This window comes from Scyliorhinus torazame, chromosome 11 (assembly GCF_047496885.1).
Source record: "Scyliorhinus torazame isolate Kashiwa2021f chromosome 11, sScyTor2.1, whole genome shotgun sequence".
Lineage (NCBI taxonomy): Eukaryota > Metazoa > Chordata > Chondrichthyes > Carcharhiniformes > Scyliorhinidae > Scyliorhinus > Scyliorhinus torazame.
This window is the reverse complement of record NC_092717.1, coordinates 27,365,569-27,509,747: the sequence shown is the minus strand read 5'-3', so window position 1 is coordinate 27,509,747 and position 144,179 is coordinate 27,365,569. Positions and strand designations below refer to the sequence as shown.

General features: G+C 44.6%; 1 protein-coding gene across 1 annotated transcript; it reads left to right on the top strand.

Annotated features, from left to right (window-relative positions):
- Window positions 1-27,288: 27,288 nt before the first annotated feature.
- Window positions 27,289-143,707, top strand: atp6v1c1a (ATPase H+ transporting V1 subunit C1a). The gene is made up of 13 exons (XM_072467071.1): window positions 27,289-27,461; window positions 42,940-43,106; window positions 48,039-48,106; window positions 66,499-66,584; window positions 88,073-88,167; window positions 92,556-92,647; window positions 96,248-96,346; window positions 99,107-99,175; window positions 101,308-101,400; window positions 101,484-101,577; window positions 120,073-120,170; window positions 133,950-134,076; window positions 143,025-143,707. The coding sequence occupies exons 2-13, from the start codon at window positions 42,975-42,977 to the stop codon at window positions 143,118-143,120; spliced, it is 1,149 nt and encodes a 382-aa protein (XP_072323172.1). The 5' UTR covers window positions 27,289-27,461; window positions 42,940-42,974; the 3' UTR covers window positions 143,121-143,707.
- Window positions 143,708-144,179: the final 472 nt, after the last annotated feature.

Sequence of the window (144,179 nt, the reverse complement as noted above, 5' to 3'; positions counted from 1 at the left end):
GCTGTACATTTCTTTGTTCTTTGTTGTCTCCTAGTCGTCCCTAGGAGGTCCTCCTCAGGGACCTTGCTCCCGACCTGGCTGGCAGCACCCGGACCCATCCTGCTCCGAAAACACGTGCGGGCGCACAAGTCGGACCTGTTGGTTGAGAGGGTCCATCTGCTCCATGCTAACCCCCAGTACGTCTATGTGGCGTACCCTACGGCCGACAAGATATGGTCTCCCTACGGGACCTGGCGCCCGCCGGAACCCCACGCACATTCCTGCCACCAGTCCCACCCTCCCCTCCACCGCAACACCTTACAGGAGGATTGGTCCTTCCGCCGCCCCCGTCTAGGCCCCCCCACCCACCGACGCCCCCCGCAGGTGCTCCCTTCCCAGGTCAGCCGTTTTTCCCACCAGCGCCGTCTAGGCGTGACGAAGCTGCCATGGAGATCGAAGCCACGCTCCCGGAGTCACAGACGCCCGAGCCTCCACCGGAGTCACCACCGAAGCTCCGACGATCACAGAGGACGACCAGGGCCCCCGATCGACTGATTGCTTCATTTTAACTGTAATCTGTAAATATAAACCATCAAATGTACATAGCTACCAGACTTGTAAATAGTTACTAAACACCGTACAGAGGTATTACGGTACCTCCATAACTAATTATACCATGTTGTTATGTTTTGTAGTTTCTGACCACCACCCCCGCCGAACTCTTTTTTTAACAGGGGGTGAATGTGGTATTATAGGTATTATGGTACGGGATAGGCTAAAGCACCACTGGTGGAAACTGTATGCTTTCTATTGGTTAGAGTGTATGATAGCTCCGCCCTGATAGGCGGGTATAAGAACCCATGCCACCCCAGCAGCCCTCATTCTGTACCTGAGCTGCTGGGGGAAACATCTAGCTTATTAAAGCCTTCAGTTGGACTACAACCTCGCTTTAATGGTCATTGATTGTGCATCAAACTTACTAACTGGTGTATCGAGTCTTTGATCAGTATTCGGTTTTGAACCTTGTGGCGGTATTGAAAGATACCTGGTGACTCTGGAGCAAACGTAATTAGAATTAAGGAAGGCGACCATATTGGCTGCCACCTTCAGAGCCAAATTAAGAGAAACACAATTAGCAACAGACTCTGAACTAGGTTTCAAACATCCAAAGCTTGGAGTGGAATTTTCCACACTTCCTCCAATTGGCCTTGGGCTTTTATCAGTTCTGTGCCTCTTGCTGGATATCACATGCTGCTGGTAGGTGGAGGGTATCTGATCCTGCTGCTTCAAGACACAAGTTTGATGGAACAGAATGGCTGTTCCTTGACTGTTTTTTGCAGGCTCTTTCCCATTATCCCAGGTCTATCAGCCAGAATAACCTGGATGATAATAAAATTGTTATTTCAGATGGTCATCAGTTTTTCATGCAGTTTGCGATGAGGACAGTTCTGTTCCTGAGGGCCATTGTTCTGTGTGGTCAAACTTAATAAAACCAAGAGAAAGACTATGCTGAGGCAGGGTCAGGTTTTAAATTGGAAACTTTGAGGTGTGAGTCATACCTTAGAGCTAGAAGCAAAATCAAATTTGCTCTTATCAAAGTTTAATGCATGGCAGCACATTGGCGCAGTGGGATAGCCCTGCTGCCTCAGGCGCTGAGGTCCCAGGTTTGATCCCGGCTCTGGGTCACTGTCTGTATGGAGTTTGCACATTCTCCCGTGTTTGCGTGGGTTTTGCCCCCATAACCCAAAGATGTGCAGGCTAGGTGGATTGGCCACGCTAAACTGCCCTTTAATTGGAAAAAATAAATTGGGTACACTAAATTTTTTTAAAAATCAAAGTTTAAAGCAAAGGCTAGTGAGTCAGGAAGGAAAGAAATGCAATTTAAGTTGCCAAAGCAGAATTTGTTTAGTCTGTATGTTCACTCGCTGTCTGAAATACAGTAATTTGCTGGTTCATATCTGGTCTTGTCTCCAGTCTTTTTCACTTTTGGAAAGATTGGAGAAGTGCGCATGAGGATTGAGGGAGTTCTATTGTTTCACCCTTCGTTATCCCATCATAGAACATAGAACATAGAACAATACAGCGCAGTACAGGCCCTTCGGCCCACGATGTTGCACCGAAACAAAAGCCATCTAACCTACACTATACCATTATCATCCATATGTTTATCCAATAAACTTTTAAATGCCCCTATCATCTATGAGAGAAAACATATTTGGCAATGCTGGCACACTTCTCAATGGATGGAACTCTGCTTATTGGAGTGATTCGCACCACTGTAGAGAATATCTAAGGAAAATCCAAACTTTCCAACAGAAAAAGCCTGCACGAAGGAGAAATAGTGTTCAAAATATATTAATAAGTGTTTGGATTCGTACTTCAGAAATGCAAAGTCAAGGTGCCACCCGGATGAGAGAATTGGGCGGAGGCGCTGGCTGCTACTGTTCATTGCAAATCTGAAGGAGTGGAGCTACCTATACATCTGGGTACAGGTTCAGGAGGTGGCCGTGATACTGCAGTTGGAGCCGTGTTGGCGAAGGAGGTCATTCGCATTATATACCCTCTACCAAGTGCTATTTGGCCTATTTACATGAGGTCAGAGTGTGATACAATACATATTTCAAAGCAGTATGGAGCAGGTTAGATATAAACTAGGGTGACCCATATTTTCTAAATTGAATCCAGGAACACAAAGGGTAGGAGCACAGCAAAGTAGCTGGGACGAAAAACGTAGGTAGAAAGGTCACGAGTGAAACACAGAAGTTAGCAATAGGGGTGAGGGCACTTCTGGTTTCGAGGGATATGAACCGAGTAAAGACAGAAAGTTTTTTTTTTAGTTAGGGCATCATGGTCGGCACAGGCCTGGAGGGCCGAAGGGCCTGTTCCTGTGCTGTACTTTTCTTTGTTCTTTGTTAGGCAGCGTTGTGAAACTAAACGTTTCGACAACCTATTTTTAACAGTTGCACATACACTTCAAATCGCCTTGGCCCGACTACCCTTCCACCGCGGCTACATTTGCGTTTGGGTGTTCTTGGCGAGGGAGAGGGCATCCACTGGCACACTTCGGGCCTTCCACGACGGATGGGTGCCATGGTGGCTGAGATGCATCATCACCCCCGGGAATAATATTTTGGTTTAGTTTGTTAAGTTTACTTTGACATTTTGTTTCAGTTGCAGTGCCCCAGCAGGGGCTCTCACCCGTGTCGTTTTTGCTTACTTGATTGATTTTATAAGAGTATACACTTCAAAATGAAAAGTTAAAGCGCATAAAATCACTACGGTTGTGGCATCACTATTGAAGCACATGGAGGCACTGTTTATAGCTAATACTTCAGGAACGTCAGTTATTAATAACTCATTTCTTATTGGTCAAGACTGTGTTGTCTCAGCTTTATGCCATGAACTAGCATGTGCTGTAAGAGCAGTTTTATATTTTGTGGTATCTTCATATTATTTTATGGATATGCAGCCTCCACCCAAAAGTGACCTCTGACTGACTGGCATATAGGCAACACCAGAGATTGTGATGTAGAAGTCGACCATTGAACCTGAAAACCCTTCCAAAATAGGGTCAACATATACGTTGAATATAAAATATGAACCGTAGGTGTAGGCACAGACGCACACCATTTTGAAATGTGAGACAATAACACCGGTAATTCAAATTAAATCAATGTGACACATTTTATTGAATTAATTAATTCTGCAACCACACCTCCAACCATAATCGAAACGTTTTAAAAACCGTCCGAATCAGCGTCCGATGCAAAGCGTTTGTCAAATTCATTCTGGGTCACTTTGGCTGTGGTATCATCGTAAGGACGTCACTCTGGGTCGGACGTGGCACTTTGGGTCTCTCCACAACAAATCATCTTTCTCTACATCTGCTGAGCTGGATATTCCGCATTTTCTGAATGATCTGATGGTTTGTGCATCAATAGAATCCCATAATTTGATGACAAAACTACACAAATCACCAAGCGGGCTGCAAGCATATTTCCACTCTGTGAAGGGTTTTTCTTCATCACCCATCCACCTACTCCATTTAGTGCGAACATGATCCTGGAATGGCTTGCCGAGGCTCACATCCGCAGGTTGAACTATGGATATCAGCCCCCCTGGCATAACTGCAATTTGGGTATTATTTTGTTGAAGGCGCCTCTGATCTCAGCAGTAATATGGGATTTGAACATGTCCTACAGCTGCCTTATTTGTAGAGGCCAACAGGGTGCCTCTTCCACTCACGATCAATCCATAACTTCAGGGGCAGGCGTGTGTGACTGCGGGTGAGACAGGTAAGGAGACCCTGGTGCCGGAGGCTCAGCCTTTGTCATTGTCTAATACGTTAGAGGTTCTTTCAGCCTGTTTGAACGAGAGTGGAGGCTGCAGGGTGGATGAGCAAACTGACCATGGCACCTGGAAAAAGATGTTATTCAAGCGGGAGGAGCAAAAAGGAATGTTGTGGTAGTAGGGGACAGTATAGTGAGGGAACAGAGAACTTTGGAAAGAGTAGAAGGTGAGGTTCCGATTAGGCACGTTATCGCCCTCAGGACTCAATATTGAGTTCAACAACTTTAGGCTGTGACCTGTCTCCGCCATCATCACCTTTTAAAAAATATAACCCCTCAAATATTTTGTCTTCATGCAACAACCCTCCCTGCCCCACCACGCCATCTGTCACTTGTTCTTAAGTTTTGCGCTTTCTTTGTTACAATCTATCCTCGCTGTTACTAATTACTGACCTTGTACTTTCTTCCAGCTGTTCCACCCCTCTTATACAGTAAATAATCCAACATTCCCTCACTCCAGCTCTGAAGAAAAGTCATATGGACTCAAAATGTTAACTCAGTTTTCTTTCCCTACAGATGCTACCAGACTTGCTGATTTTTCCAGCATTCTCTGTTCTTGTTTCAGATGAAATGAAAATCGCTTATTGTCACAAGTAAGCTTCAAATGAAGTTACTGTGAAAAGCCCCTAGTAGCCACATTCCGGCGCCTGTTTGGGGAGGCTGGTACGGGAATTGAACCGTGCTGCTGGCCTGCCTTGGTCTGCTTTAAAAGCCAGCTCTTTAGCCCTGTGCTAAACCAGCCCCAGTGACAAACTGATGAACAGACCATGACAGGAAGGGGCATGTAGTGGTATGTATTAGGGGTATTAAGGTACCCTGTGATGCCGAGAGGCTATTGGTGGATAGACACTGGGTCCTGATTGGATCAGCCGCCTGCTGGCTCCACCCAGTAAGGCGGAGTATAAGAGCCCGGGTTCTCCCAGCAGCCGCATTCTGTAACTGTGCTGCTGGGGAACAAGTCTGCGTAATAAAGCCATCGTTCGACTCCATCTCATCTCGTCTCGTGAGTGATTGATTGTGCTACAGGGTAGAGAGCACAGAAAGAACAAATCTAAGTGTAAAGCAGCAGAAAATGCTCAAGTTTACATAAATAATAAAAGTAAAAACTAGAGGCTCTGTATCTGAATGCATGTAGCATTCTAAAAAAACAGATGAACTGATAGCAGAAATCGAAATGAATAAGTACGATCTGATAGACCACATTCAGGAGTATCAACGGGAAAAAGGGGAAGTTACTCCAAAATAAATTGACTGTTTCGAGTAAGTGATCTAGGACAAGACAACATAAATGTAGCATTAGAAGTAAGGCAGAGAGCACAGGGACACTTTTTTTTCCCCTCACAAAGCGTTGTGCCAGAGTTGGTGACTGAAGCAGGGACCTTGTTAACAATTAATAAGTTGGTTAGGTAGGTGGGTGAGAGGAAAGGGAAATAAATGAACTGGATACAGATGAGATACAAAGTATTTGGACTTCTGCCTGTATGGAGGGTAAATGCCAACATGAACTGGTTGGGTTGAACAGCCTGACTCGCTGCCGCTGTAATTTTGATATAATTATAAATCCTTTGAGGGCTTGGATTACTTTGGATGGATGGTTGACTAGCCTGGGATGGATCTGTTGCTTCTCCCATTGTGTCCCAGGTGCTGGCTGATCCTGTAGAATATGGATTGAAAGGTTATAAGAAATATAAGAACAGACTGTAATGAAATGAAATGAAAATCGCTTATTGTCACAAGTAGGCTTCAAATGAAGTTACTGTGAAAAGCTCCTAGTCGCCACATTCCGGTGCCTGTTCGGGGAGGCTGTTATGGGAATCGAACCGTGCTGCTGGCCTGCCTTGGTCTGCTTTCAAAGCCAGCGATTTAGCCCTGTGCTAAACAGCCCAAGAGCTTTTATTGCTATTTTAAAAGGAATACATAAACACAAGTAAATGTGGGTCCCTTAGAGGCTGAAACAAAGACATTTCATTGGGGAATAAGGCAATAGCAGAGATTTTAATTTTTTATCTGTCTTCACAGTAGACAAAAAAGCTCACGCTGGAAACTGTTTCTAATGAGTGAGAGAAACTGGAGCTGAAAGCTGACAAATTCCCTGGACCTAGAATCACAGAATTGTTACAGTGTAGAAGGAGGCCATTTGGCCTGCACCAGCTCTCCAGCCGAACATTGTGACTTAATACCGTTCCCCTGCCTTTTCCCCGTACACGTGCACATTGTCCCTATTCGAGTAATCATCTAATGCCTCCCTGAATGCCTCAATTGGCCTATACCCTGTAGGGATTTAAAAGAGATGGCTACAGAAATAGTGGACGCATTGGTTCGATCTTCTGGAATCCTTTAGATTCTATGAATTGTAAGTTGAGAAAGGTAACGCTGCTGTTTAAAGAAGGAGGGAATGAGAAAGCAGGGAATTATAAGCTGACATCATTATACCTATCGTGGAAATTGAGCAGACTTGGGGCTGACTTCTCTAGGAAAGAGAACACATGAGGAGAGCCCTTTTTAAGATTAGGTTTCTAAGATTATGAAAGGGCCTGATAGGGTAGATGTAGAGAAGATACTTCCACTTATGGGTAAGACCAGAAGGAGGAGCCATAAATAGAAGATAGTGGGCTGGATTCTCCAAAAATGGGGCTATGTCCCCCCCACGCCAGCGTTTTTACGCTCGTGTTTCACTCTGGACTTTCCTTAAGAAAGTCCAGAGTGATTCTCCTACCTGCAGGGGGCTGGGAGGCCCCCGGAGTGCTTCTCGTAGCTCTGGCTGCGGATATGGGGCCCCGCACTTCCAGTCAGGAGTCCGCGCATGCGCACGGCGGAGGCCTCCAGCGGCCGCGCCGTGTAACATGGCGGACTCGCACCGCAGACCGTCATCAGAAATGTAGGCCCCCCCCGGAGATCGCCCGCGCCCGCGGATCTGTGCCACCCATTCGCTTCCCTGGCCGTCCATGAGGCCCCCACCCCCGCCCCCCATCAGGGCGGCCGCGGACTGAGTCCGCAGCCTCCATCCGAGGTTCCCGACTGCCGATGCATGATTAGAACCACGCCGTCGGGAACTCGGCCAGTTTTGCACGGAGAATCGCGGGGAGGGTCCTCTATCAATGGCCCCCTACCCGCGCCGCGTAGATCGCGCGTGAGCGATTCTTCAGCGGCGCCGGTCATGATTTCCGGGTAAACGGCAATTCTCCGCCCGGGGCCAAAATCGCGATTTAGGTGCAGAGGCTCGGAGAATCCAGCCCAGTCACTATTAGATCCAGTGGAGAATTCAGGAAAAACCTCTTTGCCCAGTGAGGTAGTTAGACTATGAAACTCACTACCACAAGGCGTAGTTGAGATGGAAAGCATTTAAAGGGAATCTGGATGAAACACATGAGAATGACACCAAAAAGATTGTATGTTGATGGGGAAAAGAATGAGAGGAGGCTGATGTGGATTACAAACACCAGCATGGGCCACCCAGCCTTCATATCCTGATTGTGTGCTGCAAATTTATGGTACTATCATAATATTAAATTGTCTGTTAAATAAAGTGGCTATCTAATGCACATTCCCCTTTGCAAATATTGGATGTGTCATTTTATACATTGGAGCGCTGCAAACTGTCTGATTTGGCAGATGTCCCTTGCAGTGGCTTGGAAGAATCAAATTGCATAAAAGTTTAGTGCTATGGCAGTACTTACTGCTATCAGAACAGTTGGAAACATAACTCTAACTGGCAGGATCTCGGAATATTAATTGGGGCAGGAATAATGCCTTCGGTCCCATTGCAGCTAAATTTGATATCTCCTCACGAACTTTGTCATCTAAATAATCCAATGTTACAGGAACCCCCAAAGCAATTCCCATTCTCAGCACTGTGCTTCATGCTGAATTGCAGCATAAGCTGACAACGCTGCAGTAACATGATGTTATTAACAATCCAAACATTTAAAAATGGTGCACGACACAGCAACAAGAGTAAAAGGAAAGGAGAAAAATACAACCAAATATCAGTGCTCAGTGAAGGGAAAAGGACGAGAGTAAACCTTTGCAACAGTAACTTGGTTTTAAGAATCCAACTTCAGTTTACCTGATCAAGCTATGCCAGTAAGCATTTAAGACAGAGTAAGAGCTGGATGAGAACTTGGCCTGTGAATGTGAAATTTGTCACGGGACTTTATTTGCCTGTGCTGGCCACCCAGCCCCTCCATTTGCCCTCACGGTTTGGAGCAAAGTAAGTAATGACAGCTGTAGCACTGGGTCTAGCCATTACTTCCACCATATGCTCTGACTACACTGCCAGTGGTGCCAAGTGTCACCACTGCCAACAATTTCTTTACTAGAAGGTCATTTCAGCATGTTTCTGAGAATATTTCTAATAATAGTCCATCGCGATTCTCAAATTAAGCAAGTCAGGTTTGCTGAAGCTGTCAATCCCTAAGTCATTCCATCATAGTGTGACACAACACCCGTCCTTTGGCAGCATTCCGCCAACTTCTCAGGTGTCACAGGTAGCAGCACATGCCGAACATGCATGCAGATTTTCGCAACAACCTCCAACAGGAAAGGGTACTGTTGTGACACCCTGGGCTAGTGCGGGGTCAATTCCATCCCTGCTTTACCCGGAGTCGCAATACAATTGAAATTAACGATTAATTCTGAGAAAATACCCAGCTTTTTGCTGTCCAGTAACTATAGTCACCAAGTTTGTAAATTTAAACACAATTAAGTTTTATTAATAACAATGACAATAATGAAATAGGCAGCAAATACAACTGGTTAACTATTATCTAACCCTAACCACCCTCTTTCACTCGCCCCACCCTCTATAGGCACACACAAGACAGACAAACATAGAGGGAAAAGAGGGGTGTAAAGGAAAATAATAAGAAAAGTAAACAGGATAAAAGATTCTGTTTCAGATGGATGTCTTACAGTACATGTTATTGTCTAGGGCCTTCAGCTGGGTGAGGTATTTGCTTTCAGTCTGTAATGGTTTTCACAATAGATTCATCAGGGTCTCAAGATCTGTCTGCAGATTCAGAAACAGCAGGCAGGAAGTGTTTTTGGAGAATGTGAGAGAGAGCAACTCGCAGCTTCTTCTCTCTGCATCCAGGAGAGTTCTGCCTCCTTCCTGGGTCCCCTGAAACCCTCCTTGCTGACTGAAGCCAATCACCGTCGGGCAGAATGCGGTCTTTGCCCAATCCTTGGCCACCAGCCAACCAATTGAACGGAATCCCTCCGATTTCTCAGGTGTCAGAAAGTCTGAGTTCTTCGGTTCAAAATCTACATCTTCATAGCACAGTGTACTATTTTGTAACTTTTGAGTTCCTCAATTCCTCTGCTCGACTTAAAGGCACATGTCCATTAAAGATCCATGGATCGAAAATTATAACAACAAAGTAAAATAAATGGGAAGTAAGGGAATCAACAGGAAGGGTCCTGACAGTACCATTTGTAATTTTCAGCTTATTTCAGATCACAGAAGGACTTTCTTGCTTGGCAGCTACCACAATCCTTTCTTTTTGAGACAGACCAATTCACGATTCATTGCTCCCTCGGTGCCAGGATGGTATAAACCTCCTGGCTCCAGCATTCCTCCAGGATCCACTCCAGCCAAGACATTGAGGGCAGCAAATGTCACTAGGTTCAACTTCTTGGACAGATCATTCTAGAATTGGTACGTACTCCAATTCAACGCAGTGCTGCTCCCATTCATCACGGTACTGAAAATAGATAGTGGACTCCTCCAAACAAACCACCATATGCAGCACATTTGAAACATTTGAGTGAGGTTTTTCCATGGCCTCCACTCGACAGGTTCAATGGTGAGCGGCATGAAACATATTTGCATCCCGCTAATGGGATGCGGTGGTGTAGTGGGATTGTCACTGGACTAGTAAACCAGATGCCCAGAGTAATGCTCTGGCAACCTGGGTTTGAATCCTGCCACTGCAGATGGTGAAATTTGAATTCAATAAAAATCTGAAATTACAAATCTAACGATGACCATGAAATCATTGCCGATTGTTGTAAAAACCGACCTGTTTCGCCAATGTCCTTTAGGGAAGGAAATCTGCCATCCTTACCTGGTCTGGCCTACATGTGACTCCGGACCCACAGCAATGTGGTTGACTCTTAGCTGCCCCCTCAATGGCAATAAGGGATGGGCAATAAATGCTGGCACAGCCTGCGACGCCCACGTTCCATGAACGAATAAAAAACAAATAATGGGATGCAGAGGAAGGATCAGTTCTCCATGATGCCAGCAGGAAAACATGCTGGTCCAGAACATGTCAGAACAATGTGGTATGCAGAAGTCAGGACTCACCTGAACAATGCCTGCATCTGCCTCCAGAGTTCGGGATGGAGGCCGCAGGCAACCCTGGACCCCGGAACGCCACAGCATCTAATGGTCGATCTTCCAGATTTGGTGTCATCGAGGAGGTCCAGCTTTCCAGCCTCAGAATAGCTCTGGAGTTCCATCTTCTTTCTTCAGGAGATCGATCTTCTTTATTCAATGGTGGGTCAGTAATGTTGGGTGCCTTCTCACTATGGCAACCGGATATGATGGTGGGACCTGCCCCATTATGCCTGCCCCAGAATCTGGTGCTAAACCCCTAGGTGCACAATTAACGAGGTCAATGCTGGAAGATATGGCATGGTTTCCCGCCAGCGTTCCCGGCTCTGCCACGGGATTTAGTCTCAGGTGGGAGAATTATAATAGTAATAATAATCACTTATTGTCCCAAGTAGGCTTCAATGAAGTTACTGTGAAAAGCCCCTAGTCGCCACATTGCGGTGCCTGTTCGGGGAGGCTGGAACGGGAATTGAACCCGCGTTGCTGGTCTTGTTCTGCATTACAAGCCAGCTGTCTTAGCCCACTGTGCTAAACCAGCCCCTAATTCTACCCATTACCCCCGTCTCTAAATGTTAGATGCTCTACAAGTAGTTATTTTTAAAAATCAAAAGTCCCATAAGATTTGAATATTAAGGCTTTTCAATTGAGGATGAACATCTAGATAGGGCACGTGATTGGTGCAGGCTTGGAGGGCCGAAGGGCCTGTTCTGTGCTGTACTGTTCTTTGGTCTTTGTTTTGTTCTATCTTCTGACAATAATGTCTGTTGCCTCATCTTCCATCTCCATTTTCTCTTGTGTGTCACTCTGGGCAATTCCTCAGGCTCACTAACTCTCTGGTGGTTGTCTTTGGGCTAGTGCTTGCAGACAAAAACATTAAACAGAATGTTAAATTAACCCTTCAATCTATGTCCAAATCATTTGTATATTGGTTGATCTCCATTACAAACGATGTTTTAAATTTCTCCTTTTCTAATATTTGTTTGCATTCCGGTTTACTATTTAACTCAATCTCATTCTTCTTTCGTGGCTCATTCCATTTTAAAATAATTGTTTGTGCAAAGTTAGGTTGCATTTGACTATAAACCAATTAATACGTCCAGCCTCCTCACGGCGCTGAGGACCCCGGTTCGATCCCAGCCCAGGGTCACTGTCCATGTGGAGTTTACACATTCTTCCCGCGTCTGCGTGGGTTTCAACCCCACAACCCAAAATGATGTGCAGGGTAGGTGAATTGGCCACGTTAAATTGCCCCTTAATTGGAAGAAAAAATTGTGTACTCTAAATTTTAAAAAGAAATACGTCCAGCCTGTTTAAAAAATAAGAGGGAAAGCAAACAGAGGAATGGGAAGGAGAGGAAGGAATTGGGAGCATAGCAAAGTTCAGAACATGAGTGGGGCCATAGACTGAGGTGAGAGAAATGTGTAGGAATTGTGAGAGATCGGGAGTTGAGGGTGGAACAGTGACTTGAAGGGAAGATGAGAGCCCAGTTCATTCAGAAGCAAGAAGGGACCAAACAAGGGCTGCGAATTGAGAGAACAGGTTGGGCCGTAATCAGGTATTATTTTGGCTGTTGTGAGGTGGGAGAGAGGAGAGATGTCTAGGGCCCAGGGTCACAATCCTTTTGTCTGATTGCTTGGTTGTGTCACATCAATCTTGTATTCATTACATCGGCATGGCGATAGAGGCTGAGCTTTGTGATAGTTTGTGGAAATTGTAGTACATTTGATCGGCTTGGAACATCTGCCTCAGTTTGCTGGGGAGTCAGTTGACCTGAGACCAGGAGTGTTCCCGAGAACTGATGGTGTGATCAGACATGTACATTGAGAAGTGGGTGAATTTGTGTTCAATTTGCTAATTGTGCCTAAAGTAGAAATTCTATCTATAAAATCTATGTACTTAAACCAATGTTGGTGGTCTCACCAGCCATCCTGGCAAAGGCTTTCAGATTTTGTAAAAAGCTACCAGTATTTCTTTCTGTGCACAATCCTGCATTAGCTGAAATCTCCCTGACCAATTACAGACAATGAAACTAGTGTAACTTGCTGACATTTTTAACCAGTGTTAAGGACCCTGAATCCATCAGTACAAGGGGGCAGTGCAAATTTCCTTGAAGCGAGTAACAAAACTGCAAAATTTAGGAGGAAAATTGAGGTTTGGAAAATTAATAATCTTTATTATTGTCACAACTCGGCTTACATTAACACTGCAATGAAGTTATTGTGAAAATCCCCTCGTCGCCACACTCTGGCGCCTGTTCGGGTACACTGAGGGAGAATTCAGAATGTCTTTCGGGACTTGTGGGAGGAAACCGGAGCACCCGGAGGAAACCCAAATTAGACTGAGCAATAGAGTATCAGATATGTTCCCACCACTGGTAGTTTCTGGTTGCAAACACAATAACAGTTTACCGTGTGCAAGAAGGGATCAGTTCTCACCTTAGCAGGTTGGCAGTGTTTATTTTGAAAATATAGCACAGAGAAGTGCGATTGGGTTGGGTATTCGTTTTTAACATTTGCTGTGGCATCTTATCACTCGAGTGGAAAAGTACTGTCTGAGAGCAAACCAGACCGTTCGTAATCACGCTGTCCTATTTTACCCTGAGTCCAGCTTCCGACTACACATCCCCTCCAACAACAAGGCCTCCTACTACCACCCCCATAACGATGAGCTCATTCTCTGCTGACACCCTCGTCTATGACTTTATCACCTCCGAATTTGATTACCCCAACATTCCCCTGGTTGATTTCCACCCTCTGTAAACCTGAGCTTATTCAAAACTCTGCTGCCCCTTGCACCCTGTCCCATTTACCCATCATACCTGTACACATTGACTCCTGGTCCAGCAGCACCTCGATTCTAAAATTCTCATCCTTCTTTTCAGATGGCTTTGGTTAAACATGGGCCGGAATTCTCCAAAATACCGGCTAGGTGTTGACACCGGCGTAAACACCGGAGTGTTTCACGCCGGAGTCAATAGGCCTCTTGGTCCAGCGATCCAGTGGCTCACAGGGGCCAGCACAGCGCCGGAGTGCTCCACGCTGCTCCGGCGCCGATATGCGGCCCTGCACTGCCGGCGCGGGTGGCCGTTTCCGTGCCGGCGCATGCGTGTGGTGGCCGGATGGAGGTAGGCCCCCTCCAGATCGCGCGTGCCCGCCGATCGGTAGCTCCCGATCGCGGGCCTGGCCGTCGTGCAGGCTCCCCCTGGAGTCTGATCCCTCCGCCCCCTCCACCAGGACGGCCACCATGGCCGCGGGTCCAAGCTCCCGCCGGTACCAGGTTGGAACCACGGCGGCGGAACTCGGCGGCAACTCGGCCGGTCGACCACGGACTGACGCCGATTCTCCGGTCGCAGGAGAATCCAGGCCATGATTTTTTTTCCACAAAGCTAGACTGACTCTTCCCAATTACCTTGAGATTTTGTAAGTGCCCAGCTATAACCTCCTTAATGATTGATTCTAACATGGCTTTGTGCTTTCAAGAACAAAGAACAAAGAACAATACAGCACAGGAACAGGCCCTTCGGCCCTCCAAGCCTGCGCCGACCACGGTACCTGCCTAAACTAAAACCGTATGCCCTTATGGAATCCGTATCCTTCCATTCATATATATTTGTCTAGATGCCCCTTAAATGCTGCTATCGTACCTCCTCCCACCATCTCCCCAGACAGCGCGTTTCATATATTTACCACCCTCTGTGTAAAAAAACATGCCTCGCACATCAGTTCTAAACTTTTCCCCATGCACTTTTAACCTATGTCCCCTAGTACTTGACTCTCCTACCCTAGGAAAGAGCATCTGACTCTCCACCCTGTCCATGCCACTCCTAATCTTGTACACCTCTATCAGGTCACCTCTCATGAGATGTGGGGAGGGGAGGTAATGATGGTATGGAAAAGTTAAGATAGGACAGACTTAATGGAGAAGCTGACCTTTACCTGTCCTGTTTAATAGGTTTGTATGTATGCCATAATAGTGGCAGTATATGTGTAAATAGAGGTTATGCAGTTTTTGTTTAGAAGCAGGAAGATATTTGGCTGAACTTCCTTTCAGGAGTTGAAATGAGTGAGTTGAATTGATGTTCGACAGAAAGATTGGATTTGCATGTCCCTTATGAATAAGAGGTTCAAATCTATGCCCAATTACATTTTGGTAAATTTGTCAAATTTTTAGCCCAATTTCAGCAGAAAATAAGCTACGGTTCTGGAGGTGGTCGTAGGCAGCCTTGTTGTTGGAGAGGATGTGTAGTCGGGAACTCAACACCAGGTCAAACAGAATCATCGAATCAACAGTGCAGAAGAAGGCCACTCGGCCCATCGAGTCTACACCGGCCCCCGAAAGAGCCCCCTACCCAAGCCCACATCTCCACCCTATCCCTGTAACCCAGCAACTCCACCTAACCTTTGGACACTAATGGGCAATTTAGCATGGCCAATCCACCTAAACCTGCACATCTTTTGACAGTGGGAGGAAACCGGCGCACACGGAGGAAACCCACGCAGACCCGGGGAGAACGTGAAGACTCCGCACAGACAGTGACCCAAGCCGGGAATTGAACCCGGTTCCCTTGCGCTGTGAAGCAACAATGCTAACCACTGTGCTACCGTGCTGCAGGATGGCAAGATTTGAATGTTTTAGATTTACACCAAAAAGCACAACAGAATCTCTGTCAACATGGATAGAAACCTTTCTTATCTGCTATGTTTAGGATGGAATCACATAATACACGTTTCAAAAATGGATCAGGGAAACCTGTCTGTCGTGGGGAAGGTTTTAGAATTTACCATTAAGGTTAGAACTGGGCACTCAGAAACTCAAGGTAATTGGGAGGAGCCAGTACAATTTTATGAAAGAGAAATCATGTTTAACCAATTTATTGGAATTCTTTGACGGAGAAACATGTGCTGTGGATAAATGGCGGCTTGCAGATGTATTGTTCTTAGATTTCCAGAAGGCATTTGATAAGATGCTGCATCAAAGGTTATGGGGAAAATAGAAGCTCATGGTGCAGGGTGTAACATATTAGCATGGATAGAAGATTGGTTGGCTGGCAGAAAACAGAGTTGCATAGACGGGTCTTTTTCTGATTGGCAGAAAGTGATGAATGGAGTCCAATGGAGGTCAGTGCTGGGGCCTCAACATTTTACAAGTTGTATCAGTGACTTAGGTGAGGGGAGTGAAGGCATTGTAACTAAATTTGCAGATGACACAAAGATAGGAAGGAAAGTATGTTGTGAAGAAGACATAAGGAAGTTGCAGATGGATATAGAAAGGTTGAGAAGATTCTGGCGGTTGGAGTATAATGTGGATAAATGTGAAGTTGTTCACATTGGAAGGAAGAATAAAAAAGCTGAGTGTTACTTAAATAGAGAATGACTGCAGAATTCCAAGATGCAGAGTGATCCAGCTGTTCTAATGCGTGATCCACAAGACGTTAGTACGCATGTAATCAAGCAGGCTAATGAAAGTAAGCAGACAACTGAAATCCGTGGAAACTTCCCCCAAGAATGTTATGAAAATAGGATTAATACCAATGTACACTCAGCCCAATCTCCACACATCAATTAATCTTATGTTGTTCCACAGTTTGAGCAAATTCCAGCTATACTGATTCCTATTACTATTTTTTCCAACTTCCTCTCCTCCTGTCTTGACACCTGTCTAATTTGCTCAGGGGCCTTCCTTTATCTCTGTGCCTGGATGGTTAATGTTGACTGATTGTTCAACTATAATAGTGCATTATAACCACTCCTGGTCATGTTCTCATTTGTCACCTGTCATAGTTCACGCTGGTTAAGTGAATTTAAAGAAACAAATCTCTTTGACAAATTGAACATAGAACAGTACAGCACTGTACAGGCCCTTCCGCCCATGATGTTGTGCCGAACATTTCTCCCAATCTAAGATCAACCTAACCTACACCTCTTCAATTTACTAAATGAAGTATTCATTTACTCGTTACTCTGATGAATTAAGCTAGCTGTTGGAGCCCAATCATCTTAGTCCCAGAATGTTGTTGTCAGAGAGTCTCAGGGAAGTGTCCTTCATTTATGTTCAGGGGCTTCTTCAAAGACCTTTCCTTCTTCATAAGGTCAGAAGCGGGGCCGATAAGTGTCAAGCAACATTAGTGCCACAAAAGTGCCAAGCAATGACGATCTTCATTAAGTAAGAGTCTAACGGGGCAGCACGGTAGTGCAGTGGTTAGCACTACTGCCTCACGGCGCCGAGGTCCCAGGTTTGATCCCGGCTCTGGGTCACTGTCCGTGTGGTGTTTGCACATTCTCCCCGTGTCTGCGTGGGTTTCACCCCCACAACCCAAAGATGTGCAGGGTATGTGGATTGGCCATGCTAAATATGCCCCTTAAATGGAAAAAATGAATTGGGTACTCTAAATTCATTAAAAAAGAAGTAAGAGTCTAGCCACCACCTTTTCATAATCAATGATACAACTACATCAAATCCACATCAACAACATCCTGGCGTAACCATTGACCAAAATCTTAGCTGAAGCAGCTAAATGCTGTGGTTACAAGAGCAGCCCACTTGTTTCCTCCACCGTAAACATTTCCTCTGTCCACTACGCAGTGTGCCTGCAGAATGTAATCCCGACACAGTGCATGGCAGCAACTTGCCAAGGCTTCTTTGACAGCATCTTGCAAACCCACAATCCTCACTACTTAGAAGGGCAAGGGCATCAGTTACATGGGGACACCAGCACATGCGTGTCCTTCGACAAGTCACAGACCGCCATGGCTTGGAAATATATTGGGCTGTGACTTCCTTGGAGTAGCAATCAATGTCAACTGCCAATCTGTGCCCAACAAATTACTTGATTTTTCTTCCGATCCTACCTTGCCCGACTTTCCGACTCAGGCCAGGCAAGAACCAGGCGGTTTAGCGCATCCCCCGGTCAAAGTCCAACTCAGTCAAAGGAGGTATGCCCCCTTTTTTACGACACTGGCTGCCATAAACATTAAAGGTCCCATTGAAATTTAAAGCTCCTTGATAGGCCAGATAGAAGGTAAATGTCTAAGATAAATGGATAGGATTTGGGGAATGGCAGTGGGATCAGAGTTTGGGGAGGAATCAAAGGTCATTGGCAGGGATTGGAGGTCAGAGGGTATTGGGGGAGGTTGAGCCACAGAGGTGGGGAGGTCGGGCCTCGGGTGGGGATGGGGGGAGGAATGTGGGGGTCGGGTATCAAGGCTGGTCAGGGGGAGTGGCGTTAGGAGGGTGGTTGGGTCTTGGGGAAGAGTGGGGTTGGCATTGGCCCGCAAGAGAGGAGAGGGAGACATGTCCAGCAAGAGGGGGTTCGGGTTGGGGGGATCAATCGGGTTAGCTGGTGGGGGCAGGGAATAGGGTCGGGGAGGGGTCAGACCTCGGGTCAGGTCTGTTCAGCCCTGGGGTGGGGGAAGGTGTCATACAGATGGGAGGCATAGAATTTACAATGCAGAAGGAGGCCATTCGGCCCACCGAGTCTGCACCAGCTCTTGGAAAGAGCACCCTACCCAAGGTCAACACCTCCACCCTATCCCCATAACCCAGTAACCCCACCCAACACGAAGGGCAATTTTGGACACTAAGGGCAATTTTGGTCACTAAGGGCAATTTATCATGGCCAATCCACCTAACTTGCACATCTTTAGACTGTGGGAGGAAACCGGAGCACCCGGAGGAAACCCACGCACACACGGGGAGGATGTGCAGACTCCGCACAGACAGTGACCCAAGCCGGAATCGAACCTGGGACCCTGGCGCTGTGAAGCAATTGTGCTATCCACAATGCTACCGTGCTGCCCTGTGGAGATGGGGAGTCAAGCGGTGGGGGGCATAGTCAGGGTGTGGGGAGGGGAGAGTCTCCTGGAGGTTTGGGGATTTGGAGAGGAGTTCCATGGGGGGGTGGGGGGGGGGGGGGGGGGGGGGCGGCTACGGTCGAGGTCTTATAATTAAATCACTTTTTCCGATAGTACCCAAGGCAGGGCAATCACCTCGGGTAGTTTGAACTTGTAGGCAATTGCCATGAAAATCTTACCTGTGAAATTCCGAGAGGGTTTCCCCAGCATGTCTTTGGGGTAACCTCCCCCAGCACATCTTTGGGGTAAGCCCCCCCACCCCTGAATCTGACACTGGGGAGCTTAGAGGTTACGGCCCATAACATTTCCTTAATTTTCACTGTGTCAAAGTCACGGAATTCCCTACGAAACAACACTGTGAGCGTGCCTACACCATATGGGCTGCAGTATTTGAAAAAGGCAGCACACCATCACCGTCTCAAGGGCAACTAGGGATAAGTAGTAAATGTTGACTTTGCCAGTGCTTTCCACATCCCTTATATGAACAGGAAGAAATTGTAAACACAGAACAAATGTTGCACAAAGGTAGCAGACAAGCTCCACCTAGTGGCCCTTGTGTACGAGAGTGCTAATGTGGCATTACATTTTGTATCATTGTCTAAATGTTCCTTTTGATATACTGTGATTTTACCCACGACCGCATCTCTGCTACATTTGTATTTAGAATATGAGATGGATGTTTGAACTGTCAAATCCTCAGTCCAAATTAATTGGACAATTTTTCCATTAATAAAGTCCAAACAGACTTAAATTGATGTTGTCACAAGATAAATTTAATAATGCTTGTTGAGAATCCGGTTAACTCAATTCCCAGCATGTCAACAGAAATCAGGTCCATGATGCATCTACAAGACGGATGGCGGTGAATTGGAATAAATAATGCACAAGGCAGTTTATTAATCTTTTGTTCCAATGTATTTAATGGTTAGCGATGAAGCTACTCTTAACTTAATCTAAATAGATAATGAAAACGAACATGGATCTACTTGTGTAAATATTACAGGGTGTATTGGACAGAGATAGTAGAATCCATGAGCTTGGATGAACAATATTCGAAGTTAGTTTTAGTTTAGCATTTACTACTTATCCCTAGTTGCCCTTGAGTCGGTGATGATGTGCTGCCTTTTTCAAATACAGCAGCCCATATGGTGTAGGCACGCTCAGTGTTGTTAATTAGATCCCTCTAATTGCACAATAAGATTTATTCTGTTTGTGTCATACAAAATATTCTGAAATAGATTGAAAATCTTTGAATAATAAAGATTGGAAGTAGATTTGGGACACCAACTCTCAATATTATTTTTAAAAATAAATTCAGAGTACCCAATTAATTTTTTCCAATTAAGGGGCAATTTAGGGTGGCCAAATCCACCTACCCTGCACATCTTTGGGTTGTGGGGGTGAAATCTACGCAAACACGGGGAGAATGTGCAAACTCCACATGGACAGTGACCCAGAGCCGGGGTCGAACCTGGGACCTTGGCGGCGTAAGGCAGCAGTGCTAACCACTACGCCACCGTGCTGCCCAACTCTCAATATTATTTCATGTTCTATGACTAAATAGGGAATGGTAGCATGATGGTTAATGTTGTTAGGATTAGCCTAATGATTGAGCTGCCTGAAGGATGCCTTTTCAACAGTTAGCTGGTTGACTGACCGACTGAATGTTACTGAGGCCTGGCTGTTAATGTGGACCGTGGCTCTCGCTGTGCTTCCTGAAGGGCAGGCAGCCTGGGCGCCAAAGTGTTGTCCCGCCCAGGAGTTCAAATTTCCCTTCATGTTTCTGTTCGTTTTGTATGTAAGCGGTAAGGTAGAGATGACACAACACAGCTGAAAGTGCACGAAAGAACACAGTGTCCTTGACTTTAAATACTGCCTTATCAGAACATAAGTAACACCCTACAAAGTGGAATACATAGAGAGAATTGGAATCTTAACTATTATTTAATGAGTGAATATAGATACAGAGGGTGCTATTTCCTGTGATTATGTAATGAACAAATGGCTACTATCAGTGTTGGTTAAAACATCAGGTACTGGTTCAAAATCACTTAAGATCCAGTCGTGATAAAATATCTGAAATTAAAAGTCTAATGATGACCGTGAAATCATTGTTAATTGTTGTAAAAACTTATCTGGTTCACTAATGTCCTTTAGGGAAGGAAATCTGCCATCCTTACCTGGCCCTGCTTACGCGTGACTCCAGACCCACAGCAATGTGGTTGACTCCTAAATGCCCTCTGAAATGGCCTAGCAAGCCACTCAGTTGGATTCAACCTCTACGAAAACACATAAAAGGAATGACCCCAGAACCGACAACTGCAAACCCAGCCCTGTGGACCCTGAAAAATCATCCTTACTAACATCTGGGGGCTTGTGCCAAAGTTGGGAGAGTTGTCCCACAGACTAGTCAAACAACAACCTGACATAGTCGCACTCACAGAATCACATCTTACAGACAATGTCTCAGACACCACCATCACCACTCCTGGGTATGTCCTGTCTCACCGGCAGGACAGACCGATGGTGGCACAGTGGTATACAGTCAGTAGGGAGTTGCCCTGGGAATCCTCAACGTCGACTCTGGACTCCATGAAGTCTCATGGCTTCAGGTTAAACATGGGCAAGGAAACCTCCTGCTGATTACCACATACCAGCTACCATCAGCTGATGAATCAGTATTCCTCCATGTTGAACACCACTTGGAGGAAGCATTGAGGGTGGCAAGGGCGCAGATTACGCTCTGGGTGGTTGGCCATCACCAAAGTTGTCTCGGTAGCACCACCGCAGATTGGGCTGGCTGGGCCTTAAAGGACATAGCTGATAGACTGGGACTGCAGCAGGTGGTGAGGGAATCAATAAGAGGGAAAAACATACTTGACCTCATCCTCACCAACCTCTCTCCTGCAGATGCATCTGTCCATGACAGTTTCGGAAGAAGTGACCACCTCATAGTCCTTGTGGAGACAAAGTCCTGTCTCCTCATTGAGGATACCCTCCTTCGTGTTGTGTGGCACCACCACCGTGCTAAATGGGACAGACTTCAAACAGATCTAGCAACTCAAGACTGGACATCTATGAGGCGCTGTGGTCCATCAGCAGCAGCAAAATTGTATTCAACCACAATTTTCAACCTCATGGCCCGGCATATCCCCCACTCCACCATTATCACTAAGCCAGGGCATCAGCCCTGGTCAACGCAGAGTGCAGGAGAGCATGCCAGGAGCAACATCAGGCATACCGAAAAATGAGGTGTCACCCTTGAGAAGCTACAACGCAGGACTACTTGTGTGCCAAACTAATAAGCAGCAAGTAATAGACATAGCTAAGCGATTCCACAATGAATGCATCACATCTAAGTTCTGTAGTCCTGCCACATCCAGCCATGAATGAAATGAAATGGAAATCGCTTATTGTCACAAGTAGGCTTCAAACGAAGTTACTGTGAAAAGCCCCTAGTCGCCACATTCCGGCGCCTGTTCGGGGAGGCTGGTACGGGAATGGGTGGTGGACAATTAAACAACTCATGGAGTAGGAGGCTCCACAAATAACCTCATCCTCAATGATGGAAGAGCCCAGCATATTTGTGCAAAAGACAAGGCTGAGACATTCACAACCATCTTCAGCCAGAAATGCCGAGTGGATGATCCATCTCGGTCTTCTCCGGAGGTCTCCAGCATTGCAGATGTCATTCTTCAGCCAATACGATTCACTCCATGTGATATCAAGAAACGGCTGAAGGCACTGCATTCTGCAAAGACTATGGGCTCTGACAAAATCCCAGCAATAGTACTGAAGACTTGTGCTGCAGAACTTGCCGCACCCCTAGCCAAGCAATTCCAATACAGCTACAACACTGGCATCTACCCAGCAATGTGGAAAATTGCCCAGGTGTGTCTTGTACACAAGAAACAGGGCAAATCCAATCCAGCCAATTACTGCTCTATCAGTCTACACTCCATCATCAGCAAAGTGATAGAAGAAGTCATCAACAGTGCTTTCAAGCGGCACATACTCAGCAATAACCTGCTCACAGAAGCTCAGTTTAGGTTCCGCCAGGGTCACTTGGCTCCTGACCTCATTATTGCCTTGGTTCAAACATGGACAAATGGGCTGAATGCCAGAGATGAGGTGAGAGTGACTGCCCTTGACATCAAGGCAGCATTTGACCGAGTATGACATCAAGGAGCCCTAGCGAAACTGGAGTCAATGGAAATCAGGGGGAAAACTCTCCTCTGGTTGGAGTCATACCAGGCACAATGAAAGATGGTTGTGGTTGTTGGAGGTCAATCATCTCAGCTCCAGGACATCACTGCAGGAGTTCCTCAGGGTAGTGTCCTAGGCCCAACCATCTTCAGCTGCTTCATCAATGACTTCCCTTCCATCATAAGGTCAGAAGTGGGGATGTTTGCGGATGACTGCACAATATTCAGCATCACTCGCGACTCCTCAGATAATGAAGCAGTCCATGTCCAAATGCAGCACCACCTGGACAAGATCCAGGCTTGAGCTGACAAGTGGCAAGTTACATTTGAGCCACATGAGTGCCAGGTAATGACCATCTCCGACAAGAGAGGATTTAACCATCGCCCCTTGACATTCAATGGCATTACCATTGCTGAATCCCCCACAATCAACATCCTGGTGGTTACCATTGATCAGAAACTGAACTGGACTAGCCATATTAGTACTGTGGCCACCAGGGCAGGTCAAAGGCTAGGAATCCTACGGAGAGTAACTCACTTCCTGGCCTCCCAAAGCCTGTCCACCATCTAAAAGGCACAAGTCAGGAGTGTAATGGAATACTCTCCACTTGTCTGGATGAGTGCAGCTTCAATAACACTCAAGAAGCTTGACACCATCCAGAACAAAGCAACTTGGTTGATTGCTATCCCTTCCACATTCAAACCCTCCACCACCGATGAACAGTGGCAGCCATGTGTACCACCTACAAGATGCACTCGCCAAGGTTCCTTAACGCCACCTTCCAAACCCACGCCACTACAATCTAGAAAGACAAGAGCAGCAGATACCTGGGAACCCCACCACCTGGAGGTTCCCCTCTAAGTCACTCATCACCCTGATTTGGAAATATATTGCCGTTCCTTCACTGTCACTGGGGCAAAATCCTAGAATTCCTTCTCTAACAGCACTGTGGGTATACCTACACCCCAGGGAGTGCAGCAGTTCAAGAAAGCAGCTCACCACCACCTTCTGACGGGCAACTAAAGATGGGCAATAAATGCTGGCCTAACCAGCGACGCCCACATCCTGTAAATGAATTAAAAAAATTATTGAAAACAAAATGGACCTGTTCCTATATCCATTTTATAGAGAAACATATGCTGGAAGATTTTGCACATTGGATTGGATTGGATTTGTTTATTGTCACGTGTACCGAGGTACAGTTAAAAGTATTTTTCTGCGAGCAGCTCAACAGATCATTAAGTACATGAGAAGAAAAGGGAATAAAAGAAAATACATAATAGGGCAACACAACATATACAATGTAACTACATAAGCACTGGCATCGGATGAAGCATACAGGGTGTGGTGTTAATGAAATCAATCCATAAGAGGGTCATTTAGGGTCATGCAGTAACTTTCCCTTTTATTCCATGGGCTACAATTTTGTTGGCACATTTGTTACCTGCGTCTATCAACTGTTTTTTAGAAGTCCATTTATGCCACCAACTGCATTAACCTCATCAAAAAACTTAGTTAAACACTATTTGTCTTCAGTAAATCAGTGCTGGCTTTCCTTAATTATTTCATATTTGTCTACGTGACTGTTAAATTTGTCCCAAGATTGTCATTTCTAAAAGCTTTTCCGTCAAGGTTAGTCTGATAAACTGATTGGTCTGAACCCCTTTTTGAACAAGAGTGTTACATTTTTGTAGTTCTCTAGTCCCCTGCCATTACCCGTGTCTAAAGAGGGTTGGAAGATCGTGGCCAGGGCCGCTGCAATTTCCAACCTTACTTCCTTTAGCATCCACGAATACTGGTGGCTTTAGCAACCTTTGAGTACAGACAGCCTTTTCAATACCTCCTCTTTATCAAATGTCAACAGTCGGTGTCACAACCAGCTCCTCATTCACTGTGACTTTAGCAGCATCCTCTTCATTTGGTTGTACAAATTAGGCTGTAGAATACCTAATGATGAATTTAAATAAAACGTTGCTATGGTGGTGGTTAAGAGCAGTGTGTGCAATTTGCCACATGCAGTCAGCTCTGCTGTCTGTGTCTTAACTTACCTCAAGTCTCATTCCCCTGTCATCCCTTTGCTTGCTGACCCACTGCTCAAGTAAGGTCGATTTTAAAATTCTATCCTAGTTTTCAAATGCTTCTTGGACTTCCTATTTCTGTAATCTTCTCCAGCCCCACAACCCTCCAAGACACCAAAGTTCCATAATTCTGGCCTCTCAAGCATCCAATTTTAATTTATCCAGCATTGGTGCCTATGGTAGCCTAGGCCCTAAGATCTGGAATTACGTCCCAACACATTTCCACCTCTTCCACTCACTTTCCTTCTTTAAGGCATTCCTTAAAACCTACCTCTTTGACCAAGCTTTTGGTCATCTGACCTAAAACCCCATGTTGCTCGCAGTCATATTTTGTTTAATAATTTAAAAATTCATTGACGGGATGTTGTTGTCGTTGGCTAGGCCAGCATTTACTGACCATACCTAACGCTCCTGTGAAGTGCCAAGGGATGTTTATTATGCTAAAGGCACTATATAAATATAACTTGTAGTTATTGTTCCGTTGACATTTTAGTTGTGGCATTTTCTGGACCATTCCTGGTGTTTGTGCTTTTTAATCATCCTTTACTCAGAATGTTTTAAATTTTTGTTTAGTCCTGGTTCCAATATATATTTTTTGCACATGTCAGAAATGATTTTGAATTAGATTCTTCGTTTTGTATGTTTTACATCCACTGCAAGTCTTACGGGTGCCTGGTCAGCCCTCAACAAAGGTTAAGATACGTGTAACATTTAAAGTTTTAAGACTGCGAAGAAAAGATTGATTCATTCCGGAGTGGTAATATAAGAAATTGCGCTTTGTTGTTTTATAAACAAAAATTTATAAAAACAAAATAAAAACAATATTTAAACTTTTACTCCACAGTTCTAACACTGACAGATTATATGCAGTTTCTTACCTTTAACACGAGGCCCCATTAAACAACACTTGGCATTAAAATACAGCTCTCGTTTCACTTGCAAAGGCAGCACTTTCATTTCAGAAGCAATCTTTATTCTCTACAGCCTCCCGAAAATACATAAGGCCACCACACCAGGCCGCCCTATCGTTTCAGGCAATGGGACCCTGTGTGAGAACCTCTCTGGCTACATCGAGGGCATCTTGAAACCCATCGTACAAGGTACGCCCGGCTTCTGTCGCGACACGACGGACTTCCTACAGAAACTCAGCAACCATGGACCAGTTGAACCAGGAACATTCCTCGTCACAATGGACGTCTCGGCACTCTACACCAGCATCCCCCATGACGACGGCATTGCTGCAACAGCCTCAATATTCAACACCGACAACTGCCAATCTCCAGACGCAATTCTGCAACTCATCCGCTTCATTCTGGATCACAACGTCTTCACCTTCGACAACACGTTCTTCATCCAGACACACGTAACAGACATCTACAGACGTTGAAAGATGCCCTCGTACGAACGGGATATGGCACTCGACTCATCGATCGACAGTTCCAACGCGCCACAGCAAAAAAACGCACCGACCTCCTCAGAAGACAAACATAGGACACAACCGACAGAATACCCTTCGTCGTCCAGTTTTTCCCCGGAGCGGAGAAACTACGTCATCTTCTTCACAGCCTTCAACACGTCATTGATGAAGATGAACATCTTGCCAAGGTCATCCCCCCCCCCACCCCTACTTGCATTCAAACAACCGCGCAACCTCAAACAAACCATTGTTTGCAGCAAACTACCTAGTCTTCAGAACAGTGACCATGACACCACACAAGATGACACCACACAACCCTGCCATGGCAATCTCTGAAAGATGTGCCAGATCATCGACATGGATACCACCATTACACGTGAGAACACCATCCACCAGGTATACTCGTGCGACTCGGCCAACGTTGTCTACCTCATACGCTGCAGGAAAGGATGTCCCGAAGCGTGGTACATTGGCGAGACCATGCAGACGCTGCGACAACGAATGAACGGACATCGCGCGACAATCACCAGGCAGGAATGTTCCCTTCCAGTCGGGGAACACTTCAGCAGTCAAGCGCCATATCCCGTTCGTACGAGGGCATCTTTCAGCGTCTGTAGATGTCTGTTATGCTCCTCCTCGTCTGAGCAGATCCTGTGTATTCGGAGAGCTTGTCCATAAGGAATGGCTTCTTTAATGTGTTTAGGGTGGAAGCTGGAGAAGTGGAGCATCGTGAGGTTATCCGTGGGCTTGCGGTAAAGCGAAGTGCTGAGGTGACCGTCCTTGCTGGAGATAAGTGTGTCCAAGAATGCAACTGAGTTTGGAGAGTAGTCCATGGTAAGTCTGATGGTGGGATGGAACTTATTGATGTCATTGTGTTGTCGTTCCAGTGATTCTTCGGCGTGGTTCCAAAGGAAAAAAATGTCATCAATGTATCTGCAGCATGAGACTCCTCAGTCGCGCATGCGTATGAGAAACCGCCAAGGGACTCCGCTCTGACGCTGCCCGACAACATGAGAATGCGCAGGCGCGTGTGTCTCTGCTGCCGGTCCGACCCCGGGAGTGCGCAGGCGCGCCTGAGGCTCAGCTGACTCGACCGACCTGCGACTGCGCAGGCGCGTAGGGCTCAGCTGACTGACTGGCCGACCCCCGGGTACTTGGTCTCTCTCGAGCGATGTGAGGAGGATCGGGGCGGTTACAGGAGCAGCGGCCACCAGGAGCGGACCTGACCTGACTCCCTCTCAATCGGTACGTTCCTGCAGTCTCCCCCGATACCTGAAAGGTGGCGGCTGCCTTATGTGGCCATGGTTGTGTTTGGCGGGCGGTGCTGTCAGTTAAACGGGGAGAACGATGGAGGAACCAGGCCCCGGGCCCCGCTGGACACTGACTGATCCCCACCCCCAGTGAGGGGCCGGCTGGCAACCTGAGGTTGTCCGCTTCACTGTCACTGAAGCCCCCCCCCCCCCCCCCCCCCAGGAACCGGGTGCCCAGCTGTGCAAACCTTCCCCTTCCCAAATTTAATGGAGGGCGCGAGGTTTGGGGAAGTGCAAGTTGCCAGTTGAGCAATCGCTGGAATAGTCCACTCTCCTCCAGCTGGGAAAGTGGTCAGCTGCCCTCGTCGACTGTTGTGTGTTTTCTGAAAAGAAAATGCACCCAGGTTGGTGCATGCCTGCTCCTCTCTCTTGTTGAGCTTCGGGGAAGCCGCAGTGCGCGTGTGCATGCAACAAGCACCCTGAGCTTGCAGTGTGCTGGCAATACTGTATACATTTGCTGGGAGCTCTTTGTTATGTGGATTCTGGTGCTCACATAATCAGTGACTTTTAAGAAGTGCTGGTTCCTTAGAAATGTAGCCATGCTATGTGCAAAGCAAATCTTGACAGGAAATTAATTTCGATCTAACTTTCATTATTAAGGTGCTCATGTTGTATTGATTATGGACGTATTTTGTACTCTTTGTGTGTATGTTAGCATACTGCCATCTTACTGTTTATTACTGATTTCTTGGTTGAAAAACTTTCATAGTGAAACCTTTTGTCTTTCTTCATGCACTTAATGGTGCACAAGATAGATTTTTGTCTGTTCCTTTGTGAATTTTTTCCTGGGGTAGGTCACAAGCTTATTTATTGCCAGAGCCTTGCACTTGAGGGGTGCCACTCTGTATCAAGCATGGCTGGCTAGGAGTGTCTCCCATTCTTACCACCTGCCATTGGGGTGTGTTGGAAGGATATGCATGTTGATAGTCAACCTGTTGGCCATGTTAGAAACACACCTTCCTTGCCCAGCAAGTCCTGGAGTTGGACTCTAATCCCCTCCTTCTGGCTCGGAGGCAGGACGCTACCCACTGCGCCACAAGACCTCCACCAGTGAAATTTTTTTCCTTGACTAATTCAGCAGAAAGTCTTGTTGCTTTCAGTTAGAAGATAACTTTTATTGTAAAACATAGTTCTGTCCAGTAAACATGTCACCAGAAAAGTTAATTACATCATCAAACTGGTACTTGACGTACACCTTTGGACCAATTTAACATTTTTTCAAAACTAACTTATGGATAAAACTTGTTTCCCACCGTTTTCAGATTCTGCCATCGACTAATCATTTGGGATTGGTGAAGTATGCAGAAAGGTTGAAGATGCGCTGAAGCAATTGTTAGATTCATTCAGATTATGAATCTTTTTTTATGTTCATTATTAAGTCTGTTTTGATGATCGCTATAATGCAGTGATTATGCATATTCAATATTCCTGTAACCATACATTAAAAGGTACATCCATTTTCCCCTTTATTAAAAAAATAGTGCACTTCTATTCTCCACTGAGGCCAATTTGTAACACACTGCATTGTAACTTAATATCTAGTAACCCTTTTGAATTTCTTAGAGACAGCTTAAAATTGGCCCCTAAATAACACCCCAGGCAGAGGAAATGGAATATCTACAAAAAGACTAATAAGATCCTTCATAAGTTAAAAATTTTCTTTTGGCCTTCCATGCATCAGTGGAATGGCCCCAGTACCTTGAGTCTCTTCGACTAACGGTTGTTTCCCTCCCCAGCATAATTCTTGAGTCCATGCTATATATTCTTTAATGTCCTTTCTTTAATGTGTCCAAAATTTCTCACACTGCTCTTAACCACTGCCATAGCAATGTTTTATTTAAATTCATCATTAGGTATTCTACAGCCTAATTTGTACAACCAAAGGAAGAGGATGCTGCTAAAGGCATAGTGAATGAGGAGTAGTTGTGACATCGGATGTTGACATTTGATAAAGAGGAGGTATTGAAAAGGCTGTCTGTACTCCAAGGTTGCTAAAGTCACCAGTATTTGTGGATGCAAAAGGAAGTAAGGTTGGAATTTGCAGCGGCATTGGCCGTTGTCCCTGTCACAACTACCTCATCATTTTACTATCCTGCAGATAAGAAGTGTGAAGTGATGCATTTTGATTGGAAAAACAAGTCGAGGTAATGAGAAATAGAGGATTCAATTCCAAAGGGCAGAGGAATAGAGAGACCTGGTTTGTATGTGCACAAATTATTGAAGGTGGCAGGACAGGTTGGGAAAATGATTAATAAGGCGTGTGGGATTCTGGGCTTTGTAAATGGAGGCCTAGAGTGCAAAAGCAAGTAAGTATTGGCAAATCTTTGTCCTGAACTGACCTTTGTGTAGATTCTAGGTACCACAGCATGTGAAGGCATGAGAGAAGGCACTGGGAGGATTTAGATAATGGTTGCAGGGATGAGGGACTTCAGTTATGTGGATAGATCAAAGAGGCTCGAAGTCTCCTTGGAGAAGAAAAGGTTAGAGGAGATTTGTAGAGGTGTTCAAAGTCATGAAGGGTCTATATCGTGTTGGTGAGAGAAACTATTGCTATTGATGGAATGGTTAAGAACAAGAGGACACTGATTTAAGGTGTGACTGGCAAAATAGTTCATGTCTTTCTGTCATCCACATCTCTTTATTTTTGTAGGCTATAGGCAGAGTTACAACACCTGGAAAACAGTAATATTTAGGATTACGAGTCAGCAGCTGCGTTTTCGCAACAAGCGTGCTCGTGTAAACCACAATGGAAATTACCTGATTACATCTGTCCCCCTCTCATGGTCCTGTGCATTTAAAATAACACCACATTCAGCTTGGGTGCAACTTATTAAGGTCAATTTTATCAGCATTACCAATGCCTTTGGGCTTATAATAGGATAAACCAGTATTTTAATGTGCGTACTTGACACCATTTTTCCTAAACCGAGGCTCAATTGCACAATGGTTCTTGAGGCACTGATCCATGATATAAAAATGCATCAGTGAATTAATTTGCTCTTTCTAACAAGACTTGGCTGAAAAAAATCAGGAAATGTATCTGCCGTGGTCCCTCAGAAGCAAGATGAATTTGACTTTGGGGTGAATTTCACCCATTAACTTGCAGTTGGGATGGAAATTAGAAGTAAAATGTTTTAATTGAGATTTCTGATTGTGAGATTTGCCTCATTTTGTTTTTGTGAGAAGTTAATTCAAACTGAATAATTTCAGTTTAAAGAAACTAGACGAGAACATACGAGTATGAGGAGGAGAAGGAAAAATATACAGACAATTTGATCACCTCCCTGTGAGCAAAAAGGGAAAAAGAAACACAATCAACTCAGGACTTTGGTAGCCTGATGTCAGGAAGTTGCTGGAAGTCTTGGGGCATTTTTCAAGAAGTGAAACGAAGATTGAGAGTTTCTTCTCACTGTAACATACACGTGATGTGTTGATCCTCATTTTGAAGGTATCCTTGACTGATTTTCTTTTGTAAGAATACTTTACTTTGATTTACCCCTGGAATCTTTATTAGTCTGTCCAAAATTCATCAACATGTGGAATAGAAGTGGATATCCTTTTCTGTTCAGGAGGGAGAGTGAAGTATCTGTCATTGCAACGGACTAATCAGCTGTCATTTCAGAATAACCTAGCCACAATTGGGAATAGTATATAGTTATCATGCTTTCCATTTGCATTCCTATTTTCTATACATTAATTTTGAAGTAATTGATTCTCACTGCACCATGATTGGAAACATGTCGGCAACCCTACATTACCTTTCCTGTTTGCCATTTGAACCTGGATGGTAATTGTTCAGACAACAGCTGATCACAGTCTTGCCCTCATCCAACAACAACTCATACACACAGGTTTGGAAATCTTGGCTAATTTCTCCCACTCTTGGCTGAACATTAAGGCCATTTTGAAGATTCATGTTGCCAGTTTAACTCGCACTAATTAGCAATTGACCCCAAATCTTTTGTCCTGTGTTGGTTTGTTATATGTTGACTTTCCCAGCTGAGCCATCTGTGTAGTGTAAGGGTGGGTTGACGTGGGATAAATTGATCTGGGTCCGTGACTGCAATGGGAGGCCACCAAAATCTGACAAGAAAAAATGGTTACTGCAGCACCAACTTTAAAAGTGAAACGGCATTTAACTCTGCACTTCCCTGAGCTAAAGAGCAACCATTGACAAATCAATTCTACCAGTTCTCTTCGGCTGGTACAAGGGCCAAACCAGATGCACAACTGGGCGTCAATGGAGAAGAGATTTTTTAAGTTCCAGAGTAGGTCAGGATTAAGTAAGAAATAGAGGAAGTCCATGTTAATATGTTTTTATACTTTGTGAAATTGCCTATGAAATAATCCTAATGCAAGGCATTGATGAATCCGTAGCCAATTTGATGAGGAATTAAAGGTCTCTGAGAAGTATTTTAATTTTCAAGTGTTGGGAGTGCAGAGATTTAAAAAGGGATTGAACACCCCCAGTAAAGCAACAAAAGGGCAAAAGACAATACTCGAGCGAATCACAGGAGACCATGTCAGTGCAATGAAGTGCATGAGCTACAGAGTTTAATGCAGAGGAATGAGGAGTGTTCTAATAGGAGGGTGAGGGGCAAAGCTGAGCTCCTTTATTCTCTTGCCACCTGTCTGTAAGCAGATTTCTTTTTGTTCAAAAAAAAAAAAAATAGGCTGTGGTGCTTATTCCAAAAATCCTTTTGTGTAGTCAATTTTAAAGTAACTTGCAGCAAGTTGTTTTAGGATTAAATTGGATGTCTAGTTTATTAGCACATTCCAGCCCCAAAACTACACATGCACAAACACACAAGCTCACTCATACTCACTATCTCTCCAAGAAATTGAAAAATTGAGGTTTTACAACTATGAATAATGTAACAGTAAAAAGAACCATCAGAATAGATATCAGTTCACTTGATTTCCAGAGCCTAGAAAGTCCAAATCCTAAGGGGGCTCCCTCATGGAGAAGTTTCAATTCAGGCGGTTCCTAGCTGAAAGCAGAAGTGCAGAATTCTTTAAAGATGACGGTGGCACAGTGAGGTGAGATTGATATTCTGAGACTGTGTCTGCTAAACAAGCAATGACCAGTGGCTTCCACACAAACAAGCTTTGCAGAGGCTCAGAATTCTAGAAGGCTCCTTTGTCAGCCTGAAGTCATTTTTTAAATGTTTGCAGGCTGGAGTTAAATAAACAGACCTCCATGTGAGGCTAGAAATGTAATATAAAATTTACAAAGGCTGGAAGCTTGGGTAATGTAATGTGCTCATTAATGAGTTCATTAGTTTAATGAACAGTTTCCGTCCTCCTGGCCAAAATCCATTACTTTGCCCTGGATGATAGAAAGTGGTGTTTTAGTGCCTTTGCAGGTATAATCAGTTTCAACGGTGTTTCCTTTGTTCAGGGGACACAAGATGGTCCTCTGGTTTTGTGGATTATGATGTGTTTTTACAATGAGGCGTGAGATTCCACAAGGATGGGAGTGGAACTGTGTTGCCCTTGTAACTGCTGTTGGCAATTTCCAGGAACTATGGACATTATAAGATTATTATCTAGTGAATCATGTGACCTGTAGCAGCCACCTTGGTTGTTTCAGCAAAGTTCCTTTTTAAATAAGCAAACAAATAATTTGATTTACACAGTTTATGGACCTTTTCATGCCTTTGGTCATGTCATGAGGGTGAGAAGCAGCCGGAAGACTTGTGAATACAACCTTTTGGAAATGCTGACTCAGTACCTAAACCGCAAAAGCAGGTGCCAGTGCAGAGTGAGCAGATGACTGTGAATGAAGGGAAGCTTTCTGACATAACCTAAAAACTGCAAAAAATATGAAACAAGTTCACAGGAAAATGTTTGCATCAGAATGGGGGGCGGCGGCGGCGGGGGGGGGGGGGCGGGCGGGGGGGGGGGGGGCGGGCGGGGGGGGGGGGCGGGCGGGGGGGGGGGGGGGGGCGGCGGGGGGGGGGGGCGGCGGGGCGGCGGGGGGGGGCGGCGGGACGGGGGGGGGGGCGGCGGGACGGGGGGGGCGGCGGCGGGGGGGCGGGGCGGAGGGGGGGGGACGGCGGGGGGGGGGCGGGCGGCGGGGGGGGCGGGCGGCGGGGGGGGCGGCGGTGGGGGCGTGGCGGGGGGCGGGCGGGGGGGGGGCGGGCGCGGGGGGGGGGGCGGGCGGCGGGGGGGCGGCGGGGGGCGGGGGGATCCCTCTGCTCATCCACACTTTCAAAACTTTACCATTAGCCAAATATTCCGCATTCCTGTTATTCCTTCCAAAGTGAATCACCTCACACTTCTCTACATTAAACTCCATTTGCCACCTCTCAGCCCAGCTCTGCAGCTTATCTATATCCCTCTGTAACCTGCTACATCCTTCCACACTATCGACAACACCACCGACTTTAGTATCGTCTGCAAATTTACTCACCCACCCTTCTGCGCCTTCCTCTAGGTCATTGATAAAAATGACAAACAGCAACGGCCCCAGAACAGATCCTTGTGGTACTCCACTTGTGACTGTATTCCATTCTGAACATTTCCCATCAACCACCACCCTCTGTCTTCTTTCAGCTAGCCAATTTCTGATCCACATCTCTAAATCACCCTCAATCCCCAGCCTCCGTATTTTCTGCAATAGCCTACCGTGGGGAACCTTATCAAACGCTTTGCTGAAATCCATATACACCACATCAACTGCTCTACCCTCATCTACCTGTTCAGTCACCTTCTCAAAGAACTCAATAAGGTTTGTGAGGCATGACCTACCCTTCACAAAGCCATGCTGACTATCCCTGATCATATTATTCCTATCTAGATGATTATAAATCTTGTCTCTTATAATCCCCTCCAAGACTTTACCCACTACAGACGTGAGGCTCACCGGTCTATAGTTGCCGGGGTTGTCTCTGCCCCCCTTTTGAACAAAGGGACCACATTTGCTGTCCTCCAGTCCTCTGGCACTATTCATGTAGCCAATGATGACATAAAAATCAAAGCCAAAGGTCCAGCAATCTCTTCCCTGGCCTCCCAGAGAATCCTAGGATAAATCCCATCAGGTCCCAGGGACTTATCTATTTTCAGCCTGTCCAGAATTGCCAACACCTCTTCCCTACGTACCTCAATGCCATCTATTCTATTAGCCTGGGGCTCAGCATTCTCCTCCACAACATTATCTTTTTCCTGAGTGAATACTGACGAAAAATATTCATTTAGTATCTCGCCTATCTCTTCAGACTCCACACACACTTTCCCATCCCTGTCCTTGACTGGTCCTACTCTTTCCCTAGTCATTCGCTTATTCCTGACATACCTATAGAAAGCTTTTGGGTTTTCCTTGATCCTTCCTGCCAAATACTTCTCATGTACCCCCCCTTGCTCGTCTTAGCTCTCTCTTTAGATCTTTCCTCGCTACCTTGTAACTATCCATCGCCCCAACTGAAACTTCACACCTCATCTTCACATTGGCCTCCTTCTTCCTCTTAACAAGAGATTCCACTTCCTTGGTAAACCACGGTTCCCTCGCTCGACGCCTTCCTCCCTGCCTGACCGGTACATACTTATCAAGAACACGCAGTAGCTGGTCCTTGAACAAGCCCCACTTATCCAGTGTGCCCAACACTTGCAGCCTACTTCTCCACCTTATCCCCCCCAAGTCACGTCTAATGGCATCATAATTGCCCTTCCCCCAGCTATAACTCTTGCCCTGCGGTGTATACTTATCCCTTTCCATCATTAACGTAAACGTCACCGAATTGTGGTCACTGTCCCCAAAGTGCTCTCCTACCTCCAAATCCAACACCTGGCCTGGTTCATTACCCAAAACCAAATCCAACGTGGCCTTGTTGATTCCCAAATTTCTTTCTCTGTCAGTCTGGCCTCAATAAAAGTCGAGATGGATTTGCAAGTAAAAATAAGTTATTTTATTCAGCTTGCAAGCTACCTAGTCCACAGTGATACAGACAACATGTTGCTGTCTGCAGTCCCGGGAACTAAGTGAAGGTCCCAGACAAAGAGATCAGTACTCATACATTCAAATGGCGGGGTGTGGGTCGGAGAGGGCAAGGTGTCAGAGATTTACCGAGAGATGAGGGAAGAGGGGGAGGAGTCGGTGGGCGAACTAAAAGGAAAGTGGGAAGAAGAACTAGGGGAGGAGATAGAGGAGGGTATGTGGGCTGATGCCCTAAGCAGGGTAAATTCCTCTTCCTCATGCGCCAGGCTTAGCCTGATTCAATTTAAGGTGCTACATAGAGCACACATAACGGGAGCAAGATTGAGCAGGTTCTTTGGAGTGGAGGACAAATGTGGGAGGTGTGGCGGGAGCCCGGCAAACCACGCACATATGTTTTGGGCATGCCCGGCACTGGAAGGGTATTGGAAGGGAGTGACGGGAGTGATTTCGCGGGTGGTGAAGGCCCGGGTCAAACCAGGCTGGGGGTTAGCTCTATTTGGAGTTGCGGAAGAGCCGGGAGTGCAGGAGGCGAAAGAGGCCGACGTTGTGGCCTTTGCGTCCCTAGTAGCCCGGCGCAGGATCCTACTCATGTGGAAGGAGGCGAAACCCCCCGGACTGGAGGCCTGGGTAAATGATATGGCGGGGTTCATTAAACTGGAGCAGATAAAGTTTGCCCTGAGAGGATCGGCTCAAGGGTTCACCAGGCGGTGGCAGCCATTTCTCGACTACCTAGGGGAACGTTAGAGGGAAGACAGATGACCAGCAGCAGCAACCCAGGGGGAGGGGGGGGGGGAGGGGGGGGGGGTTTAGTTTCGGTCAAAGATAAAGGGGTTTTGTTACTTGTGTATTGTTTAAAATTTCTGTATTGTTATTGTTGCGTTTGCTTTGTAAGAGGGGAAAAATTGTTGTTTGGGAAAAAATTTTCAATAAAACATTTATATAAAAAAAAAACATTCAAATGGCATCAAGTTTCACATACTCGACACCCATAGGTCATCCTATGTCCCTCCTGACTTGTTTGATCTATTCTGATTGGCTCACTTCCAATCCCTTTCTCCGGCCCCTATCAATGCAGCATCACTCTCATAGGCACACCTCTTCCTGCTTTTTCCATGCGGTCTCAAATCCCTTTGTCTCTACCTGCCAGAATCAAAGTGGCTTATTTCTACATTACATTAACTAATATCTCTAAAGTAACTATTTTATATCACATTCGTCAGCCTCTCCTCTTATTGGCCTGTCAACATATTGTTTCAGGAAACCCTCCTGCACACACTGTACAAAAAACGACCCATCTATTGTACTCTAACTATATCTTTTCCAGTCAATATTTGGAAAGTTAAAGTCTCCCATAATAACTACCCTGTTACTTTCGCTCTTATCCAGAATCATCTTCGCCATCCTTTCCTCTACATCCCTAGAACTATTAGGAGGCCTATAAAAAAACTCCCAACAGGGTGACCTCTCCTTTCCTGTTTCTAACTTCAGCCCATACTACCTCGGAAGAAGAGTCCCCATCTAGCATCCTCTCCGCCACCGTAATACTGCTCTTGACTAGCAGCGCCACACCTCCCCCTCTTTTGCCTCCTTCTCTGAGCTTACTGAAACACCTAAACCCCGGAACCTGCAACATCCATTCCTGTCCCTGCTCTATCCATGTCTCCGAAATGGCCACAACATCGAAGTCCCAGGTACCAACCCATGCTGCCAGTTCCCCTACCTTGTTTCGTATACTCCTGGCATTCAAGTAGACACACTTCCTACATGAACACTGGCCCCCTCCTGCGACGTCAAACCTGTGCTCCTGACCTCTATACTCTCATTCTCCCTTACCCTAAAACTACAATCCAGGTTCCCATGCCCCTGCTGCATTAGTTTAACCCCCCCCCCCCCCCCCCCCCCAAAGAGCACTAACAAATCTCCCCCCCCCAGGATATTTGTGCCCCTTAGGTTCAGATGTAGACCACCCTGTCTGTAGAGGTCCCACCTTCCCCAGAAAGAGCCCCAGTTATCCAGAAATCTGAATCCCTCCCGCCTGCACCATCCCTGTAGCCACGTGTTTAAATGCTCTCTCTCCCTATTCCTCATCTCACTATCACGTGGCACGGGCAACAACCCAGAGATAACAACTCTGTTTGTTCTAGTTCTGAGCTTCCATCCTAGCTCCCTGAAAGCCTGCCTGACATCCTTGTCCCCTTTCCTACCTATGTCGTTAGTGCCAATGTGGACCACGACTTGGGGCTGCTCCCCCTCCGCCCTAAGGACCCGGAAAACACGATCCGAGACATCACGTACCCTTGCACCTGGGAGGCAACATACCAAACGTGAGTCTCTCACGCTCTCACAAAAATCTCCTATCTGTGCCCCTGACTATCGAGTCCCCAATTACTAATGCTCTGCTCCTCTCCCCCCTTCCCTTCTGAGCAACAGGGACAGACTCCGTGCCAGAGGCCCGTACCCCATGGCTTACCCCTGGTAAGTCCCGTCCCCCCCCAAGTATCCAAAGCGGTATACTTGTTTCTCAGGGGAACGACCGCAGGGGATCCCTGCACTAACTGCTTTTTCCCAGTCCCTCTTACAGTTACCCACCTATCTCCAATCTTTGGTGTAACTAATTCCCTGAAGCTGTTATCTATGACCCCTTCTGCCTCCCGAATGATCCAAAGTTCTTCCAACTCCAGCTCCAGTTCCCTAACTCGGTCTTGGAGGAGCTGGAGATGGCAGCACTTCCTGCAGGTAAAATCAGCAGGGACACTAGCTGCATCCCTCACCTCAAACATCCTGCAGGAGGAACATTGCACTCCCTTCCCTGCCATTCCTCTAACTTTCTACCAAGATCTGGCTAACAACTAAATTAAATTTTTTATAAAAAATAATAATAATATAATAAAATATGGTACTTACCTCAGACCAATGGGTTTCCTCTCCACCAGAATTTATTGGTGAGGGTCTTCCCAGACGTCCGCGGGTCGACTTCCTGTTCCCGCCTAAAACACTAATTTAAAAAAAAATTTGCAGCCCCTGCTGAAATTGACTAACCAGCCAGCTCCACTCCCGCCGAAATCGACTGGCCTGCCCCTGCAAAGACAAGTGCTTTTAAAGGACAGACTTACCTCCCAGCAGCCACTTCCGCAATGCTCCCGCTGAAACTGACTCACCAGCTGTTCTCCCGCCGAAATCGACTGGTATAAATATGGAATGGTAATTTTCTTTAAAATAACATCTCCTGGTAATACAGTAAAATTATAATTTTGAACAAAAATGTTGAATGTAGATCTCAAAGATCAAATTGTGTAATTAAAGTTTAATTAAAAAACTGCTGATAAATCACATCTCCATGTAAAAAATCAGTTACTTCACTGGATCTTTTGAAGCTGTTTTCTGCTCTTGTTTTTTAATTAATGTGGAGAGGTTTTATATCTTAAATGTTTGTGACAATAAAAGATTATTATTATTATAAAGTAAGTACAGCATTCGGCGTCATTAATATTTTGCTTATTTCATGGCAATTTTAAATTGTTTTGAATGGAAGTGTTGAATACCATATTAAAATGCATGTGCACTGCGAGTTTTGTTTTTCAAACTGAGGGTGAAGTATTGGGCACAAATGAATGCCTCAGCCCTTACTGCTTGTATGCCTTCAACTGTACGATCTTCTCTTCCATGATTGTTGTTTTGCTAGTTATTGTAGCTGATCAATAAACTATTTGAACCTTTTAAGTATTCCCGTGGCTCTGAGTGCAGCATTTTGGTCTCTTGGTTAGATCAAATTCAAAGCACATAGTCTAGGCTGACAATCTTAGACTGACACTTGAATGATTTAATTGCTATTGATGTGACCTTGCTGTGCGTAAATTGACTGCTGCATTTCCCAGAGTTAAAGTGATCATTCATTGGTTGGGAAATCTTTGGGATGTCTTGAGGCAAATTGGTTGGCAAGTTTTTGGGATAGCCCGAAACCATGACAGGCACTAAGTTTGTCACAACAAGTTTATCAAAGTTAGGTGTGTGGGAAGCCCAGCAAATCATGTCCACATGTTTTGGGCGTGCCCGAAGCTTAGAGGGTTTTGGCAGGGTTTCGCGAAGGCAATGTCCACGGTACTCAAAACATGGGGGGTGACGAGTCCGGCGATCTTTGGAAGAGCCGGGAGTTCAGGGGGCGAAAGAGGCTGATGTCTTGGCCTTTGCCTCCCTGGTAGCCCGGAGACGGATCTTATTAATGTGGAGGGACTCGAAGCCCCCGGGTGTAGAGACCTGGGTTAGTGACATGGCTGGGTTTCTCAGTCTCGAGAAAATAAAGTTCGCCTTAAGAGGGTCAATGGTCGGGTTCACCCGGAGGTGGCAGCCGTTCGTCGACTTCCTCGGGGAAAATTAAAATGTCAGCAGATGCAGAATTCCAAAGGGGGTGGGGAGAGGATTGTTGTTTTATGGTTGGGGTGTGTGAAGATTGTGATGGGGTGGAAATGTTTATTGTACCATGTTTATGTCGCTGTTATTGTTATTATTATAAAAACTTGTAAATACCCCAATAAAACTTTTTTAAAAAGAGAGACTTAGCACAAGGTCAAGTCATAGTGTAGTTTAATAGTTAGCTAGAATATTGATGACTGCACTACAAATTCAGTATTATTAGTTTAGTATCTGTTACTCAGTAAAGTGTGCAAATCTAATCAAGTTTAGTAGTGTAAAATAAATTTGTTTTGATTCAAAAAAAAAAAAAAAGTTTGTCATGGTTGACATAAACACTCTAGGTAAATATATTGTATTAATTGGCTGCATTATGAACATAAGAAATAGGGGCAGAATAGGTCATTCAGTCCCCTTGAATCTGCTCTGCCATTTGATAGGATCATGGTTAATCTGTTTGCATTTTGAATTCTACATTCCTGTCTACCCCCACTGCTGCCTCAAAAATATTCAATGATTACCTCTGCTTCTTTCTGAGGCAGAGAGTTCTAAAGTCGCAAACCCTCGGAACAAATTTCCCCTAGGGGCTGGTTTAGCACAGGGCTAAATCGCTGGCTTTGAAAGCAGACCAAGGCAGGCCAGCAGCACTGTTCAATTCCCGTACCAGCCTCCCCGAACAGGCGCCGAAATGTGGCGACTAGGGGCTTTTCACAGTAACTTCATTTGAAGCCTGCTTGTGACAATAAGGGATTTTCATTTCATTTCATTTCCTCTCTGTACTAAAAGGGCAACCCCTAATTTTACAATATTGCATCCTAGTTCTGGACTCGCCCACAAGAGAAAACATCCTTTCTACGTCCACATTGTCAACTGTTCAGGACTTTTTCTACTTAAATCAAGTCATCCCTTTTATCTCAACTTCGGTGGAAATAAACCTCAAAAGACAACCCACTTATTTAAAGTATCAATCCAGCAAACCACCTCCGACCCACCTCCAACACATTTACATCCTTCCTTACATAAGTAGACCAAAATCAACACATTTGTGTCTCCAATGCAGTGTGTAACGGAAGCATAACATCTTACTTTAATGTTTAATTCCTCTGATAATAAAGGATAGCATTCCGTTAGCAACCTTAATTACTGGATAAGCCTGCATACAAACGTTTTGTGGCTCATGCACTAGAACACCTAGATCCCTCTTCACCTCTGAATTCTGCAGTTATACTGTTTCAGTAATACTCTTTGCATTCTCCGTGCCAAAGTGAACAGCTCCACATTTTTCCACATTATACTCCATTATACTCCATTTGCCAGATCTTTGCCCACTCACTCAACCTATCTATTTCCGACTGCAAGCTTCTTATGTTGTCTTCACAACTTACCTACTTATCTTTGTTTCATTTGAAAATTTAGCTACCATGCATTCACTCCCTCATCTACATTATTAAGATAAATTGTGAGAAGTTGAGGCCCAAGCACAGACCCCTGTGGAATCCATTCATCACATTCTGCCAATCAGAAAAAGATCCATTTATGCACACTGTTTTCTGCCAGCCAGCCTCTCTTCTATCCATGCTAATATGTTACTTCCTACATCATGAGCTTTTATTTTCCACAATGAACTCTGCAGTAACACCTGAAATGCCTTTGGCAATCCAAGTATAGTACATCTGCACTCTTCTCTTTACCCACAGCGCATGCTACTCCTTCAAAGAACTCCAGTAAATTGATTAGTGTGTTTGGGTAAATACTCATTAGAATTTAGAAGAAGAATGAGGGGTGATCTAATGTAAGATTCTGAGTGGGTTTGATAGGGTAGATGCTGAGAAGATGTTTCTCCTCGAGGGGAAATCTAGACCTTTTGGGGGGGCAGTTTCAAAATATGGGTATCACATTTAAGACTGTTGAGGAGGAGGAATTGCTTCTGAGGGCCATTCACCTTTGGAATTCACCCACCTTGGAGAACAACGGTGGCTGGACAATTTAAATATATTCAAGGCCCTGTTTAACAAGCTTTTGATTGAGTCAAGGATTGAAGAGGGTAGGTGGGAAAGTGGAGTTTAGAAGTCATTATCAGATCAGCCGTGATCTTATTGAATGGCAGAGCATGCTAGGGGCGTCAAATGCCTACTTCTCAAGTAGGGGGAGCAGGGAGGCGAATGGGTGGTGAAGATCAAGCAGAAATGGAAAGGGGAGTTGGGAGGGTGGATCAATTGGGGAGTATGGAGTGAGGCACTGCGTAGGGTAAACAGGACCTCCTGTTGCGCAAGGGTGAGCCTGATACAGTTTAAGGTGGTACACAGGGTGCGTATGACTCTGGCGAGAATGAGTGGGTTCTTCCAGGGGTGGTAGATGAGTGTGAGAGCTGTGGGTGTGGGCCAGTGAATCACACGCACATGTTCTGGGGTTGTGAAAGATTGGGAAGATTTTGGGCGGGAGCGTTTGCAGTCCTAGCCAGGATAGTGGGGGAGGAGGTGGATCCGGACCCTTCAGTGACGATATTTGGGATACCAGAGAAGCCGGAGCTCATGGAGAGGAGGAAGGCTGATGTCTTGGCCTTCGCCTCTCTGATTGCCTGGCGGTGAATTTTCCAGGAGTGTCGGTCGACATCACCACCGTATGTTTCCCGGGGTGTTTATTTTCTGTAATCTGTTTTGATACATGTTTGTAATTAAATACTAGAAAAAATAAACAAATGGCCTACTTCTGTTCAGTTCTTTACTACAGTTGGATAGAAATCACCCATACTGGTGATAGAGCATGTCCCTTTATGCTTGCAATGAGCAGTATGGTGAGAGTATGATGTTTTGTGAACTGCACTGGACATTATGTAATCTTATTTTGGGGCGGGGGGGGGGTCTTTTATTGGAGGGGGAGGCAGTTGTGCTTAACCTTGATTCCTGCAGGTGTGATTGCATAATCTATGAAATGTTCTGGTCTTATGAATTATATTTAACTTTGCATGGATGATCCAAAATGATGAAGCAAAGTTATATCTAAGAACTGACATGCAAGGCAAAGCATTGAGGTATTATTGCATTAACTGGGTTTTATTGTCTTATTTCAGTATATTGGTTTACTTCAAGAGATTTCTTACTGAGGATGACAGAATTTTGGTTAATATCAGCTCCTGGGGAAAAGACATGTCAACAGACATGGGACAAATTAAATGCTACAACCACAAGGAACAACCATCTCTCTACCAACTTCAAGTTTGCAATTCCAGATTTGAAGGTCAGTATGGGTATCATAAATGGGTAATTTTTGTGCATTTTCAAATGTCATGAAATTGAAACCTGCTCCCTAAACTACAGTTATATGGTAATTAAGCCAATTATATTCTCTTTCTGTCTTTCTCTCCCCCCCCCCCCCCCCCCCCCCCCCCCCCAACAAAACAAAAAAAAATAGTCTATTTGCTCAATATGTTGTTTGGTCTTGACTGGCAATTATTGTAAATTCCAGAATAGAAGTTGAGGTTTAATAATATACTATAATAATGAAAAATTAAAACATCCAACCTGATACATGACATTTCTTAATTATTTGAAAAATATTTGTTTTTATTAGTGAGAGTTGGAGTGAAATATCAGTATGGAGAAAGAAATGGGTGAAATGTCTTGCTCATCAGTCCACATGCTTGATATTTTACATTGTTGTACTCCATTTGTTACACTCTTGTCTGCAAAGAATGAATGTAAAGACTATGCAGCATATTTATTAATTTTTATGCATGAGCAATTTTCAACACTAATATTTATTCATCAACATTCTGCAGAAGTTCATTATTTAGCATCATTTCAACTCTGTTACTATTTGTCTGCAATACTGCATGGTAAACATGGGGCAGCACGGTAGCACAGTGGTTAGCACTGTTGCTTCACAGCGCCAGGGTCCCGTTTCGATTCCCGCTTGGGTCACTGTCTGTGCGCAGTCTGCACCCTCTCCCCGTATCTGCGTGGGGTTTCTTCCGGGTGCTCCGGTTTCCTCCCACAAGTTCTGAAAGATGTGCTTGTTAGATGAATTGGACATTCTGAATTCTTCCTCTGTGTACCCAAACAGGTGCCGGATTGTGGCGACTAGGGGCTTTTCACAGTAACCTCATTGCAGTGAAGATGTAAGCTTACTTGTGACAATAAAGGTTGTTATCATTATAAACAACTTGTGTGTGGTGTCTTTGCATTAAGCCCAAGGTGCATCTTGACCAGAGACATGAGGATCTATAGCTAGATGTGACAATTCTTCAGCACTGGCATGTATGAATAGATAATGCACTTTCTGGAAAAATTGATACAGAGGAATCTTGGATGTCTTAATTAAACTGTGCTCTAATCTTTAGCCCCAATGAGGTTAAGTAGCAAGGTAGATAATTGTGCCCCCATCTGGCACCCCACCTCTTTTGGCAGTGAGTATGGGGCAAACATTTGTAGAAATGTGTTGTGGGGTCATGGGATGCATGTAGTAATTTGAAGTACTAATTTACAGACTCTTAACCTGATATTTGCAGAGTTTAGAGAGGACCTCTATTAGTATGGTGCAGTTGTAGGTTTAACGGAACCCTTCTAACAGTATGACAGTGTATTTCAACAAGAATATATGCCTATATATTTTGCACCTCCTGCTTACCTTTTTCTGGCGAGGTTATAGGTATGGTAACATTTGGGGTGTGTAAAAGATTTCGAACTGATGAATGAATCTCCAGTCATACTTGCACGGGTAAGGGGTTGGGGCTGGTAGAGAGCAGACCGTGTTTGGCGCTAGCCTGCCTGAGCAGACGAGTGTGGAGCTTTAAGTGGCTGCTAAGTGTGATCAGCAAGAGGTTAAAATGGAACTGAGAGAACTGGGCGGCCAGAACCACAGTGGAGAACAGAAGCAAATGTAATTCCATTTTCTTGTAGCTTGCATTGGATGATTGGAGCTGAAGATTTTGCTCCATGTTTTAAATAAGAAAACTATCATGGAGCGAACCATGGGTTGAGCCTTAAATCCTTTTAAGGAGTCTGTGGTATAAGCTGACGATAAAGATGGAAGCATGACCTGGAGGAGGCAAATGCTCAGGGGATATTCAGAATGTCCAATTCGCCTAACAGCACGTCGTTCGGGACTTGTGGGAGGAAACCGGAGCACCTGGAGGAAACCCACGCAGACACAAGGAGAACGTGCAGACTCTGCACAGACAGTGACCCAAGCCGGGAAACGAACCTGGGTCCCTGGCGCTGTGAAGCAACAGCGCTAATCACTGTTACAGATAACATCCCAGACATCACCATCATACAATTGGCCCTTGGAATGAGCACCCTACTTAAACCCACGCCTCCACTCCATCCCTGTAACCCCACCTAACATTTTGGACACTAAGGGACAATTTAGCACGGCCAATCCACATCTTTGAACTGTGGGAGGAAACCGGAGCACCCGGAGGAAACCCACGCAGACTCTGGGAGAAAGTGGAAACGCCACATATCCTTGGGTATGTCTTGTGCCACCCGCAGGACAGACCCAGCAGTGGTGGCAGCACAGTGGTATACAGTCGGGAAGGGGTTGCCCTCGGAGTCGTCAACATCAACTCTGGACCCAAACAGTACTCCTCCATGTTGAACACCACTTGGAGGAAGCACTGAGAGGGGCAAGGGCACAGAATGTACTCTGGGGTTGTTGATCTCCAAATTTCTTTCTCTGTCAGTCTGGCCTCAATAAAAGTTGAGACGGATTCGCACGTAAACAGAAGTTATTTATTTAGCTTGCAAGCTTGAATCATCTTACAGAAATGTAACAGGACATCCAGCCTCTTACACTCCAGAAAACGACTGAACTAACAGACAAAGGGATCTCTGCAAAATCAGTTCAAATGGTATCAAGTTTCACATACTCGACGGACATAGGTCAGCCTATGTCCCTCCTGACCTGTTCGATCTATTCTGATTGGCTCACTTCCAATCCCTTTCTCTGGCCCCTATCAATGAAGCATCACCCTCATAGACACACCTCTTCCTGCTTTTTCCATGCGGTCTCAAATTCCTTTGTCCCTAACTGCAAGAATCAAAGTGGCTTATTTCTACATTACATTAACTAGTAACTCTAAAGTAACTATTTTATATCACATTCGTCAGGGTAGGAGACCAATGTCCATCACCTAGAATGGCTCGGTAGCACCACTACTGACCGAGCTGGCCGAGTCCTAAAGGACATAACTGCTAGACTGGGACTACGAGAAGGAAAAACCTGCCAGACCTCATCCTCACGAACCTGTCTGCCACAGATGTATCTGTCCATGACCGTATTGGTAGTCCTTGTGGAGACCAAGTCCCATCTCCACATTGAGGATACCCTCCATCGTGTTGTGTGGCACTACCATCTTGCTAAATGGGATAGATTCAGAACAGATCTAGCAACTCAAGACTGGGCATCTATGAGGCACTGTGGGCCATCAGCAGCAGAATTGCACTCAGCCACAATTTTTACATGGCCTGGCATATCCCCAACTCTATCATGATGGTATTACCATCACTGAATCCCCCACTATCAACATCCTGGGTGCTGCCATTTACCAGAAACTGAACAGGACTAGCCATACAAATACTGTGGCTACAAGAGTAGGTCAGAGGCTAGGAATTGTGCAGCGAATTTGTGGCGAGTAACTCCCCAGAGCCTGTACACCATCTACAAGGCACAAGTAGGGAGAGTGATGGAATACTCCCCACTTGCCTGGATGAGTGCAGCTCCAAGAGCACTTGAGAAGCTCAACGTCATCCAGGACAAAGCAGCCCGCTTGGTTGGCGCCCCTTCCACAAACATTCACTCCCTCTACCACTGACACACAGTAGCAGCAGTGTGATCCATCTACAAGATGCACTGCAGGAACTTGCCTTCGGCAGCACCTTCCAAACCCATGACCGCTACCACGTGAAGGACAAGGGCAGCAGATACATAGGAACACCACCACCTGGAAGTTCCCCTCTAAATCACTTGCCATCCTGACTTTGAAATATATCGCCGTTCCTTCACTGTCACATTATCAAAATCCTGGAGCTCCGTCTCTAATAGCACTGTAGGTGTACCTGCATGACATTGACTGCAGTGGTCCAAGAAGGCGGCTCACCACCACCACCTCGAGGGCAATTCGGGATGGGAAAGAAATGCTGGCCTAGCCTGCGAAGCGCACATCCAGAAAAAATGAATATTTAAATTTAAAAAAAAAAAACTCCATCAGAATTCCAGTCAGATTGCAAGAAGTTCTGGACTCAACTGGCCAGTAACCTGGCTAAAAAAGGGCCCAAACTCAACTTTCTAAATAGATTTAATAGAATGTTTCTACAATGTGGATTTTTGTAACTGCAGCTGAATATTCAAGTTGTCATGGTAAAATTAATTCCTTTAATGTCCTGGTATTCTATTGAAGTTCATTACTTTGACCAGCTCAAGTTGGGAAATTTAGATCATTGCATGTTGAGAAGGAGTTGCTTTATCATTGTAGTGTATGGTAGCATATTTCGAGGCGTTTACTCACTTGTTGACCCAATTCTGTGCATTTGTCAGTGTTTAAGCTGCTCAAAGGAACATTTTAAATACATTTGGAAATTGAGAAGGAACGTTGAGAGAGTGAGTTGCAATTTGGGTGTATTGTGATAAAATGCACTATTGAAATGTTAAAAAACTCGGGGCATGAAGGTGCATCCCCAAGGGTTTGCGGAACGGTAATATCAACAACCTGCATTTTGGAATGTAAAATTCATATGGACAGTTTTTACCTCACGATTTTCTTCAAGCTGATCAGGATGCAAAATGCTCAGCACTACTTTTTTTGCCAGTTGGCATTTTTAAGGTCATGATTAGCAAATAGCTAGGAATTTCTAATGCGGAACTGACAAAAGTTCTAAGTAGCTTGTTTCATTTCAATCCCCTGTGCAATCCAGTTTTGCGCAGATGCCCACATGCACATCTTTAAGGAAACATGGGTTATAAAGATTCTGCATTCTATCATTCCTCTTTCGAGGTGGTTGGGGTCTGTCATACATTTAAACTTAAACATTGCTCCATGTTTTTTTGGGGGAGGATACAGGAACACACATTTAAAGCTAGGATTATTTTCATTGCTTTCTTGTTTTTCATGGATAAAAAGGCTTTCACTAATATTTGTATTGCATTTAATAATGGATTTTTCTCCCTTAGGTGGGAACTTTAGATGTCTTGGTGGGGTTATCTGATGAGCTGGCCAAGTTGGACTCATTTGTGGAGGGGTAAGTTTGTTGAGTGCCTTCAACAGTTTGTGAAATCAAATTTGCATTTCTGAAGCATTCTGTAAAAGATGAATATGAGTATTAAATGTTGCCTGATGTTAAATGGGTGTTCTGATGTTTGATTGCAGAGCTACATGATTTTCAGTGAAAATAATTAATGCTCTCCCTTTTAAGAATTAATGCCATCATATTAGTTGTGTGGGTTATCTGGTGAGTCAGTCTTTAGAAGTATTAGTTTGCATATAATTTAGTTTGCATATCATTTATGTAAATAAGCTACCTTAGAAACATTGGGCTGGATTCGCTGCAGCCCAACGCTGAAATCGCGGCCAGCGCCGGGGTGGAGGATCCAGTTTGAGGCCGGTTCGGCGATTCTCTGGGCACCCAAAATCGGCGTCACCGGGGAGTACGCCGCGCCGGGGGGGCCATTGCCAGAGGCCCGCACAGCAATCCTCCGCTCCCTACCGGCCGTGTTCCTGACAGCATGGAACTAATCTGCTATTGCTGGTCGGGATGCTTACGTGGCGGCTGCGGACTCCGTCCACGGCCGCCCTGGTCGAGGGCGGGCAGATCGGAGACCAGGGTGGGCCTTACAGGTAGCCAGGGCATTAATGTGAGACGGTTGAGGCTCGGGCGCGTGGCCAATCGGGGGGTCTCTTTGGTCTGGCTCCGCAGTCCGAGTCTGCCATGGGGCATGGCGTGGAAGCTGGAGGCCGCCGCCATGCATATGCGTGGCCTCTAATCCAGAAGTGCGAGGGCCCATATCTGCAGCAAAAGCTGCAAGATTCACACCGGGTCTCTGCTAGCCCCCTGCAGGGCTGGGAATTCGTTTCACTTTTTTGCAGGAATTTCAGGAGTATAACTCCACCGTTTTAACGCCGGTGTGGGGACATAATCTCAATAATGGAGAATCCAGCCTATTATCTTTGTGACTGGGTTGGAGGCCAGAGCACCATGCTTCACGTTTGTCATGATATTGCATATAAATGCTGGGAGATACAAAAGTCTGAGATCATGCACTAACAGATTCAAAAAGCTTCTTCCCTGCTATTACAAGACTCCTGAATGACTCTCTTCTGGACTGACTGATCTCTCCATGCATTTTCTTTACTGAGTAGTGCTACACTCCGTATGCTTCACCCAGTGTCTGTGTATTTACATTGTGTATTTATCGTATGTCCTATGTTTTTCATGTATGGAACGCTCTGCCTGGACTACAAGCAGAACAATACTTTTCACTCTACCGCGGTACACGTGACAATAAATCTTATCTAAATGTGACGACATGTGGAGGGAGGGATCATGGAGATGAGCTTTGTCTAATATGAGTTTTATTTTTAAAATTACTTGATATACCTTACACATTGAGCACTTTAAGGTGAAATGTAATATAAGCCAATAGATATAGTTGCAGAGTTTTCATTAGGAATCAAAATGCAGTTCTGTCACATAAATGTGTGTGGAAGGTTGCTTTTTCTCCAACACAGTTGCAGTTCTTAGAGAAACTTTAAGCCCATGAAATGTTCAGTGGACTTTTCTTTGTGATATATTGCATTATGTGGTTTGTTTGATGGTGCGGACTACTGGAATTGAGAAGAGTCGGGTTACTTGATTGAAGTACAGAAGATCCTGAATAGTCTTGACAAAGTGGACAGGATGTTTCCCCTTGTGGGTGAGTGCAAAACGAGGACACTGTTTTAAAATTAGGGAACGGCCTTTTAACTCCGAGCTGAGAAATGTTTCTCCGAGGGTTATGCAAATTTGAACTCTGCGCCAGAAGGCGGTGGAAGCACTGTCTTTGAATATTTTAGAAGGCGGAGATGGATAGATTGTAGATTCTTGTTGGGCGAAGGTTATCAGTGATGGGAATGTGGAACACCAAACACAATTCAGCCACAACCTTATTGAATGGTGGAGCAGGTTTGAAGGGTCGAATGGTCTACTTCTGTTCCTATTTAGTATGTTTGCATGCATGTTAAGATAATGTAGCAGAAGATGTCAGGGGCAACAATCGTGAAATTTTAAGCGATATGCTGCAACTGGTTTATAATTTTAACTTTGTTATCCAGAATCCTCCATTGTTACTCAGGCAACTATCTACTACTCGGAGAAGAAATATTTTGATGGTGTTCACCGTGACTCAGTTGGTGCCTGTGTCAGAAGGCTGTGTATTCAAGTCCCAATTTTGAGATATGTCGCAAAGATCTAGTCTGCCACTCTCGTGCAGTGCTGTGGGAGTGCTGTTGGCACTGCTTTCTCTTGGGCAAGGCACTCGGGTAAACATAAAAGATACACTGGCACTATTTTGGAGAAGAGCAGGGGAATTATCCCTGATTTCCTGGTCAATATTTACCCCTCAATTCGTATCACTTAACAGATTTTCTGGTTATTATTAAATTGCAGTGGAACTTGTTGCATACAAATAGGCTACTGCATTCCCTACGTTAAAGTCAATTAAGTAAATCTGAAATATAGCCAATATTGTGAAGTTCTTTGTGATGTCCTGAAGTCATGAAAAACACTAGAAATGCCAGTCTTTTTCTTTATAGAAAAACAGAAATAGGGTCCAGAAATCTGCTCTTTAGTCAAGAAAAACGTACTTTTCTCCCCCGTGAGGGTAAACCAATTTCTTTTAATGTAATTTTGAAGCTGGAATTTCAAACTGGGTGTTGAGATTATGATGCCTTGTGTCTGCCACTGTGTTGAGAATTGCTTCACTTTTGGCACGTTTATTGTAGCGTGGATAGGATGCCTCAGACTTTGGCTCCAGTTGGCAGTGCCAAATGTCAAAGTGAGTGTGTAAGCACCTAATATATTTCTGGTTACTTTCCTATGAAAACTGCATTGAGGTTCACATCCAAACTAATCACTTTCACATCAGCCCAAGGGGTTTCTGTAGCCACCTGAGTTGGCCACTTCCCGACTTAAAATGGAGAACCGCAAAGGCTGAAGGGAAATTCAGCCAACGGGCAAAAACCAGCAGGTGCAAAGTTACTGTGTATTAGACTCTGCAGAAACTCAGACAGCATTGATACAAGCAGCCATCTGCATAGTAATGTAGCAGCCATCTACATAATAATGAGCGATCCCCGGGAACAATTGAAACATTTTAAGGTAAACAAGGCCAAGCCAGACTCCTCGGCGCCAGCAGGAGCCAACACAAAAGAGATTAACGGACACTTAAAGACCGCCCAACGATCAGGGAACAGCTCCAGTATTGGAGAAATCGAACCAAGCGATTGGAACAAAGTCCAATCACTTGAAACCAGGTATGGGGTCCGCCCCGAAGGGCGGGAAGCCCCTGGGGACTATAAAGTAAAGCCCCCAGGTTCAAATCGTCCTTCTTGACCGGGTCACTCAGCAACGTGAAGCAACCCCTGAGCGTGAACTGGTCCAGCGGCCTCCAAGAAAGTAAGTCTCAAGTCAACGCTCGCTACGAGATAGGCGCTCCTAGCTACCAGTCCATACCAGCTTTTGAATCCCGCAGTTTCAGAACCCGAACGAAAGGCCATTTGTTCCTCTGACCGGGTGGGCCAGTCTGAAGCTAAGTATAGGCCTGTTAGTTATAGAAATAGCCTAGAAAGTAGAGTTTATGCATGAGTAGCGATTTACTGTGTATAATAAATGTGTATTGATTTGAATCTTACTAATTGGTGTGTTGAGTTATTGATCATTACTTGAGCTTGAACCTCGTGGCGGTATCATAAAGATACCTGGCAACTCTAGAGCAAAGGTTATAAAACAGAGCCAATTGAACAACCAAAAGTTAGCAACATATTACTGGCGACTCCGTCGGGACCCGATCTAGAAGTGGCTTAACCACTCCGGGAGAACCCAAAATTTGAATTAGAAATCCAATTGAGAACAGAAAAAACCCCACAAGTGTTCAAGCAGTTCTGATCAATCCTCATAATTCGGAAGTGTGTTAATGCATGTGTAACTAACAGGGCGATAAGGTAAACTGATAGATTTTTGTTGCGACAAAACTGTCGGGAGTTTGTATTCCGGAAAATAGCGAAAGCCGTACCCGTAATTACAGCACCGCCTTAATATTCCTTGTTCCAAATTTTAAGAGAAATATTCAGAGGAAAGATGGCAATGTAGGCAATGCAACACCTCATGAACCCCGAAGAATTTGTGGTCGGAGCGACCAGCAGTAGAGTAGGACAGTGTCCCGTTTGGGAAGTGGAAATCAGAAAGTATCTCAAAGGGAAAGGATGGTCCCTTTTGGAGCGAATTCTGTGAAAATAAGGAAACCGGTCCCGGGAGTATCGGACATAGTTGGTGGGAGAACCTGAGCGAAATCCATAAGAAAAGCTTGGGAAAAGCTCGCAAGCCGATGGCAATCGTGTCCTGTTTGGCACAATTACGAGGCACAGAGGAGGTCGTTCGGACGCTCCGTAAAGAGATAGAGGAGACACATTGAATGAGTAAGGTCGATGTGGGCGAGATAGAGAACGAGAACCTAGAGTTAAGAAGGAAGTTAGCAGCAAAGGACTGAGAGGTGGATGATGCCAAGAGGGCACACCAGTCTTGTTTGGCGCACTTAAGCAGCTTCCAATCCCAGTACGAAAAGGCGTATCAGGGCACACAACATGCAGTCCTGGTACGAGAGGAAACCGAGAAGCAGGTAGAGGCATTGCAGAGGCAGTGTAGTGACCTGAAGGCAGCGTTAAGAGCACTCCTTGCTGCCACCACGGAGCAAAGACAAAGCTCATTAGACCACGCGAAGTGCCAGAAGCAGATTGCAGAACTGCAATCTCTGCTTTCAGTTCAAAAAGGATTCCAGGAAACCTTTGGATCACAGTTAGATGAGGAAGACGGCCCTGATTGGGAAGAATTGAGTGAGACAGCGCATAGATATGTTAAGGGAACATGTGCGCAGGGCAAGCCCCAGAAGAGAAAAGCACCCCAACCCCCCACAGAGCAGATAGTTCAGGCTCCAATGAACCCAGTCACCACCCACCGCACAGCCACATCGGATGACACGGAATTTCTGTACACCACCCCCTTAACTGTGACCCAATTACGGGATGCGTGTGAGAAAATCACACCGTTCCTCCCCACCTCAGACCCCCACCACTTCTTTGCCAGAGTAAAACAGCAGGCTACCATGTACGGCCTGGACGAGCGTGAGCAAGTAAAGCGCACCGTTTCGAGTTTAAACCCTTGGATCGTAGCAGCCCTTCCTGACCCACAATGTAGGAGGAGGCACCCTTGCAGAAATGCATACCCCGATCCTAGACGTGATCAGGTATAACGGGTGACCCCGTAGAAGGCCTCAATAAGTGCAGGCAAAAAAAAAACCGAGCACCCCACAGCATTTGCTGGACGCTTGTGGATCCATTTCGCAGCAGTTTTCGGAGAATTAGACCGCGCCCATTTGTCCCCAGACAACATGGCCAAGTGAACCCGCACCCTTATCTCCCATGCCACAGAAATAGGACAAAAAGCTTGTGCCAATTATGATCCCTCCGAGGAGGCTCATAATGAGAAATGGGTTGTAAAAAGATTGTCCCGCACCTGGGAGCAATCTGTTCAAAACAAACCCACGAATAAAAATCCCGACGAACAGCAGGCAGAAGCAGACATACACACAGTTAAGGCACACCAGAACTCCGCATGGGTAAATGAAGGCAGGAAGAGCCCCCCACAAAAGCCACAGGAGTGTTACAACTGTGGACAATTAGGACACTTTGCAAGAGAATGCAATGCCTCACAAAAGCAACAGAGAGCCCAGCAGACAGGCACTCTAAATAAAACAAGGACAAAGCCAATACATAGCGTTAGCACCTGTTCAGAGCAGACGGACACGAACGGAACGGACTGACGGTGTTCGGGCTCCCCCAGTTGGGTCTGCGACACCCTTTGGGATAGGTCCGGACAACCAGTTGTTGCAGTTGGGACACAGGAGGGTCCTGCACCAAAATCAATTCCTCCACCATGTTTCAAAAGGGCATGTGGCCCACTACAGCCACCATCACCCTCAGCGGCTTTGCAGGGACACATCACAGCCCCTGTACCCATTCAAATCGGCAACATCACCACCAAGCACCCCATAGTTTTAGTCGATCTACCCCACACAGCAAAACACACTTTAGGCATAGATTTAATGAATTCCCACAACCTATCCTTTGATCCAGTCAATCAATGTGTTTGGAGAATGGCAAAATCCGCAAGAGCCCCCGCAACGCTCACCATAGGAGAATATGCAAGCAAGATTAGCACAGTAGGCAAATTTTGGTTTGACCCGACCACAATTAGCACAGACAAGCAGGTTAGGGCAGTTCTGCAGAGGAACAGGACAGCATTCGCGACCCACAAACACGACTATGGCCGGATGACTGGTTCCGTTCAAATCACAGGACCTGACCTTAGACCCCAAAAGCAATATGGATTTCCCCAAGAGGCAGAGGGTGAAATCTCAAAGGTAATAGAAAGCTTATTAGAGCAGGGTGTACTTGGATCAGTAGCCTCCACTAATAATGCCCTGATTTGTCCATTGAGAGAGCCCGATGAATCATGGCGACTGACCATCGATTACCGGGAACTCAACAAAGTCACCCCCGCAGCAGCCCCCACGGAAGCCACAAGTCCCGAGACCATGCTCAAACAGGGACTCGATTCACGATACTTTACAGTTTTGGACGTCAGTAATGGATTCTGGTCCATTCCATTGGCAAAAGCGTGCCAATACAAATTTGCCTTCACGTTTACAAATCAGCAGTACACGTGGACGTGCCTTCCACAAGGATTCCACAGCCCCCCCCTCCATTTTCCACTGACAGTTGGCAAATGGATTGTCAAAATTCTCTCGCCCCGAATGTCTGGTCCAGTATGTGGACGACGTATTACTGCAGACAGACGCCAAGGCAGAGCACATCGAGCTTCTGGCCGAACTTCTGGAACTCCTACAAGCAATTGCATCTAAAGTAAACCCCAAAAAGGCCCAGATTTTGGAAAACAAGGTGATCTATTTGGGTACAATTATCACACATGGTAAACGCGAGATCGAACGCAAAAGGATTGACTCGATTGCCAAATTGCCCCTTCCCCAGAACGTTTCAGCCCTCTGGTCGTTGTTAGGACTGGTTGGCTATTGCCGAAACCACATTGCCAGCAAGGCAGCACCCCTCTCGGAACTCCTAAAGAAAGGAGCCCCTTGGGAATGGCTTCCGCAGCATACGGATGCTGTGGAATCTTTGAAAAGAGCACTCATAGCAGCCCCCGCACTACAAGTTCCAGACCCGCTTTCCCCCTATGCGATTGAGGTAGCAAGCACCGACCGCACCCTTTCGGCTGTGCTCCTCCAGGAATGGCACGCACAATTTAGACCCGTGGCTTACGCCTCCAGAGTCTTAGATGCTGTGGAGCAGGGATTTTCAGCCTGTGAAAGGCACCTGCTCGCAGTTTTTTGGGCCGTACAATATTTTTCATACATAACCGGACTAAACCCCATCACAATCCGGCCCCCCCCCCCCCCCAACTTTTACTGGGCAGACAACTTAAGGACGGTACAGTCAGTCAAATAAGAGCAGCCAGATGGACCCTTCTTTTTGCAGGGACGGGACATCACTGTTAAAAGGACCAAGACCCACACTTTCTTAGCAGATAACCTACAGTACCCAGGAACCCCCCATGAATGTGAGATTATCTCTCCACACCACAACACAGGCCCCTTTATTGCAAAAACACCCCCAGAAAGATGGGTAGTTCACCCCAGAGCCCCAAGCGCACAGACACGTGCGAACCCATAAGGATATATGTGGATGGATCTTCCACAATATTAGAAGGGAAGCGCATAACAGGATGTGGCATTTATGTCGAGGATGCGCCCTGGAAGAAATCGCAATAAAACTTCCAGGACACTTAGGCGTGCAGGCGGCAGAACTAGCAGCCGTGGCGTACATTGTAGAACACCCAGATTCCTTCCCCAGCCCAGCAGACATATACTCGGACAGCCTCTATGTCCGCAACAGCCTTACAGAATTCCTACCCCTGTGGAAAGCAAGAAGATGCAACAGTAGTGAACTCACCAACATTGAGGGCATTTAAAAGTTTATTGGATAAGCATATGGATGATAATGGCATAGTGTAGGTTAGATGGCTTTTGTTTCTGTGCAACATCGTGGGCCGAAGGGCCTGTACTGCGCTGTATCGTTCTATGTTCTATATGTTTCCGCAGATGGAAAACCCCTCCCCTCAGCCCCATTGCTCCGTCACATTTTAGAGAAAGCACAGGACAGGACTTTTGGAATAGTTAAAGTTCGTAGTCACCATCATTCTTCCCCCCCCCCCCCCCCCCCCCCCCCCCATTGGAAATGTAAAGCCGACGCACTGGCAAAAGCAGGTTCCAGGCATGTATATATTTGGACACCTCCCGAAAGCGCACCAGTGAATGCAGTTCAGGTCTTGCAGACTAATATCGAGGATTTAGTGCAGGTCCAGAAGCAGGATAGCAATCTCAGGGAGATTTTGAAAGGAAAATTTACGGCACCCTATGATAGGTTTAAAAATGCACTGACCACACATGACGGTGTGGTGTTAAAAGACACCCTTTATGTGGTTCCTGAACAGGACAGGAATCAGCTCATTTGTTTGTTCCATGATGGTCATGGACATCAGGGAATTGATCCCACTACAGCCCACCTCAGGCAGCTCTGTGGGTAGCCCAGATTAAAAGAAGACGTAACGCACTACGTTGAGAATTGCCTTATCTGTGCCCAGAACAATCCGGACAGATACGCCAAGAAAGCTCAACTTAGTCACACCCGCCCCGTTAATGGCCCCTGGACTAACCGCCAGATTGATTTTTCAGGACCATTGCCCCCTTGCAGGAATGGTGATAAGGATGTACTCCTTGTGATGGACACATTTACAAAATGGGTGGAGGCATTCCCATCCAGAACGAACACGGCAAAGACCACAGCCAAGATCTTAACCCACCGCATCTTTACGAGATGGGGACTCCTCCACAGCATTGAATCCGACTAAGGTTCCCATTTTACAGGACGTGTCATGAAGAACGTCCTCACGATATTTGGCATTACCCAAAAATTCCACATCGCATACCACCCCCAGTCGAGTGGTATCGTGGAGCGTGTGAATCGGACCCTAAAAGCTACCCTCTGAAAAATGGTCCATCAAAACAACACCACTTGGGATTCATCCTCCCTTTCGCACTGATGTTTTTGAGAAATACGGTTTCAACATCTACAGGTTACACCCCACACACCCTCATGACCGGACGCCCCATGAAAGGCACAGAATTTTTATTGGGATTAGATTTGACCAGCCCCGAAGTGACGGCCCTCACACACGAGAAAGCAGTAGAACAACTGGTAGAGAATGTTAAAACGGCTCAACTAGCAGCCGCGGTACGATTAGGCACACAAAAGAAACAGAGCAAGACTTGTTTCGATAAGACCGTGCATGCGACTGAGTTCAGTGTAGGACAGCAAGTCATGCTCTCCATATACAACCCCATGAGAACTTGCCCGCACACTCATCGGCAGAAACCTCGGAGAGCTTGCCAGACCCCCGTTCATAACTGCCCTTCTGGTTCGAAGGAAGAACCAATACGGCAACCCCCCACGATGACTACATTTTTGCCTGTTCTTGTCGGTTGCTCAGCTAGTGGAGAAACGGCATTGGGACCCGCCCTGCCTGGGAACCCCCCTCTGGTCAGCTACGCTCGGGTAGAGAACACACTGCATTGGGCGCCGTCCTACCCGGGGATTCCACCCAATACTTACCCGTCGTGGCCCATACTCAACTCATTTCGGCACTTTCGGTTCAAAAAGTTTAGTTTTATTTCAGGCGACCCTTAGGTTGCCAACCCTATGCTATTTACATCCTCAAACATTTGGATGGTAAATCGCACAGCCTGCGAGACGGCTCGCACTGTTTCAGTATTTTTAAGTGTGTCTTGTCCTGAATATTCGGTTTATAAAAAAAAAAAAAAGAGGGAGTCACACATGGTGACAAATTGTAAAGGGAGAATTGGCACTGAAGGACCGACATACTAACAGACGAGATATTAAACCAAGGTAGTAACAGACACTATGCTTGATCCTACAGAAGCTCCAGGAAAAGAGACGAAACGAGAAGCGAAGAGAAAGAAGAAGAGGACATCCATGAGGACATCCTCCATGTTGCTCATCACCCTAACGAACATTTGGTTGCACGCGAATTCACTTCCCCACAGTACCCAGAGCCCAGTCACAAGCGACACCACACCATCTTGGTGTGACAGGTTTATAACCTGGTACTCCCTGTCCTACTTGATAGAGTCCCTACTAGTATTGGCGACACTCTGCTGCATCGTGCAGACTATTCGTCTGAGGAAATGGCGAAGGAAGCCTACCGCGCTCGCACCCTGATATATCGGGTAAGATCCCCTATTTTTGGTTATGACCAGACCCCCGACCCCCGCGATCTATAATAAAGAACATTCGTTTGCGTTCTTTTTGTGAATAAAGAAATGTGTTTCATGAGCAATTGCACAATCCTGAGCTTGACTGCCAAGCCAGGAAAAATGTGAATAATGCTGCTATGATTTTGTTTGAATCATTAAGGAAGTTAGTATGATTGAATGTTTGAGTGAGTGTAGTTTAAAAAAAAAAAATATATATTTATTAAAGTTTTTGAACACAATTTTTCTCCCTTACAAACAATAACCATAACCCCCCCCCCCCCCCGTAACAAAAAAAAAGAGAGAAATCGCGCAGAGCAAGATATATACATGGCAAAATGATATATTTACACAGCTTTGTACACTGGCCCTCACCCGTACGTGCCAGTTCCCCCAACCCTTCATGTTATCTCTTGCTCATCCACCCTCCCAGGCAGTCTCCCCCCCCCCCCCCCTTCCCAGGGCGTCCCCTCCACCCCCCCCCCCCCAAGGTTGCTGCTGCTGCTGACCGACCTTCCTCTATTGCTCCGCGAGATAGTCTAGGAACGGTTGCCACCACCTGTAGAACCCCTGCGCAGACCCTCCCAAGGCGAACTCAATCCTCTACAACTTTATGAACCCAGCCATATCATTTATCCGGGCCTCCAGGCTGGGGGGCTTAGCCTCCTTCCACTTTAGCAAGATCCTTCGCCGGGCTACTAGGGACGCAAAGGCCAGAATGCCGGCCTCTTTCGCCTCCTGCACTCCCGGTTTGTCCACTACTCCAAATATTGCTAGCCCCCAGCTTGGCTTGACCCGGACTTTCACCACCTGAGATATTGCTCCCGCCACTCCTCTCCAGAACCCCTCCAGTGCCGGGCATGACCAAAACATATGGACATGGTTCGCCGGGCTCCCTGAGCACCTTCCACATCTGTCCTCTACCCCAAAGAACCTACTCCACCTCGCCCTCGTCAAGTGCGCTCTGTGGACCAACTTAAATTGTATCCGGCTGAGCCTGGCACACGAGGAGGAGGAATTAACCCTACCTAGGGCATCAGCCCACAGTCCTTCCTCGATCTCCTCCCCCAGCTCCTCCTCCCATTTACCCTTCAACTCTTCTACCAGCGCTTCCCCCTCTTCTTTCAACTCCTGGTGTATTTCCGACACCTTGCCCTCCCCGACCCATACACCCGAGATCACCCTATCTTGAACTTCTTGTGCCGGGAGCAATGGGAATTCCCTCACCTGTCACCTCACAAAAGCCCTCACCTGCATATATCTAAAGGCATTTCCCGGGAGTTTAGTGTAGTTTATTAAGGACAGTTAGAGGTACCGTTTTTCTTATTTTGTAATGCATGTCCTTGTTTTGACATAGCGCCACTTAGAATGTTAGTTAAAAATTTTTGTGCATAGCTATGGTCGGTGTAGAGGCCATGGAAGAGTGCTCGCCAGGTCAGGGAATGAAGACAACGCAGTTATGTAATCCTTCACGCTTCGCATTAGGATCACAAGGAGGGAGTGTAGCCTCCTGAGTTGGCCACTTCCTGACTTAAAATGGAGAACCGCAAAGGCTGAAGGGAAATTCAGCCAACACAGGCAAAAACTAGCAGGTGCAAAGTTACTGTGTATTAGACTCTGCAGAAACCCAGACAGCATCGATACAAGCAGCCATCTGCATAGTAATGTAGCAGCCATCTACATAGTAATAAGCGATCCCCGGGAACAATCAAAACATTTTAAGGTAAACAAGGCCAAGCCAGACTTCTCGGCGCCAGCAGGAGCCAACACAAAAGAGGTTAACGGACACTTAAAGACCGCCCAACGATCAGGGAACAGCTCCAGTATTGGAGAAATCGAACCAAGCGATTGGAACGAAGTCCAGTCACTTGAAACCAAGTAAGGGGTCCGTCCCGAAAGGCGGGAAGCCCCTGGGGACTATAAAGTAAAGCCCCCAAGTTCAAATCGTCCTTCTTGACAGGGTCACTCAGCAACCCCTGCGAGTGAACTGGTCCAGCGGCCTCCAAGAAAGTAAGTCTCAAGTCAACGCTCGCTACGAGATAGGCGCTCCTAGCTACCAGTCCATACCAGCTTTTGAATCCCGCAGTTTCAGAACCTGAACGAAAGGCCATTTGTTCCTCTGACCTGGTGGGCCAGTCCGAAGCTAAGTATAGGCCTGTTAGTTATAGAAATAGCCTAGAAAGTAGAGTTTATGCATGAGTAGCGATTTACTGTGTATAATAAATGTGTATTGATTTGAATCTTACTAATTGGTGTGTTGAGTTATTGATCATTACTTGAGCTTGAAATTTGTGGCGGTATCATAAAGATACCTGGCGACTCAGGAGCAAAGGTTATAAAGCAGAGCCAATTGAACCAACCAAAAGTTAGCAACATTTCTAAGTTTGAGATTTATTGATCTCCCTTTGCAGTTAAATTTGTTGAGTTAATTGTATAACTTTGTATTTGAATCAATTAACCCCATAAAATTATTTTACTTTCGTGGGCTGCTTTTTTTTTTTGCCACATGGTGAAATAAAGAAGCTGCCACAGCAGCGAGACAAGAATGGATAATGCTGAAAATGCAAGAATACCTATCTGCAAATGAAAAGTGCATGTAGTGATCTCTATGTGCATGTACACAAGGGGTCAATGTGTAATCAGCAGTACCACATGATCACAAGAGGGCCAGACCAACGGGTATAAAAAGCAACCGCATTGTGTCTCCCTCAGTCTCTCTCTCGGGTGCACTGTGATCAGGGTAATATCAGAATAGTGCAGATAATTAGTGGAGTTACATATAGTCACTTGTTATATTTTGTTAACCTTATCATTAGTATCAAAGTTAAGGTAAAGAACTTATGCACTTCTTGTTATAGTTACTCAATAAACCTTTGTTGTTACTGGATGAATTTGAGTCTTCATCAAGATTCAGAAGACCTCACCATCAACCAAGGATTGAGTAGCACTAGTTACCTATCACACAGGTAACAAGACAGTGCAAACTGTTTGTCTAACTGTTATTAGGATTGACGGAGGTCAAATATGCTAAATATGAATCCAAAGAGAAATAATAGCAATGAAATAATATTGACATATGAATGAATTCAAACAAACTCGAAAAGTAATAATTTACAATGATCATCTCCGAGACTTCAGAAAGGCAAAAGCTCAGTAAAATGCTTCTAAAGTTGAAGAAAGCAGACATAAGCTGGATGATAAAAGGCTTTGACCCATATAGTTCAACTTCCACAATGCTGTTGTATAATGCATATAATAGCAATAATTGAGTTGTTGACTAATTAAGATAATCAATCTTTAATTAATCTCCTACAGACCAGAGATGAGGCAAAGAAGCTCCCAGCGGTGAAAACTTTGGGAACCAAAGACATCTGAATCTCCCAAGGATGTTACATTTATCCAACGTCCTGCCTTAAATTGCCCAGATAATGTTTCGGCAAATATTATCTTCTGGGCGATCTATCTAATTTGTATTTTAATAAATCAGCACATTTTGCTTCCACTGTCTCCATAGCAACCCATTTCCTAGATTTACCACCAGCTCTCTTCAAAGTTAAACAAAATATTTCATTTACCTTCTTAGGAATGGGAGAAACCCAGTGAAATGTCAACCTTCATTGATTCATCTAGTTTCTGTCACGATTCAATTTTCTGTTGACACAATCTTTGCAGAATGCAAAGTTCACTATTTGGTTTGGAAAATAGTACTTCATTATTATAGCATTAATTTATTACAATACTGGCCAGTTTCATTCTGTTGCACATGGGAAGTCAAAACCAGGTTCACTGTAGGGCTAGAAGATGGATAGAGAGGAATTGGAATTATCTGAAAGGGGCGGCAGAGCATCACAGTGGTTAACACTGCTATCTCACAGAACCAGGGACCCGGGTTCAATTCCAGCCTTGGGTGACTGTGTGGTGTTTGCACTTTCTCTCCATGTTGACGTAGGTTTTGTCCGGGTGCTCTGGTTTCCTCTCTCAGTCCAAAGAAGTGCAGGTTAGGTGGGGTTACAGAGATAGGGCGGGGGAGTGGGCCTAGGTAGGGTGCATTTTCAGAGGGTCGGTGCAGACTTGATGGGCCAAATGGCCTCCTGCTGCACTGTAACAATCCTATGGTTCTATGGTTTATTGTTTTAAATTGACCCTTTAAATCACAAGTGAAAACAAACTCTGGAGATTGTAATTGTAATTCCTAACAAATATCTCAGTTTGTGGAAATGGCCATGTAATCAGTCGGCATGGGGAGAGAAACTCAATTGGAAAAGTGTCAAGTGACAGTTTTTGCACCTTTCACAGTATCACACAACAGAAAACAGCTGCTACTGAGATGCAGGCAAGAGAAGCATTGGAACTCTCCCAGGGACAAGTCGAGCCTTTCTGTGAGAAACCGCGGGGAGCAGAAATAAAGCGCTCAATAGAGTAAACAGTTTTACAAGAACAACTAAAGAGATTGGGTGCAGGAATCTCTAATTCCTGATAGTGAGGGCTGCTGTGACCTGCAGGAGAGAGAATTTGTCACGGTGTGCCTTGCTGGTGATGATTGTATCAGGGAAAAGTTGCGTGCAGTGGATGATTGCCGAAGGGCACTGGGAGTTTTGGGTGTGTTTGGTAGAGGGCACCCTCTGCTGGAGAACTGAGTGCCCTTCAGACGGTTCCTTTAATGCTACAAATGTGCTCGAAGCATGGCATTGTGTAAAAACATTTTGTAAGACTTGTGTTGGCTGTTATATTGAAAGCAATATTTATCTTTATCTCTATTTTGTATTAATTGCCTGTTAATGTTTGATAGAAACTGATTTGCATTTGCTGCTGTGAAGCTACAATATCCAGAGCAATGATGGGCAACCTAGGCTAGTGGGTGTGCCGCACAAATGGCCCTCCTTCATCTCAGTGGGCCGCAAGATTGAAATTGGGCTTGTTCACTCTAATGAATAAGGTTGGATACATCTAATACACGGCAAATATCTCCATTAGTTTAGAAAACGCTTAATCATTCATATATTTTTATTTAAAAAAAAATAAAATAAATGTAGAGTACCCAATTGTTTTTTTTTCCAATTAAGGGACAATTTAGCATGGCCAATCCACCCAATCTGCACATCTTTGGCTTGTGGGGGGTGTGACCCATGCAGACACTGGGAGAATGCGCAAACTCCACACACACTGACCTGGGCCAGGGATTGAGCCCGTGACCTGGGCCAGGGATTGAGCCCGGATCCTGAGCTTGTGAGGCAGCAGTGCTGAACACTGCACCACCATGCTACCCCGAATCATTCATATCAATAAAACTATCAACTTCAAATGGTAGGAACAAAATAAGGATATATGCTTCGATTGGATGCATGCAACTCTTCACATGTCCTTTATTTATATGCATATCACCTTACAAGAAAGGCTTCGAGTAATTGAAAGCACACTCACCTCTGGGTCAGAGGTTTGTGGGTTCAAGTCACGTTCCAGGACATGAGCGCAAAGGTCAAGATTAAACACTCCAGTGTACTACTGATGGAATGCTACCCTGTTGGAAGTGCTACCTTTTTTGGTGGAACTTTAAACCAAGGCCCCATGTGTTCCTTCAGGTGGATGTAAAAGTTCCCAAGCTACTATTTTGAAGAGGAGCAGGGCCATTCAATCAATGTGATGAAAACACATGATCTGGTCATTATCACTCCTGCTTGTGAAAGCTTGCTGTGCACAAATTTTCTTCATTAAAATAGTGACTGCAGTTCAAAAGTACATTATAGGTTCTCAAGCACTTTGGGATGACCTGTGGTCATATAATGATGTGCAGGTTAGGTGAGGTTATGGGGATAGGGCAACGGGGGATGGTTGGGGGTCGAGTGCTTTTTCAGAGGGTCGGTATAGACTCAATGGGCCGAATAGTGGCCTCCTGCACTGCAGGACTTCTATAAACACAATTTCTTTGCTAGAACAATGAAAATTATGTGGTGATATTATCACGTTTAATTGTTGTGAGATGATGGTATCTGATAATGATGCTGCTTCTTATGAAGACTGATTTCAGACAAGAATGTTTGAACAACATTTAGACCAGATCTCCTGTGAATTTTAAGGTGGTATATATTTAGGATTTTCTATTGGAACTAGTGACCTTGCAAGAGGCTTATGGAGTGTCCAACCATATCTTGCTGCATTACCACTTTGCTATTTATCTGATCTAATTTGTAGTTCATTTGTTGTTTGTCACTGAAGTGATAATGTAGATTTGGAAAATGCAATATGTTTGCTATTCAAAATAGTTGAATGCATCCTTTCCTTCAGAGCAGTGTCAGTAAGTTTGTTGAATATCAACATTTAGATGTGAAGCCATTTTTTTAATATAAAGAGATGCTTGTGGAATCTAACGGAGAGGTGATCTAATTTTTATTCTGGGTTTAAAATATGTCGATCACATCTAGCTTTGACATTAAGTGTGTTTTGTATTTGAGAAAGTTAAAACATCATTTTAACTTGGAAAAAATGTGACAGGTTTAAAGTGTATTGAATAAATTGGGATGAACGGAAATTCAGAATGTAAAACGCTCTTAACTTGGGACATGCTTTTGACAAGCTGTATGCTGACCTATTATTAGAATCAATCTGTGTTAAATCTCGGGCAATCTAAAATTGTTTCGTCCAGTTGGGTTGATTGGAAATCCTTTTTAATGTGCGAACGTCAGCTTGTCATTTTGAAAATTTAATTTATTTGTGCTGTTATTTGATTCCTAGCTTCAGAATCAAACCAATTTAAATTACATTCCCTCATGTTGAGTGACTGGACAATTTCAGTCCACAGTGCAAAAGTGCATTTAATTTCATAGTACCTGTCGCAAAGTTTTAACCCAATATTTGTCAAATGTAATTTTTTTTCTTTTGTCTATAGATGTAGTGAGATACTGAAGTAACGATGTACATTTGGAAAGTTTAATATGTTTGTCAATCAAAATAGTTGAATGCATCCTATCCTTCAGAGTAGCAGCAGTGAATTTGTACTATATCAACAAAGCAAGTCTGATGATGAAGCTGAAACCATTGTCGATTGTCATAAACTCCTGTGGTTCACTGTCCTTTTAGGAAAGGAAATCTGTTGTCCTTACCTGGTCTGGCTGTTATGTGTCTACAGATCCACAGCAATGTTGGTTGACTTTTAAATGCCCTCCGGGATGGGCAATAAATGCTGGCCCAGCCAGCAAGGCCCACATCCCATGAACTTATAAAATAAAAATTAGATGTGAAGCCAAATGTTTTTTATTTAAAGAGATGGTTGTGGAATCTAATGAACAGGTGATTTCATTTTTATTCTGGGATTGAAGTTAAAGTATGTCGATCACGTTTTAGCACAAGGCCTAATTCTTACCCATCAGGTAATGTGTTGAGCCTTACTATGGAAAAGTAAGTTATTTTTGTAGAACTGATTGATTTTCTAAGCCATGTAAGAGGGCAATAAGCGCAAACTATGTTGTGTGAACTAGAGTCACATAGCGGTTCGATCAGGTGTGTCTCTAAAGAGAATGAACTTGTTGGTGTTTTGCAACAATCCTACAGCTTTCATTAAACCAAAATTAAATAACAAAACAAATTACCAGACTTACTAAATTTAATTTTGGTGAAATTTGTACACTCAGCTTATCAGTTGCTTGGCTAGTGTGCTAACTATGTTACTGTTCCTAAAATGGAAGTTAGGATTGGATTAGATTTGTTTATTGTCACGTGTACCGAAGGTACAATGAAAAGTATTTTCCTGCGAGCAGCTCAAACAGATCATTTCGTACATGAAAATAAAATAAAAATAAAATACATAATAGGGAAAAGATTAGTACAGTTATAAGAGATGTAAAAGAGGATCTGTTTGGAAGAGCTCGCAGAGAGTCCAACGCCATCTTGGATCACTTTGGTGCACAGGAAAAATACTGTATTTTATCCAGTTTAGATATATTGGTAAAATATGTGACACTTGTTCTGGCCTTTTATTTTTCAGTGTGGTGAAGAAGGTGGCCCAGTACATGGCTGACGTATTGGAAGACAGTAGGGACAAAGTACAAGAGAACCTTTTGGCCAGTGGAGGTAAATGGGAAAGCCACTGAGTTATAGCTGGCTGTTGTATTTTGTATTTGTTGCAGCTCTTTGTAACAGTTGTAGAAACTGCATTCTGTCCTGTGTTTCATGCATCAATGAATGTTGTATCTGTAACTGAGACTGGTGACTCAGTTGTCTTGTCATTGTGATGGGATTATTTGATCAGTGCTGTGGTTTAAGTTTCAGAAAGTTCACTAGTTTTTGTTTTATTACAGGCAACAACCTGCATCCTAAAATAGTCATTCATCGCTTGGAGTAGATCATATCAACTAGATCAGGAAATGCTATTAATTTGGTACATAAGTAGGCCATTCAACCCTGTTCTGCAATTGGGATCATGGCTGAATGAATCTTAGCTCCATCTATCTGCCTTGGCCTCATATTCCTTAATACTCTTGCCGATTAATTTTAAACCTGAGGCTAATAGATTTTTATAAATTGAGATATGGCTATAGCATTCAACAGTTCTACCAGCAGAAAGACTTTCTCTAGCCTTCTGATTTGTTTTAATATCTTCAAAACCTCAATTAAATAAAGCCTTAACCCTCTGTGTTCCACCTAGCTTATGTAATCACTGCTGATACTTGAGCGCTCGGAGCTCTGGTAACCTTCTGGTGAATCTCTCCTTACCCCTTCTTGGATTAATGTATCCTTTCTGTGCAATACATAGATTTGCCTCGAGTACCACTCACTAGCTTTTCCTCTAGTAACTGTCTCCTGCATGGAACTTTATTGAATGCCTTCTGGAATCCAGAACTGTATCACTAGACGGTGGTCTCTCTTTTACTTCGACAAAAAGTTCTGTTTGGTTTGCTGGATAGGACATATCTTTTATAAATCCATGTTGGCAGTCTCCAATCAGTTAAATTTCTCTTAAATGTTTGGTCACTCTGTCCTTAGTAATAGATTTGAATAATTTCCATCCAACGAATTATGGACTGCTTGCTCTCTCTCTCTCTCTCACTCTGAAAGGTGATATACAACAGATAATACAAGTCAGAACTGGACTGAACATAGAAAGTTCAGAGGGGGACTGAAAAAAGAATTGAGAAGCAAAGAGCGAGTATCAGAAGAGCAGCTAACCTAAAAGGAATCCAAAAGTCTTCTATTGGCATATAAATAGTAAAATGATTGTAAGAGGGCGGGGCGATTGTGGACCTAAGCTTGGATCTATCCATGGAGGCAGAGGTACTAAATGATTACTTTGCACGTGTCTTTACTAAAGAAGAAGATTCTGCTACAGTCATCATGAAAGAGCAGGTAGTTGAATACTGGATGGGCTACCAAAGGATGTATTGGAGATGCTAGCTTTACTCAAAGTTGATAAACCACCAAGACTAGATTCATCAGGGCATGCTGAGAGAAGTTTAGGTGGAAATTGTGGAGACACTTGTGATAATCTTCCAATCCTACTTCAGAAACAGTGATGGTGCTAGAGGATTGAAGAATTGCAAAGGTTACACCCTTGTTCAAATAGTGTCTTAAGGATAAATCCAACTATAGGACAGTCGCTTCAGTGATGGGGAAACTTTCAGAGACAATAATCCAGGACAAAATTATCAGTCACTTGGACAAGTGCAATTTAAGTAAAGAAAGCTAGCACTGATTTTTTGTGTGCAAATTGTGTTGAACTTGATTGAGTTGTTTGATTCGATGCTAAGAGTTTGAGGATAACATGAGAGAAATGGCGCGTTGGACTTCCAAAAGTTGTTTAATAAAATGCCACGTAAATAAGCTTGCCACAAAAGTTGAAGCCCATGGAATAAAAGTAGCAGCACCGATATAAAGTCAGATGAGTGCCAGGAGAGTAGTGGTGAATAGTTGCTTTTTTGGGACTGAAGGAAGGTATGCAGAAGTGTTTCCCAGAGATTGATATTCGGGCCACGGTTATGCTAATTATCTAAACTTAAGCACAATTTCAAAATTTGCAGATGACGCGCAACTTTAAGGTATTGCGAACTATGAGGAGAATGGTGTAGACTTCAAGAGGACCTAGGCGGGTGGAATACGCAGATATGTGGCAGATGTAATGCACAGAAGTGTGAAGCAATAATCTTGGTAGAAAGAACAAGGAAAAGTAATACAAGATTGTTGCAGCAACAACTTGTGTTACGTAGCACCTTTTAATGTGAAGATGTTTCACAGGAAAATTATGAAACAGCGCATGACACTGAGCCACCTAGGCATACAATTGGCCAGATGGCTAAAAGCTTGATTGAAGAGGTGGGTTTTAACGAGTGTCTTACAGGAGGAAAGTGAAGTGGAAAACTGCAGCGAGGGTATTCCAGAACTTGAGATAGGCAAGACCAGATATGTTGGAGGGTTGTGGGGCAATAGATAGGGAGGGGTAAGACCACGGTAGGATTTGAAAACAAGGACGAGAATTTTAAATTCAGGACAGGAGCCCGTTTAGGTCAGTCAGGATAGGGGTGATGGGCGAACAGGAGTTGGTGTGAGTTAAGATGTGGACATAATGCAATATTGCTCCTTTTTGTCCCTTTTTTTTCAACGAACCTCATTGACACAGAAGTTACAGTGCAGAAGGAGGCCATTCGGCCCATCGAGTCTGCACCAGCTCTTGGAAAGAGCCCACACCTCCACCCTATCCCCATAACCCAGTAGCCCCACCGAGCACTAAGGGCAATTTTGGACACTGAGGGCAATTTAGCATGGCCAATCCACCTAACCTGCACATCTTTGGACTGTGGGAGGAAACCGGAGCACCCGGAGGAAACCCACGCACACACGGGGAGAACGTTCAGACTCCGCACAGACAGTGACCCAAGCCAGGAATCGAACCTGGGACCCTGGAGCTGTGAAGCAATTGTGCTAACCACTATGCTACCGTGCTGTCCTTGCCTGTTCATTTTCTTCCATTTTATTATTGTAAAACTTTGTTCATCTTTATCTTTCCTTTCATATCACTTTTCTTGCAGCTTTTACCATTATCCTTTTGACTCTTCATGTTCTCTGCACCTCTCCCACTCCCTTGTTCTTTGCACTTTGTTGTGCACTTTCCGTGGTATTTTTATTATCTCTCATCCCTTTTGTCAACCATGATTGTTTCATTTATAACTCAAACTTTCACACCTTGGCAAGTATATGCTGGTTCTGTATTAACTAATTTCTTCTTTGCACACTTCCCATTGCAATGAATCCTTCAGTTCGAAGGACAAAGTTTTTTTCCCCTGTAACTCAGGCAAGACCGACAGGAAAAATTCCATTCAACTTTAATTTTTGTCCAGAAAGTCAATGTCCTGCTTTGGGATTGAAGTTTGTGGTTAGGAATTTTATGGATAGTCCAGGCATTAATTTGCTGTTACTGCAAAATGAATTAGGAAATGGCTACAATTGGATGAAATCCAATATTAATAATGATCCATAACTCTGCTTACAGAACGGATCATAACATTTACTATGAAGAGACCAAATTTATCCATTCCAGTTACACATTTTCTGAACATTTTATCGATATTGTTCTTCACGTTGAAACTTGAACTTGTTTAAATATATTCTTGCAATTCTGGCCAAAACTTCTTGTTTGATTTTAAAGGATTATAATCCAAATTGTTGGAAGCTGATCTACAATATTTATTTTTTTGGTATCCTTCTGTCCTTGATCCATTTATTTCCATGCTGTTCATAAATGATTACCTATTAATGTTTTAAAAAAAATAAATTAATTTACAGTACCCAATACTTTTTTTTTCCAATTAAGGGGCAATTTAGCGTGGCCAATCCACCTAGCCTGCACGTCTTTGTGTTGTGGGGGTGAAACCCATGCAGACACGGGGAGAATGTGCAAACTCCACATGGACAGTGACCCTGAACCGGGATCGAACCTGGGTCCTCAGCGCCGTGAGGCAGCAGTGCTAACCACTGCGCCACCGTGCCGCCCTTTACCTATTCATGTTTGTTTCAAAGCTGAAGGTTTTATATAGACAGATCCATTTTATTATTCATTGCCTGTTTTTTTGTTCGATTATCACAAGCATGAAAGTCAATGTTGCTAACGTATTGTTCTTGTGGGAGGAGAAATACGCTACAGGTGTGTTTACTTTTCGTGGTTGGTCATGTATTTTTTTGGATACACTGCGGCTCCACTGCTTCACACGTCCCAAGACAGGGATCTGTCTCTCGGTGCACTAAATTCTCTTCTTGTAGCTGAGGACACACTCCCTAGGCATAGTTACATATATTAACCCCACGTACAAGTACGTTGAACTGCTGGTTGATAAAATGATGCTCTTGTGAGAATTTGGTTTGGTTTCAAGCTAAGTTTGGATATTTTGACATGTCCAGTTTAGTGCAGGTCCACAAACCAGAATTCTGCCTTGACATCGACATTTTAAAAATTTACATTTGTTGAATAAATGCTTGCTTAACCCTAACTGTCTCCGAATTGGCTTTATCAATGTCAACAGATAGACTTGTGCATACATCCAGTGTGTACATCCAGTGTGTACCTCCAGAGGGGAAAAAAAAGTTTTTATTTGTGTTTGCAAGTGCACATTGTGCATGGGCATGTGTGCATCAGAGTTTAGAAACTGTTTTATGAACAGCCAGCCGTGTAAGTGGGTCAGCCTGACCACAGTGATTTAAAAGTTGTTCCCTGATGGTGACACTAGTTCTCACTCAGAGCTTAGGATGGTTATGTAACAAAGCTTCTGTAATCATGAGCTTATTTGTATTATTAAATAATCAATGTGAAATATTCTGTGTGGTTGTAGTGCAGGAGTAATGCCAAAATACACTTAAGGTAAACCATTGTCACAAGTTAAACTGGCCTTATGGCAGAAATTATCCCACTTCCAATTACTTTCTGCTCCTCCAACTGGATTTCTGTGGAAAGCTTGTAATTAAAGGCAGACAATTTTATGGTGAACTAGCCTTTGCTTTCTCTGCTGCCAACTTGTATTAAACAATCTTAACATCTTTGGCCCCAAATCAATCTCCTTGCACTAATTCCATCACCATCATGGTCCATAATGTCAGACTGAACCAGATTGTTTGCATTACTAAGTTCCATTTGACCACTAGCTGTGCTTCCAACCACAACAAAATGACTGTCCACTTCTGTCCTTGTAAAATTGTCCACTTCCGCCTCAGTCTATCTGCTGCTGGACCCCATTATCTACTATTCTAATAATCACCTGACTGACATGCCATTATCTAAATTTCAGCTCATTTAAGGATTGCTCCTGTCCTGTACCAGTTTCCCACTCGCCTATTCCCCTGCACTTGCTAACCTCATGATGCCTCCAGTTTAAAATTCTAATTCTCATGTTTAAATCCCATCCTGGGCTCTACAGTCCTTATTTCCGTCACCTCTTACAGATCCTTCCCTCAAAGTCTTCTGGCTCCAGCCTTGTGTACTTCCCACACCCTATGCCCAGCATTGGTACCTGCGCATTCAGTCTTTTTGGCCAAACCTAAATATTCTGCCATAAACACTGTTCCTAATTTGACTCAATGAGCTTCAAACTACTCACTTACATCCTCAATCAAACCACCTGTCAGCTCATCTGATAAAACCCTTACCTGTGCCTTTGTAACCTCCTGACATGGGCGTTCTTTTAAAAAATCTTTTTTTATTGGTTTCAGTTTAATCATTTACAGTAACATGTGTATAATTATGTTAATATCTATATACAGCTAAATAAATGAAAAGAAAGAAAAGAAAAGGACACACTGGGTCGACAAATTTGGTGTGTACAACGGAAAAGTAATCAGGAAACGTAATCATGTGGGGCAGACAGTTAGTTCTGTTTCCCCGATACAAAATCTATGTACATGCATGGGGGCACCCTGTTTGCGAGCCCCCGGTGGTTGGTTTGTTCCCGTCTTCGCTGCCTCCTGGTATAAAATGCACCAGGAGTCGGCTGGACATGTTTTGTTTCTGCCGTTGTAGTTGCCTCCCTATTTGCCCATCGCCTTTCAGTTCGCCGTTTCTGCTTCCCTGTGTTTCCCCTGGCGTATCTCTCTCTCTCTCTCTTTCTTCCCCCCCCCCCCCCCCCCTCTCCCCCGCTTATTGGTTGCTGGTCATGAACAGGACTTGGAACAAGCTGGTGAATAGCCTCCACGTGTTGTGGAAGCATTCCTCTGAACCCGGAACGCTGTATTTTATTTTCTCCAATTTAAAAAAAACTCTGTCAAGTCGGACAGCCAGTCTGCGGTGTCGGGGGGCTGCCAATCCAGCCTAGCAGGAATCTTTGGCGGACAATAAGGGAGGCGAAGGCTGCGGCATCTGCCCCTCTCCCCAAAGAGCTTTGGCTGCTCTGATACCCTGAAGACATCCACTAGTGGGCATGGCTCCACTCTTACCCCACAACCTCGGACATAGCCTCGCAGAAGTCTGTCCAGTACCCGACAAGTCTAGAACAGGACCAGAACATGTGTGTTGGCCGGGCATCCCTGGCAGTGTTTGCATTTGTCCTCCATCTCCAGGAAGAACCCGTTCATTAATCTTCTGATTAGGTGTGCCCTGTGTACCATCTTTTAGCTGCGTTAGGCTCAGCCCCGTGCATGAGGAGGTGGAATTCGCCCTATGCACTGTTTCGATCCAGAGTTCTCCCCCATCTCTCTGCCTAATTCTTGCTCCCACTTTTTCCATGTCTCGTAAAGAGGTAAACGTACCTCCTCTAGTAGCCATCCGTACATGTCGGCGCAGTTACAGTCCTCTAGTTGGCCTGCGGTCAGAGTCTGTCCAATAGGAAGTGTCCTGGTAGCTGGGGGAACGTTGCCGCCTCCTTTCAGAGGAAGTTTCTGACTTGCATGTATCGTAGCTCCTACCCTTTTGGGTGTTGGAGCTTGTCCGTAAGTTCTCCAGGGTCGCTAGTCTGCGTCCACCTATAGATCCCCTACTGTCAGTATCCCTTTGTCCTGTCTCCACCTGTTAAAGGAAGTGTCCATGGCCGCCTGGGATGAATTTGTGGTTCTTGCTGATGGGGGCCACAATGGACATCACAGTCAGGAATCTTTCTCCATTTTGACCCATTCCACTCCTGGCTCCTTTACCCACCCCCAAACTCTTTCTGTGGTAGTTGCCCAGTCGTAGAATAGGAGGTTTAGGAGGACAAGTCTCTCTCTTCTTTCCCCCCCCCCCCCCCCCCCCCCCCCCGAATATTCCTCCTCCTTTTGTAGCACATTTTTCCTCATCCCTCCCCCACCCCCTTCTCCCACAAATGTCATTATCAGTTTGCCAACTTTAGAAAAGAGTGCCTTGAGGATGAAGATCAGGAGGGATCGGAACAGGAAAAGGAAAGTGGGCAGCATGTTCATGTTGATGTTCTGTAGTCTCCCTGCCAGGGAGAATGGGAGCGAGTCCCTCCTCTCTCCCATCTCTCTCTTCTCTTTCTCCCCCCCCCCCCCCCCATTATTTCTCCCATGCTGGCCAGGGGGTTTAAGACGTAGAGGAGCAGGTCACCAACATGACTGTTATAATGCACTACTGGCCAGCCTTTCATGTTCTACCCATTGTGTTATTTAGTATTTACAATCTTCCGTTCTATCCCATTTGTGAATTTTGCGTTTCCTTGCCCATTATTTGTGGCACAGTTCTTGCTATAGGTATCCCAAATAACGTGAACCCTAAAATTCCACCTCTGTTATTCTGCTGCAAGGACATCATAGTTGTATCGGTTCACATCTTTGCACAGTGTCTTCGTGTAGGTATCCAGTGTAACGGCGCTGGACAGCAGTGAGACATAGGAACCCTAATTTAATTTCCTTTCATAACCTGAGACACTGAAGCCACTTGTTGCAACCCTGACCAGCTGAGATCAGTCAACTCTGTCAAGATTGGGGATGGAATCCAGGGCCCCACAGTCTGCCTAACTCCGCTTCTTGTTGCTTTAAGTAGCTCCCTCATTGGTGAGACAATTGTAGGTTATATGGACTTCTGTTCTCTTTTCTTTCGGAACAGGTACGCTGGCAGTGCAGGGATCAAACATGTGACTTTGGCGTTATTAGCATCAGGCTCTAACCATCTGAGCTAATCGTTTAAATTCCATTAGTGGCCTTCAGTTACGTGTTTGTTTTCAAATAATTTATGGCATCCATTACCATTCTAATATTAATAGGACAGTACGAATTGTTTCATGTTGAATTTAAACTTTCAAATGTTGAATATACATAGCAACGACATGATTACTTGCGTTTGATCTTTTTCGATGAAATGGAGTACATTTTTCACGTGGCTAAATTCTTGTGATATGATTTGGCTACTTATCACGTTTTATCTGTGCTATTTTTATATTTTTCCACCTTGCTGCAATGTAAAGTTCGGTTTACAAGGTTAATTCTTAAGATTCTAGTTACTTAAGACTATATAGCTTTATTCCTATACACAGTTTTATTTAATTAATTAACAAAGTTTTCATGACTGTAGGTCAAGCTTACATACAAATTTGAGATGGAAAAGGAAAGCCATTTGGTCCACCCTAACTCTCCCACTAACATTGAAGCTGCAGCCTGAGCCACATGTTCAACTCACTGAATGATTCCTTCAATTCTTCATCTCTTTGTGTGAAATATTTGCTGCTGAATTGCTCTTTTACCACTTTGTCATTGTGCTCTTGAGAAGTACAGTTATGGTTTAATTTGCAACTGTAATAGAGTAAACAATAGACCGGATTTACTTGTAGTCTGTCTAGCTAGACCATGAATAATTTTAATGTTCTGCTTTGGCAGTATAATTCAAAATTATATTTGCTGTGTTGATTGTTACTGCATAATGAGTTAGATATGTTACGTACAACATCTGGGGCGAGATTCTCCGACCCCCCCGCCGGGTCGGAGAATCGCCGGGGGCTAGCGTGAATCCCGCCCCCGCCGGTTGCCGAATTCTCCGGCACCGGAGATTCAGCGGGGGCGGGAATCGCGCTGCGCCGTTTGGCGGGCCACCCCCAGCGATTCTCCAGCCCGGATGGGCTGAAGTCCCGCTGCTAGAATGCCTGTCCCGCCGGCGTGGATTAAACCACTTCTCTTACCGGCGGGACAAGGCGGCGCGGGCGGGCTCCACGGTCCTGGGGCGGGGCGATCTGGCCCCGGGGGGTGCCCCCACGGTGGCCTGGCCCGCGATTGGGGCCCACCGATCCGCGGGCGGGCCTGTGCCGTGTGGGCACTCTCTTCCTTCCGCCTTCGCCACGGTCTCCACCATGGCGGAGGCGGAAGAGACTCCCTCCACCGCACATGCACGGGGATGCCATGAGCGGCCGCTGACGCTCCCGCGCATGCGCCGCCCGGCAATGTCATTTCCGCGCCAGCTGGCGGGGCACCAAAGGCCTTTCCCGCCAGCTGGCGGGGCGGAAATCAGTCCGGCTCGGGCCTAGCCCCTCAAGGTTAGGGCTCAGCCGGTCAAGATGCGGAGGATTCCGCACCTTTAGGGCGGTGCGATGCCGGACTGATTTGTGCCGTTTTTGGCGCCGGTCGGCGGACATCGCGCCGATTACGGAGAATTTCGCCCCAGATTTCCTATTCAGTTTCTCACTGTTGTCTGATGGGTGGTAATTGCCGTGCTAACCAAATCAAAAAGTGCAACGTGCCAAACTATCACAATGATGTTCAATTTGTATTTTACCATGAAAAAATGCATGCTGAAATCAGGAGTCACAAATTTCCATAACACTTTTGGCAAGTTAAAACATATTTTTTGAGGAAAAACTTTTTTTTTTTTTTTAAAGATATTTTATTAAAGTTTTCAAACACAATTTTTCCACCCTACAAATCAACATGAAAGATAACACATTAACTAATAAGTAACATTATTTAAATAAAATAGTGACCTAACAAAGTAACAAAAAATAGTGCCCCCCCCCCTCCACCCCAACCAGGTTGCCCCCCCCCCCCCCCCCCCCCCCCGGGTTGCTGCTGCTGACGATCTATTTTCCCTTAACGTTACGCGAGATAGTCAAGGAACGGTTGCCACCGCCTGGAGAACCCCTGTACCGATCCTCAACGCAAACTTCATCCATTCCAGTTTTATGAACTCCGCCATATCGTTTATCCAGGCCTCCACGCCGGGGGGTTTCGCTTCCTTCCACATAAGTAAGATCCTTCGCCGGGCTACCAGGGACGCAAAGGCCAGAATATCGGCCTCTTTCGCCTCCTGCACTCCCAGCTCCTCCGCTACCCCAAATATAGCTAACCCCCAACCTGGCTTGACCCGGATCTTCACCTTTGAAATCACTCTTCCCACTTCTCTCCAGTACTCATCCAGTGCCGGACACGACCAAAACATATGTGTGTTGTTCGCCGGGCTTCCCAAGCACTTCCCGCACCTGTCCTCCACCCCGAAGAACCTGCTCAGCCTCGCTCCCATCATGCGTGCTCTGTGTAGAACCTTGAATTGTATCAGGCTAAGCCTGGCACACGAGGAAGAGGAGTTTACCCTACTTAGGGCATCAGCCCACAGACCCTCCTCAATCTCCTCCCCCAGCTCTTCTTCCCATTTTCCCTTCAGCTCCTCTACCATCGCCTCCCCCTCATCTCATCTCCTGATATATTTCGGACACTTTGCCCTCCCCGACCCATACCCCCGAAATCACTCTATCCTGGATCCCCTGTGTCGGGAGCAGCGGAAATTCCCTCACCTGTTGCCTCATGAACGCCCTCACTTGCATGTATCTAAAGATATTCCCCAGGGGGAACTCATACTTTTCCTCCAGCGCTCCCAGGCTCGCAAACGTCCCGTCAATAAACAAATCTCCCAATCTCCTAATTCCTGCCCGATGCCAGCTCTGGAACCCTCCGTCCATCCTTCCTGGGACAAACCTATGGTTGTTCCTGATCGGGGACCACACCGAGGCACCCGTCACACCCCTATGTCGCCTCCATTGCTCCCAGATCATTAAGGTTGCCGCCACCACTGGGTTTGTGGTGTACCTTTTTGGGGAGAGCGGTAGCGGCACCGTCACCCGCGCCTTTAGGCTCGTTCCTTTACAGGACGCCATCTCCAGCCTCTTCCATGCCTCCCCGTCTCCCTCCCTCATCCACTTGCGAACCATCGCCACATTGGCGGCCCAGTAATAATCGTCCAGATTCGGCAACGCCAGTCCCCCTCTGTCCCTGCTGCGCTGCAGGAACCCCCTCCTTACCCTCGGGGTCTTCCCTGCCCACATGAAACTCATAACACTCCTATCTATTTTCTTAAAAAGGGCCTTAGTGATCAAAATGGGGAGACATTGAAACACAAAAAGAAACCTTGGGAGCACCATCATCTTGACCGCCTGCACTCTGCCCGCCAGTGAGAGCGGCAGCATATCCCACCTCTTGAAATCCTCCTCCATCTGCTCCACCAGCCGTGTCAGATTGAGTTTGTGTTTAGTTTCCCAGCTCCTGGCTACCTGAATCCCCAAATAGCGGAAGCTCCTTTCCGCTCTCCTTAACGGCAGGCCGTCTATCCCTCTTCCCTGATCCCCGGGGTGTACTACGAAAAGCTCACTCTTCCCCATATTAAGCCTATATCCCGAAAAGTCTCCAAACTCCCTCAATATCTGCATAACCTCTGTCATCCCCTCCACCGGATCCGCCACATACAGCAGTAGGTCATCTGCGTAGAGTGACACTCTAACCACCCCCCTCCATTTCCTAGAGTCTCTCAACGCTATGGCCAGTGGTTCAATTGCCAGCGCGAACAGTAATGGGGACAGAGGGCACCCCTGTCTTGTTCCCCGATGTAACCGAAAGTACTCCGATCTCTGCCGATTTGTGACTACATTTGCCACTGGAGTCCCATATAGGAGTTTAACCCAACTGACAATCCCCTCCCCGAACCCAAACCTCCTCAGCACCTCCCATAAATACTCCCACTCTACCCTATCAAATGCCTTCTCTGCATCCATCGCTGCCACTATCTCTGCCTCCCCCTCCGCTGGGGGCATCATTATCAACCCCAACAGCCGTCGCACATTAACATTCAATTGTCTCCCCTTTACAAACGCTGTCTGGTCTTCATGCACCACCCCCGGGACACAATCCTCGATCCTCATCGCTAGCACTTTTGCCAGCAACTTGGCGTCTACATTCAGGAGCGAGATAGGCCTATATGACCCGCATTGCAGCAGATCTTTATCTCGCTTCAGGATGAATGATATCGTCGCCTCTGACATTGTCGGGGGTAGAGTCTGGCCTCGCTAAAGGTTCTCGCCAGCAGCGGGGCCAACAAGTCCACATACTTCCTATAAAATTCCACCGGGAACCCGTCTGGTCCCGGGGCCTTCCCTGCCTGGATGTTCCCGAGCCCTTTAGTCACCTCGTCCACCCCGATTGGCGCCCCCAGACCTGCCACCTCCTGCCCCTCCACCTTCGGGAACCTTAGTTGGTCCAAAAACTGTTGCATCCCCTCTTTTCCCTCCGTGGGTTGGGACCTATATAGCCTCTCAAAAGGTCTTAAACACCTCATTTACCTTCCCTGCACTCCGCACCGTAGTTCCCGTTTCATCCCTAACTCCCCCTATTTCCCTCGCCGCTATCCTCTTACGAAGCTGGTGGGCCAGCAGCCGGCTCGCCTTTTCCCCATATTCGTATCTCATCCCCTGTGCCTTCCTCCACTGTGCCTCTGCCTTCCCTGTGGTCAGCAGGTCAAACTCCGTCTGAAGTCTTCGCCTCTCTCTATATAGTCCTTCGTCCGGGGCCTCCGCATATCTTTTATCCACACTCAAAATCTCCCCCACTAATCTCTCCCTTTCTTTGCCCTCTTTTTTCTCCTTGTAAGCCCTAATGGAGATCAACTCTCCCCTAACCACCGCCTTCAGCGCTTCCCATACTACCCCCACCCAGACCTCACCGTCATCATTGGCCTCCAGGTACCGTTCAATACATCCCCGCACCCTTCCACAGACTCCCTCATCCGCCAATAGTCCCACATCCAGTCGCCAGAGTGGGCGCTGTTCCCTCTCCTCCTAGTTCCAGATCCACCCAGTGCGGGGCATGGTCTGAAACGGCTATGGCCGAGTACTCCGTTCCTGCCACCCTCGAAATCAGTGCCCTACTCAAAACAAAGAAATCTATCCGGGAGTATACCTTATGAACATGGGAGAAAAAGGAAAACTCTTTGGCCAACGGCCTAGCAAATCTCCACGGATCCACTCCCCCCATTTGCTCCATAAACCCCCTAGGCACCTTGGCCGCTGCCGGCTTTCTTCCGGTCCTGGATCTAGACTGATCTAACCCTGGATCCAGCACAGTATTGAAATCCCCCCCCCATTACCAGGCTCCCTACCTCCAGGTCCGGGATACGTCCCAGCATCCGCTTCATAAATCCCGCACCATCCCAGTTCGGGGCATATACATAAGAACATAAGAACTAGGAACAGGAGTAGGCCATCTGGCCCCTCGAGCCTGCTCCGCCATTCAATGAGATCATGGCTGATCTTTGTGGACTCAGCTCCACTCTCCGGCCTGTACACCATATCCCCGAATCCCTTTATTCTTTAGAAAGGCATCTATCTTGTTCTTAAAAACGTTTAAAGAAGGAGCCTCAACTGCTTCACTGGGCAAGGAATTCCAGAGATTCACAACCCTTTCGGTGAAGAAGTTCCTCCTACACTCCGTCCTAAATCTACCTCCCCTTATTTTGAGGCTATGCCCCCTAGTTCTGCTTTCCCCGACCAGTGGAAACAACCTGCCCTCATCTATCCTATCTATTCCCTTCATAATTTTATATGTCTCAATAAGATCCCGCCGCATCCTCCTAAATTCCAATGAGTACAGTCCCAGCCTACTCAACCTCTCGTCATAATCTAATCCCCTCAACTCTGGGATCAACCTAGTGAATCTCCTCTGCACTCCCTCCAGTGCCAATATGTCCTTTCTCAGGTAAGGAGACCAAAACTGAACACAATACTCCAGATGTGGCCTCGCCAACACCCTAAACAATTGCAGCATAACCTCACTAGTCTTGAACTCCATCCCTCTAGCAATGAAAGACAAAACTCGATTAGCCTTCTTAATCACCTGTTGCACCTGCACACCAACTTTTTGCGACTCGTGCACCAGCACACCCAGGTCCCTCTGCACAGCAGCATGTTTTACCATCTTACCGTTTAAATAATAATCCATTCTGCTGTTATTCCTCCCAAAATGGATAGCGTCACACTTGGCAACATTGAATTCCATCTGCCAGACCCTAGCCCATTCACCTAACCTATCCAAATCCTTCTGCAGACTTCCGGTATCCTCTGCCCTTTTTGCTTTACCACTCATCTTAGTGTCGTCTGCAAACTTTGACACATTGCACTTGGTCCCCAACTCCAAATCATCTATGTAAATTGTGAACAACTGTGGGCCCAACACTGATCCTTGAGGGACCCCACTAGTTACAGGTTGCCAACCAGAGAAACACCCATTTATCCTCTGCTTTCTGTTAGTTAACCAATCCTCTACCCATGCTACCACTTTACCCTCAATGCCATGCATCTTTAGTTAATGCAGCAACCTTTTGTGTGGCACCTTGTCAAAAGCTTTCTGGAAATCCAGATATACCACATCCATTGGCTCCCCGTTATCTACCGCACTGTTGATGTCCTCAAAAAATTCTACCAAATTAGTCAGACACGACCTACCCTTTATGAACCCATGCTGCGTCTGCCCAATGGGACAATTTCCCTCCAGATGCCCCGCTATTTCCTCCTTAATGATAGATTCCAGCATTTTCCCTATAACCGAAGTTAAGCTTACCGGCCTATAATTACCTGCTTTCTGCCGACCTCCTTTTTAAAACAGTGGTGTCACGTTTGCTACTTTCCAATCCTCTGGGACCACCCCAGAGTCTAGAGAATTTTGATAAATTATCACTAGTGCGTTTACAATTTCCCTAGCCATCTCTTTGAACACTCTGGGATGCATCCCATCAGGGCCAGGAGACTTGTCTACCTTTAGCCCCATTAGCTTGCCCAATACTGCCTCCTTAGTGATTACAATCATCTCAATCTTCCTGTACCAGCCTCCCCGAACAGGCGCCGGAATGTGGCGTCTAGGGGCTTTTCACAGTAACTTCATTGAAGCCTACTTGTGACAATAAGCGATTTTCATTTTTCATTTCAAGGTCCTCACCTATCATATCTTTATTTCCATCAGTCACTGGCATGTTATTTGTGTCTTCCACTGTGAAGACTGACCCAAAAAACCTGTTCAGCTCCTCAGCCATTTCCCCGTCTCCTATTATTAAATCTCCCTTCTCATCTTCCAAAAGACCAATATTTACCTTAGCCACTCTTTTTTGTCTTGTATATTTGTAGAAGCTTTTACTATCTGTTTTTATATTCTGAACAAGTTTACTCTCATAATCTATCTTACTCTTCTTTATAGCTTTTTTAGTAGCTTTCTGTTGTCCCCTAAAGACTTCCCAGTCCTCTAGTCTCCCACTGATTTTTGCCACTTTGTATGTTTTTTCCTTCAATTTGATACTCTCCCTCACCTCCTTAGATATCCACGGTCGATTTTTCCCCTTTGTACCGTCTTTCTTTTTTGTCGGTATGAACCTTTCCTGAACACTGTGAAAGATCGCTCGGAAGGTTCTCCACTGTTCCTCAACTGCTTCACCATGAAGTCTTTGCTCCCAATCTACCTTAGCTAGTTCTTCTCTCATCCCATTGTAATCGCCTTTGTTTAAGCACAAAACACTAAGTGTTTGATTTTACCTCGTCATCCTCAACCCTAACATTTACCAGCACGACCTCCATTCCCTGCAATCTACCACTCACTATCACATACCTACCACCGTTGTCCACCACTATATTCCTAGCCTCGAACGACACCCGTTTCCCCACCAATATAGCCACCCCTCTATTTTTCGTGTCCAACCCGGAGTGGAACACCTGTCCCACCCATCCTTTCCTTAACCTAACCTGATCCGCCACCTTCAGATGCGTCTCCTGAAGCATGACCACGTCTGCCTTCAGTCCTTTTAAGTGCGCGAACACTCGGGCCCTCTTAATCGGCTCATTTTGGCGCCTCACATTCCACGTGGTCAGCCGGATTTGGGGGCTGCCCACCAAACCCCCCCACCCGACTAGCCATCCCCTACTCTAGGCCAGTCCCACGTCCAGGTCCCGCGCACCCACCTGTCCCCCAGGCGGCGCACTCCCGTCCCGACCACCTCTTCCCTTGCCAGCTCCCCCTCGCACCCAGCAGCAGCAACTCATCTTGCTTCTTCCTTCTCTTCTCTGCTGCTGCTCCAAAGGATCCTTCGCAATCTGGCCACTACCACCGATCTTTTCCATACACACTAGGGGGGACTCCTTACTTCGTCACCTCACACTGGGTTTGGTCCGAAAAAATTTCCGTTGGGGCTCCCAAAAAGAGCCCAAAAGTCCGTTAGAACGGGAGCTGCCGAAACGTGTGGCTTAGCAGTGCATCGCCGCAATCGGAAGTCCTCGAGGAAAAACTTAAAACACATGATTACATTTACTCAGTTCATATTAGTTATCAGAACATTTGCCCAACAAATTCTTAACTTGGTTAGATTCAAAAATAGACACCTCTTTAGGCAACAGTCTTTATAGAAATATATAAAATAAATTCCAGCAATACCACAAGGCACAACTCACTGTTGCTATAGGGATGATATTTCATTGGGCTTTTTTCTCTATCTCACTTCCTCACTCAGCTGTGGAAATCCAAGACTTTAAACAAATCCCTTTCTGGAACAAACTAACACTTCTCTGGGGTGACTGAAGGTGGCTTTTTTCCCCTCTTCACAATTCTGTTTCAACACAGCACATTGTTCAGGACGTTTCATGGCCACACCCGGCAGCACCACTCCCAACCTGTTCTTAAATATAGTCTTCTCTTTAAAACCGTTGTTTGAAACATATCATTAACTGTCTTCAAAATATAAAAACCTTTCAAGTTCTCTGTTTCCCCCATTCTTGGGTCCTATAAAACGTAATCTCTCCCAAGCTTAGTTATGACCATATCTGAAGTTCTAAACTCCTTCTTACCTCCCTTTGAAATTCAACAACAACAAATCCACATCCTCACTTGTCTCCAAATGCAAATTTCTACCTATGTTGTGTTCACTTTTGTAGATCATCCAACTTGGCTTTGTTCACTTCAAATGCTTGCTTTTCATGGTGTTTGGTCTCAATTGGAATTCCACTCAGTCCCTTGCTTAATTAAGTTAGCCACACACAAACACGCACAGCATTTCCACAGACAAACATGATATCCTCAAATATTAAAATAACATTTCCACCACACTCCCTAAGCTGTTTAAACCCCATAGCATGGGTGAACTTCAGAATTCCAAGTTTTCTTTTTTCACTTGTACGATACTTCATAATTCTAATTTTTAATCACGCGTAATGTGTTGGATTTTGCAAAGGACAGCATTCATTGTTGGCCTCCAGCTCCTCAAAAAACATTTTGTGATCTCTGGTTTGCTTTTCTGCTTTCCTGATGGTATGTTAAATCTGCCGCCAAGTTGGGGTACCTTTTGGCATGCTGTGACAATCACGTCAGCAATCAGCTAATGTTTTCAACCACAAACCAGTGGTTCAAATCACTTTCTGTCCTTCACATTTAATTTACATTTTCAATTAGCAGAATAAATAATTAGATTAAGATGGGTGCTGAAATAAAGTTAAACAGTCTTTCTTAAAAACAATTGTGGCTTTAGTTATCATGTGGAGAAATTGGATATTAAACAATAATAAAATGAGCTTTCCGGAGGCAGTGAGGGTGTTCAACAGTAATTGTGAAATTCATAATTGATTTCAAACCCAGTTACATTCCTTCATAAAGGTGTTAGTTTGTCGAGATTTCTTGACAGCCAGACAAGCAGTGTAAGAGTGGGAGTTCTTGTCAATCCCTAGATTTCCTATTGATTGCAGCCTGGGAGCCCTCAGCAGTCAGCCATGTGGAAAAGAATCATTGACAGCAACTTCTGGATTTCCGTGTCATTCTGTATATATACAGACTCCAGGTGTTGCTCTCAGTTTCATTGAAGTAATGACCATCTCCATTCCCACCTCAAAATCGAGGCCAATATTTTACCTGACTTCCTGGGTGGGTCGATAGCAATCTCTTGCTTCTTGGTATTGTTTGCATTGATTTCGCAAAAGTTTGAAAGAGTATTGTTTAAGACAGTGCTGTTTTCTTTCCCATTTCCCCCACCCCCTGCAAACAAATGACAATTATGCTCCTAACAAGGTTGGAGGTTCTGAGAACATGCACGAACAGATTCAAAAACAGCTTCTTCCCCACTGTCACCAGACTCCTAAATGACCCTCTTATGGACTGATTTCATTAACACTACACCCTGTATGCTTCATCCGGTGCCAGTGCTTTTGTAGTTACATTGTATATGTTGTGTTGCCCTATTATGTATTTTCTTTTATTCCCTATTCTCATGTACTTAATGATCTGTTGAGCTGCTCGCAGAAAAATACTTTTCACTGTACCTCGGTACACGTGACAATAAACAAATCCAATCCTATCCAAATAAATTGTTACTTCTGTATTTTTAAATCCTGTATTTCAGTCAGTTTTATACTCCTTTCCTGGTTTTACATTCAATTCCTATCCTTAAGTCACAACCTTCTTGTGTAGAACGGTAACAAAGGCTTTTTGAGATGCTGACTTGACTGTATAGTGTAGCTTTCTACTATCATTTTTGGATGTTTTGTCAAACTTCCAACAGAGCTTTCTCTTCTAAATAACGGATTGCAATTTACGACAGCCTTGGTTCAAACATGGAGAAAAGAGCTGAATGCCAGACAGAAGGTCAGAGTAACTGCCCTTGCCATCAAGACCGCATTTGACCGAGTCAAGGAGCCCTAGTAAAACTGGAGCCAATGGGAATTGGGGGGGGGGGGAAATCCTCCGCTGTTACTTAGCACAAGGGAAGATGGCTGTTGTGGTTGGAGGTCGATCCTCTCCTCCCCAGGACGTCACTGCTGGAATTCCTCAGAATAGTGTCCTCAGCCCAACCATCTTCAGCTGCTTTATCACCAGTTCAGAAGTGTGTGCGTTTGCTGATGACTGCACAATGTTCAGCACCATTCGCGGCTCCTCAGATTCTGAAGCAGTCCATGTCCAAATGCAGCAAGACCTGAACAAGATCCAGGCTTGGGCTAACAAATGGCAAGTATCATTCATGCCAGGCTGTGACCATCTCCAAACAAGACACCGTTACCATCCGGAAGGACAAGGGCAGCAGGCACAAGGGAACACCACCATCTGCATGTTGTTCTCCCAAGCCAGCCATCATCCTGACTTGGAACTGTATCATCATTCCTTCACAGTCCCGGGGTCAAAATGCTGGAACTCTCTTCCGAACAGCACTGTGGATGTACCTACACCACATGGACTGCATCAGTTCAAGAAGAAAGCTCACCAATGCATTCTGATGAAGCATTTGGGATGGGCAATAATGCTGGCCAAGCCAATAACATCCACATCCCATGAAGGAATAAAAAAATGATGTAACCCGTTAGTTAATTCAGTCAATTTATTTTGTACTGACATGAGTTTGCTGAATCCATTTTGGCACATTTTCTGAAAATCGGTACCAATTATGTCTGCTCTGGTGGTAATCTGGCCAGTTGGTGATATGATAGTTATCAGATATCATGCCGACCAGACTATTTCAGTATCCAAGGAAAAATACAGTCTATCTTCGGAACTTACTTCTGTATTTTTAAACCCTGGTAGCCTGCATAGGACCTCACGTCACACTTATGTAGTACTCATTAATTCTAGTTGACCTAGGATTATATTTAGTTAATATCATATAAGCCATGGCTGAGTGAGTAATACACTTGCCTCTGAGTCAGAAGATTCAAGGTTCAAATTCCACTCTCGGACATGAGCATAAAAATCAGGGCTGACACTAATGCAGTGCTGAAGGAGCGATGCATTGATGGAGGTGCCATCTTTTGGATGAGACTTTAAATTAAAGCCTGACTGGCTCTCAGTTGGATGTAAAGGATCCCATGGCACTATTTCAGAGAAGGGCAGGTAAGTTATCTCCATTATCCTGGCTAATAACTAACCTTTGCTCAACATCACAGAAACAAATTATCTGGTCATTATCACATTGCTGCTTCTGGGGACTTGCCTCTGTGCAAATTGGCTGCTGCATTTTCTGCAGTATTTCAGTGATTGCACATTCAAAGTAGTTCATGGATGTAAAGTGCTTTGAGATGTCCGGTGGTTGTGAAAGGCATTATTAAATGCAAGCTCTTTTTAAAGTATTGCAATGAGCTTGATTATGTCAGTTGTGGTTCAGTGGTAGCATTCTAGCCTCTGAATTTGGAGGTTGCAGATTCTAGTTCCACTTTAGACATTGAACATGTAATCTAGACTGACAATCTGTAGCAGTATTGAGGAAATGCTCAGCTACCAGACCCACAGTCCAGATGAGATCTTAGAGGCTCTATCTGTTGTTTCAATTAAAAATAGGCTTGAATTTATATAGCACCATACAAGACATCCCAATGCTTTCCAGCAATTAAATACTTTTGAAGTTTGGTTACTATTGTAATGTAACAACATTGGGTGTAATAGATCCTATCACAGTATTTTGAAGAGCAGGGGAGTTATTGCCAAGCTTCAACCAGTTCCCCGGTCATTATCACTGGGTTGTTTGTGGAATTGCATGTCAATTGGCTGTCATGTCCCATGCATTAAAAGTACTTCATTGTCAGTAAAATACTTTGGGATGTCCTGCGATTGTGCAAGGTGCTATAAAGCTACAAGTCTTTGAATTGTATACATGAAATCTTTTTGCAATATGAAGTCAATCATTGGGAATGTTCTCCTAGGAATGAAAAAGAATAGGAGATTTGAGAGAGATGTTCATAATGATGAGGGGCTGGACAGAGTGGATAGGCAGATACTGTTCCTGCTCGTAAAAGAATTGTGAACGAGAGGGCACGGATTTGAAGTGATTTGCAAAAGAAGCAACTGTGATGTGAGAAAAAACGTTCTCACACTGCGTGTGATTTGGGTCTGGAATGCACTGCTTGGAAGTATGATTCAACCGAGGCATTCAAGGCTACATTATGTACAAAGGTGTAGGGGAATGTTACAAAGTCATAATGCTCATTTGGAGAGCCAGTGCTGACACGATGGGCCACCTGCGCTGCAACAATTCTGATTCTGTTACTCGTGTTACTTGTAAATTGAAATTTGTGAAACCACTGGGTAGGAAAGAATTCCTGTCCAAGCACCAGGAATTTCTTCGTGGTATGATATTTTTGATTTAAATAATCCTGATTTTAAAATATTAAACTAAATGTGTTTTTAAACAAAATCTGAACTCTGAGGATGGGATAGTGATTAGCACTGTTGCCTCACAGCGCCAGGGACCCAGGTTCAATTATAAAGTGTGAATTGCACAAGTTAAATTCTTACCGCACTGTTATATCTAGTCCATTTGTTTGTTTTCATTAACCATTGTTGTTTTTGAAACACAACTGACAATCTTTGTTTATTGCATTTCTAAAACAAAAGTTCTGGTTTTATTTTAGTTGACTTGGTCACCTATATCACAAGGTTTCAGTGGGACATGGCAAAATATCCAATCAAACAGTCTCTGAAAAACATTTCTGAAATCATTACGAAGGTTGGTGTTGTTTAAATTCATTTTTGGAATGTAACATGTGGCTTCAGCGCCAATTCTGCAGTTAGCCCAAATTCCTAACCAACTTGTGCGTAAACCTTTCAGGCTTGCTAAAAATAGGTTTTGAGTTTTTTCTAATTTTGTAATTATTAGAATCACTGAAATCTCGTGGGCAGAATTTAGCAGTAACCTTTTAGATTTTGCTCTCTACATTGTCCAGTTGTGGAGGGATTATCGGTCTGTCGTATGACTAAAGAGCATGTGCAACTATAATGTCCATAATTGAGATATACGGGTAACTGGGTAATACTTTGCTTTGTTGAGGTTAAATCCAGAGTCATGGTGAGACAAAGGGAAAGAGAATAATTGGCAGTGCATGTTTGTGGTTTATATACTGTTAGCTTGTTGATTACACTTATTTTCTTAGCATATCCACACTCACAACTGCGATAGGATTAAAGTTTAGTTTGGTACGAATGGAACTTCTGCAAATTTTTCAAAGAACCATTGCTAGCAGTGGCTGATGTTGATGCAGGTGAGATATTCTGAGAAGCAGTGAATGGGTTGCAGGTCAATGTTGATAACCAGTGTTTCTAAAACTGGGGTCCGTGGGACATTGCAAGGTGGTGCTCGGAATAATATGGAAGCGCCCACCGAGCTACTGCTCATTGCGTCATGTTGTAAGGAAGTGAATGAGTGGCGGTTGGATCAGAGTCCAGTTGTCACGTGCAGCGCAGAATGGACTGACTATTTCAGCTAGGAAGGGGAAGTTGAGAGCAGCACAAAGTTCACCAGTTAGCACTGCACTTTTCAACTCGATAGTCGTTGCCAGATGAGTTCATCCTTGTCAAGAGGGGAGTTTTTAAAAAGATCATTATGAATTATATCCTTATCACAAGGCACGTTTGCCCAGATGTTTTCTCTTTATTACAGTATTTTTATATTATGAGTAAGAGAGCCACTGATCATGACAATTGGACATAATATACTTCAATAAGGTAAAATGTAGCTAACTGCAGCCTTTCCAAGCAGTTGTCGGAGCATTTATTCTTTACCTGAAAGAACAGGAACAATTTCCGGTCAGTCTAAGCAGCAGTAACAGCTTCGGAAGCCTGGCAGAGCATATGAGGTACATGGAGGGGAGGTAACATTTTTGAGCCCTCTGCAACGATCCAACATTTGCTGGTACTATTTTCTTAAATTAATCTGTTTTGCTAAGTGATTTGAGTTGAAGGGGTTGTGTTGTCCCTGGCTTGGTCAGCTCATGGATTCAATTTGATCATCGCAAGGATAGTTTTCATGTTGCGTTTTAAAAAATCCTCCGAGTTGTGATTGCACACTACTGAATAGATATCACAATATTCTGGTTCTAAACCAGATCCATTCTTGGATTCTTCCCATTATATTTAGGATGAATTGAAATATAAAGCTCTAGAAAAGTATCAAACTAGTTGTGGAATCTACTTCCTCCCACAAGACAAGACTTGGAAATCAATTTTTATTGTGCTTTGCTGTATAGGACTTTATTGCTCAACAGTTATGCAATATTGACCATAACTGGCCATTTCTGTAAACCACTTTTGAGAATCTCTCCTGTTTTGCAGATGCAGCTATGTTCATTGTGGAAAGGATGTGTCTAAAATGCTTTAAGAATTAATCCATTACGTGTATCTGAAAAATGTTTCTTCATTTTGAACCTGCTCAGTTCATATTTTAAATTCATGTTGTCAGGTTAAAGGGCATTAATACAATTTCACAACTTTTTATGCATAATATGCATTGACAGAGTTCTGTAATGGTTTTATATTCGTCAATTTGGTCTCTATTCAATTTAGATTGCATTTGCATTTGAATATTTCCAATTACTCGTAGTTTAAATTGATTTCTAACGTTTTTCTTTAATCCAAACAACTATTTTTAATTAGAATCGAGTATGTCATCCCTCCAATGTTTAAGGATACTTTTTTTTAATTACAAAAGATGCGGCCATCACTGGCTAAGCCATGTTAAGGACATGGCTGATGGTAAATGCCGCGTAGTCCCAAATTCTGGAAGGTTACCATTAAACAGCTGCTCTCAACTGTGGTTTTGCAATTTGGTATAATGTGAGGAAAGGTTTAACATCCAGAAAACGATGTTCCAGACATCTTGTGATGATTTTAAATAAAATAGATGTTTATTAGGAAGTGACATAAAGAACATTAAAGTAAACTAGAAGTATACTTAACTGAGACAATGCCTATACATAGTATCACTAACTTTAAACGGTTCCAAATGCTCTTACTTAACTACCTTCAGGGCTAACTCTCCAAATCATTCCACAACAATTTATAGATTTTAATATCTGTAAAAATCCAGTAACAGTTACCACACCAGGCAGTAACATCTGTTTGGGGGTTGCTTCTGAGGTGAAACATGCAACTTGCTTTTCAAGATTTATTTTCCTTGCGTTGCTCGCTGGGAGTTAAATATATATTCCTTCTGTTGGTTGGGGTATAAAAAAAACCTCCCCTGCATAGGTTTGATCATTTCCTTAAATACAATTCTGCCCGTTTACATTCCCTTACCGGACATAACTTCTTTTAGAACTTAGACACGATGACCTTAATTTCTTGATTTTTGTGTGTAAAAGTAAAGTACACTCTTATGAATTTTCCTTTACACTTTGTATCTCTTCCTTTGAACCTTTAACACCTTATTCAAATCCATTCATCTTTTGTTCCCTTGTTTGCAGTGTTGCTAAGCTCATCAACATATCAACGGTACTAGTTTCATCAACACAGCCACACTGTCCCTGCCTTAATTAACTTAATTTTCCTGTAGGTTTAAGATATATAACAGCAGAAAGTATACCAATTTCTTGGGTTTCCCTGATATTTTGAGTCATCACATTTTCCTGACAGCCAGCATTTATTATCCATCCCTAATTGCCCTTGAACTGAGTGGCTTAAAAGCTAAGACATTTAACTGTTCCAGGCTGCATTCTCCATTGCAGCACTTCCACCAATCGAGAGTTCACTTGCCAACCAATCAGCACACTCTTTTCAACAGTATAAATTGTTGTTTCCCTGCTAAGATAGTAAAATTCTTGTGAGCTATCCTGAGAGTGCAAGACGAAAAACTTTGATAGCAGATCTCTTTTTTTTTTCCCCAGCAATATTTCAAAATTCAATTTTGATTTGAATTGAGAGTTCCTTCACACGTGTGATTCGAAACAAACCAGTTGGACAATAACCTGGTGTTGTAAGACTTCTTATTGTGCCCACCCAGTCCAACACCGGCATCTCCACATCCTATTTAAAAAGATTGCATTTTTCTTAGCAATAAGCAGTCACTCGAAAACCACCATTTTTGGTGGAATCTTCAATTTATCTCAAAAATGTTATCTTCCCCATCAAGCCTCTATACTTTGTATTTATGGGACAATCATTTCTTTAAGATGTACATTGTTCTGATAACTTGTACCCTAAATGTTAATGGTTAAAAGTCACTTTTATATCTGGTTACTGATTTTTTTTCAAAATGTACATGTCTGGGAGCAGATACCTACTTTTATTAATAGTTCCCTTCCCACCCCATTATCATCCATACTAACTCAACTGATTGTAACAACAAATGTTGTAGAAGGCTGATTAGGGTGGTATTTTAGGTGTTTAAAGAAGGATGGTAGCAAGCCAAAGGAGTTAAGGGCTGAGATGACTTGAGACTCTGGCCAAAGGCAGGGAAAGGGTGGGGATTGCGAATGAGATGTGAGTCAGAATGGAGAGGAGTGAGAAGCGAAAATGGAGAGTAAAGCCAGAATGGTATGTGGTGGCACAGTGCTCATCGAGGGACTCGAGGCAGATTTTCAGATTACATTGGGAACTGAAAGATGGTGAATGAGGTGTACTGAAAGTAGGATGTGAGCTTATGGTAGAGACATGGAGACATACAAACGGCTTTTTCCAGTCCCTTCAATGTATGCTGAAACCATAATTCTTGCTGATTTAGAATTCATTATTGAGCTAAGTTCTTGAGTAGGTGTCACAAGTAGGCTTACGTTAGCACTGCAATGAAGTTATTGTGAAAATTCCCTAGTCGCCCCACTCTGGCGCCTATTCGGGTACACGGAGGGGGAATTCCGAATGTCCAATTCATCTAACATGCATGTCTTTCGGGACTTGTGGGAGGAATTTGAGTTTTATAGAGAGAATTTTAAATAAAATAATAGACCAATGGAATCCTGGTTATGTTTGTGAAAAGGGAACAGCTTCATTTTGCACAATGAATCTTGGCATAATTGATTTTCTGATGCAGCAGAAGATTTTCACTTACTTTTAACATGGACTGTTCTGGGGTAACTTGAGCAGAAGCATCCATTAACTTGTTATACGTTGTTTACAAATTTGCAGCAAGTATCACAGATTGACAATGATCTAAAAGCAAGAGCATCGGCATACAACAATCTGAAAGGGAACTTGCAGAATTTAGAGAGGAAGAATGTGTAAGTTATATTTTCATGTGTATATTGTAATTAAATTGATTAGTCGTGCATATACTTTTCACTTCATATAAAGTTATTATTGTAAATATTTTTCCTCTTGCTCTTTTGTTTTCTTGCTTCCTTTCGCCCCAGACTGTGGTCTTCAGCATCTCCAATACTCATTTTACAGTCATGGGCCGAGAGCTGATTTGGCAAAAGGATTATCGAAAATGATGGTGGGATCACTTTGGGATTAAATAACTGGTGCATGTAGAAATGGTACAGCAGTTATCATGGGGGATTTTAATCTACATGTCGATTCGTTTGACCAGGTCGGTCAAGGCAGCCTTGAGGAGGAGTTTATAGAATGTATCCGCGATAGTTTCCTAGAACAGTATGTAATGGAACCTACGAGGGAACAAGCGGTCCTAGATCTGGTCCTGTGTAATGAGACAGGATTGATTCAGGATCTCATAGTCATGGATCCTCTCGGAAGGAGCGATCACAATATGGTGGAATTTAAAATACAGATGGAGGGTGAGAAGGTAATATCAAACACGAGTGTTTTGTGCTTAAACAAAGGAGATTACAATGGGATGAGAGAAGAACTAGCTAAGGTAGACTGGGAGCAAAGACTTTATGGTGAAACAGTTGAGGAACAGTGGAGAACCTTCCAAGCGATTTTTCACAGTGCTCAGCAAAGGTTTATACCAACAAAAAGGAAGGACGGTAAAAAGTGGGAAAATCGACCGTGGATATCCAAGGAAATAAGGGAGAGTATCAAATTGAAGGAAAAAACATACAAAGTAGCAACGATCAGTGGGAGACTAGAGGACTGGGAAATCTTTAGGGGGCAACAGGAAGCTACTAAAAAAGCTATAAAGAAGAGTAAGATAGATTATGAGAGTAAACTTGCTCAGAATATAAAAACAGATAGTAAAAGTTTCTACAAATATATAAAACAAAAAAGAGTGGCTAAGGTAAATATTGGTCCTTTAGTGGATGAGAAGCGAGATTTAATAATGGGAGATGAGGAAATGGCTGAGGAACTGAACAGGTTTTTTGGGTCGGTCTTCACAGTGGAAGACACAAATAACATGCCAGTGACTGATGGAAATGAGGCTTTGACAGGTGAGGACCTTGAGAGGATTGTTATCACCCAAGGAGGTAGTGATGGGCAAGCTAATGGGGCTAAAGGTAGACAAGTCTCCTGGACCTGATGGAATGCATCCCAGAGTGCCAAAAGAGATGGCTAGGGCAATTGCAAATGCACTAGTAATAATTTACCAAAATTCACTAGACTCTGGAGTGGTCCCGGCGGATTGGAAATTAGCAAACGTGACACCACTGTTTAAAAAAGGAGGTAGGCAGAAAGCGGGTAATTATAGGCCAGTGAGCTTAACTTCGGTAGTAGGGAAGATGCTGGAATCTATCATCAAGGAAGAAATAGCGAGGCATCTGGATGGAAATTGTCCCATTGGGCAGACGCAGCATGGGTTCATAAAGGGCAGGTCGTGCCTAACTAATTTAGTGGAATTTTTTGAGGACATCAACAGTGCGGTAGATAACGGGGAGCCAATGGATGTGGTATATCTGGATTTCCAGAAAGCCTTTGACAAGGTGCCACACAAAAGGTTGCTGCATAAGATAAAGATGCATGGCATTCAGGGGAAAGTAGTAGCATGGATAGAGGATTGGTTAATTAATAGAAAGCAAAGAGTGGGGATTAATGGGTGTTTCTCTGGTTGGCAATCAGTAGCTAGTGGTGTCCCTCAGGGATCAGTGTTGGGCCCGCAGTTGTTCACAATTTACATAGACGATTTGGAGTTGGGGACCAAGTGCAATGTGTCAAAGTTTGCAGACGATACTAAGATGAGTGGTAAAGCAAAAAGTGCAGAGGATACTGGAAGTCTGCAGAGGGATAGGCTAAGTGAATGGGCTAGGGTCTGGCAGATGGAATACAATGTTGACAAATGTGAGGTTATCCATTTTGGTCGGAATAACAGCAAAAGGGATTATTATTTAAATGATAAAATATTAAAATATGCTGCTGTGCAGAGAGACCTGGGTGTGCTAGTGCATGAGTCGCAAAAAGTTGGGTTACAGGTGCAACAGGTGATTAAGAAGGCAAATGGAATTTTGTCCTTCATTGCTAGAGGGATGGAGTTTAAGACTAGGGAGGTTCTGCTGCAATTGTATAAGGTGTTAGTGAGGCCACACCTGGAGTATTGTGTTCAGTTTTGGTCTCCTTACTTGAGAAAGGACGTACTGGCACTGGAGGGTGTGCAGAGGAGATTCACTAGGTTAATCCCAGAGCTGAAGGGGTTGGATTACGAGGAGAGGTTGAGTAGACTGGGACTGTACTCGTTGGAATTTAGAAGGATGAGGGGGGATCTTATAGAAACATATAAGATTATGAAGGGAATAGATAGGATAGATTCGGGCAGGTTGGGATTAAGGGTTATGGTGTTCGAGCCGGAAAGTGGATCTGGGTCCACAAAAGATCAGCCATGATCTCATTAAATGGTGGAGCAGGCTCGAGGGGCCAGATGGCCTACTCCTGCTCCTAGTTCTTATGTTCTTATGTAAGTAGTTGCAGCATCAACACCTATCTCACCTCTTTAATGTAATGATGTGTCCCAAGGCACTCCCCAGGAGCATTACAAAACAAAGTATGACAGAGCCGCAGAAGGAGATGTTGGGTCAGATAACCAAAAACCTGGTCAAAGAGATTTTTAGGAATGTCTTGAAGGAGGAAAGCAAAGCAGAGAAGCAGAAGGCTTCTCCCACAGTGCTTTGTAGCTTGGGCAAGTAAAGGCACAGTCACCAATGATGGAGTAATTCTAATTAAGGTTTCCCTGGAGGCCGTAATTAGAGGAGCACCATTATCTTGGAGGGTTCAGGGGATGGAGAAGATTCGAGAAAGGGATGGGCAAGGCCACGGAGGGATTTGAAAATAAGAATGAGAATTTTTTTAATCAGTTTGTTTTTTTCTTGACCAGGTGTTGATTTAGGTGAACACTGGCGTGATAGGGGAATGGACATGCTGCGAGTTAAGACACAAGCAACCAAGTTATCAATTACCTCCAGTTTATGGAGGGCAGACTGTAGGAGGCCAGTCTGGTGTGTATTGGAACAGTCGAGTCTGGAGATAATGGAGGAATGAATGAGAGTATCAGCAGCAGATGAGCTGAGACGGGGGCAAAGTCTGGTGATGTTAAGAGGTGTAAATGGGTGATCTTAGTATTGGCACAAACATGAGATCAGAAGCTAACATCGCAGGGTTAAATGCGACACCAAGATTGCAAACGGACTGACTTAGCCTGACTGCTGCCAGGGAGAAGAATTGAGTCGGTAGCTCGGGGGCAGTTTAGAATGGGGACAAAAAGCAATGCCTTCAGTCTTAGCAAAATTTAATTCTGGGTCATACCCATTTAATGCCATTTGAGTTAGTAATGTAATTTAACCGTTGTGATGTTCTGAGAACAAATTCTTCATCCTTTGTCTCAAACATTGTTGTGTCCTTTTTAGATGTTGATGCAAGCGTTAATTTATTACTTTCATCAGGAGAACTGCACTATTTATCTTGTGCTGATAATTGATCTGTGTACCCATTTGTAGAGGAAGTTTGATGACACGAAGCCTGGCTGATATTGTGAAGAAGGAGGACTTTGTAATGGACTCTGAATATCTTACGACTTTGTTGGTCGTTGTGCCGAAGTAAGAGTTTTTTTAAAAAAAATGTTTTTATATAAAATTGAGAGAAAATGTTAACTTGTGTGCTAGTTCAACATGGCTGATTAATATGGGGAAAAAAATATTTGGCAAACACTTAAACTTAAGAAAGGCCAGTTGAAATTTGAAGTAATACATTTTGCAAGGAAAAATGAGGAATTAAGTGATGTTTTCAAAAGGGATGTGGGAAACAGAGACTTGGAGATCACATACCAAATTTTTGAAGGCAACGGGACAAGTCAATAAGGCTGCTACTCCTCAGTATTTTACGTTTAATTTTGTTCTGTTATAAGCATGTCACGGTCTTGGGAGTGGGTGCAGAGCCTATTTACTGGAATGGTAGCAGGATGAGGGAACTCTGGTCTGTAAAGAACTCCGAGGAACTGCCATTGTTTTCCTTGGGAGCAATGAAAATCAAGGGGAGATTTAATAGAGGTCCTGGAAATTGAGGGGCTTTGACAGGTGTTATGGGCCAGAGCTTCGAGAACCCCAAAGTGTATCATGGGTTCACCTGACCCACAACCTTTAATAGATTGTGGTATGGGGAGCACACGGCCCACTCTACAGGTGTGGTACAGCAGAAATGGAAAAATATTTTTTAAAGCAAAACAATGTTTATTCTATGAACTCAAGTTAACCTTTTTAAAACAGTGAACATCTTAGCAACCATTAATTCAAATACAACCCCCAAAGAATACAACACTAAGTAATCCTTAATAACTTTCCAAACAACATCCAAAAGACAAAAGAAACACCTTTTACCAGAAGCACATTAGGTTTACATTCACTACTGATAACATTTATAATTCTAAATTCACCAAATGATCAAGAGATAGTCTTTTATCGCAGAGAGATCAACAGTACACCTGCTCTGTCTGGCTTTAGCTCCAACACTGAAAACAAAACTAAAACACACCCTGCAGCAAACAGCCTAAAATGCAAGTAAAAAGCTGACAGACAGCCCAGCTCCACCCACACTGTGACATCACTGATAAACAGCCGTTTCTTAAAGGTACATTTCTTAAACACCCATTTCTTAAAGGTACTCTCACGTGACACAGGGTAGATAGGGCAAACATTTTTCCACTGGCAAAAGTGTTGGTAATCCGAGGGGGGGGGGGCACAGATTTAAGATAATTGGCAAAAAAAAGCCAAGTGGAAATGGTGAGCAATGAGTTGTAATCTGGAATGTATTGTTTGAAAGGATGGTAGAAGCAGATTCAGATGTAAAACATTTCCTTAACACCTGACTGCACCCAGTCCTAATTTTTCTGTTGTGTTTAGTGGATAAGTATTAGGCAAGTACAGCATCTTCATGCCAAGTCTTATCAGTAAGGTATCCTGCAGAGGAACAGGGTAACCCTGACAGCTTCTTTTGAATCTCTGTGTTTAACTTGCGTGCTGTCTTGCTCATGCTATCCACAATAATAATGAGCGATATTTGGAATTAAAAAATCAGTTTTTTCAGGCACTGGTAAAATTGCATTGGTTATTTTTTTCATTTTTCTTTCATGGACTGTGGCTGCTGCTGCCAATGCCAGCATTTGTCGCCCATTCCTAATTGCCTTTGAACGGAGTGGCCATTACTGGGCCATTTCAGAGGAGAGTTGAGAGTCAAACACATTGCTGTGAGTTACATGTAGGCCAGATGAGGTAAGGATGGTAGATGGGTATTTAAGCTGTCATGGTCACCACAAGACTAGTTTCTAATTTCAGATTTATTAATTGAATTCAAATCCCACAAACTGCCATTTGAACCCATGTCCTCCAGAGCATGGGCCATTGGATTACTAATCCAATGACATTACCGTGATGCCACCGTTCCCCAAGTCCAGGCTTTTAAGATATCTAGTACTTGGTGCTTTGTTAGAAAAATATTTTCTCACTGGTTCATAAATGCATCAACAGAAGTTAGAATTTGTGCCGTACCCATATAATTGAGTTTTGACATTTTTCTCCTCCTTATTCAATGGAGGGGCTGAATAGACTTGGACAGTTTTCATTAGAAAGACGGAGGTTGAGGGGGACCTGATAGAGCTCTACAAGATTATGAGGGGCATGGATAGAGTGGATGGGCAGGCACTCTTTCCGAGGGTGGAGGGGTCAGTCACCAGGCATAGGCTTAAGGTTCCTGGGGCAAAGTTTAGAGGAGATGTGCGAGGCAGGTTTTTTTTACGCAGAGGGTGGTGAGTGCCTGGGAAGCATTGCCAGGGGATGTTGTGGAAGCAGATACATTAATGGCATTCAAAAGGTGTCTTGACAAATATATGGATAGGATGGGTATAAGAAGCGCTGAGGGTTTTGGCAAAGGTTGGTATCATGACCAGTACAGGCTTGGAGGGCCGAAGGGCCTGTTCCTGTGTTGTATTGTTCTTTGTTCTATATTAGGCCATCTTGTCTTGGTGTCCAACAAGATGCTTTTGTATTTTAGTACTATTTAGAACATAGCAAAAACTCCATTGGATTATAAATTAAAGTAGTTGTGAAGAGGAGTTAGTTTGTTTTTAAAAATTGATTGAGTACTTTAAAATATCTCAATTTGCAAGTTGGTCTTGACAAGTAATAATTGACCAATCAGCTATAAAGAGGTGAATTGCTAAGGGCTCCTTAGGATTCACAATCTGAGTAACCCTCATAACTGCATTTAACTAAAACTGAATCCAGTTAAATTATCAGTTCAACCTGAAAATATTGTCCTGGTCCCTGAAACCTTGTATAATTATCCACAATTGTTTTCTTCTTTAGAACTGGTTATCTGGAATGGGAAAAGATGTATGAAACTCTGGCAGAGATGGTGGTTCCACGGTCAAGCAAGTAAGGGAGGTCTTTGATCTATTTTCTGTGATCTTTCTACCCAGTATAAGCAGCGCCATTCTAACCTCTGGTTTTGGTGTTGAGCTGCTTAAACTATTTGGAAGTAATGTAATTTTTGGGTCTAAAAATTAATTTAAATGTGAACTCACTTGTGTCATTTTTGGCTTGGGATGATGGAGAATCTTGGTATCCTTGCATTTAGTGCATGATTCAGCTGCTATTTTAATAGATGAGCATGATATTCCGTGCAGTGCACTACATAATTGTCGTATGTGCATATACGATGTGAAAATTTCATTCTGATGGTCAGTGTTTATTGACAATATTAACGCTGGTTGGACTGGACTCAATTCAGTGCTGCCGCTTGATAGTCCAGTTCAGAGAATGAATCCTAGCCAGTGCATATTGTAGGCAAGAATTCACGTCCACCATATGCAAACGTTGAAATCCTTTCAATTAATAACAACAATCTTTCAATGTGGTTCTGAAGGGGGAGGAGGGAGGCCAATAGATGCTGGTCCATGGGAGAGGGTAAGGAAAAGTGCAGAGGGGAAGAACCTGGGAGCCTTTCTTCAGCTGGGGATAAGGTGAGTAAGCCTCTGAACCGTGTTTTGGGGAGGAGGAAACTTGACCTGAGAGGAGCGAAAGCATGCCAACTTCAGTGGGAGGAAAAGTACACTCGAATGACGTGGAAGAATTGGAGGAGAGGGAATCTTGGAAAGAATGGAGAGTTAATTAGGGCTGTTTTTGTGAGATTTAAAAAAAAAAAAAATTGGTCACCTTTTACCAAATGTCTATGTGTATATACTTATTCCTCACAGAGTGAGATTTAAAAATGAGCTTGTCCATCCTATTTGGCAGAGGCTGGGCCTTTCCTTGCATGGAGAGTGTTGGATGGGGCTCAGTATTTTGGTAAATTGGGGCAGGAGGTAGCTGTATTATCCTTGCATCCTTTTCACTTGTTTCAAAAGTGAGGGAGGCTCTGTGAGGTGATGCATTTGGTAGGAAGAATGAGGAGAGGCAAAAACAAATTAAATGGTACAGTGTAAAAGGGAGTTCGGAGGTGGTTATGCACAAATATGAAGGTGGCAGGTTAACAATATAGTTAATAAAGTTTACGGGATCCTCGGCTTTGTAAATAGAAGCACAAGAGTACAAAATACAGGAAAGTTATGCTAAACCCATTATGAATATTTATTCAGCCCCAGTTTGAAGTATTGCATCCAATTTTGGGCACCACACTTTTTGAAGGAGAAGATGCAGAAAGAAATTACTGGCATGTTCCAAGGATGAGGAATTTTGGTTACTTGGTTAGACTGGAGAAGCCAGGTCCGTTCTCCTTGGAGCAGAGAAGGTTAAGCGACAATTTGATAGAGGTGTTTCAAATCATGAAGGGTTTAGGTAGAGTGAATAACGATAAATTGTTTCCAATGGATGGAGTGTTGCTAACCAGAGTACACAGATTTGAGGTGATTGGCTAAAGAGTCTGAGGCAATACAGATAGAACCTTTTTTTTGCATTGGGCGGTTAAGATTTGCAATGAGTGCACTGGTTGATAGGTTGGTGGAAACAGATTCAATATTAGCTTTCAAAAGGGAATTGCAGAAATACTTGAAGGAAAAAAGAAAATTTCCAAGCCACTGAGAAAGACGGTGAATGGGAGAAACTGGATTTATTTTTGGAAGAGCTGGCGCAAACGCAATGGGTTGAATGGTTCCTTCTGTGCTGCATTTGCATTAGACGATGATTCAATCTTAGCAAAATGAGAAGAAAATATTTTGGCAACTTTTACATTAATCCGGCATGTAATTATGGATTGAATTTCTATGCTTTTTTAGCATGTATTGAAAAATAACTGATTTATATTTTTAAAATTTGTCTCTTGTGCTATTTACTACATATGGTTAATATGCTGGGAGCGAACATGGAGTCGATCCCAGTTATAATATTGCAAATTAGGTGCTGTAACTACAGCCAGAGTGGGTTCACTTGAACAGGATAACAATCTTCTTGTACTTTTAACTGCCATAGGAATCTAAGCAATAATATAGCATTTTTAGATTATATACTTTTTTTTTCAAAAAAGGATCTTTCTCTCCCCCCCCCCCCCCCCCCCCCTCCTCTCCTAAAAGGTTGATATGTGATGACATGGATAGTGGCATGTACACTGTAACATTATTCAGGAAGGCAGTTGATGACTTCCGACTAAAGGCCAGGGAGAACAAGTAAGAATTTATTTCTCAAGAATTTCTATTCGAGCTCTACGTTTCAGAAATGGATGCACTCAGATTTGTGCCCTTCACTTCAGGTTTATTGTTCGGGACTTCCAGTATAATGAAGAGGAGCTGAAAGCAGATAAAGAAGAGATGACTCGGCTCTCAACTGACAAAAAGAAACAATTTGTACGTATTCAAATCCAAACTGGAGTACGGGCCACAGCCTAAGCAGCTGTAAAAATCGTGTTCTTATATGCGTATTGCTGTCATTCAGTACATGACTGCTCAATCCAACCCAGCATCCTTGACAGACAGGCTTCCAGGATCACCTGAGGCTGAAGAAAGCAGCATGTGATTAAAGTTCCTACTTTAGTTTTGAGTATTTCAGTTCGAATTGGGCGGCACATTGGTTCGTACTGCTCCCTCGCAGCACCAGGGACCCGGGTTCAATTCCGGCCTCTGGTCGACTGTCTATGTGGAGTTTGCATGCTCTCCCCGTGTCCGTGTGGGTTTCCTCCAGGTGCTCTGGTTTGCTCCCACAGTTCAAAGATGTGCCGGTTATGTGGATTGGCCATGCTAATTTGCCCCTTAGTGTCCAAGGGTGTGCAGGTTGGATGAGGTTCCGAGTATATGATGGGGGAGTGGGCTTAGGTAGGTGTGCTCTTTTCGGAGAGTCGGCGCAGACGCAATGGTCCGAAAGGGTTGGCCTGCAATGCAGGGATTCTATGGTTCTATTAATTTTAGTGGATAGGTTGACCGTAAAGAAACTTTCCCAAAAGATTATGACATGACACTTGTGCTGGATGAAGAAATTTGAAGATCAATGTGTCTTAATTAAAATTGCCAAGATTAAACGTTTACAATAAAATCTTGTTCTAGAACCATGGAATCATAATGTTTACAACACAGATTGAGGTCTTTCGGCCAATCGTGTCTGTGCTGGCTCTCTTAAGAGCAACTCGGTGATACCCGTTCCCCCATCATTTCCTCTTAGCCCCGCAAATTATTTTCTGTCAGGTCCATATCCAATTCCTTTGGAAAACCAAGATTGAATTTGTCTCCACCGCACTCTGTAAGTGCATTCTTGGTCTTAACCACTTGCTTCATAAAAAGGAATGTCCTTGTTTCACTTGTTGGTTCTTTTGCCATTCACCTTAAATTTGTGTCCTTGGGTTCTCGAGCCTTCCATCTATGGAACAATTTCTCCCTATCTAATCTGGCAAGACCTCTCATGGTTCTTCCGATAAAATTCTCAAACTTCTCTTCACTAAGGAAAACCACCTCAGCTCTCCAATTTATCGCCGTAACTGAAGTCCCTCATTCCCAAAACCACTCTCGGGAATCTTTTCTGCACCCTCTCACAAGCCTTCCATCCTTCTGGATTTGGACATAATACTCCAGTTGTGGCGGAACTTGCATTTTACAAAGTTAATCATATCTAGTTTGCTTTTATGCTCTATGCCTTTATTTATACAGCCCAGGATCCTAGAAGCCTTTTAAACTATTTTCTCAATCCTGCCCTACGACTGGCAATGATTTAGGCACATTTTTCTCTTGGTCTCTCTCCTGCGCTCTTTTTTAGAATTGGATCACATGAGTTATTTATCGAACGTAAGGAAGTAATTTGGCCCATTGTACCCTTTATTTTTATATTGCCTTTCCTCATTCTTCCAAAATGGACCACTTCACAGTTCTCTGCTGTGAATGTTGAATGATTATTTTCTAAATTTACATTGTGGTAATTGTTGCTTTGTTTTTTCTACCTTACTATTGGGAACTTTAAAAAATTTTCATTCAAGGTTTTACATTTTCCACTTAACCACAAAGACGCAACAAATCTCCCAAATCTAGTACAGTACCAAGTGGTCATTATTCCACATATACATACAGAAACATCGTATGTAATCGTTGTAGTTGTCGTCTCCTCCTGACAAGATAAGGGACACCCTCTAGAATTAAATATAACCAATTCGAATCTGTATCAGCAGCTTAACTACCCAAATAATGAAAGGAAACCCCAGAGAGAGAGGAACATCAGGATTGGTCAATCGTCGTTAGACATAATAATGTACACATCCAAAAGAGGGATACCAAAACAGTATTACCTCAGAGGAAACTGGACAGTACTTTTCTCTCCCACCAGCACACCACCACCAAGGGAAACTGAAGCCTCCAAGAAGGAATATTGTCTGGAAATCCCCATATAAGATCACCTGGAGGAGGGCAACCTCCTCCTCCATCCAGTCTCCTCTCCAGCTGAAGAAAAACTCTAACAATGCTGAACCGAAGCACTCAGACTAGCACTTAAGCCCCGCAGCAAACATAATACTATCCCCCCCAGGGGAACCAAATCTCAAGAAGTAGAGTAGTCCAGAAGTCCTTAAAAGAAGGCCTATCGGGAGAGGGTCACCCACTCCTCTGCCCAACGTACCCTCCACCTGATCCAGATAAACATTGTTACTTCTGCCCTAACCTACTCAATCGAGCTAAACTCGGATCAACGACACAGTAGAATAGGGGCCAAAAGGCCAAGGGTACTTGCGTAACTGTCAGACATTAAACAAAGCACCTCGGAAACGCTGCTTAGGCCCTGCCATCAACAAGCTTCTACCCATTTCCCCTCATTAAAGAAACCCTAACAACAAGATGATATGCCCACCATATTCCATGAGCCAAGTAATCAAGTGACCACTGTCACCACCTGCGCAGCCAAGTAAATATAAAAGACCAACCCAAGAATGGCGACCACGTCCGAGCCTGCACCAATATATATTTCCCTCCAGTCCAACAACTCCAGAGGCGTAAACGACAAACAAGAAAGGAACCCAGTCTTTTCCAGGATACATAACCTGTCTGTACCTTAATAGGAGACGAGTAAGGGTTCAATAATCCCAAAATGACAAATGTACAAAAGAAAAATACAACGTCAGTAGTTCTAACAGGGGTTTTCCTCACCCACAATGAAGATTTATAAGGTTATAACAACCATCCTCATGCCAAATCACCTACCCACCATCCTGTTGTGGTGCTACTCATCTGTTTAAAAAAAACAGGTATACACTGCACAACCCTTATGCTAAACAACCATCTCAGCATGATATTTGCAGTGTAACAGGTGACATATAACCATCCACAGAGCTTGGAAAGGCCAAAGCCATGACCGGATTATTGAGCAACAATCAGGATCCATTCAGAGTTTCACCAAAGCCCTTGCACCTCTGCCATGTCGTCCCCCCGAAGCCCCAGTAAAGAGAAACCAAGACCCCCGATGCGCATTTCGTCGGTGGGGGTATTTGAGGCAAGCAATATGGATAAGTGACCAAATGGTCATTGTGGTCTGTTCACATTCTTTACCTGATGTCATGTGACGTGAGACTTGCATCATTTAAATATATGGGGCGGGATTCTCCGTCTGTTCCCGGCAGCGGGACTCTCCGCCCGTTCCCGGCAGCGGGACTCTCCGCCCGTTCCCGGCAGCGGGACTCTCCGCCCGTTCCCGGCAGCGGGACTCTCCGCCCGTTCCCGGCAGCGGGACTCTCCGCCCGTTCCCGGCAGCGGGACTCTCCGCCCGTTCCCGGCAGTGGGACTCTCCGCCCGTTCCCGGCAGCGGGACTCTCCGCCCGTTCCCGGCAGCGGGACTCTCCGCCCGTTCCCGGCAGCGGGACTCTCCGCCCGTTCCCGGCAGCGGGACTCTCCGCCCGTTCCCGGCAGCGGGACTCTCCGCCCGTTCCCGGCAGCGGGACTCTCCGCCCGTTCCCGGCAGCGGGACTCTCCGCCCGTTCCCGGCAGCGGGACTCTCCGCCCGTTCCCGGCAGCGGGACTCTCCGCCCGTTCCCGGCAGCGGGACTCTCCGCCCGTTCCCGGCAGCGGGACTCTCTGGTCACGCTGCAGTGCATTGGAGATTTGACTCAGCGGCAAATTGTTCGTCCTCGCAGGGCGGGCCCGCAACGGAGAATCCTGGCCATGAGTGGATGAAGAGAATAAGCGCTTGAAAGCTTTATAAACTTAACTTCACATTTATTTCTGTGAAGTTTTACTTCCCAGAAGAATAGCTGTTTGAGTCTACTGCTTGCAGTCTTTTACTCTTTCCACTTAAACATAATCTCACCTGCAATCTCTTACTCATCACTACGTTCTTGTTGTCCCATTATCTATTGACATTCCTCCTTGTTAGCATAAGACCACAAGACATAGGAGCGGAAGTAAGGCCATTCGGCCCATCAAGTCCACTCCACCATTCAATCATGGCTGATTTCAACTCCATTTACCCGCTCTCTCTCCATAGCCCTTAATTCCTCGAGAAATCAAGAATTTATCAACTTCTGTCTTAAAGACACTCAGCGTCCTGGCCTCCACCGCCCTCTGTGGCAATGAATTCCACAGACCCACCACTCTCTGGCTGAAGAAATGTCTCCTCATCTCTGTTCTAAACTGACTCCCTCTTATTCTAAGGCTGTGCCCCCGGGTCCTAGTCTCCCCTGCTAATGGAAACAACTTCCCTACCTCCACCCTATCTAAGCCATTCATTATCTTGTAAGTTTCTATTAGATCTCCCCTCAACCTCCTAAACTCCAATGAATATAATCCCAGGATCCTCAGACGTTCATCGTATGTTAGGCCTACCATTCCTGGGATCATCCGTGTGAATCTCCGCTGGACCCGCTTCAGTGCCAGTATGTCCTTCCTGAGGTGTGGGGCCCAAAATTGCTCACAGTATTCTAAATGGGGCCTAACTAATGCTTTATAAAGCTTCAGAAGTACATCCCTGCTTTTATATTCCAAGCCTCTTGAGATGAATGACAACAATGCATTTGCTTTCTTAATTACGGACTCAACCTGCAAGTTTACCTTTAGAGAATCCTGGACTAGGACTCCCAGGTCCCTTTGCACTTCAGCATTATGAATTTTGTCACCGTTTAGAAAATAGTCCATGCCTCTATTCTTTTTTCCAAAGTGCAAGACCTTGCACTTGCCCACGTTGAATTTCATCAGCCATTTCTTGGACCACTCTCCTAAACTGTCTAAATCTTTCTGCAGCCTCCCCACCACCTCCATACTACCTGCCCCTCCACCTATCTTTGTATCATCGGCAAACTTAGCCAGAATGCCCCCAGTCCCGTCATCTAGATGGTTAATATATAAAGAGAACAGCTGTGGCCCCAACACTGAACCCTGTGGGACACCACTCGTCACCGGTTGCCATTCCGAAAAAGAACCTTTTATCCCAACTCTCTGCCTTCTGCCTGACAGCCAATCGTCAATCCATGTTAGTACCTTGCCTCGAATACCATGGGCGCTTATTTTACTCAGCAGTCTCCCGTGAGGCACCTTATCAAAGGCCTTTTGGAAGTCAAGATAAATAACATCCATTGGCTCTCCTTGGTCTAACCTATTTGTTATCTCTTCAAAGAACTCTAACAGGTTTGTCAGGCACGACCTCCCCTTACTAAATCCATGCTGACTTGTCCTAATCCGACCCCGCACTTTCAAGAATTTAGAAATCTCATCCTTAACAATGGATTCTAGAATCTTGCCAACAACCGAGGTTAGGCTAATTGGCCTATAATTTTCCATCTTTTTCCTTGTTCTCTTCTTGAACAGGGGGGTTACAACAGCGATTTTCCAATCCTCTGGGACTTTCCCTGACTCCAGTGACTTTTGAAAGATCATAACTAACGCCTCCACTATTTCTTCAGCTATCTCCTTTAGAACTCTAGGATGTAGCCCATCTGGGCCCGGAGATTTATCAATTTTTAGACCTCTTAGTTTCTCTAGCACTTTCTCCTTTGTGATGGCTACCATATTCAACTCTGCCCCCCTGACTCTCCTGAATTGTTGGGATATTACTCATGTCTTCTACTGTGAAGACTGACGCAAAGTACTTATTTAGTTCCTCAGCTATTTCCTTGTCTCCCATCACTAGATTACCAGCATCATTTTGGAGCAGCCCAATGTCAACTTTTGCCTCCCGTTTGTTTTTAATGTATTTAAAGAAACTTTTACGATCATTCCTAATGTTACTGGCTAGCCTACCTTCATATTTGATCCTCTCTTTCCTTATTTCTCTCTTTGTTATCCTCTGTTTGTTTTTGTAGCCTTCCCAATCTTCTGACTTCCCACTACTCTTTGCCACATTATAGGCTTTCTCTTTTGCTTTGATGCATTCCCTAACTTCCTTTGTCAGCCATGGCTGCCTAATCCCCCCTCTGATAACCTTTCTTTTCTTTGGGATGAACCTCTGTACTGTGTCCTCAATTACTCCCAGAAACTCCTGCCATTGCTGTTCTACTGTCTTTCCCACTAGGCTCTGCTCCCAGTCGATTTTCGTCAGTTCCTCCCTCATGCCCCTGTAGTTACCTTTATTTAACTGTAACACCTTTACATCTGATTCTACCTTCTTTCTTTCAAATTGGAGATTGAATTCTACCATATTATGATCACTGCCTCCTGAGTGTTCCCTTACTTTAAGATCTTTAATCAAGTCTGGCTCATTACATAACACTAAGTCCAGAATGGCCTGTTCCCTCGTGGGAACAAGCTGTTCCAAAACGCCCCCCTGTAAACATTCAATCAATTCCCTTTCCTTGGGTCCACTGGCAGCATTATTTATCCAGTCCACCTGCACATTGAAGTCCCCCATGATCACTGTGACCTTGCCTTTCCGACATGCACTTTCTATTTCGTGGTGCATTTTGTGCCCCCGGTCCTGACCACTGTTAGGAGGCCTGTACATAACTCCCATTATGTTTTTTTTGCCTTTGTGGTTCCTCAACTCTACCCACACAGACTCCACATCATCTGACCCTATGTCGTTTAGTGCTATTGATTTAATTTCATTCCTAATTAACAAGGCAACCCCGCCCCCTCTGCCCACCTCCCTGTCTTTTCGATAGGTTGTGAATCCCTGGATGTTTAAATGCCAGTCCTGAACCCGCTGCAACCATGTCTCTGTGATGCCTACCACATCATACCTGCCAGTCACAATCTGGGTCACAAGCTCATCTATCTTGTTCCGTACACTGCGCGCATTTAAATATAGCACCTTTAATTCTCTATTGACCGTCCCTTTTTGTTTTCTTAGTGTGGTGGACCTTGGTTTACTGAGCCTTTCCATACACTGTGTCATATTTTGTGGGATGGGGACTATCATAACCTCTCCTGAGTTTTGTCTTTTCGTGCTTTTTTGTATTCCTAAGCAGCTATGCTTCCCATTGATAACTTCACCTCTTGGTTCCCTGACTATCCCTTCCCCCCCCAATCTTTAGTTTAAAGTCCTATTGACCACCCTATTTATTCTTTTCGCCAGAACACTGGTCCCAGCTCGGTTCAGGTGGAGACCATCCCAACGGTATAGGTCCCCCCTGTCCCAAAACTGATGCCAGTGTCCCATGAAAAGGAACCCCTCTTTCCCACACCACTCTTTCAGCCACGTGTTAACTTCCCTTATTCTTGCCTCCCTATGCCAATTTGCATGTGGCTCGGGCAGTAATCCGGAGATTATGACCCTTGAGGACCTGTTTTTTAATTTGAATCCTAGCTCTTTATAATCTCTAAACAGGTCCTCTTTCCTAGACTTGCCTATGTTGTTGGTACCGACATGGACCACAACAACTGGATCCACCCCCTCCCTCTCCAGTATCCTTTCAAGCCGGTCAGAGATGTCCCGCACCCTAGCACCGGGCAGGCAACATACCATGCGGGACTCTTTATCCTGCTCACAAAGGATACTATCTATCCCCCTGATAATAGAATCCCCTACAACTACAACTTGCCTATTTACTCCCTCCCCTTGAATGGCCTGCTGAACCATGGTGCCTTGGTCAGCTGACTCATCCTTCCAATCCTAGCATAACAACCCTGAAGGTAAAAATAAACAGGTTGACTGATTAATGTTCATTTGTTCAGCATGATTCTAAGCAAATACCTTACAAAATGTGATTTGAACCTATTCATGTACTGGAGAGAAGCAAACAAATTCTATAACCATTATAAATGGTATGTGCTATCTCCATTTGTGTAACCTGCTGCTGTTTCACTTGTCCACAAAGCCACTTCGCCTCCTAAACTTGCCCTGCTGTAGCCTTGAATAGTCGTGCTCTACTTAGTCCCCTATCTCCCTTCATTCCATCGGAGGTGACCTTGTTCCCTTGACTCCATTCCCATTAAACTGCTGATCATTTAACTTCTCTCCTGTCTCTCTTATGCTAGATAGCACAGTAAATTATTCCTTCCATTTAAAAAAGTGCAGGGAGCGGGTGCAGGGAGCGGGTGCAGGGAGCGGGTGCAGGGAGCGGGTGCAGGGAGCGGGTGCAGGGAGCGTAAGGGAATCTGTGTGTGGAGCCAGAGGAAATGGGCGAGGTACTAAATGAATACTTTGCATCAGTATTCACCAAAGAGAAGGAATTGGTAGATGTTGAGTCTGGAGAAGGGTGTGTAGATAGCCTGGGTCACATTGAGATCCAAAAAGACGAGGTGTTGGGCGTCTTGAAAAATATTACGGTAGATAAGTCCCCAGGGCCTGATGGGATCTACCCCAGAATACTGAAGGAGGCTAGAGAGGAAATTGCTGAGGCCTTGACAGAAATCTTTGGATCCTCACTGTCTTCAGGTGATGTCCCGGAGGACTGGCAAATAGCCAATGTTGTTCCTCTGTTTAAGAAGGGGAGCAAGGATAATCCAGGGAACTACAGGCCGGTGAGCCTTACGTCAGTGGTAGGGAAATTACTGGAGAGAATTCTTCGAGACAGGATCTACTCCCATTTGGAAACAAATGGACGTATTAGTGAGAGGCAGTATGGTTTTGTGAAGGGGCGGTCGTGTCTCACTAACTTGATCGAGTTTTTCGAGGAGGTCACAAAGATGATTGATGCAGGTAGGGCAGTGGATGTTATCTATATGGACTTCAGTAAGGCCTTTGACAAGGTCCCTCATGGTAGGCTAGTACAAAAGGTGAAGTCACACGGGATCAGGGGTGAGCTGGCAAAGTGGATACAGAACTGGCTCAATCATAGAAGACAGAGGGTAACAGTGGAAGGATGCTTTTCTAATTGGAGGGCTGTGACTATTGGTGTTCCGCAGGGATCAGTGCTGGGACCTTTGCTGTTTGTAGTATATATAAATGATTTGGAGGAAAATGTAACTGGTCTGATTAGTAAGTTTGCAGATGGCACAAAGGTTGGTGGAATTGCGGATAGCGATGAGGACAGTCAGCGGATACAGCAGGATTTAGATTGTTTGGAGACTTGGGCGGAGAGATGGCAGATGGAGTTTAATCCGGACAAATGTGAGGTCATGCATTTTGGAAGGTCTAATGCAGGTGGGGAATATACAGTGAATGGTAGAACCCTCAAGAGTATTGAAAGTCAGAGAGATCTAGGTGTACAGGTGCACAGGTCACTGAAAGGGGCAACACAGGTGGAGAAGGTAGTCAAGAAGGCATACGGCATGCTTGCCTTCATTGGCCGGGGCATTGAGTATAAGCATTGGCAAGTCATGTTGCAGCTGTATAGAACCTTAGTTAGGCCACACTTGGAGTATAGTGTTCAATTCTGGTTGCCACACTACCAGAAGGATGTGGAGGCTTCAGAGAGGGTGCAGAAGAGATTTACTAGAATGTTGCCTGGTATGGAGGGCATTAGCTATGAGGAGCAGTTGAATAAACTCGGTTTGTTCTCACTGGAACGATGGAAGTTGAGGGGCGACCTGATAGAGGTCTACAAAATTATGAGGGGCATAGACAGAGTGGATAATCCGAGGCTTTTTCCCAGGGTAGAGGGGTCAATTACTAGGGGGTATGGGTTTAAGGTGCGAGGGGCAAGGTTTAGAGGAGATGTACGAGGCAAGTTTTTTACACAGAGGGTAGTGGGTGCCTGGAACTCGCTGCCGGAGGAGGTGGTGGAAGCAGGGACGATAGTGACATTTAAGGGGCATCTTGACAAATACATGAATAGGATGGGAATAGAGGGATACGGACCCAGGAAGTGTAGAAGATTGTAGTTTAGTCGGGCAGCATGGTCGGCACGGGCTTAGAGGGCGAAGGGCCTGTTCCTGTGCTGTACTTTTCTTTGTTCTTGTTTTGTATGCTACTGCTGTACAACTTCTTTGTCATGTAAAAACTAATTTTTAGATCCAGCATGTCAAGCCCTGCACTCTATAATTCCAGTATTTTCTTAAATAAAAAGCATATGATATTTCAAATACTCTTAATCCCATGTGCATTCCCAATCTTCATTTCTTTCGCTGTAGAATGATTGCACAATGAACGATGATTTGTCCTTTTTCATTCCTGCTGTGAAAACTCTTCAATCTGATTGGCTTCTCAGTTTGATGATTTCACTGTTTTGCATGCAAGAGATAGCAGAATATAATTGATATCGTTGTTGGTGAAATTGACTCCACAGTAACCGCTAAATCTTTGTGGATGGCATTCTGCGTTGTCAGCGGCAAGCACATCCCTTTGCTGGCCACAAAATCTGGGCCCATAGGTTTTGACAAATGTTATACATTCTCTGGATTTGTATTCTCGTTGTACATTGGATCTTGAGAAGATCATTGCAATAACTGTGATTCATAACTTGAAGCAATGATGATATTGAAGTAATTGCCATTGCAGTTTGCTTTATTTTGGGCACCAGTTGATTTTCTGTAGTATTGGACCGTTGAGTTAAGAACAAGTGCGATGTTCAGGGTGGGTATGTTTCGATGGCATGAAAATAATTGGACTTGGCCAGCGGACTTTGCCACAGACTGGGAAAGGTGTAATGAAATGGCAAAGTGGCCTGGGGTTGAAAGAAAAGTAATAGCATGGTTGTGAGGGAGATTGAAGGCAGGGGATAAAATAGTGATACTGCAGTGCACAGGCACTTGCTGTACTTTTGAGACCATTGCCACAAGATAAGATCAGGGGAGGAGGGAACATATCAGTCAGTATTTTTAAACCTATTTTCCCAGGACCCACCTTTGCCAACTGACCAACCTTCACCTTCATGACACATGTCACATTTGCTACCTTTAATGTGAAAGGGGAGCCAGCTTGTTTTCTCACAATCTCACTCCAATCAGATTCACAGGAAGAGAGGGCAATGCATATCAGGTGCAGAGTTCAGCCAGTTCCTTTGTGTCATCTTGACCTTAGTGAGAATGGAAAATCCAACCTCGCACACGTAAGTTGTCGTGAAGGGCAACAGCGACAAAATGCTTGTTTTACTCAGCACTGGATACTCTTGTGAGATGCTATTCCAGAATGCTGAAATCTTCCTGAGCTTTTGGTGTTTTTGTAATGTGCTGTCACAGGTCAGGTACAACAGCTTGGTCTTTTCAGTCAGCTGTAAGTTAATAACTGACACTGGGGTCTCAACCTCAAAAATAATTTTTCACCCACTACTTCTTTTCAAAATCTGAAACTTGTACTCTCATTTACCAGTGCTTCTCTGCATATAATACACAGCTTTGCATCCTTATTTGCATTGTCACAATTGACAAAACCATTCCTCAAGAAATCATCTTTATACTGCTTTGCTCCCAAATTAAGTTTCTTCTTTGTAGGCTGTTAACCAGAGGCCCTGGAACTCTCTATAGAGCTAACATTTAACACTGCTCTGCCCTGCCTTGGACTCTCACGAGCAGCTCTCTCCAGCAGAATGTGTCGTGAGATCCTGGCCAATAGGTACACTGCCTATTTGTGTGTCTGGCCGTCTCTTTCTTGGAATGATTCATCTTCACATTTCCTCTTGCCTTGCTTGCTAGCAGCTAGAAAATTGAAGAAGCTCTCTTCCATCATTTGATGCCAAAGGCATGTGCATACAGGGTGCTTGATAAGTGTAGGTGCAGGGCCTATACTGCTGCTGCTTCTGGCCGGAAAACTGCACACAGCCTCCTTTACTTCTCGTTTGAAATGTGGCAGTGCGGGGTGGCACGGTGGTGCAATGGTTAGCGCTGCTGCCTCATGGCACCCAGGACCCGGGTTTGATTCCGGCCCCGCATCACTGTCCGTGTGGAGTTTGCACATTTTCCGTGTGTCTGCGTGGGTCTCACCCCCACAACCCAAAGATGTGCAGGGTAGCTAGATTGGGCAAGCTAAATTGCCCCTTAATTGGAAAAAGAATGAATTGGGTACTTAAAATTTATAAAATGAAAATGTGGCAGTGGGCGCCATTCTCAATAAAAGTGCCGTTTGCGGCCGTTGGGTGCTTTTCCCGCGATCGGGAACACCACCTCCCCAACACCCGCCAGCGACCTACCGGGGGATCGCGACCTACACTTAAAATCCTGATATATGACTTGATTGAGCTTTTCTGATCATTTCAACATGCTTGTAGGGAGAGGCATCTCTCCTATTTTTTTTTCCTTTATTCGTTCATGGAACATGCATATTGCTGACAAAGCCAACATTTGCTGCCCATCCCTAATTGTCTTTGAACTGAATATTTCAGCGGGCAGTTGAGAGTTAACCACATTGCTGTGGATTTGGAGTCACACGTAGGCCTGACCAGGTGAGGATGGCAGATTAGCTTTCGACAATGGGTCATCTAGACTCGATGAGCACGGTTGCATAGTGGTTAGCACAATTGCTTCACAGCTCCGGGGTCCCAGGTTCGATTCCCGGCTTGGATTACTGTCTGTGCGGAGTCTGCACGTTCTCCCTGTGTCTGCGTGGGTTTCCTCCGGGTGCTCCGGTTTCCTCCCGCGGTCCAAGGATGTGCAGGTTAGGTGGATTGGCCATGATAAATTGCCCTTTGTGTCCAAATTGCCCTTAGTGTTGGGTGGGGTTAGGGGGATAGGGTGGAGGTGTGGGCTTGGGGAGGGTGCTCTTTCCAAGAGCCAGTGCAGACTCGATTGGCCGAATGGCCTCCTCCTGCACTGTAAATTCTATGATTATGATTCTATCATTTCCTTCCTAAAGGACGCGAGTGAACAAGATGGCCTTTTACAACAATCAATGGTAGTTTTGTGGCACCATTACTCAGACTAACTTTCTATTCTAGATTTGAACTGAATTCAAATTTCACCAGCTGCCGTGTACCTAGAGCTGGATCTCTGGATTACTAGTCTAGGGACATTATCGCAATGTCACCATCTCCCCCTAATGCTGGTTTCTCGCAGTGATTCGCTAAAGAAGTGCAACTTGTCACCACCTGGATTTAATTAATTGTAAAGAGCTGTCAAATTTAACCGCTTTTGAAGAGTTGAGCCCCCCCCCCCCCCCCCCCCCCCCCCCCCCCCCCCCCCCCCGGGTTAATATACAGATCTGAAAGGGAAATCAGTTTGTAATTACATGCAACTAATTAGTCCTCCATTATCTCAGTCCATGCCATAAATGGTTATTAGTTTGTGATCTACAGCCTTTCCCTGTTGTTGCTAATTGTTCAGCTTGTGGCTAGCCAGGCAGAGCAGGGATATCTTAAGGCATTCAGACCTTGGGCAAAGTTTGTTCATAGTCCATTGTCTCTGAGTGCGCACTGGTGATGAGTCATTTGTTTTGTACACAGGGCTGTTATTCCAGTAAGATGGTACCTGAGGGAGGTGTTAGCCCGTACGATTCCAATGTTCTCCAGTTGGTTGTGAGGGAATGGCCCTGAGTCCGGTGTGATGTTAGGGATCATCAGAACCATCTCTACCCCCGTTATCTCTGTTGTGACTCAGCTGCCCCTGTCAGAGCCTTCCGGCGGTCTCCCTTTCTCGGTCGATTAGTTTGTAAATTATTGTTGATTGTCTTAGTGTGTCCCCCAAACACTGTCCCATTCAGTTGTATACCCAGGCCTTCTTTTCCAAAGCTGGCTAGACCTTTCTCTGCTTTCTCCAATATTCTCTTCTTTATTCCTGTTCGTTGTTCCACGTTTGCATTTAACCTTTGTATGTCTAGTGACTTTACCATGGAAGTTTCTGTGTTAAGTCATGTCACTGCATCATTGATTATGCCTCTTCTAACCCTGTGTAGGTTGTCATGCCCTCAAAATCGAGTGGCACCCGTGTCATTGGCAGCCTGCTTCATAACAACCTTACTTAAAACACTCTGCATATTTATTTCAACCCGCGAGAAGTACAGACACAATTTGTATATGCATCTGCTGTCTTTCCCCGAATGTAGCTGCAGCCACGCATTAAAATAAACTATATCATTGTTCCAGTCTCTGTTGCTGGGATGCACATCCTGTCAATAAAATCATATAATGCACCATAGTTCATATAGCTACGTTCATCCTGTGCCCGATGTGAAATCAGTTATGTTCCTGCGCTCTTATGTGATGTTCCTGCGCTCTTATGTGATGTAGTTGTTCTGAGATCTCAAGAGCCATCACGAGTCCCCACAGCTGCTGCTGACGTTACAGCCTTTTTTGAATGTTTAATCTAAAAATTTTAAGGAAAAGTGTCCTGGTCGTCATCAGGTGTTGTCCTTATAAAACTTTTCCTATATGGGCTGAACACGTCTGTTATTCAGGGGTTAGTAGTTCTCATATTTTACAACCTTTTCATATCTATTTTCTTCGTGGTTACGCACCTGATTCTGTTGCGCTTGAACCCGACCCTGACGTGCTTGTTCCTGTTTAAGTAACCAGTTTACAATAATTCAACTATCTCAAATTCCTGAAGCTACTGCAAATGTTGTTCCACTTGCAGTTACTTGTAAAGTAAAACACACAAGATCCATTCTTTGGGACAGAGTGGGTTAACTAATGAATGAAATGAAAATCACTTATTGTCACAAGTAGGCTTCAAATGAAGTATGTCTCTGAATATATCTGACAATTCAAAATGTAAGATTTGTAAGTTCCAATAAAAAATACATCTTCAGCTGTTTTTTAAAATTACTTTATCAGAATTACAAAGCCAGAGCTCTGAGTGTGGACAGGGGCAAACCCTTAATCCAGCTCCTCACCTGCTCCAAAAAACAATTCAACTGAATCCAATTCTTGGTCCCCACAAGAGAGATACCAAATCCAAGCATTAACAAGCACGGGTCAATTCTCTGCTGGTTTGAAAAGGGATGGAATAAGAGATCTCTACCAGTTGTCATTTTGTCACAATCCTTCTTTTGTTTAAACAAGAAACATGATCATGGACATATTTTGTTTACCCATCTGTCCTTTACACTTAATTCTGCAATCTCAGAATTAATACATCTATGTTGTGTCAGGGAAGTTGTAACTCGGGACTAATCCAACACCGGATTGGTCATATGTATTTCAACTATCCTAACTTCCAATGAACGCCATAAAACTAATATTTTCTTATTCTTACATACGTGATTTTGTACCCTGCTTAAAATTCCTTGCGTGTCAAAATTACCCTGGAAATGTCAATGATAACCTTTGAAAAGAAAAATTGTTAATTACACTCAAACTATGATCTTTAAATCACAATGTCAGACGACAAACAAATATCACCACACTCACAAAGGAAACCTAGCACTTCAGTTCTTTAACCAAAATTAGCTAGGTGATAAATCCTTCTGGTTCCTATTCTAAAGTTCCAAATTATAAACTCAAGGTTACTTCTCCGAAGATAAATCTTAGCAAAGATATATGAACATTCACAGACCAAACACACACATTCTCACAGCTCGCAAATATCAGAGTTGACTGTTAGGCCTCTCTCGTGGCTACAGATTCTCAAAGAGACAGCAATTTCACAATCGCTTAATTAAAATACTGAACAATATCTTCCATTCTGCTTCATCATGAAACTTTATTCCATTTAATTAAATTTCCACGGATTGATTTTATAGGCATTAGCTATTCTTAGAGACGTTTTTTTTTTTTTACAGATGACCTGCTTGCTGAAATGGTTAAATTTTGTACAGAACCTAAGGGGGCGGAGAATGGGTGGAGAACTTGGAATGATGCCGTTTGTGTCTTTTACGTCATCTTAAACTTTATTTATTCTTTTCTTTAATGTTACTCAAATTTCTTTCTTGTTCTTTAAACTGAGTTCAATTTTCAATGTTTGCTATTTAACCCGTGTTTGAGGGAGATATTACTGGGTTTGTTTTAACTCAAATTAATTGAATTACTGTCGAGTTTATCTGGACAGCTTGAATGGCTTAATCTCAAACTGAAATCCAATCTCGCAAATTTGAAACAAAGTTCTTCTAGACAAGAATCCATTGTTAAGTTTCTAACTTGAATATTGTATTTACTGTACTCTTTACCCTCCAGTCGTTAGGTATAATTGTAACCGTTGCCTGTGATTCTTTTGCCGGTTTGCACAACCTGTACTGCTGCTATCTTGTCTCACTTTATTTCTATGCTAAAAATGATTTGGTGTGAATATGGGAGAGTGAGAGCTCAATTCCTTTAAAATAACCCGTTTTTCAAAGTGTGAAGGCTTTATACCTGTCATTTACATTATTAGCGTAACGCTGCACAGGGGTGCACTTAATTTCTGTCATTTGTTCTTCTAACTGGTGAACTAAGATGACTCCTGCCTTATTTTTTTTGTTGCCATATCTCGCTTTTGTTTATCCCACCAGTCTCTTTGTTCTATGGGGGCTGCGTCGGGATCCCACCCATCTCTGATCATTTTCTGTACCAGGGTCTTTCGCTCTTGTCCGTACGCCAGACCCATGGATCCCCGGGGACCCCAGAAAAGCGGCCTCGTGCCTCTCTTTTCCATGATGTGTTAACCGTGTTGTCTCTATCACCCGCGTATCCGGTGTGCCTAGGCGACTGTGCTCAGAGGCTTTTACCTGTCATCCACTCCCGTAGGGTGGCGGTCCTGGCTTGGCAATGTCACAGCAAGTTCCGCGACCGTTAACACTCAACAGTTTGTGCGTCTCGGAGTCCCAACTAACTGGCCGTCACGTGAGAGCTCAATTGCCCCCTTAATTCAGGCTCAGCATGGGTTCTCGAGCAGCCGATTAGTACTAAAGTAAATGGTATAGCGGATCAACAAAACAAAACCAAAAAAAGAAATTTTAAACTGAGTCTTTTACTCACTTGGCCTTGATACCAGATTTGTTGGATGTTGCTTTGCTGTCTGTCCGTCTCGCCGTGTGACTCTAATTTCTGGTGGTCAAAGGTTTGACTACTCGCCTTGTCCACCGGCTCGAGCGGCGTTCGGCTCAGCAGCCTCCTGCCAGACTACGCCAATTGTTAGAGGTGAAAATATTCACACAGGCCTTTTGGTTGAGTAAAGAAGCAGTTTATTATATCAGAATTCTGGGAGAAAGGCCTGAGGCTCCGCAGCCTTTAGACAGTACTCTTTCTCACTTGAGCTAAGGCTCACCCGGGTTAATATACAGATTTGAAAGCGAAATCAGTTTGTAATCTCATTTACATACAGCCAATCACCTTTATTCGCGTCACAATTCATTACATGCAACTAATTAGACCTCCATTATCTCAGTCCATGTCATAAATGGTTATTAGTTTGTAATTTACAGCCTTTTCCTGTTGTTGCTAATTCTTCAGCTTGTGGCTAGCCGGGCAGGCACAGATATCTGAAGGCATTCAGACCGTGGACAAAGTTTGTTAATAGTCCATTGTCTGTGAGTACGCACCTGGCGATGAGTCATTTGTTTTGCATACAGGGCTGTTATTCCACTAACAGACACAGAAAGTACATCGAACTGCAGAGTTAGATACAATTTGCAACATAGTTAAGAATTAGTTATATATTGTAAAAAGCAGGATTTCCCACCAACATGTCCCACAATCATATAATGTGAGAGACCGAAGAGACAGAATTTTCTCACCAACAAACATAATTACAACTAACTTTGAGACAAAAGGTACAGGTGAGGAAGCCAGCGGAAGCAGGATTCTAATTAAATTTAAATTGAGGGAAGGCAGGAGGCTGAATGGTGGCAAGGTCTTTTAAAAAAAAAAGAGAAAATATTATATTTACAATTGAAGTTCTTTTGAGGTGCTATAGAGTCTGATTCAGAGGCGAATGATATGTGCAGTGTATGTACAGAATTTAATACAGATAGATTGAGCTAAATGGGAGCTTAATCTTTGAACGAGGCAAGGTGATTTTAAAAAACAGGAACCTGGCAGTCATTAGCACCATGCCTCATTATACCCCTGTGCTGTCCTGCAGTCCCGGTCTTCGATTTCTAAATATTTACATGCAAACTGTTATTGCGAATGATCTTTGATAGAAAAATTGAAAATGCATGGAAATACTCATCCGGTCTGGAAGCATCTGTGAAGAAACAAACTGGACCAACCTTCTGTCACAATCCACTTTTTATTGCAAGTCACAAACCGTAAATATTAATTGTATCTCTCTCCGCAGATGTTGCCCCACCTGCTCCATATTTCAGCATTTTTTGTTTGCATTTCAGATTTCAAGCACCCACAGTATTTTGCTTTTGACAGAAAAATGTTTGCTTGTAACCTGCATTTGGTGCTCAAGAAGGTTATAAAGTGTACAATTGGTATGAAATGAAAGCAAATAATCCAATTTGGTTGGTAAATCTATTAATGCAGCACTGAAATAAGTGTTGAAAAGAGTATTCCTCATTTTGCAATATTTTTATAAATAGAGCAGTAAATACAGACTAACAAGTGCACAGATTCTATTTTATATATCCCAGTTGAAAAATAAATACCTGAATTGGTTTGTAAATGATGATCTTGAGGCTGAATAAGTGATGTTGTGGGGAAAAAATACAAAAGATTATAGCAGCGTTGCAATAAATTAGTCTTGACTTAAAGCGCTAAACTGTTTTGCTTACAGGGTCCCTTGGTACGATGGTTGAAAGTTAACTTCAGTGAAGCTTTCATTGCATGGATTCATGTGAAAGCATTACGGGTTTTTGTAGAGTCTGTTCTAAGGTATGGCATTGTGAAATTTCAAATTTGTGAATTTATTAATGTAATTGCAAATGTGGTTGCACAATCTCTTATTGTTTTTGTTCAGTTTCAACTCTTAATTTGTAATGATTGTAAATTAGTGCTTTTTGTTTGAGGTTGGTTATTTTACTATTGATCAGAAGCTCCTTCACTCCTACATGGCACCTCACCCGAGATAAATCACCCCTCCAGCCAGAAATTCAACATTGGAGACAAAATTCTGATTTTCTACATTTTACATTGCTTAATGTTACTCCTGGGTGGCGATCAACTTTTGTTTTTTTTAAATTTATTTTACTTCAAATTTATTTTTATATCTGAAAATATGTACTTGATTTTTCACTCTTTGGTTTGAATGATGTTATAAAAAAATGGGATCTTTCTTGGGATAAGGAGAGGCAGAATTTTTTCTAAATGATTCAGTTACTAATACTGACCAACTTCAGCCAAAGATTATTCTGTACTGCATAATAATTTAATTGGACATTTGTTTATGTACAAATAATAATGGTGGTGTTTTATTCAAGGAACATGTTCATAGCCCAAATTCTAAATTGCAGTGCTGTCTACATTGGAAAATTAATATAAGTGCTAAATAATCGGGATACAAACAAGTAACAATCATCTAACAACAAAAATAAGCAAATTCAGCAGGTAACAGAGAAGTGGTGGACGGGATGTTAAAAGAAGGGTAAAATTGAAATAAAATGATACGGAAATTATAAATCAATACACCACATGCACTGAATCATTTAAGTACTTAATCGAGGATCCGAACCATGGAGGAATGGGGCTACATTGGTAACTTTCTGTCCTAACATCCACTCCATTCTGAGGAAGAGCTCAAAACTGAAACATCCGATAACTCCTGTTTTTTGATCGATATTGCCTGATCGATATCTCCATCATAGAGTCATAGTAAACGTCCAACATTTTGCTATTCTACGTTTGTTAGATGGTGTAGTTCCACCCACATCTAATCTTTGAGGATTCACACAATTGCGTGAAATGTTTAATTAAAATGCCAATTCGAAGATTTTCCAATAATTTGAATTATGGTTTTCAAGAATGAAGTAAATATGAGCATGCGTTATATCATTGTCCACCCATGTCTAATTCACAAGATAGTCATTAATCCCTTTTTTAAACATAATTAAAATTGTTCGTAATGGAGTTTCAATGTTCTATCTACTTGTCTCCACTATTAACAACCAGTTCACATGAAACCTGTGTAGATCATTTGAAGAAGGATTGGCAAGGGACTTTAATGATTATTGCTCTTCATTTGGGTGGAGTGTTAAGAGTACATTGGGCTGCTAAGTTATGCCAAATTCTGTAACCCCTTTCATCAAAACTGCGTCAGTGCTTTTTTTTTTTTAATAAATATTTTATTGAAAATTTTTGGTCAACCAACACAGTACATTGTGCATCCTTTACACAGCATTATAACAACACAGATAACAATGACCTATTTTATATAAACAGAAAACAAAAAATAAATAAATATTAAATAACAAAAATGAAAACTAGCCCTAATTGGCAACTGCCTTGTCACAAGCTACACCCCCCCCCCCCCGCCCTCCCCCCCCCCCCCCCCCCCCCCCCCCCCAAATCCTGGGCTGCTGCTGCTGCCTTCTTTTTTCCCCCATCTATCTATCCGCAAGATATTCGATGAACGGTTGCCACCGCCTGGTGAACCCTTGAGCCGACCCCCTTAGGACGAACTTAATCCGCTCTAGCTTTATGAACCCCGCCATGTCATTTATCCAGGTCTCCACCCCCGGGGGCTTGGCTTCTTTCCACATTAACAATATCCTGCGCCGGGCTACTAGGGACGCAAAGGCCAAAACATCGGCCTCTCTCGCCTCCTGCACTCCCGGCTCTTGTGCAACCCCAAATATAGCCAACCCCCAGCTTGGTTCGACCCGGACTCCTACTACTTTTGAAAGCACCTTTGTCACCCCCATCCAAAACCCCTGTAGTGCCGGGCATGACCAAAACATATGGGTATGATTCGATGGGCTTCTCGAGCACCTCGCACACCTATCCTCCACCCCAAAAAATTTACTGAGCCGTGTTCCAGTCATATGTGCCCTGTGTAATACCTTAAACTGAATCAGGCTTAGCCTGGCACACGAGGACGACGAGTTTACCCTGCTTAGGGCATCTGCCCACAGCCCCTCCTCGATCTCCTCCCCTAGCTCTTCTTCCCATTTCCCTTTTAGTTCATCCACCATAGTCTCCCCTTCGTCCCTCATTTCCCTATATATATCTGACACCTTACCATCCCCCACCCATTTCTTTGAGATCACTCTGTCCTGCACCTCTTGTGTCGGGAGCTGCGGGAATTCCCTCACCTGTTGCCTCGCAAAAGCCCTCAATTGCATGTACCTGAATGCATTCCCTTGGGGCAACCCATATTTCTCGGTCAGCGCTCCCAGACTTGCGAACTTCCCGTCCACAAATAGATCTTTCAGTTGCGTTATTCCTGCTCTTTGCCACATTCCATATCCCCCATCCATTCCCCCCGGGGCAAACCTATGGTTGTTTCTTATCGGGGACCCCCCCAATGCTCCGGTCTTTCCCCTATGTCGTCTCCACTGTCCCCAAATCTTCAGTGTAGCTACCACCACCGGGCTTGTGGTGTAGTTCCTCGGTGAGAACGGCAATGGGGCTGTCACCATAGCCTGCAGGCTAGTCCCCCTACAGGACGCCCTCTCTAATCTCTTCCACGCCGCTCCCTCCTCCTCTCCCATCCACTTACTCACCATTGAAATATTAGCGGCCCAATAGTACTCACTTAGGCTCGGTAGTGCCAGCCCCCCCCTATCCCTACTACGCTGTAAGAATCCCTTCCTCACTCTCGGAGTCTTCCCGGCCCAAACAAAACCCATGATGCTCTTTTCTATCCTTTTAAAAAAAGCCTTCGTGATCACCACCGGGAGGCACTGAAACACAAAGAGGAATCTCGGGAGGACCACCATCTTAACCGCCTGCACCCTCCCTGCCATTGACAGTGCTACCATATCCCATCTCTTGAAATCTTCCTCCATCTGTTCCACCAACCGCGTTAAATTTAGCCTGTGCAATGTGCCCCAATTCTTAGCTATCTGGATCCCCAGGTAACGAAAGTCTCTTGTTACCTTCCTCAACGGTAGGTCCTCTATTTCTCTACTCTGCTCCCCTGGATGCACCACAAACAGCTCACTCTTCCCCATGTTCAATTTATACCCTGAAAAATCCCCAAACTCCCCAAGTATCCGCATTATTTCTGGCATCCCCTCCGCCGGATCTGCCACATATAGTAGCAAATCATCCGCATACAAAGATACCCGGTGTTCTTCTCCTCCCCTAAGTACTCCCCTCCATCTCTTGGAACCCCTCAGCGCTATCGCCAGGGGCTCAATCGCCAGTGCAAACAGTAATGGGGACAGAGGACATCCCTGCCTTGTCCCTCTATGGAGCCGAAAATATGCCGATCCCCGTCCATTCGTGACCACACTCGCCACTGGGGCCCTATACAATAGCTGCACCCATCTAACATACCCCTCTCCAAAACCAAATCTCCTCAACACCTCCCACAAATAATCCCATTCCACTCTATCAAATGCTTTCTCGGCATCCATCGCCACTACTATCTCCGTTTCACCCTCTGGTGGGGCCATCATCATTACCCCGAACAGCCTCCGTATATTCGTGTTCAGCTGTCTCCCCTTCACAAACCCAGTTTGGTCCTCGTGAACCACCCCCGGGACACATTCCTCTATTCTCATTGCCATTACCTTGGCCAGGACCTTGGCATCCACATTTAGGAGGGAAATTGGTCTGTAGGACCCGCATTGTAGCGGGTCCTTTTCCTTCTTTAAGAGAAGCGATATCGTTGCTTCAGACATAGTCGGGGGCAGTTGTCCCCTTTCCTTTGCCTCGTTAAAGGTCCTCGTCAGTACCGGGGCGAGCAAGTCCAAATATTTTCTGTAGAATTCAACTGGGAATCCGTCCGGTCCCGGGGCCTTTCCCGTCTGCATGTTCCTAATTCCTTTCACCACTTCTTCTACCTTGATCTGTGCTCCCAGTCCCACCCTTTCCTGCTCTTTCACCTTGGGAATTTCCAGCCGATCCAAAAAGTCCATCATTCTCTCCCTCCCATCCGGGGGTTGAGCTTCATATAATTTTTTATAAAATGTCTTGAACACTTCATTCACTCTCTCCGCTCCCCGCTCCATCTCTCCTTCCTCGTCCCTCACTCCCCCTATTTCCGTCGCTGCATCTCCTTTTCCTCAATTGGTGTGCCAGCAATCTGCTCGCCTTCTCCCCATATTCATACTGTACACCCTGCGCCTTCCTCCATTGTGCCTCTGCAGTGCCTGTAGTCAGCAAGTCAAATTCCACATGCAGCCTTTGCCTTTCCCTGTACAATCCCTCCTCCGGTGCTTCCCCATATTGTCTGTCCACCCTCAAAAGTTCTTGCAGCAACCGCTCCCGTTCCTTACTCTCCTGCTTCCCTTTATGTGCCCTTATTGATATCAGCTCCCCCCTAACCACCGCCTTCAACGCCTCCCAGACCACTCCCACCTGGACCTCCCCATTGTCATTGAGTTCCAAGTACTTTTCAATACATCCCCTCACCCTTAGGCACACCCCCTCATCCGCCATTAGTCCCATGTCCATTCTCCAAGGTGGGCGCCCTCCTGTTTCCTCCCCTATCTCCAAGTCCACCCAGTGTGGGGCATGATCCGAAATGGCTATAGCCGTATATTCCGTTCCCCTCACCTTCGGGATCAATGCCCTACCCAGCACAAAAAAGTCTATGCGCGAATAGACTTTATGGACATAGGAGAAAAACGAGAACTCCTTACTCCTAGGTCTACTGAATCTCCACGGGTCCACACCTCCCATCTGCTCCATAAAATCTTTAAGCACCTTGGCTGCTGCCGGCCTCCTACCAGTCCTGGACTTCGACCTATCCAGCCCTGGTTCCAACACCGTGTTAAAGTCTCCCCCCATTATCAGCTTTCCCGTCTCTAGGTCCGGAATGCGTCCTAGCATTCGCCTCATAAAGTTGGCATCATCCCAGTTCGGGGCATACACGTTTACCAAAACCACCATCTCTCCCTGTAGTTTGCCACTCACCATCACGTATCTGCCCCCGTTATCCGCCACTATAGTCTTCGCCTCGAACATTACCCGCTTCCCCACTAATATAGCCACCCCCCTGTTTTTCGCATCCAGCCCCGAATGGAACACCTGCCCCACCCATCCTTTGCGCAGCCTAACCTGGTCTATCAGTTTCAGGTGCGTTTCCTGTAACATAACCACATCTGCTTTAAGTTTCTTAAGGTGTGCGAGTACTCGTGCCCTCTTTATCGGCCCATTGAGCCCTCTCACGTTCCACGTGATCAGCCGAGTTGGGGGGCTTCCCACCCCCCCCCCCTTGCCGATTAGCCATCATCTTTTTCCAGCTTCTCACCCAGTTCCCACGCAGCTGTATCTCCCCCAGGCGGTGCCCCCCCCGCCCATCCTCTCCCGTACCCACTCCGCCCTTTCCCCAGCAGCAGCAACCCAGTAATTCCCCCCTCCCACCCCCCCCGCTAGACCCCCCGCTAGCGTAATTACTCCCCCCATGTTGCTCCCAGAAGTCAGCAAACTCTGGCTGACCTCGGCTTCCCCCCGTGACCACGGCTCGCACCGTGCGACGCCCCCTCCTTCCTGCTTCTCTATTCCCGCCATAATTATCATAGCGCGGGAACCAAGCCCGCGCTTCTTCCTCGGCCCCGCCTCCCATGGCCAACGCCCCATCTCCTCTCCCTCCCCACCTCCCCCCATCACCACCTGTGGGAGAAAGAAAAGTTACCATACCGCAGGATTAGAACATAAAACCCCTCTTCGCCCCCCACATTCGCCCCACCACTTTGTCCAAACGTTCTTTTTAATAATCCACTCATTCCAGTTTTTCTTCTACAATAAAAGTCCACACTTCATCCGCCGTCTCAAAGTAATGGTGCCTCCCTTGATATGTGACCCACAGTCTTGCCGGTTGCAGCATTCCAAATTTTATTTTCCTTTTGTGAAGCACCGCCTTGGCCCGATTAAAGCTCGCCCTCCTTCTCGCCACCTCCGCACTCCAGTCTTGATAAACGCGGATCACCGCGTTCTCCCATTTACTGCACCGAGTTTTCTTCGCCCACCTAAGGACCATTTCTCTATCCTTAAAACGGAGGAATCTCACCACTATGGCTCTGGGAGTTTCTCCTGCTCTCGATCCTCGCACCATAACTCGGTACGCTCCCTCCACCTCCAACGGACCCGTCGGGGCCTCCGCTCCCATTAACGAGTGCAGCATCGTGCTCACATATGCCCCGACGTCCGCCCCCTCCACACCTTCAGGAAGACCAAGAATCCTCAGGTTGTTCCTCCTTGCGTTGTTTTCCAGTGCCTCCAACCTCTCCACACATCGTTTCTGATGTGCCTCCTGTATCTCCGTCTTCACCACTAGGCCCTGTATATCGTTCTCATTCTCGGCTGCTTTCGCCTTCACGACCCGAAGCTCCTGCTCCTGGGTCTTTTGTTCCTCCTTTAGCCCTTCGATCGCCTGTAGTATCGGGGCCAACAACTCTTTCTTCATTTCCTTTTTTATCTCCTCCACGCAGCATTTCAAGAACTCTTGTTGTTCAGGGCCCCATATGAAACTGCCACCTTCCGACGCCATCTTGGTTTTTGCTTGCCTTCCTTGCTGCTGTTCCAAAGGATCCGCTGCAATCCGGCCACTTTCCTCTCCTTTTTCCACCCATGTCCAGGGGGAATACCCTTCTGGTTTACCGCACGGTGTTTTTAGCCGTTAAAATTGCCGTTGGGGCTCCTATCAAGAGCCCAAAAGTCCATTCCACCGGGAGCTGCCGAAACGTGCGACTTAGCTGGTCATCGCCGCACCCGGAAGTCCAAAACTGCGTCAGTGCTGAGAACCAGTGTCAAGTGAAGTTGGTTAAGAAAGTTCTCCGTGTTCATAGGTAGCCCAGAGTATTTTATCTACCGTTTGTCAATTTAGGTCTGCTTCAAGATATCTTAGATGCAGCACTTTCCATAACTATTGATGCTTCTTGCCTTGGCAGTCTACACAGCTGTGTTGTTGGAGGCTCAGTAAACCAATCTATTCAGACCGAACTGAATAAGTATTTGTGGATATGGTTCCCAGCTACAAGAGTTGGCATTTCTATATGTATTTCCTGAGTGATAACGTTCTACCAAGTTAAATCACTCAGGCCACATAATTTGAGTGTGCTCTGTATCAGGCAAACAACTTCATGGGCTTTTGGTCACCATATTGAAGTTTGATCGATTAAAGCAATGGGGCTATGTGGGTCATCTTGACATGTAATTACAAGCTGGCAGGAATTTGCCTTATTTGGGTCCAAATATCAGTTGATGACCTTAACAAATAGCTGGGTGAATGCTAACTTCAGGTTTTAAAAGAAAATTGCTTACCAGATGTCTGGCCCTTGCTCTTTTTGGACTGATTGATTAGATAGCCCAATGTAATAACCAAGAACAATACAGCACAGTAACAGGCCCTTCGGCCCTCCAAGCTTGTGCTGGTCATGATCCCACCTTTGGCCAAAACCCTCAGCAATTCCTTGTGCCGTATCCCTCTACACCCATCCTATCCATGTATTGGCGAGATGCCTTTTGAACACCGTTAATATATCTGCTTCCACAACCTCCCCTGGCAATGCGTTCCAGGCACTCATCACCCTCTGTGTATAAAAAAAAAAAAAAAAAAAAAAAACCTGCCTCTCATATTTCCTCAACTTTGCCCCATGGACCTTAAACCTATGCCCCCTGGTGACTGACTCCTCCACCCTGGGAAAGAATGCCTGCCCATCCACTCTATCTATGCCCCTCAATCTTCTAGACCTCTATCAGGTCACCCCTCATCCTCCGTCGTTCTAATGAAGACACATGGTCACATTGAGCACCCATTTAAAATTCATAAAAGGGCACTTGGGTGTAGCACACTCCCACTCCAAAGGACAGGATGTAAAGATCTTGCTCCTTATTCCAATCAATGGCAGAGCCTGCAAAAGGGATGTGCACACAGCAGTTGAAAAATGGCGATATTTTAATTACAGCAATATTATTTGATGTACTGCAAACAGCCAGCAGCTGCAATGGCAACTGCCGGTTTATTAGTGGCGTGGAAATTTAAGGAAATATCAGGAGTGCAAACAGGATAACATCTCTTTCTCATCTGATGCCCAAATGTCATTCCTTACTGATTTATACACAGCCAGCCTTTACAGTGGATTGGGTGTCAGTTATTTGTCATTAGAATTAAAAACAGTTTTTGGAAAATCATAAAATTGAGACACCAAAATATTAAATCAGGGCATGATATTATAAACGTAATTGTTTATTGGTAATATTGGTATTAACTTTGTTACAGTGAGGCAAGAAGCTGAGGCAGATTCCGGGCAGTGAACAACGGTACTAAAATTTTTAAAAATGTAGTAGCATCACCTAGTGTGGCAGGACTGAATGTAAGCATGGTAAATGTGGTGCTACGTAATACCCAGTTTAAAAAAAAAAAAATAATGTAAATCACTATTACAACAAGTTGCAACAAAATCTAGACACGGCATGACAATGTTGAAAGTCTTACAAGCGAGAGAGCGGTGCTTGACCTAATTTTAGGGAATGAAGCCAGGCAGGTGGTACAAATATCTGGGAAAGCATTTTGGTGATCGTGACTATAACACGGTAAGTTTTAAGGTAGCTATGGAAAAGGACAAAGATGGACCGGAAATAAACATTCTGAATTGGTGGAAGGCCAATTTTCATAGGATAAGACCAGATCTGGCCAAAGTGAGCTGGGAGCAGCTACTTGTAGGAAAATCCACATCGAAGTAGTGGGAGTCATACAAAAAGGACATGGAAAGAGTACAAAGCCAACATGTTCCCATAAAAGTAAAGGTTGGGACCAGAAAGCCCAGAGAATCCTGGATGTCAAGGACTATACAAGATGGGATAAGGAAAAGGAAAAGAGGCTTATGGCAGATACAGGGGGCTCAAAACAATGCATGTCCTAGAGGAAGATAGAAAGTGCAGGGAGGTACTTAAAAATAAAAAAATTAGGCGGTCGAAGAGTGGGCATGAAAAAAAACAATGCCAGGCAAAATAAAGGAAAATCCCAAGATGTTTAGAAGTGTATTAAGGCAAGAGGGTAACCAAGGGAAGAGTAGGGACAAAAGTGGCGATCTGTGTGGAGCATAAAGAGGTGAGGTAGTAAATGAGTATTTTGCATCTGTGTTCACCATGGGGAAAGACTATCTAGGTATAGAAAGCAGGGAGGAGGACTGTGATTGAACAAATTCTCATTGGGAGGGGGGAGGTTTTGGTGGGTTTAAAAGTGAATAAATCCCCTGGACCAGATGACATGTACCAAGGCTAGTGGTCCCCAACCTTTTTCATGTCACTGCACACCTTTGTATTATAAAAGAAATGTTGAGATACCTCCTATTTTCTCCAACTGAGCTGCCCCCACACAAAACATTTTTTCTCTAAAACCTCTTAAAAACATGTCAAGCCACCATTTAATACAATTTTCATTAAAAAGTTTACAGTGAAAGTCTTCTCATCTTTTGCGTGTGAAATAAAATATGTGAGTCTATTTCCCTTTTCTTAACTTTATTGGTTCTTGCTTCTTACCTCGGTCTTTTTCCCCTAACGGGAACTTTGTTTTTATTTTACTCCTTTTGTTCTTTTTTCAACCTGTCTCCTTCATTTCTTTCCAGGTTCTTGTGCCTTTTTTTGTGTTTTGTTTTTGTGCGCAGGTCTTTAACTCTGTTATCGGCAGGACAGCACGGTGGCACAGTTGTTAGCGGTGCTGCCTCACGGCACCGAGGTCCCAGGTTCGATCCCAGCACTGGGTCACTGTCCTTGTGAAGTTTACACATTCTCCCCGTGTTTGCGTGGGTTCCCTCCCACAACCCAGGTTAGGTGGATTAGCCACGCTAAATTGCCCCTTAATTGGAAAAAATGAATTGGATACTTTAAATTTTTTAAAAACTCTGTTATTGCCATCTCCAATTCCCAAAGAACCTGGAATCTCCTGAGCATGAACCAGCTGTTTAGCTGGTGCTGTTTAGCACAGGGCTAAATCACTGGCTTTGAAAGCAGACCAAGGCAGGCCAGCAGCACGGTTCAATTCCCGTAACAGCCTCACCGAACAGGCGCCGGAATGTTGCGACTAGGGGCTTTTCACAGTAACTTCATTTGAAGCCTACTTGTGACAATAAGCGATTTTAATTTCATTTCATTTTGTTTCATTTTTCATTTTTCATTTTCATTTCATTTTCAGCCAGGAAAGGGCCACACATGCGCATGTCTGATTTTTTTTACATCGGTTAGGCCCATGTGTATGCACCTGACCAACGTAAAAAATCCAAACCGTGCATGTGCGGCCCATTGTCAGCTGGCACATGCCTAGGAGACCCAAGGTTCATCGGGACTTGGCAATGCTGGGCCACGGAGCGGAGATTAAAGATTAGATTTTGTTTATTTGCGCTAATGTTTAATCGTTTTGTATCTTATTTTGCGGCACACTTGTAGAGCCTTCAGGGCACACCGTTTGAGAACGTCTGCCCCTAGGCTGCTGTGTGAGGCAAAGGGAAATATTGGAAAAAATTTGGAGGAACAGAATTGATCTCCACTTGGGAGAGGAAAGAGTTAATCTAGGATAGTCGGCATAGCTTTGTCAGGGGAGATCATGTGTAACAAATTAAATTTATTTTTTTCGAGGGGGTGATTAAGTGCGTGTATGAGAATAATGTAGTTGATATAGTCTACATGGACTTCAGTAAGGCTTTTGATATGGTCCCGCATGGAAGACTGATCAAGAAGGTAAGAGCCCATGGGATCCAGAGCAAATTGGATCCAAAATTTGCTTCGTGCCAGGAGGCAGAGGGTGATGGTTTTTGTCACTGGATGCCTGGATTGGTGCTGGATCCCTTGTTTGTCGTGTACATTAATGATCGAGATGTGAATGTGGGGGGTATGATCAATAAGTTTGCAAATGACTCGAAAATTGGTGATGTGGTAAATAGCAAGGAGGAAAGCCTTTGATTACGGGATGGTATCGACAGGCTAGTCAGATGGCCAGAACTGCGGCAAATGAAATTTAACCGTGAAAAGTGTGAGGAGATGCATTTTGGGAGGACTAACGAGGCGAGGGAATACATAATGAGTGGTGGGACACTATGAAGGTTTTGGCGGCCAGAAGGTTACATGTCCATAGTTCCCTGAAGGTGGCAGGACAGATGGATAAGGTGGTTAAGAAGGCATATGGGATAGTTGCCTGTATTACTTCCGGCATGGAATATAAGGGCAGGGAGGTTAAGATGGAGCTGTATGAAATGCCCTATAGGCCACAGCTAGAGTACTGTGTGCAGTTCTGGTCGCCACGCAGGAAAGATTGCACTAGAAAGGGTGCAGAGGAGATTCACCAGGATGTTGCCTGGGCTGGAGTGTTTCAGTTATAACGATAGGCTGGGGTTGTTCTCCTTGGAGCAGAGAAGGCTTAGGGGGACCTGATTGCGGTGTACAAAATTATGAGGGACATAGAGAGGAAGAAACCTATCCCCTTAGTAGAGGGGGTCAACAACCAGGGGGCCGAGATTTACGGTGAGGGTACTTGAGGAAAAGCTTTTTCACCCAGAGGGTGGTGAGAATCTGGAACTCATTTCCTGAAAGAAGATAAGAGGCGGGAACCCTCACAGTATTTAAGAAGCATTTAGATGAGCACTTGAAATGCCATAGTATACAAGACTACAGACCAAGTGCTGGAAAATGGGATTAGAATAGATAGGTGCTTGATGACCGGGTGCACAGACACGATGGGCCGTCGAGCCTCTTGCTGTGCTGTGAAACACTAACTCTATACGCAATTGTAAATGTTTTAATACATGGAATATTATGTAGGACTTTTAAAAATAGAGTATTCTGCTATGTTGTATATGAGACATTTAGTAGTTATTTGGGAGAAACTGATCTCTTTTCAAAGAAGGGCCTGTTCTGTGCTGTGCTGTTCTATGTTATTTAAGTTTTCTTAATCTTTTCAACTGTTAATTTTTTGAAAAATGCCAGGAAGCAGAGGTAGTTTTAAGTAATCTGTATTTGTATTTTTGGATATAAGATATAGATTTAAGTGAGTTCAATTGTGTGTGACTGTGTAAGAAAAGGTTAAAACTTTAGTTAGATTCACATTTATCGAAGATGCTTGCATGCATGGATGGGGGTTTTGGTTTAATGTCAAACTGTGCCTACATTGTAGTTTACAACGTGAAAACAAACGCGTGAAGACTCGGTTGTTGCTGAGCAACCAGGGGCCACTTAAGTTAGAAATCATTTTTGAGTTTAGTTTTAAACTGGATCCAAGGCAGTTGGAACTAGGTAGCTGGAGTGGAAGCATTTCTCAAAGAAGATTGCCAGAAGCAGAGCAACAGAACAGTGGGGTAATGGGAGGAAAGTAAATCCCCGGATATTAACAAGCAGGTAGTTCTAGAAATCGGGGAATGAAAGAGAAGTCCCAGGGAGACTGAAGTCAAAGGGACAAAAGGAACTTGAATCTGAACAAGGTATTCTTCACCGAAGTTAAAGAAAGGGGGAGAGAGAGGCTCACAGTTAAAGACGGAGCTGAAAGCTGCAGACCTGGTGAAGTTGGCTCGTGAGAAACCAGATATATGAAGTAATATTTATTAATGATATTTAAAATATCCAATTAAGGGGCAATTTAGCGTGGCCAGTCCACCAAACCTGCACATCTTTTGGGTTGTGGGCTGAGACCCACGCAGACGGGGAGAATGTGCAAACTCCACACGGACAGTAAACTGGGGCAGGGATCAAACCTCGGCGCCATGAGGCAGCAGTGCTAACTACTGCACCATGGTGCTGTCTCTGAAGTAGATTTGCGGTTGGTGATACTTCAGTAGACACGAAACAGTGGGATTTTGGTAGATTGGTACCTGAGAGATTACCTGAAAACTTGAATGCGCGTGGCAATTCAAGGTAGAGGAATATTGAAAGGAAAGTTTGGATTCCTGCTGAAGCATCTGTGAGAAAGCATTGTTTGGGAGAAGGTTCTTTTCGAGATTGCAGTTTGGAAACAGTTGTGAAATGGGGGGGGGGATTTGATTAGAAGTTCACAGACTGTGTATTGGGTGGCATCTGACGCTTGGTTTCAGAGTAGGTGGTGCCTGATCACAGTTCGCCAGTTGGTTTACAGGGAGGGTGTGCTTACTGGGGACCGTCTCGTGTAAAATATGTTCTGTAACTTGTGTTACCCGTAGAAACCTGTGCACATTTGTGAAGATGGGGGTGAAGGAGTATTGTGTTATAGTCAATCTTTTCATGTTTAATAAATATTTCATTCTTTTGTGAAAAGCTAATTGGCAGTCCTGTGACTCTCTGTTCATTCACGTTTCTCAAAAAATGTAAAGGTTATGGTCTATTGATTAAAGGTTATGGTCTATTGAGCCAAGGTTCCAATTTTGGACCGGCCTGTCCAGCAGTATCATCAGCTGGAATCGGAACAAGAAGAATTTGAGTCTTCAAATGAAGGGTTGGTTAATGTTTATTTTAATGTACAAGCTATAAAGCATTTCTATATGTGTGTAGCACAGTGCTTTGCTCATGAAATGAGCAGGAAATGCCCCTAATATATCTCTACCATTCTTTGTCACTTTGTAATTTTGTCTTGCCTCTTGTATCCAGGTATGGTTTGCCAGTGAACTTCCAAGCTATGCTTTTACAACCTAACAAAAAGATGATGAAAAAGCTTCGGGAAATACTTAATGATCTATATAAACACCTGGACAGCAGTGCAGCTGCCATCATTGATGTAGGTACCTGCATGGCACCATTTTATGTCCTACTTGATCTATTGGTCTTTAGCTTTTCTAATTACTCGCCTGGTTAAGGTGGATAGCAGAGGTCTGCAGATTGGGAATGTCTCTGGTGGGATCTCTGGGCTGCTCTAAACTTAACTGGCACCTATTCGGAGCATCAGTTGGGAAAAACAGGCACCCTTTCCTCAGCACTTGAGAGTTGTCCAGGCTTCCAGCTCCTGACTGGCATCCAGCATTTAAATGTTATCAAAATCACACCTTATCAATAGGATTGTATACTAGATGTTAACGTGTTAAAGGACTGAACAGAACAAGGGTGGGGGGAGAAGGTTAGATGAAGAAATAAAGTATTATTCAGAACGTCACATCTGTCTGCAGTTCCATCCATTCATTAATCCAATACCTGTATTGTAGGTGATTGTTGACCTGTGAGGGTTTCACCAGCATAACTGACTCACCTAGGAAGCAAAGAAACACAGAAAATAGTAGGCCATTCAGCCCTTCGAGCCTGCTCTGCCATTGAATATGATCATGGCTGATCCTGTATCTCAATGCCATACTCCCCATACTCCTTGATATCTTTAGAGTCTCGAAATCTATTCATTTCCTCCTTAAATATATTCAGTGACTTGGCCTCTATAGTGGAGAATTCCACAGGTTCATCACCCTCATGGATGAAGAAATTTCTCCTCATCTCAGTCCCAAATGGTCTCCCCTGTATCCTGAGACTGTGACCCCTTGTTCTAGACCCTCAACAGCCAGAGGAAGCAACAGCCCTGCACCCAGTCTGTGCAGCCCTGTCATAATTTATTAACTCTAATTATGGTTTTGTCTTGAGTTCCAGTCCAGCGTGTTTTTATAAAAAAAAAAATGGTTATAATCATTGTTTAATTTGATAGACACTTCTTGATGAAAATTCACAATTGCCCACATGCCAAAGTGCTGACACTCCGAAACATCCCATCCAGCAAACATGTATCTAATCACCGTGAAGGCGTGTTAAAAATGATAAAGAATTGTGGGAAATTTATCTCTTCCCCTTCAAGGCGATCAGAGTGTTCCAGAAGATCACAGTGAGCATGAGACATGTCAACTACTATGCCTCCCACCTTTTTTATGTAGAGGTATCAGCCTTTTGAATGTTTGAAGGGAACTCGTACTCGCTGCACAGGTCAGCAACTTATCCTTCAGCTTGATGACCCTGTGATGGGGGGGATGAAAGATACTTAACCTAGTTCTTCGTTGACATATTTTGTATGAATATGCCCTCGTTCTATCTAATTCAAATAGTTTATTTACATGGGTGCATTTAGGTCCTTTCATTATTTTTAATGCCTCAAAACTCTCAAGGCTATGCTATTATAGAGTAAAAGGATCTATTTCTAAGCCTACTGTGATAATTAAGGGTGTTTAAAAGATGATTCAATTTAGCGATCCTCTTTAAACCTTCATAAGGGTCAGTATTTCACCCACCATGTCTTTGTTATCTTAGCCTTTTCACTCCTTGATGGAGCATAGTTCACAGACAAATTCTCTTCATCTAATCCTGTCTTGGGCCAAACTCTCCAGTTGTTGCCATGTATAGCTCTTGGTGACTTCCGGGTGCGGCTATGCCTAGGTAGGTTGCACGTTCGGCAGCTCCCGCCAAGAATGGAATTTTGGGCTCATTTGCGCAGCCCCAGCGGCACTTGTACGACAGTTCCCAGTGTGGGAAGGTGATAGTAAGGTTCCCCAGCACTGTATGGAGTGGACCAGGAGTGGAATGAAGAGAGTGGGGGTGGAAAAGCAAGATGGCGGCGGGCAGAGATCAAGCAGCGTGGTCGCGGGAGCAGCAAGAGTTCCTTAAAAACTGCTTTGCGGAGCTGAGAGCAGAAATGCTGGCGCCAGTGAAGGCGTCGATCGAAATGCTGGTGGAGACCCAGAAGGCCCAAGGGGCAGCGATTTGAGAGGTGCGGCAGAAGGCCTCCGAGAACAAGGATGAGATTTTGGGCCTGGCGGTGAAGGTGGAGGCTCACGATGCGCTACACAAGAAGTGGCAGGAGAAGTTTGAGGACCTGGAGAACAGGTCGAGGAGGAAGAATCTTCGGATTCTGGTCTCCCTGATGGAGTGGAGAGGTCCGATGCTGGGGCATATGTAGCTACAATGCTCAACACGCTGATGGGCGCGGGAGCTTTCCCGAGGCCCCTGGAGCTGGATGGGGCTCATCAAGTCCTGGCAAGGAGGCCTAAAGCCAACGAGCCGCCAAGGGCTGTAGTGGTGAGGTTCCACCGCTTTATGGACAGAGAGTGTGTCCTGAGATGGGCGAAGAAAGAACGGAGCAGCAGGTGGGAGAATACGGAGATCCATGTCTCCCAGGACTAGAGTGCGGAGGTGGCCAAGAAGAGGGCTGGTTATAATCGGGCCAAGGTGGTTCTCCATCAGAAGGGGGTGAAGTTTGGAATGCTGCAGCCAGTGCGATTGTGGGTCACGTTTCAGGACCGTCACCACTATGAGACACCAGGTGAGGCGTGGACCTTTATTCAGACTGAAAAGCTGGACTCGAACTGAGGGTTTGTTGTGGGGAGGTGTTTACTGTATTTTGGGGGTGTTCTTCTTCTGGTTTCAGGCTGGGAAGAGGGGAAATGGGGAGGGGTGAGTGGATATGATGTGGGGGCTGTGTGAGAGTGTGGGCGCCGGTACTGTAGGGGCAGGTCCGCGCTGATGAAGGGGGGGGGAAGCCTGGGGATGGAGAGCTGGGGTGAGGTCGCAGAAAAAGGAGCTGCGCCATAGGAGGCGGGGCCGGCTAAGATGGAAAGCGCGGGCTTTTTCCCGTGCTAAGGAAGGGGGGGGGCCTTGGGGGAAGGATGGTGCTGGAGGAGAGCGCACAATGATCGACAGGGGGAGGTTGGGGGGATTCCCACGCTGGGGGGTCGGTGGAATGGTGGGAGTGGCCGAGGTCAGCAGGAGTCAGCTGACTTACGGGAGTGTAATGGGGGGAGCAAAATGGCTGGACGGTGATCCGGCGGGGGGGGGGGGGGGGGGGGGGGGGACTGGGTTGCTGCTGTATTGGCCAAAGGGGAGCTGGAGGTAGAAGAGGGAGTCGGGGCGGGGGACCGCCGCCTGGGGGACTGGAGGGTGCGGGAGGCGCGGGCACATGGCTGGCCTAAAAAAGGGGATGGCTAGTCGGGGGTGGGGGGGGCGAGTAGCGAGTTACTGATCCAATCGACCAAATTTCCCTCTATGCCATGCCTCCTTACTTTCTGCATGAGCCGACCGTGGGGCACCTTATCAAACGCCTTACTAAAATCCACGTATACGACATCAACTGCTCTACCTTCATCTATGTACTTAGTTACCTCCTCAAAGAATACAATCAAACTTGTGAGGCAAGACTTACCCCTCACAAATCCGTGCTGACTATCCTGGATTAAGCTGTATCTTTCCAAATGATCAGAAATCCTATCCCTCAGGACCCTTTCCAATAATTTACCTATGACCGTAGTGAGACTAACCGGCCTATAATTCCCAGGGTTATACCTATTCCCTTTCTTGAACAAGGGGACAACATTCGCCTCTCTCCAGTCTTCTGACACTATTTAAAGATTTAATCACCTGCTAATGCTCTCATTCCACGCATTGTCTGGCATCTTTGAATCTGTCTATATATATATATATATATATGTTTCTGGAACACACCTCTTCATTCACCTGAGGAAGGAGCAGTGCTCCGAAAGCTAGTGGCATCGAAACAAACCTGTTGGACTTTAATCTGGCGTTGTAAAACTTCTTACACTATTCCTGTAGACAGTGAGGACATAAAGATCAAAGCCAAAGGCTCTGCAATCTTATCCCTCGCCTCCCAAAGAATCCTAGGATATATCCCATCAGGCCCAGGGCAATTATCTATCCTCGGGCTTCACAAAATTTCTAACACGTCTTCCTTCCGAATATCTACTACCTCCAGCCGACCAGCCTGTAACGCACTATCCTCCTCAACAACATGGCCCCTCTCCTTTGTGAACACTGAAGAAAAGTATTCATTTAGGGCCTCTCCTATATCTTCAGACTCCATGCACACGTTCCCACTGCTGTCCTTTACCGGCCCTAACTTCATCTTGGTCATTCTTTTATTCCTCACATAAGTGTAAAAAGCCTTGGGGTTTTCCTTGATCCTACCCGCCAAGGACTTCTCATGCCCCCTCCTAGCTCTCCCGAGCCCTTTCTTGAGCTCCTTCCTAGCTATCTTGTATCCCTCAAGTGCCCTAACTGAACCTTGTTTTCTCATCCTTACATAAGCCCCCTTCTTCCTCTTGACAAGACATTCAACCTCTTTTGTAAACCATGGTTCCCTCACTCGACCATTTCCTCCCTGCCTGACAGGGACATACATACCAAGGACACGCAGTATTTGCTCCTTGAACAAGCTCCACATTTCAATTGTGTCTATCCCTGACAGTTCCTGTTTCCATCTTATGCTCCCCAATTCTTGCCTATTCGCATCGTAATTACCCTTCCCCCAGTTATAAATCTTGCCCTGCCGTATGTTCCTATCCCTCTCCATTGCTATAGTGAAAGTCACCGAATTGTGGTCACTATCTCCAAAGTGCTCTCCCACAACCAAATCTAACACTTGGCCCGGTTCATTACCCAGTACCAAATCCAATGAGGCCCCGCCTCTTGTCGGTCTATCCGCATTGTGTGAGGAAACCCTCCTGCACACACTGGATAAATCAAGCCCCATCCAAACTATTCGAATTATAGTGGTTCCAATCAATATTTGGAAAGTTAAAGTCACCCATGCCAACTACCCTGTGACTACCGTACCTATCCAAAATCTGCATTGCAATCTTTTCCTCCACAAATCTGTTACTGTTTGGGGGCCTATAGAAAACTCCTAACAAAGTGACCGCTCCTTTCCTATTTCTAACTTCAGCCCACACTACCTCAGTAGACAGATCCTCCTCAAACTGCCTTTCTGCAGCCATTATACTATCCTTGATTAACAATGCTACTCCTCCACCTCTTTTACCACATTTCCTAATCTTACTGAAACATCTAAACCCCAGAACCTCCAACAACCGTTCCTGCCCCTGTTCTATCCACGTCTCTGTAATGGCCACAACATCGTAGTCCCAGGTACCAATCCATGCTTCAAGTTCACCAACCTTAATCCTGATGCTCCTCACATTGAAGTATACACACTTCAAACCACCTTCATGCCTGCAGATCCACTCTTGTGACCATGGTACCTTCCTCAGTACTGCACTACCCTCAACTTCCTGAACACCAGCAACACTATCTCCTGGACTACAAATCAGTTTCCCATCCCCCTGCCAAATTAGTTTAACCCCCCCCCCCCCCCCCCCGAAGAGCTGTAGCAAATTTCCCTCCCAGGATATTGGTGCCCCTCTGGTTCAGGTGTAACCCGTCCTGTTTGTACAGGTCCCACCTTCCCCAGAATGTGCTTCAATTATGCAAGTAGCTGAAACCCTCCCTCCTATACCATCCCTGTAGCCACATGTTTAACTGCACTCTCTCCCTGTTCCTCACCTCGCTAACATGTGGCACTGGCAGCAAACCAGAGATGACAACACGGTCTGTCCTGGCTCTCAGCTTCCACCCTAGCTCCCTGAATTCCTGTTTTACATCCCCGTTCCTTTTCCTACCTATGTCGTTGGTACCGATGTGTACCACGACTTGTGGCTGCTCCCCCTCCCCTTAAGGATCCTTGATGTGAGAATCACGACAACACATTGATCAGCTGCAATTCTTGCTGAACTTAATAAATGAAAGTCCTTCCTTTAGCACACCCAGCTCTCCCCTGAAACTTTCTAACCAATCTCATTGTCTGAAACTGATATGAGAGAAACTCATTTCTGTCAAATGCCGTTTGGTCCAACCATATATATATTTTAATAAATTAAGGGGTAATTTAGTGTGGCCAATCCACCTACCATGCACATCTTTGGTTTTAGGTGGGGGTGAAACCCATGCAAACAAGGGGAGAATATGCAAACTCCACACGGACAGTGACCCAGAACTGGGACCGAACCTGGGACCTTGGCGCCGTGAGGCAGCAATGCTAACCACTACGCCACCGTGCTGCCCTTGGTCCAACCATATTAAATGTAATCTCTGTACTAGTTTGATTAAATTTAGTCGACAGAAGGTGAACAACATCATAATATAAATCAATCTTTAAAGCCACCCTAGACCAAATAGATTAAAAAAAAACAAATGTGACATTGTGATTTCCTCCTCAATATGTCCCCCTTCATCCACCACCACATTTTCGAAGTTTAGACTTCTGTAATACAGTACCGAAAAATAGCATAAAAGCAGATGCAGTTGTGACTTTAATTCTAGAAATCTTTTTGAAAATTCCCTTTTATTCAGATGTGTTTCCTTTAAACCCTCTCCCTCTTCTCTGCGCTGCACACACCATTGTCGTCCAGGAAGAGAATGATAGTGTCGTCTAAATATATTTCCATCTTTACTGACACAATTTGGGAATGGAGTAAAGATTTGTTATTTCTTGATCTCCTTATCTCCCCTCACTGATGAGTGGTATGTTCTATTACAAGGTACAAATCATAACCGCCTGCTCGAGCTAGTTGAGTTCTGCGTTTGCGTAGCGACAATTTTTATTTAAACTATTAATCTCTGGAATATCAACAGATCCTTTGTAAGCAAATTGCCCGAGGCTTTGCTCAGTATCCGGCTTCTGGAGCCTAGTTATGTTGTTTAGCTTGGTACAGCCAGGTAATGAATGAACTGGCTCCCTTTTACTCTGCCTCCTCTGTAGGTTATGGCAGAGGTTTTAAAATTTATTTTCCATGTGGCCTTTTCTGAATTGAAATGTCATTTTACTAACTGTGCAGTGAACAATAAGGAGCGAATCAGACGAGATTTTCTTGAGTTGAAGAGACAGCAAATCTATTAGATACTAAACCAGCTGAACAAAAATAATAATAGCTCAACAACACGCACACATGTATGAGAAATAAAAAAAGCTGGGGTTCAGTAAGAAAAAAGTAAAAGAGTATACGATTGTGTCCTTTGATTGTCTTTGAGGTGTAGATTGTTAAACGTCATGGCTGATTTGGGTTAGCTGGCTTCTTGGATGCAGTCAGGTGTAGAAGATGTTGCATTGCATGTGAGATCTCTGTTCGTGGGTAGTTTTATCATGTTGCCCCACCTGGACACGGGTCACAACTGACACATCACACAAACTACTTCTTGAATCAAGTTCACTTTGTTAGGACAAATGTGTCACTCAGACTCGTGCAGTTAATTATTGTCTCACAGACTATTACTTAACCCATAATAAAACCGTCACGCAGACGTCAACTCAGTAAGTGTCACGCACTCAAATGTCACCCAAATCAAAGCAGTTGGCCAAGCTTTCTAAAAGGATGCTTTACTGGTCACTGAGCCTTTGACTCGGGGTAATCTTGTGTGATGGTTGGTCCCAGGGTTTTCGCTGATGAAGCTTCGATTCCCTGCTTTGTACGACTTCTTCCAGTTTTTTTGAAGGTTCGATGTCAGTTTTACCACCCTCTGGCTGCTGAAGTTGTGTTTCACAGATCCAGTGAACAGGATCCATTTGTTCCATTGTGGCATAAGCAGCTTCCAGATTAGCAGTTTCTCTGACTACAAAGGTTATGTCGCCCCTTTCTCAGAGTCTGCAACTGTCTGCAGTTGCCTGGTTTCAATCATCTTCCTACTTACCTTGTTGCATAGCTGTTATCTTTTACCTTATCACACAGCTGCTAACAATGTCCCTTTGAGGCCAGGGGCTTCCTGCTGTCCCTGCATCCTGTCGTAGATACTGCATTTCCAGAAAGTCTCCAGAAAACCTGTCATTTCTTTAGTGTTTTTGCTATTTGGCCACGTTTCCCCATCAGGCTACAGTGTCTCTTGTAACTTGGCCATATTTCCCAGTAGGCTCAGGCTACTAGTAGGCCAGGGCCAGACTAGTAGCATTGACTTCTGCACCGGCAAATTCACTTGTTCTAAAAGAGAGAGGGGGAGTTCTTCAGCCTGTTTCTTCTGCTGAAGTCTTTATTTCAAAACTATCTCTGCTCTGGTGACCTCTCCTGACTTGATAAACCATTATCAAAGTTCTGCTGGCTATATATTCCAGAGGAATTTGATTACCGTGTCCGCTGTAGTCCTCGTGTAGCAGAACAGAACAGTCCAAAGATGTGCAGGTTAGGTGGATTGGCCATGATAAATTGCCCTTAGTGTCCAAAATTGCCCTTAGTGTTGGGTGGGGTTACTGGGTTATGGGGATAGGGTGGAGGTGTTGACCTTGGGTAGGGTGCTCTTTCCAAGAGCCGGTGCAGACTCGATGGGCCGAATGGCCTCCTTCTGCACTGTAAATTCTATGAAACAGGCAATTATGTTTTTGCTAACTCATCTCAGAAATTTGTGATGAGTTTCAAGGTAGTGTGAAAGCCAACAGGATGTGGGCTCTTTCACACTCCTTGTAGGGTTTGAGGGGAGGTGTGGTGGTGGTTTGAGTGTCTGTTACCACTTGGGTGGAATGCTGGTTGTATTCTGGCTGGCTAATAATAATAACTTATTGTCACAAGTAGTCTTCAATTAAGTTACTGTGAAAAGCCCCTAGTCGCCACACTCCGGCGCCTGTTCGGGGAGGCTGGTGTGGGCCAGCAGTTCTCCATTGCCTTAATAAGATTACAGTTTATTAAAATCCGACACTTTGCATTTTAATATCTCTTCCACAGGCAGTGGTGAGTTTCAATGGATCTGTAAATTGCCAGAATTACTCCTCAAAGTACATGGAGATTTCCTGAACTTGTTTATTATGTATAAATCCTGTAAATTCTCAGATCTATATATTTTCTAGCTATTGATATCATCTGACATTGAGCAGAGGTTTTTTAAAATAAGTTTCTGGAATAACAAATAGTCATTTGTTTTCAACTCTTTTTACAGGCAGCCATGGATATCCCAGGTCTGAGTCTAAGCCAGCAAGAATACTACCCATATGTGTATTACAAGATTGACTGCAACCTGCTTGAATTCAAATAGCTGCGGATGCAGTTTTCTCCAGCCACCTTGGCTTTTAGAGTATGGGTTACAGTAGTATTGGACAGATGCCTGCTTCTCTCTTTATTTCCTTTCAGCCTGGGTTAACTGGTGTTTGCTTACTCAGCCCTGCAATTAGGTACAGTCCTGTGATCTGTCTGCTGCTGTTTCCTTTGAAAACATGTGTCGACGTACTTTTTTTTAACCAATCAGGTATTGAATTATGTGCTGCAATAATCTGGATCTATATTTATGAACAAATTCATTATTTAAAAATAAAAAAAAAAGCCATTTGTGAAGTGCTGTGTGGTAAACTGCATTGGTTGTCAATATTCCTGAAAGACCTTGTTTACAACTGTATATTAATAGCGCAAGAGTTTGTATCATTTCACTCATTTACCTGTGTTTGATACATAGAATTTTAAATAGTCACTGGTCGTAACCAATCGTGTTTATTGAAAAAGTGTATGTGATGTACAGGGTCTGTACTGATGTTTTAAACATGACTCCAACGTGCAAAAACTGTATACATTCATGATTTATCACGCTGACAAAAATATGGAATAAATATAAAAGCCATGGGAACCAAGTATCTGCTAGTGTTGAAACTTTGTCAGAACTTTTGAAATCAGGTAATTTTATAACTTTAGACGGGCACTAGTGCTGCAGAAGTGTTTTAAATGATCAGTTAAATTTTTTTTTTTTAGCTTTGTACATTATTGTACAATTTACCATCGCCGGTTTAGGTGGCAGGACTCCAGTACAAACCGAACTTGAACATTACTGCTTTATTGTTTGCAAATGATTGGTGCTGAACAATTCGTATGCTATCTGGGTAAAGTAAAGAACCACATGCGGTGGTGTTTCTTCAAGTGTTGTCTTCGATAAGAGGTCGGGTTTTATCTAAAGCCATTTGTAATCTGCGGGCTATCTTTCATGCTTCACGTATTGACAGGCCAGTGCGTTTCAGTCCTGAAGGCCCCTCCATGAAGGTTCACTGGAAGGTTCCTGGGCCCAGAGGGTTGACCTATGTTGAGAGGTTGAGTAAATGGGGACTATGTT

Excerpts from the sequence above, each read along its gene's own strand:
- atp6v1c1a (XM_072467071.1), top strand. The coding sequence starts at position 42,975 with ATGACAGAATTTTGGTTAATATCAGCTCCTGGGGAAAAGACATGTCAA. Across the intron at positions 43,107-48,038 it reads TTGCAATTCCAGATTTGAAG|GTGGGAACTTTAGATGTCTT; the intron begins GTCAGTATGGGT and ends TTTCTCCCTTAG. Across the intron at positions 101,401-101,483 it reads CTAAAGGCCAGGGAGAACAA|GTTTATTGTTCGGGACTTCC; the intron begins GTAAGAATTTAT and ends CCTTCACTTCAG.